Source organism: Xenopus laevis, chromosome 2S, assembly GCF_017654675.1.
Source record: "Xenopus laevis strain J_2021 chromosome 2S, Xenopus_laevis_v10.1, whole genome shotgun sequence".
Taxonomy (NCBI): domain Eukaryota; kingdom Metazoa; phylum Chordata; class Amphibia; order Anura; family Pipidae; genus Xenopus; species Xenopus laevis.
The window spans coordinates 86,404,145-86,519,622 of record NC_054374.1 but is presented as its reverse complement, the minus strand read 5'-3'; the positions used below and the strand labels follow the sequence as shown (position 1 = coordinate 86,519,622).

Genomic DNA, 115,478 nt, shown 5'->3' with positions numbered 1-115,478 from the left:
GACGCGTTTCCTATGCGTCCTGCTGCTGCCTGCGCCGCACTTCCGCCCAGCTCCGCCCCCACATGGCTGATGATCGTTGGAGCTGGAGATCTGCTGCGTGGGACCCTTTCTGATCGATCTGCAGCATCTACCCCAGGTAAGTGTAACATTTACACACACAAAAACACACAAACACACCAACACACACTTATTACAGTAATATACACTTACATTCACACTTACACACACTCACACATAGATTTTTGGGGATTGGGGGGGTCACACACACTCACAGCACCCATGTACACTTGCACACGCGCACATGCGCAAATAACATGCAATTTACCCGTTGTGCACACGCATATGTACATATATGGCTTTGTGGCTTTTTTTTTTTTTTTTCTTATCGCATCGTCTCTTTTTGGGCTAAAAAAATGTTTTATTGCCGTTCCGAATAGCGTATTCGCTAACCGTACTGTGCAATAGCTTTTGTATGTTATTTTGGTGGTTATATTGCAATTTTGGGTATTTTGGTGCATTTTTAGCCATTTTATTGAATTTTTAGCCATTTTATTGCATTTTCAGCTCTGCATTTGTGTTGTTCACTTGTTTCTGCCCGTATAATCGATTTGGCCCAGCTAAAATATTCAAACGGTAATTCTGGTGGCCGATTACACTAGTGTGAAAAAAAAAAGCATTGATTTTTGTGGTTTTATTAGTTTTTGGTGATTTATTTGCATTTCACACTGTTCTGTGTTATTTTGTTTTGCCTATGTAAATTTTATCTACTATATATCCATTTGGGGGTCTCTGTGCGCCACATAGTTTGGTATATCTATGCATATTGGGCATCAAAGTGTTCAGTAGACCCCTGTCATTCATATTTAGGATGTTTTATGCTGATACGTTACGAAATGTGGGGCACATAATGGGGTAAAATTCAAGCTTTGTGACGATTTTCAGAAATTTGATAAAAACCGTTATGTTCAGCATTGCTTTGCAGTTTGGCAGTTTGCTGTAGAAACACTTATTTACCCATTTTGGATTCGTCAGAATGTGTACTTTCTGAAAATATATGGTTTTCTGGGGTCTCTGTACTGTTAGGGGGGTCTAATGTCGCATAATACACACACCAGGTGCTTATATTGCAGCAGCCAGCGCGTCAGCTGTGAAAATGTCTATACATATTGTCATTTGGGGGTCTCTGTGCGCAACATAGTTTGGTATATCTATGCATATTGGGCATCAAAGTGTTCAGTAGACCCCTGGCGCTCATATTTAGGATGTTTTATGCTGATAAGCTACGAAATGTGGGGCATATAATGGGGTAGAATTCAAGCTTTGTGACGATTTTCAGAAATTTGATAAAAACCGTTATGTTCAGCATTGCTTTGCAGTTTGGCAGTTTGCAGTAGAAACACTTATTTACCCATATTGGATTCGTCAAAATGTGTACTTTCTGAAAATATATGGTTTTCTGGGGTCTCTGTGCTGTTAGGTGGTCTAATGTCGCATAATACACACACTGGGTGGTTATATTGCAGCAGCCAGCGCGTCAGCCGTGAAAATGTCTATACATATTGTCATTTGGGGGTCTCTGTGCGCCACATAGTTTGGTATATCTATGCATATTGGGCATCAAAGTGTTCAGTAGACCCCATGCGCTCATATTTAGGATGTTTTATGCTGATAAGTTACGAAATGTGGGGCATATAATGGGGTAAAATTCAAGCTTTGTGACGATGTTCAGAAATTTGATAAAAACCGTTACGTTCAGCATTGCTTTGCAGTTTGACAGTTTGCAGTAGGAACACATATTTACCCATATTGGATTCGTCAAAATGTGTACTTTCTGAAAATATATGGTTTTCTGGGGTCTCTGTACTGTTAGGGGGGTCTAATGTCGCATATTACACACACCAGGTGCTTGTATTGCAGCAGCCAGCGCGCATCAGCCGTGAAAATGTATACACTATTGTCATTTGGGGGTCTCTGTGCGCCACATAGTTTGGTATATCTATGCATATTGGGCATCAAAGTGTTTAGTAGACCCCTGGCGTTCATATTCAGGATGTTTTATGCTGATAAGTTACGAAATGTGGGGCATATAATGGGGTAAAATTCAAGCTTTGTGACGATTTTCAGAAATTTGATAAAAACCGTTACGTTCAGCATTGCTTTGCAGTTTGACAGTATGCAGTAGGAACACATATTTACCCATATTGGATTCGTCAGAATGTGTACTTTCCGAAAATATATGGTTTTCTGGGGTCTCTGTACTGTTAGGGGGGTCTAATGTCGCATATTAGACACACCGGGTGCTTATATTGCAGCAGCCAGCGCGCGTCAGCCGTGAAAATGTATACACTATTGTCATTTGGGGGTCTCTGTGCGCCACATAGTTTGGTATATCTATGCATATTGGGCATCAAAGTGTTCAGTAGACCCCTGGTGTTCATATTCAGGATGTTTTATGCTGATAAGTTACGAAATGTGGGGCATATAATGGGATAAATTTCAAGCTTTGTGACGATTTTCAGAAATTTGATAAAAACTGTTACGTTCAGCATTGCTTTGCAGTTTGACAGTTTGCAGTAGGAACACATATTTACCCATTTTGGATTCGTCAGAATGTGTACTTTCTGAAAATATATGGTTTTCTGGGGTCTCTGTACTGTTAGGGGGGTCTAATGTCGCATATTACACACACCGGGTGCTTATATTGCAGCAGCCAGCGTGCGTCAGCCGTGAAAATGTATATACACTATTGTCATTTGGGGGTCTCTGTGCGCCACATAGTTTGGTATATCTATGCATATTGGGCATCAAAGTGTTCAGTAGACCCCTGGCGTTCATATTCAGGATGTTTTATGCTGATAAGTTACGAAATGTGGGGCATATAATGGGGTAAAATTCAAGCTTTGTGACGATTTTCAGAAATTTGATAAAAACCGTTACGTTCAGCATTGCTTTGCAGTTTGACAGTTTGCAGTAGGAACACATATTTACCCATATTGGATTCGTCAGAATGTGTACTTTCTGAAAATATATGGTTTTCTGGGGTCTCTGTACTGTTAGGTGGTCTAATGTCGCATAATACACACACCGGGTGGTTATATTGCAGCAGCCAGCGCGTCAGCCGTGAAAATGTCTATACATATTGTCATTTGGGGGTCTCTGTGCCCCACATAGTTTGGTATATCTATGCACATTGGGCATCAAACTGTTTAGTAGACCCCTATGTTTATATTTAGGATGCTTTATGCTGGTAATGATACATGGACAATACGATGCTGGAAAGTTGAAGCTTTGAGGCAATTTTCAAAATATTTTACCAAAACCGCCAAATTTGGCAAAGCCTTGCGACTCAGTAGTTTGGGGCAGAAAGGCATGGGTACCCATTTTAGATTCTGTATAATGTGTACTTTCCAAAAATATATGGGTTTGGGGGGTAAACATATATTTCTGTGTTTTTACCCCACAAAAATGCAGTCAATGTGTTGATTTTTCATTAGCTGAAGTTACCCACAGGACTATTTGTATGCGCTAACTTCATTTTGGGGCCTCTAACTGCCATATACTTTGGTAAACCTATGCACAGTGGGCACCAAACTGTTTGGAAGACCCCTGGCAATCATATTTAGGGTGTTTTTTTTTGGTGCGTAACGATACGTGGGTGATATGGTGCTGAGAAGTTGAAGCTTTGAGGCAATTTTCAGATATTTCACCAAAACCGACAATTGTGGGAAAGCCTTGCGACTCAGTAGTTTGGAGCAGAAAGGCATGGGTACCCATTTTAGATTCGGTAGAATGTGTACTTTCCAAAAATATATGGGTTTGGGGGGTAAACATATATTTCTGTGTTTTTACCCCACAAAAATGCAGTCAATGTGTTGATTTTTCATTAGCTGAAGTTACCCACAGGACTATTTGTATGCGCTAACTTCATTTTGGGGCCTCTAACTGCCATATACTTTGGTAAACCTATGCACAGTGGGCACCAAACTGTTTGGAGGACCCCTGGCAATCATATTTAGGGTGTTTTTTTTTGGTGCGTAACGATACATGGGTGATATGGTGCTGAGAAGTTGAAGCTTTGAGGCAATTTTCAGATATTTCACCAAAACCGACAATTGTGGGAAAGCCTTGCGACTCAGTAGTTTGGAGCAGAAAGGCATGGGTACCCATTTTAGATTCGGTAGAATGTGTACTTTCCAAAAATATATGGGTTTGGGGGGTAAACATATATTTCTGTGTTTTTACCCCACAAAAATGCAGTCAATGTGTTGATTTTTCATTAGCTGAAGTTACCCACAGGACTATTTGTATGCGCTAACTTCATTTTGGGGCCTCTAACTGCCATATACTTTGGTAAACCTATGCACAGTGGGCACCAAACTGTTTGGAGGACCCCTGGCAATCATATTTAGGGTGTTTTTTTTTTGGTGCGTAACGATACATGGGTGATATGGTGCTGAGAAGTTGAAGCTTTGAGGCAATTTTCAGATATTTCACCAAAACCGACAATTGTGGGAAAGCCTTGCGACTCAGTAGTTTGGAGCAGAAAGGCATGGGTACCCATTTTAGATTCGGTAGAATGTGTACTTTCCAAAAATATATGGGTTTGGGGGGTAAACATATATTTCTGTGTTTTTACCCCACAAAAATGCAGTCAATGTGTTGATTTTTCATTAGCTGAAGTTACCCACAGGACTATTTGTATGCGCTAACTTCATTTTGGGGCCTCTAACTGCCATATACTTTGGTAAACCTATGCACAGTGGGCACCAAACTGTTTGGAGGACCCCTGGCAATCATATTTAGGGTGTTTTTTTTTGGTGCGTAACGATACATGGGTGATATGGTGCTGAGAAGTTGAAGCTTTGAGGAAATTTTCAGATATTTCACCAAAACCGACAATTGTGGGAAAGCCTTGCGACTCAGTAGTTTGGAGCAGAAAGGCATGGGTACCCATTTTAGATTCGGTAGAATGTGTACTTTCCAAAAATATATGGGTTTGGGGGGTAAACATATATTTCTGTGTTTTTACCCCACAAAAATGCAGTCAATGTGTTGATTTTTCATTAGATGAAGTTACCCACAGGACTATTTGTATGCGCTAACTTCATTTTGAGGCCTCTAACTGCCAGATACTTTGGTAAACCTATGAACAATGGCCACCAAACTGTTTGGAGGAACCCTGGCAATCATATTTAGGGTGTTTTTTCTTGGTGCGTAACGATACATGGGTGATATGGTGCTGAGAAGTTGAAGCTTTGAGGCAATTTTCAGATATTTCACCAAAACCGACAATTGTGGGAAAGCCTTGCGACTCAGTAGTTTGGAACAGAAAGGCATGGGTACCCATTTTAGATTCTGTAGAATGTGAACTTTCCAAAAATATATGGGTTTTGGGGGGTAAACATATATTTCTGTGTTTTTACCCCACAAAAATGCAGTCAATGTGTTGATTTTTCATTAGCTGAAGTTACCCACGGGACTGTTTGTATGCGCTAACTTCATTTTGGGGCCTCTAAATGCCAGATACTTTGGTAAACTTATGAACAATGGCCACCAAAATGTTCAGAGGAAGCCTGGCAATCATATTTAGGGTGCTTTTTCTTAGTACGTAATGATACATGGGTGATATGGTGCTGAGAAGTTGAAGCTTTGAGGCAATTTTCAGATATTTCACCAAAACCGACAATTGTGGGAAGGCCTTGCGACTCAGTAGTTTGGAGCAGAAAGGCATGGGTACCCATTTTAGATTCTGTAGAATGTGTACTTTCCAAAAATATATGGGTTTTGGGGGGTAAACATATATTTCTGTGTTTTTACCCCACAAAAATGCAGTCAATGTGTTGATTTCTCATTAGATGAAGTTACTCACGGGACTGTTTGTATGCGCTAACTTCATTTTGGGGCCTCTAAATGCCAGATACTTTGGTAAACTTATGAACAATGGCCACCAAAATGTTCAGAGGAACCCTGGCAATCATATTTAGGGTGCTTTTTCTTAGTACGTAATGATACATGGGTGATATGGTGCTGGGAAGTTGAAGTTTTGAGGCAATTTTCAGATATTTCACCAAAACCGACAATTTTGGGAAAGCCTTGCGACTCAGTAGTTTGGAGCAGAAAGGCATGGGTACCCATTTTAGATTCTGTAGAATGTGTTCTTTCCAAAAATATATGGGTTTGGGGGGTAAACATATATTTCTGTGTTTTTACCCCACAAAAAATGCAGTCAATGTGTTGATTTCTCAGTAGCTGAAGTAAAGTCCTGAACAATTTGGATGCGCTAACTTCATATTTGTGTCTCTAAATGCCAGATACTTTGGTAAACCTATGCATAATGGATATCAAACTGTTCAGTGGACCCCTGGCAATCATATTTCAGGTGCTTTTTCTTGGTACGTAATATAGTTTGGGATATGCGGAGCAGCAAAATAAAACCTTTGAAATGATTTTTCAAAATTTTGAATTTTATTTTGAAAAACCGCTATGTTCAGACAAGCTTTTCTGTTTGGTAGTTGGGAGTAGAGAGACATAGTTACCCATTTTGTAATCGGCAGAATGTGTACTTTTCAAAAATGTATGGTTTTCTGGGGTAAACCTATGGTTTCAGGATTTTTTGCCTTGGAATCTAAAGCATGCCGTTTTCTGCCTTAGTGCTTTCAAAATTCAGTAATATACTGCCGGGAGTTTTTGCTGTACAGAAATCCTAAATCTCCCTAAAACTATACATATCTGGTATTGGCACGTTCGAGAGACATAAGGCTTTCCAAATCAGTTGGATTTTCATCTGTAAAATGAAATATTTTTCTGGTATAAATTGATATACAATGAAAAATGGTAATTTTTCATTTTTTTTTGTTATTTAGCACTATAAATTTTTTTGCACAGGTGGAAATACATGAAAACTCAGGCAGATTTAGAAAGCTCAGTTTCTACCGAAAAAAACAATGTATAGTTTTCCTAGGTAAACTATAGGTTTCCCCTCAGAAAATGCCCCTAAAGTGAGAGAGCACAAAATGCTTAAAAACGGCTGGCATTTCGCGTAACCAAAATGTGAAATTCTGCTGGCACTTAAAGGGTTAAGCCTGTTGGAGGTAAATGGAACATTGTCTAATTGGACCAGTGTTGTTAGTGGAGTACCTTAGGGGTTCTATTCTTGGACCTTTGATTTTTAATATGTTCAAAACTGTCTTTGAGGTGCCGTTGTAAATACTCTGGATTTTTTTCTGATACAAAATTGTGCATTTCCATAATGTTTTGCAGAAACTAACTAAATTGGAGAACTGGGCAGCAAACTGGCAAATGAGGTTCATTGGTCAAAGTAAATACACTGACAGATATTTATATACTCTGCATACACTGTTTTCATATGATTTAAGTGGCTTTATGAGCCACATAAACTGTGTAGTTTTATAATTCTTTATCATATAACCTGATGCTACAGGGCTGATTATTAAATTCTAGGGATGCACCGAATCCAGGATTCAGCCTTTTTAAGCAGGATTTGGATTAGGCCGAATCCTCCTGCCCGGCCGAACCGAATTGGCATATGTAAATTAGGGTCAGGGAGGGAAAGCACATGGGTTTTTCTCACAAAACAAGGAAGTAAAAAATGTTTTCCCCTTCCCACCCATATGCAAATTAGAATTCGTTTCAGTATTCGGACGAATCTTTCACAAAGGATTCTGGGGTTCGGCTGAATCCAAAAAAGTGGATTCGTTGCATCCCTATTAAATTCTGATGCCAATTGTGCTGGTTTCTGAGCTGCCATGTACCAATAATCTGATTTATTTACTAATCAGCCTTATATAGTGACATTTATATTCTGTATATTCAGTATCTTTTCGCTAAGCTCAGTAACTGACAGCAGCACAGAACATGTGCAGTGAATCAGCAGAAAAGAAGATGGTGAACTACTGGGGCATCTTTGGAGACACAGATCTTTACTGCTAAATTGCTATGGTTGCCTTGGGCTGGTACAGAAGCCCAAAACATAATGTACAACATTTATGTCCTACTTGTTTAATTAAACTTAGTTTTCCTATAACAACACTATGGGGGAATTCACAAAAGCGTCATTTAAATGATGTTTCAACATATACACAGAAGTAATTTCCGCTGGTTTTCTAACCATCCCAACTAGGGTTGCCAACTTCTGTGCGGGGGAACTCCCGGCAGGGGGTGGGCCATGACGTGTTGGGGACGGGACTGTGATGTAATGGTGGCGTGTCCGTGTTGCCACGGGGGCATGCCGCAATGTCAAGGGCATGACCAGGAAATTGGCCAATCGTCATTGTCAATCCTAGGAAATCCTGCCCGCTTTTCCTAATTTTGAAAACTGAGCAGGCAGTTTTGTCAAAACCGGACAGGTGGCAACCCTAATCCCAACATGTAAGAATCTCAAAATGGCCATGGCTGAACATTTGTCAATAAGGACAGTTTTTTGAATTCTCCATATTAACATATGGCTGCCCCCATGGCTACACAGCAGTTTGTTTATATAAAATATATTTGTGTTTATGAAGCAAATATGCCAGTTTTACCAGTGCAGGTTAACAGTACAATATACTGTTATTCTATTAAAATACTTTTATTTTTGATGTTACTGTTTCTTTAACTTGATCTCAGAAGAGATAAAGGGTCCTTAAACATGAAGCCTATGATTAAGGAAGTTGTTCCTGAATTCTTTAGGTTTATCTTATCAGCAGCCCGCAGCAATAAATCTTTTTACCAGAAGTGCCGTCCAGTTGTCTATACTGGGATCCTTAAACATGAACCCCAATAAATCTGCAAGGGACAAAGAAGGGGCTAATGGCCCATGAGCCAAAGTGTTAGTCAGCCCCCAAAAGATTTTGTTGCAGGGGAGTCTGGCTCTGTTATGTAATGCTGCTGAGTATCATTTGTGCCGGCTGGTGACAAATCTAGCTGCAGGCAAAGGGAATTTTGACTGCCAGGGCTTCCCTAGGGGATTTCATGAGTTATATTCCTGCCTGGGCCATGCGTTGTATTGCTATGCAATGAGTGGCACATTGTCAAATGTTGTCTAATATCCAAAAACAGCAATTTCAGCATGCCTAAAATCACCTGAAGCAGGGTTTTCTTTCAGGAGAAAAAGGAGTATCCTTATTTGGTGACCTCATTACTTTTTTTTCTGAATTGTCTGTTAAACACTCCTGTCAGGCAACTACAAGCTTGATTAAGCTTTAATGTTATTTTATAAACATTTTGGATTAGCAAAGGACTCCCTTTTTCTGTACTGTGCACTATTTACAGACAGGGGCGCCATCAAGGGAATACAGGGATTCATGGATTTAGCAAGTGATAGGATCCTTAGTCATTGGTAGTGTAGTAGGTTCAACACTCAGGGGCAGATTCACTAAGGGTCGAATTTCGAAGTTAAAAATACTTCGAAATTCGACCCTCGAATTGAAATCCTTCGACTTCGAATATCGAAGTCGAAGGATTTAGCGCTAATCCTGCGATCGAAGGATTTTTCGTTCGATCGAACGATTAAATCCTTAGAATCGAACGATTCGAAGGATTTTAATCCAACGATCGAAGGAAAATCCTTCGATCAAAAAAAGGTTAGCAAGCCTATGGGGACCTTCCCCATAACATTGACTTCGGTAGGTTTTATCTGCCGAAGTAGGGGGTCGAAGTTTTTTTTAAAGGGAAAGTACTTCGACTATCGAATGGTCGAATAGTCGAACGATTTTTACTTCGAATCGTTCGATTTCGTTCGAATTCGAACAAATTTAACCAATTCGATGGTCGAAGTACCCAAAAAATACTTCGAAATTCGAATTTTTTTCATTCGAATCCTTCACTCGAAGTTAGTGAATCTGCCCCTCAGGGCAGATTCACTAACAGGGCAGTCGAACGATTTTTACTTCGAAACGTTCGATTTCGTTCGAATTCGAACGAATTTAACCAATTCGATGGTCGAAGTACCCAAAAAATACTTCGAAATTCGAATTTTTTTCATTCGAATCCTTCACTCGAAGTTAGTGAATCTGCCCCTCAGAGTCGGGTACCGCCAGACAAAACTTTCACAAATTGTCGATAAGGGTACCCTGGAGAACTAATTGCTTATAAAACGGTTATCCTTATATTGAAATATACATGACATGTTTCGGATTCAAGATCCTTCCTCAGGTGCTTTTATGATATAAGCACCCGAGGAAGGATCTTGATTCCTGAACATGTCATGTATATTTCAATAAAAGAATACAGGGGTTCTGCAGTCAGGGAAGCCCATTGTAGAGGGGTCCTCCAAGATGCAGGAAAGCACAATTCCTTTGTTGTAAAAGGTGGGCTTGTGGGAATGGGTGACAATTCGGTTAATAATAGGAGGCCTGCTAATGGAGTAGTACTGGGTCCTTTCATTATCCATTGCAACCTTTTTAGATAGTTCGTATGTTCTCTCTGCGTATCTGCCTTTGACACAAGCAAACTAAAGTTCGTAGTTAGTTCTCTTCCATTCCTAACACTTCCGTGCACTTATCACATGATACTCTGTTACCAGGAAGTTGGTTCAACGCAAATAAACGCATAGGGCAAATAAAGAGGCGTGGTAATATCCGTTCTATGCTATTGGTTAGGTTAAGCCAATCAGGTCGTAAAATCAGCAGGCCTGTTCCACGTGATTAATAGTGTTGTTTTTTATTGGTTGCCTTACGGCTTGCTGACGTAACTCGTTCTGACAAGGAAGTTTTGACGGCCAGACCAGAAGAGAAAAATAAACATTTTAGAGATTGCTGTGGGAGAACTGTAACCCGGCCATGTTTCGGGGACTCGGAAGCTGGCTGGGGTTGGACCCTCAGTTGGAAACACAAAAGGCAGCAGAGCAGGAAACAGAAAAGGAGGAAGAGGAGACTAGCAACGCCGAACAAGGAGACAGGGAAAAGTTGGAAAGCCCTGGGAAAGATGCGCAGTCTCAGCAAGAAGCAAATGAGCCAGAGGAGGCGCTAATAAAACAGGCCAAAGGCTTCGGTAGTGAGTGTCACGCTCTCACGTTGTTTTTATGGCCCGAGGTTTTCAGTAGCAGTTGTATAATGCAGCTCTCACTCCCGGCAGAGGCCCATGTCCCAGCCCAGCAGATATGTAGGGACCCTCAAACTGTGCTCTGTCCCTGTTACATTGTAGCAAATGGTAACTAGGCACGTGATGTTAGGAGGGAGATCATGATCTTGTAAGTAACATGGAATCAAGTCTCAGCCCCTCATTAAACCCTGTTATATATACTGTTTTGCATAATAAAAGCCCTATGAATTCCAAGGAACATTCCAATATATATTGATTAGGCATCTCTGTGTAAATATAAGAGTTACTGAATGCAGCATCTGTCTTTTCCTTTCTGTTCTCTGCCCCTGTGGTTCTGATGCTTAAAAACAATGAAGCGATTTGAATAACAGAAGTGTGCAAGGCATTATGGGAAGCTGAGTTTGGGCTGGAGAAGAGCTCACTATTGCTAAATCCTTCCCAGAGGCAGAACAGGGTAAACAATACTGTTTTCAATAGGAGTGACATTTACATATAACTGTATAACCGTTAAATTTCATTAGGTAAATTTGTATTTTTTGGTTTATATTCTTTACACAATGCATACTTATGAAAGTAGTAGGGATGCACAAATCCACTATTTTGGATTTGGGCGAACCCCCGAATCCTTTGCGAAAGAATCGTCCGAATCCGAATTTGCATATGCAAATTAGGAGTGGGAAGGGAAAAACATTTTTTACCTACTTGTTTTGGGACAATCAGTCACGCAATTTCCCTCTCCGCCCCGTCCCGCTGGATTCAGTTCGGCTGGGCAGAACGATTTGGGATCTACATTTTGGAAACCCAGAAAGATTGAGAAGCCACAGTATCCTGTTTAAACACGTAATTGTTCACCATTGACCAATGTTTTTGCTTGATTATAAATCTGTTCTTCTTTCTTGTAAAGGTTATCTTCTGAACTTTGCTTCCGTTGCTTCAAAAAAGATATCTGAATCTGTAGTTGAAACGGCTCAAACTATCAAGAAATCCGTGGAGGAAGGAAAAATCGACGGTATAATTGATAAGGTGATTTCCCCACGCCTTGGACAACCTCTAAACTCTTTTTATTTATTTTTTTTCTACAAGAAATAATAAAAAGGGGCAGCAGATTATAAATGAAAAATTTATATCACACATATTTTATATTAAGATGAACAGACTTTATGTGGGGGCTATTTGTCAAATGTAATTTAAAGTCTGTGGGGTATTACGTAAATGTTAAATTAAACTAGCTGTTGTTTATGGCTCTACCTAACAGCTGGCAGTTATTTATGTCTGTTTTTTTAGTTAATAATCTGGAATATTGATTTGGTTAAAGTTAATTTAAATTAGTGATACTTGTATCGAAAGGGGCATCTGAAGTTTGCTGTAGTTTAGCAGTTTGCTTTTTACAATCATTTGTATTATTGTAGCATGCTCCATTAAAATGAATCCATTATGACATTTATGCAGTATTAACATTTTAACATGTCTCTTAATAGACGATCATTGGTGATTTTCAAAAGGAGCAGGAAAAATTTGTACAAGAGAAGAGCTTCAAAAAGTCAGGTCAGTGATACCATTTTATTTTTTACAAGGGGGAAAAATACTGAGTATACCAAAAACATGTTAAACCACTGTATTATGCATTTTATATTAAAGTGCAAGAAAGGTGCAGTTAACTGGGGATGCCGATTTACTAGACGCCCCCAGTGAATTCAGTGGATTACTTTTTACCTTGGGTCAGTGCATTATTTACAGAATAATAGTGCTGGCATTTACTGCTTTCTTAGGAATCCCTAATGGCTGCCCCAGACCTGCAAATGTACAGTGTGATAAAATTGGAAATTGGCACATGCTTCGTATAGTAAAATAGGAAATATTACTACACCATAAAAATTGTGACAGTGTCCCTTTAAATAGTTAAAATAGTCCATCCCTTTACAGTGGTGCATGAAAGTTTGTTAACCCTTTAAAAATTTCTATATTTTTATATGAAGGGGGATCATTTTTTTTTTTTTACAATAAATACATGACTAAATATGATAACTTGTGTTTTCTAGGTTTTCTTCATCTACTTTTAGGACTTGTTTGAAAAGCAGGTGATGTTTTAGGTCACAGTCATAAAAAAATATTGAAAAAGAGTTCACAAACTTTCAAGCACCACTGTAAATAGTAGTTGAGTGGAAGCTTTAGTTATTCATTTACTGCATGTAAACTACATGGAAATTGTAAATGCGGTTGCTTTCCTAAAATATAGAGAGAGCGCTCCAACACATTATCCAGCATAAGCTACATGTTTTGCAGTTATAGCCTTTCTCCTAGTTAAAGGCTGCAGCTAATTATTTGTTCTGATATTCAATTTTATTAGAAGCTGCAGTTGCTCCTTGGGTTGGTTATAATGAAGAGGAAACCATTCAACAACAAATACTGGCCCTGTCTGCAGTAAGTCAATATTTAAAACTAAGAAGTTTCAACCTTATTCTCTCCATATATGCAAGTTACTTGCCCTGGGCACCTGTATAATACTTTCTAAATTCTCTGAATAATATGTTGGCAATGTTTAATTATATTATAGCAATAATAACAAACACATTCATATCTTTTTTTTTTTTTTTTTTTTTTTAAAGGACAGACGCAATTTCTTAAGAGATCCTCCAGCTGGAGTACATTTTAACTTTGACTTTGAGCAGATGTTCCCCATTGCCCTTGTAATGTTACAGGAAGATGAGCTACTTAATCGAATGAGATTTGATCTTGTTCCAAAACTGTAAGTCAGTCTGTATTACTAGTTGTGGTTATGCCCCAATGCAACTTTGCTAATATCGAACAAAATCTTTTTAAAGGATAATTATTGAGACAAAAGTTTATAGAAGTAGGATGTTGAACTTTACCGAAAACGTCCACACTCCCTAATAAATAAATCTATAAGTCCCATATTTTAAATAGAGAATTAAGTTGTTAGAATTCAGATATTGCCAGAGCAAGTTGTATTAAAATTGAATGCAATTTGGTCTCTTTATGCTATATTGTGTTGGAGATTTGTCTTGCAGAACAAGAGAAATTTAAGTTTGACATAAATTGAGTGGGGCACTCTCTTCAAGGAGTTTGTGTGTTCTTCGTATTCTTGTGTAGGTTATTTTTGGGTCCTCCGGTTTCCTCCTAAACTCTAAAAATGTACAGGCGGTTTAATTGGCTCCTGGTAAAATTGTCTATAGTTTGTGTAACTGTGATAGGGACCCTGTGTTGTAGATGTAAGGACCTTCGTTGTAGGCTTCACTGAGACAGGTACTAATGTAAATATTGTTACATAGCTGAAAAAAAACAATTCCCAGCATCCATATATATATATACACAAACACCCATACAGACTTATCTTGCATAAGCTATATATAACAATATCTATACTAACTATAGATTTTAGTATCACAATAGGTTTGGATATTATGGATATTTGGAAATCATTCAAGCCACTATTAAAGCCATCACAACATCACCCGGCAGTGCATTCCACAACCTCACTGTCCTGACTGTGAAGAACCCCCTACACTGCTTCAAATGAAAGTTCTTTTCTTCTAGTCTGAAGGGGTGGTCTCTGGTGCGGTGATCCTCTAAAGATTGCTAGCTATCTACCAATGCTCCAATCCTCTCATGGGGGCCATCCCCACAATTCGAAAACAACTGCCTTAGAAAGTTTATTCATTAAACAGCAAGATTCATCAGCTGTCTTTTGTTATTTCAGTGTAAAGGAAGATGTGTTCTGGAGGAACTACTTTTATCGTGTTTCTTTGATTAAACAGTCAGCACAATTAACAGCCCTGGCAGCACAGCAGCAAGCAGCAGGACAAATTGATAAGCTTAATGGCAGGCAAGATGGCGGTGACTTAGAAGGTACTGTATTAGAAAATATGGGCTAAAAGACTTGCTTATGCTTTCACAGGACTTTTTTTTCCCCTTTATATTCAAACCCCTTTTTGAGGGTCCAACATCAAGTCAGCTTCCATGAGTATCTTAGAACACAAATGCATTCTCCCCATCTCCCACCCTAACTGGCATTCAAGCTGTGCCTCCAGCCACTAGCAAAACAGTTTAGGACCTGCTGGCATATGGAGGTTTGCCTGCTATGGAATTTATCTAGTCGTGTACCCTGTGCTACAACACTAACCCCCATATCTAATAAAAGGCACTAAGTTTGCCTAGGAGCAGTAACCATAGCAATCAATAAAATGTTTGCTTTTAAACAGGTGACTGGTATATTCTACCTGCTGATTGGTTGCTATGGGTTACTGCTCCTGGGAAAGCTAACACTGTCATCAACCCCACAGTGCAGTTACTTGGGCCAGGAACCATTATGGTTCCTGTTGGGGTCTTTAGTTAAAAGACTCGGGTGGTATTTTCACTCTCTTTTAATTTGATGTTATGTTAGTGAGCACTTGCACTTGCTATTCTTATAAATTTTTCCATATGATGCAAAGAATATTTGCAAAAGTAGATAAAGATAAGTAGTAATGATTTTTTCTTTGCATGTCTTGTATGTATTTTCCACAGCTGCATAACTTTGCTGTACATATTCTTTATTCCAATATAGAAACTGTAAGACCAAAGACTCCACCAGTGACTATCAAGTCCCCACATAAAAATTCAGAGGTAATTATTCATATGCGCTTGCAGTGTTCCTGGGCCTCATCAATCTGCGCATCCCTTAGTGCACATATAGTCTTGAGAGATATATATATATATATATATATATATATATATATATATATATATATATGTACAAACTGGAGTGGAGCGGAGTCCCTGTCTCGGACTTAGTCCATATCCTGGACAAAATATATATCAAAACAAAAAAGTCCAGACCAATATAGTGAATAAAGGAAAACTGCTTCATCTGAAACTCTGAGAAAAAAAAAATATGTCAACTAACGTACTGAGGCTGCAGGGAATGCGGGTTCAAGTTGAGAATCTCTGCTGAAGAGAATGTTGTACTTCAATCTGTTCTGTTATGATTTGGGCACTGGTCCAATCTCTTCTAGGAAGAAGAGGAGATTTCTACAAGCCCAGGAGTGTCCGAGTTTGTGAGTGATGCTTTTGATGCAAGTAACCTAAACCAAGAAGATTTCAGGAAAGAAATGGAACAGCTTATTCTTGACAAAAAAGAAGAGGTTGATAAAGCAGAAGGTGATTTGCTCATTCCCTTTTTATAATGAATAAAGCACAGGAATATGCTGTTGTGGAGCTTTCACTTTAGTGATTCCACTGTACTAATTATTGGATGCTGGGAGCTATAGTTACATTTCATCTATACCTACTCACGTTTATTCAGATTTATGAACAAGCTGCACCAGTTGCCAGTAGCAGCCGATTGACCGTTAGGGGCTGAATGATCAAATTATCAATGAATGGATTCACAGCAGTTATGAATTTTCAAAATGGACAGGATCGTTCTTAACATGGACGTATTTATCCAACCTGATGCCTATGGCTATTTTGTCAGAAAGTGTTTAAGGGGCAGATTTATCAACGGTCGAATTTCAAATTCATGGGAGTTTTTAAAACTCCCATTAACTCCCATGAACTCGAAATTCAACCAATCGAAATTGATTTAAAAAAAAAAAATAGAATTTTCTAAACTCAGGTGAATAGGATCGACCTGAAAACTCACATCAAATTCTAGTTTTAAAAACTCAATTCAAATCTTTAATTCGAAAAAAACAAAAACTTGGATGTCAGGAAGGCTGCAAAAAACTTCAGATTGATGCCTTAGATGAAAAAACAGCAATTCGGCGGGTTTTAGGTGGCAAATAGTCGAATTCGAGTGCCAGAGAATGATAAATGTCAAAAATCGAATTCAAAGTTTTCAAAAAATCTAATTTTAACAATTCCCTAGTCAAATTTGACAGTTTTAGCTGTAAAAAAAACCTCGAAAATTCGAATTTTCAATTCGACCTTTGATAAATCTGCCCCTAACTGTTGTAAGCAGTCAAAATGGCTGATTTATTGTATGATAGAGCTCTGCAGCATTACCAGCGCTGTCTGATTTCTAGCTCCACTTATTTTCCATAGCCATAAATAAATAGCTACATCTAAAACTGGTCTTATGGGGTTATGTAATAAAAGGTGCAAAGTTTGCTAGCTATAGTAACAAAGTATCAGCCGGTAACATTTGCTGGTCACCTGTTTAAAAGGAAAGGCCCAATTGGTTTCGATGGGTTACTACATCTGGGCAAATGTTCTGCCTTTTGTTACACTGTCTTATATAATTTATACTGTGGGATAATCTTTTATATATTCACACCTTAATTTTGAAACGTCTGCTTTCAATTTCTTATCTGAGTTAAAGCATTGGAGCTATGTGGCCCTGCACTGATGTAATATAGCACCTTAGTTCAGCCCAGTTACACATTCTTTCATTAGATGGTTGTAACATTATGTTTTGTGTTCTTTTTTTAGAAGAAACAGAGGACTGGATAAAGGAGTTACAGGATGTGGTTCAAGAATATGAGGTGGTCACAGACTCTGACAAAATAAAGGATGACAATTGGGACAAAGAGATTGAGGAACTCCTACAAGAGGACTAACACAATGCTGTTCAGATGGACTGTGTCTATACAGATGGACTGTGTCTATACTATTCTCATTCTACTCTAGTCATTCCTTCAGGCTCTGCAAACCACAGAATAAGATCATGGCTGTTGGGACTACAGTTTTAGAACTAGCGGTGGAATTAAATGCTATTAACCTGAAGCTCTGGGAAGCCTTGTCTGTTCTTGTTGCTGAACTGTAATAATCTTGTTTAGAAAGCACTTCATAACGTAACAACACAGAGGTCTTATTCCTTTATACGGGATGTGGACTACAGTAGAGCTGACATATAATGCATGTTTTCATTTCCAGCCATATCTATGTAAAGTAAGTTCTACAGTTTCAGAAAGGCAACTGACGGTTTAGTTATTCATACGAATAAATAAAAGCTAAAAGTCCAAGTATCTTCAGAGGTGTGTGGTGCCAAATTATGGAACACAACTTATTGTTCACTGTTCAGAAAAGGAGCATTTGTTTTCCGTTTTGATATATACAAAATGATTCAGGCCTGTTTCTACGTGATTGAAAAGTAAATTGTATCCTGTCTGGATTTGTTTTCTGGTGTTTTTTTTGGCCGTATTTTTGGTTTTCCTTGCCCTTAAGAACATTTTTACCTGATTTTAATCAATTAAGATTTAAGAACCAAGCCTGGTATAGTGTGTATACTCCAGTTTGGTTTGAAACTGTTTATACAGCTGAATAAATAATTTATGGTACTTTGTGTGTGTTCTTTTTTTAAGTTAAAAGTGCTCTGAACAATTCCTAAATCATGTTCAGCAAAATTATATATTGGGAACACTGTACATTCTATTCACAACATGAAGAACAATCTATCAAATTTGTGTTATTCCTTTACAGAAAGAAGAAAAGGGAATATTGGGCTGTTCCAAAAAAATAGCAGTGTCTGCATTCTTCTTTACAAACTCAAAGATTCACTGTATCAACTGAAAACTGATTTTGCTTTTCTTTGAATCACTGAACTAATATTTAGTTGTATAAGCAGTGTTTCTGAGAACTGCTGCACATCTGTGTTGTATGGAGTCCACCAACTTCTGGCACCTGGTACATTTCACAATTCTTCAGCATTTCTTGGTTTTGCCGCAGAAACAGCATTTTTGATCTGACCCCACAGGTTTTCTATTGGATTAAGTTCCAGGGATTGGGTTGGTCACTCCATAATGTCAATCTTGCTGGAACCAAGATGCCAGTCAATGTTTTCTTTGGCAAATTCTTCAGCACAAATTTTTTTCAACAATGGGACTTTGCTGGGGCTTCTTGCCCATAGCTTGGCTTTACATAGGCGTCTTCTAATTGTAACATTACTCACAGGTAACTTTACACCTTCTTTGATCTTCTTGGAGCTGATCATTGGCAGAGTCTTTGCCATTTTGGCTATTCTTTCTATTCAAATGGCAGTTTTCTGTTTTCTTCCACGTTTTTTTTAAAGCATTTGAGTGATTGATCAGGTCAGTGATGTCAGACTGCTGTTATTCTTAAATCAACTGTGTATGTGTGTAGTTAAACAAATAAAACAAAAATTATTTCATTTGGTATTGTATTCAATAACATATCTGCATGTGGCAAAAGTAAGTGCATTGTGCTCTCAACGTTTTTTATGACCCCCTTGTACAGCAATAACTGCAACTAAAGGTTTTCGGTATCTGTTGATCAATCCTGCAAGTCGACTTGGAGGAGTTTTAGCCCATTCCTACATACAGATTAGCTTCAACTCTTGCATGTTGGTGAGTTTCTTCACATGAACTTCTTTCCACAACATTTCAATTGGATTAAGGTCAAGACTTTGACTTGGCCATTCCAGAACATTCACTTTATTCTTCTTTAGGATCGTTGTCTTGCTGCATGACCCACTGTCTCTTGAGAGTCAGTTCACAGACAGATGTCTTGACATTTTCCTTTAGATTTCTCTGGTATAGTTCAGAATTTATTGTTCCATTAATGATGGCAAGCTGTCCAGGCTCAGATGCAGCAAAACAGGTCCAGACCAGAACACTCCCACCACCATGTTTCACAGATGGGATAAGGTTCTTATGCTGGAATTAGGGTTGCCACCTTTTCGGGGGAAAAATACCGGCCTTCTTATATATTTATCATTTTTCCCTATTAATAACATTGGGATCAACCATTATTTTTACCTGCCAGGCCGGTAAAATACTGGCCAGGTGGTAACCCTAGCTGGAATGAAGTGTTTATCTTTCTCCAAATGTAACGCTTCTCATTTAAGCCAAAAAGTTCTGTTTTGGTTTTACCCACACTCACAGACATTTTGTGAAATATGTTTGCTTTAATACAGATTCATCTGGGAGGATTGTGAGAAAAGCAGTGCAAACCAGGGCCCAGTGTACCACAATAGGAATAGGTCTTCCTGCTGAAGGGGTGCGGTTTGATGAATTGGAGGCATGGCCGACCTTGAATATAGAGTCCCACAATTCCCGCTGGTAACCCTAGATGCTAATGTAAATGTATATATCATACATTTAACTGATGTGAATGATCTTCTCTACATTATATAGTGAATAAAGTACCCCCTATTGTAAAATATAAGGATATTATAAGTTCCATGACCATTTAAAAGCACGAGGCTAAAGGTCAAGTATTTTTATGCAGGTCATGGAACTCCGAGGCGACTTCTAAAATCCTCATATTTTGCAGCTGGGCATACTTTATTTATTATAATACACACGTTTAAGTGAACCATGTGACAGAAATGACATCCCTAAGCTCCGATTATAACCAATGACATCACTAAGCACCGTTTATAATTTGATATAATTTACAGGATATTCATGGCTCTTGTGTATTATTAGTGAATTATGCACAAGTACAATCATGTTTGCATTTGTTCAGTATATGTAATCTGCTATTGTGGCAGATTTGACCCCAATCACAAAAGGTAATTTCATCAAAATGTGGTCTTTGCACTTCCATATTGTTGCTCTCAGCACCACTCAGTCCTTTCTGTGTTCTGTTCTAAATCAAGTCCTGCTGCTCCTATTGACAGAAAATAACTGACTGACCAGGCAGTAGCCCAAGGGTTCTCTTCATGCCCAGTGTCGTACTTCTGTGCAATTGTGTCTGACTTACAATTTAATTCATGTTCAATTGCGTTGAGCATCGCATAATTGTGTAAAGAGCAAGGGGAAAAAAAACATGGCGGTTGCGCTCAAAATGGCACTTTGCTAACTGTGCTTGCAGATGCAAATTATCTCTTATATCATTTAGTGGTCCTTATTAAGAAGTGTTTTCTGTAATCGGTAGAAACATAGGGGCAGCTTTACTAAAGGGCAAAGTGGCTAACGCTAGTATCAGTTCGCTAGCCTTACTGCCTGCAGGGACATCGCCAATTTACTAACAGGTGCAAGCACCAATTCGCTAGCGAAAGAGACAGGCAATAGCGGTCATTCGCACTCTATTGCCAGGTGATAATTCGCTCTGGCGAATGGACATTACACTGCAAATTCACTAAAATGCGTATTTTAATGAACATTACTGACTTGCCTTCGCCAACTCAGACCAGACAAGTGCATTGGAATGCATAGATCTTCCTCAATCTTCTGTTACTTACATCATATTCTGTGAGTGGAAAATGCATCAAAGTTCAAAAAACACTGGCGACTTTTCCTTTTATCAGAGTGATAGGCTGTAAAAGTCATTAAAACATTTTTATTTTCTAACATATGGAACACTAACTATACAGTGGGCTCATGTGTAGGGCATTATATTAACTCTAATGTCTTTATTAAGATTCCCTGGACATGTGTAATAAACAGTGTAAATGTAATGTATTTGCTGCAACATATAAAGACATCCATAAAACGTTAAATTTCCCGACATATGCAAATGAATCTAAGCGCAAGATCTCTACCGAATTTTCGCTTGGCAGAAATTAACGCAATCGCATCTTCGCTTTGAAATGCTTGCATTAGCGAAGTACCACTAGCGAAAAGTCACCAGCGTTTGGTGCCCAATATGAAACTCCGCATGTTAGTGAATTGGAGTTGTCTGAGTGAATTTTCGTCTGGCGAAGTGTTGCGCTGGGTACAAAGTGGACGCTGGCGAATTTTCGCTGGTTAGTAAATCTGCCCTATATAATTAGGTGTTCCCAGCCTAGGGTGCTGTCAATGTTACACATACTGTATGTATCCAGTATCTGGCCTCTGACTGACTGTATTAATAAAAGAGTTGTTTAGTGTGAAACTGGTGTAAAGCTGTTATAAAATAATAGTAATCATTTCACCAATATTTGAAAAGTTTTAGGCAATTTATTCTTGTGCCATCAAAAACGTATTTGTATTTGTTACATAATTGATGTAAATATTTTGTACTGTATAAACACATTTCTAACACAAGGACAAAATGTCTTGCTAACATCACAAATAATATACTGTCCCCTATTTGCCTTTATTGGTTGCCTTTAGTTTTGACAAAATGAGTGAAAATGTCAGATTCATATTTTGCTCATTATAAATCTATAAGTAAATCGTCCTGTTTATCTTGTAGCCACGTTTGAATCATTTGTGCAATTAAGTTCAGATATTGGCAAAACGATTCCCCTCGGCACAATCCTTTCCCCCCCACTTTAAATGGTGGTTCATATTTAAAAATAACTTATAGTATGTTATAGAATGGCCATTTCTTAGCAACATTTTCATTTGGTCTTCATTATTTTTTAATTATTTGCATTTTCTGACTCTTTCCAGCTTTCAAATGGGGGTCACTGACCCCATCTCACAAACAAATGCTCTGTAGGGCTACATATTTATTGTTATTGCTACTTTTTATTACTCATCTTTCTGTACAGACTCTCTCCTACTCATATTCCTATCTCTTATTCAAATAAATACATGGTTGCTAGGGGAATTTAGGGTAACTGCAAACTGGAGAGCTGCTGAATAAAAAGCTAAAAAACAAATGATAAAAAATGAAAATCAGCTGCAAATTGTCTCAGAATATCACTCTCTATGTTATATTAAAAGTTAACTAAAGGAGAACTAAACCCTAAAAATGAATATGGATAAAAATGCCATATTGTATAAACTGAATGTATTGCACCAGCCTAAAGTTTCAGCTTCTCAATAGCAGCAATGATCCAGGACTTCAAACTTGTCACAGGGGGTCACCATCTTGGAAAGTGTCTGTGACACTCACATGCTCAGTGGGCTTTAAGCAGCCATTGAGAAGCTAAACTTAGGGGTCACTGCAAATAATCGAGCAGAAAATGAGGCTGGCCTGTAATATAAGCTGATGCTACAGGGCTGATTATTAAATTCTGATGCAAGTTGCACTGGTTTCTGTGCTGCCATGTCATAATTATCTGTATTAATTACTAACCAGCCTTATAGTGTGACATTTATATTCTATGTGTACTGTATATTGTGAGTTGGTCTCTAAACTCAGTAAGTGACAGCAGCACAGAGCATGTGCAATGAATCAGCAGAAAAGAATATGGGGAGCTACTGGGGCATCTTTGGACAAACAGATCTTTACTGCTAAAGGATTGTGGTTGCCTTGGGCTGGTACAGAAGCACAAAACATAATGTACAACATTTCTAGCTACTTCTTTAGTTGTGTGCTTCAGGTATCTCAGCAGCTGCTTTGTACAACAGAGCCATTCATTCTGATTATATACATATATATATGTTTAATTGCAGGTTTTACAGAATTTTGGCAGTTCAAGGTGCTATTCCCTAATAAAATATTTACTTAGTATTGCCAGCACAGCATTATTTACTGCTACGAATGCATTACATGTATAGCTACAATTCCAGCAAGTACTTTTTTTCTTTATCGTCTACATTTGAGAAAACGGTCAAAGAATTGTGCGCAGCTTCGAGATCATGCAGAATCTGGAACAACTGGGAGGCGTTGTCTTTTAACTGAGGCTCTGCAAACAACAAACAAATATAGATATGAAAGTGGCTGAGTGCAATGTGACATAAACATACTTTTATGTTGCTAAGATGACATTATATTTATAATTATAAGTTCTCCAGCGCAAACATGGAAACCATTTAGTAAAGTCCCCACACGAAAATGTCACTCTCCTCCTGCCGGAGCTGCAAATTGTGACATTCTCAGGGGATGTGGCAGTAATAACAGAAAACGACATTCCTTCCTGCATCTAGCACTTAATCACTACATACACAAAGGGGGTTATTTATCAAAGTCCGAATTTATCTCCATATTTTCTGCTACAAACTCTGATCAAATCCGCTCATGTTTTTTACACTTATTTATTATTACATTTTCCCGAAAATTTGCTTTGAGATTTTCACCATTTTTTCCATATTTTTATCCGATGTTAATGATTTTTCTGGATTTTTCACCCGAAAACTCTGATTTTTGCTCGAAAACTTCGGGGTATTGCGCGAAACCCAGCACACATCAAAAAATCATTGGGACTTCTCCCACTGACTTATATGCAACCTCAACTGGTCTGAGATGCCGCATTTTCTGATTCAGACTTTTCCATCCTCGGGGTTTAATAAATTCCGAAAAATTCGTTATTTATTTTAAAAGTCATATTTTATTTTAAAAAAATATTTTTTCTGTGATTTTTGCATTTGGAATTTAGTAAATAACCCCCAAAGTGTGGTATACAAAATGCTCATTTGCCTATTTCAGTTCATACTGGCGATATGTGTTAATGTATCAGCTGTGTCTACATTAGTGTACAAGATACAAAGCACAGCTTACACTGGCACAATGGAGCCCTGTACCCAACAACTGCCTCAATTATTTATAATATAATATACAGTGATTCTTTGCATATTACTCCTATAAGTGCTCATTATTGTACCACTTTAGTCACACGTACAAAAAGCCACATTTGCAGACAGTTTATATGGACCAGAACAACACGAATTGTCTCCAATGCAAGATTTTTCACATGATTGTAACTGGAAATGCACCCACATTGAAACTAGAGAGCTGGTTCATACCAATCAATAAGATATATTATCATAGATGCCTTTTACTCAATATTATTTAAATGCATAATTTTTTCTATTTTAATTTTTCCAAGAAAAATGGCATTTATGTCATATACATTAAAAGTAAACACATACCTGAATGTAGAATAGGTGTCTCTTTGTTGGCCTGCTCTGCCCATTGCACGTATTTCTCCCTTTAAACAAAACAGAAAAAGTATATACTTAGATTAGTGGAAATGAAATGAACATGTGTAACGAGTTGTGAGTACCAAGAGACTAAAGTTTGGAGATTTTTACCACAGCAGTTAACTGAGGGGTTATACGAATCACCTTGGTTCAAGGAGAACTAAAGCTTAACAAAGAAGTAAGGTAGACAAGTAAGGTAGAAACGCTTTACATGTTTTGTGCTTCTACAGTATATCAGCCCAAGGCAACCACAGCCCTTTAGCAGGAAAGATCTGTACCTCCAAAGATGCCCCTGTAGCTCCCCATATTCTTTTTACTGATCCTCTGCGCTGCTGCCAGTTACTGAGCTTAGGGACTGACACAATATACTGTATATATAGAATATAAAAGTTAAGGCTATTAGAAATGAATTCAGATAATGTTTGCATCAGCAAATGACAGACAATTCTCACATTTTGCTTGATGATTTGCAATGACCCCTAAGTTTAGCTTCTCTACAGCTTCTCAGAGCCCACTGAGCATGTGAGTGTCACTGACACTCCTAAGTAAATATTGCCATTTTACATCTCTTGCCTTGAATTATCATTTGTGATAGTCTCTGTGCTGCCTCAGAGATCACCTGAGCAGAAATACAACTCTAAGGGGGTTATTTATTAAGGTCCGAATATCCAAACCTCGAATAATTCGTGGTTTTCGGAGGAAAATAAAAACTAAGATTTTTTCGTGATTTATTAAAGTCCGATGGTCTAAAAACTCTGAATCTGAAACCCGGGCATCTAAAAGCTGTCGAGGTCCTGTATAAGTCAATGGGGAAGGTCCCAGTGTCTACGCTGATGTCTGTACCTATTTCAGATTTTGTAGTTTCTGCGCAAAAAACTCCGAAAACATACGATTTTTCCGTCAATTTATGAGTATTTTGTGCAGAAACCACGAAATTCTGAGTATTCGGGCAAAGCTCTGAAGTTTTCCTGACCCTATTTTTTCTGGCTTTTTTCTTCATAAATAAGGTCCATTTGGCCAATCGGAGTTGCTCGGATTTCTAACTTAGAAATACTCAGATAAATTCAGACCTTGATAAATAACCCCCTAACTGTAACAGGAAGAAGCGTGGAAGCAAAAGACAGAACACTGTCTGTTCATTGGCTCATGTGACCTAACATGTATGGTTTGTTTGTGTGCACTGTGAACCCTAGGATCCCAGGGGGGCAGCCCTTATTTTTTAAAATGGCAATTTTCTATTAATGATTACCCAATGGCACATACTACTAAAAAAGTAAAAGGGTAAGTGCAAAATGCTAAACTGAACATAAACTTGTGCATGCATTACAAATAGTGTCAATAAACTGCACACAATTGCAAAGTACAGGGCATAACTTACATTAGGAAACCCTAGAATGAATAGTTGTCTTGAGCTACCATAATGCCAGGATGCTTTATAGTGACAACTTGCGAGTGATTCAGAAAAGCATCCATAAAATAGTCTTGTTGAATTACACAAAAGATTCAGTGCACTTTTGCAATTTACATAATTTTTTTTCTAGATTTCAAGATATTTGCAATTCTTATAGTGCTAATATACTGAAATTATCGATACATAAGGAATAACATGCATTTGTAACTAGTCTAGTAACACATAACAATGATCCAGCATGTAGTAGAGTCCTGTAGTGGGTCGGGTACCCGCGGGTTGCGGGTAGAATTTCCGGGTGTGGGAATAGACGCAGGTCTGCGATTCTGCGGGTTTGTGTGTCGCGGGTCGATATATCGATTTTTACTCCTTTTTTCTGATCACGCCTACTTCCAATGATGTCACTTCCGGTTTACAATGTCAGCACTTCCTGACTCTTGATGGTCAGCGGGTCGTGGGTCCTGGTTATGTATAAGGTACTTGCAGATCGGGTAGCGGGTCCAAGCGGGTAAGAATGCGGGTTGCGGGTCCGAGTTGCAGATTGCGGGTACGGGTTCCAAAAAATGGACCCGCGCATGTAGCATATATATGGCCCAGAAAAAAAATTGGAATTGGCTGCTTGAGTGACTAGACCTGGACAAACTTGGTTCCTTTATCTACATTACCCTGATGATGTTTATTTTTAATTTTTTTTATAAAAGCTACTAACTTCATCAATTCTCTCACTCCAAGTAGATGTCTGAAAATAAGCTGAGCCTCTAAGTCAGGATCCAAAAGATCATTCCATTCTTGCAAAGTGACTTCATGGCGGGTTTTGTCACAGCCAGCTCCTGTTCAATAGAATATAAAGTCTTATAAAATTCAGCATTTTGTATTCGGGTTCTGTTGCAAACCATAACATAACATAATAACAGCAATGAAACAACTGTGTTGCTTGCAAAGATGGAAAGTAAAATGGTACCTTTTGGCCTAACACACTTTGAATTAAAGGGATTAGAATGAACTGCTGCCAAACAGAATATCAACAAAAATGGAGAAAATTAGTTGCAGGTAAAAGGCTGCAAAATAACCCATAACAACCAGTCAGGAATTTGTCAATATTGGTCGACTATAATTACAACAATGAAATTTAGGCGCTATAGGTTTATTATTATTTTGGTATTACTGTACCTTTAACATTATTGCAATTACTGAAAGCTGGTGGGTTTGGGTTACTCCATAGATCTATTTTACATATTCAGGGTGAAGACTTTGTGGCTGTAGGCCACCAGAACAATTCTATAAAAAACACAGCACAAAAGAATGGACTTGGATAATATAAACAGTCCTGCCTGTTGGGTTGGAAAACCTGGTTTCATTAACATGGGTATCATATTGGAATAACAGTACAACTGCAACACAAATATAGCTTTGACCATTCTCTGGGTGCAACTACAAACATATGATATGGATACCATATGGAATCTGCACAAAGCAACAATCATCTAACATTTCTTTCTTTTTGTTTTGTATCCTGGTTTCTTTAATGCCTCCAAGAAGTGAAATCTCAGTTCTTTACATTTACTGCAATACCTGCTTTGTCCTTTTGGTGGCAGCAACTCCATTTATCTCCTTTAAACACACCGGGATGGTAAGAACACAGCATTTCAGTATTGTTGACACACACTTTCCTTAATGCTGACAACCACTGATTTAGTTCATTGACACACTACAATCGATAACAAGAAAAAAACAAACATTTTTTAGGAAGGTCAAATATCAATAAATTTAAAAATACATTACTGTCACCCATCATATAAGCTACTAACCATAATGTGCACAAAGTTGTCTTTCTGCCACAGTTTATTCCAATTTATTTTACCATATTTCCGTTACTAGTTGTATTGTCAAAATAAAAATGTAGTTGTTTGCAGTAGAGAATTTAGACCTATAGAACAAGGTGCAGTAACCCACAGCAACCAATAAGACGTTTGCATTATACACTTCACCATTAAATGCTGCCTGCTGATTGGTTGCTATTGGTAATAATACTCATGTACACACTTTGCAAAATGTTTTACTTTATTATCAACCTAGTGTTTAGTGATAGACTCCCATTTTCACAATGTCAAATACAGAGCAGTTCTGGCCCATATCTGCATCTGCTTCACAGTTAATTTGATGCAAATGATTGATACTGTACAACAACACCTACCTCCACTGAGGTCTACTAAGAAGCATTTATAAAACTGTGTAATAGAGTGACAAAATACAAACTATGTCACTGCTTTAATGCCATGCCAAATCACACTATTCATGGCAGAAATTCTACTGGCCTTCGTCACATATAACTGAACCAAACGAGTGTGCCAATTAACCCTGAACAAACCAATTAATTAAATAGGTGGAAGGAGGGTTGTAGGAGCTTTTTATATTTTGATTGATGAATGTGATTTTGTTTTAAACCTGTGCACCTAACCAATGAATTAATTATTTGTTTTATATCATTATTGTTCTTAATTATTGTTAAAGGAGAAGGAAAGGCTAAAATTAAGTAAGCTTTATCGGAAAGGTCTATATAAATACACCAGTAAACCCTCAAAGTAATGCTGCTCCTCAATCCTCAAAAGAAACACAACATTTCTTTCCTTCTATTGTGTACATATGGGCTTCTGTGTTAGACTTTCTGTTTTCAGCCTTAACTTCCAGGGCTAGGGCTTGAGCATGCTCAGTTTGCTCCTCTCCCCCTCTCTTTCCCCCCTCTCTCCCCCCCTCCCTGCTGTAATCTGAGCCCAGAGCTATAAATTAGCAGGGAAAAACTCAGTCAGGAAGTGATGTAACACCAAGTTAATATGGCAGCGGCTGTCCCAATCAAACAGAGAGAACTTCTAGAGCTGTTTACTCAGGTATGTTAAAGCATTCTTCAGAAAAATAGTCTTATAGCGTGCACTATTGTGGCTAATCTATTTGCAATAAAATGCTTCAGTGACTTTCCTTCTCCTTTAAGCATGGATTTTATATGCATTTACCTATGGGATTTGTGATGATTTGTACCATGCTCTCACATAATTTAGGTAGCACAATTTTGCATGGATTACTTGCAGTGTTTCTGAAACAAAGATCTAACTTATCAGTACCTTACACTGCAAATATAAAGCCCCCAGGTTCTCTGTTTCATCTGTGTAGATGATCTGCATTACATTGGAATTGCCAAAACACTTCTCTTCTACTTTTTCCAATGCTCGGATTCTTGAGAGCGGAATAAAGGAACTTTTCTAAAACAAATCAAAACTTTATGCATTGTAGGTAGAAACAGTGACCATTATTAGACCATATATTACATGAACATGAATGTTGTGCTTTGTCTGGTGGTGATGATCATAGCCCCGCCCACTGACATCACGTGTCTGCCCACTGACGTCACGGACCCGCCCCCGCCCGGTCTCAGCCAGACATAAAGGTGGCAACCCTAATGTAAGAGCTGCATAAAAGGCTGAAAAACTTATTTTAAAAAGTAACATTTTTAAAACAGATTTAAGGTCATATTTATCTTTTTAAATTATTTTTAGTTATCTACATACCCATGTTTAAACTCAGCAAAGCCAAATTAATTGAAGTGGCTGCCCCATATTCATGCACGGAAATAAACCACAAAGCATTCAGATTCATGTATATTGGGTCATGGCTCATAAACATGGCTTTGACAAGGGCTGGTATTTTATTATTATTATTACTATTATTATTATTATGCATTGCTGTTGTAAACTCATTAAAAATCTCAGCTGTCAATCAAATATTGTCTGCCCGTCCTCTATGCCTTAAGCATAGAGGCTGGGCAGACACTTACTTTCACTTTCCATTCATTACTTCCTAGATGTCACTGCTCTCCACACATTCCCCCAACTCTCTTCACCGTTTAAGTGTGTAGCCAGGACATGGGGATGGACATCAGGTCCCCCATCTGGTGCACAAACAAGATTCTGAGATGATACAAGGCTTGCCTTAATAACAGTGTCCACAAAATGGCTCCTGCCTGCTTGCTATAATTATGAGTTCCCAGACTGAAGGAAACAAAATTCAAATAATTTATTTATACAGTGTAATTAAAGTTAATTTTGCTTGACTAATGTGATAAAATAGGATTTGGAATATTTTTTTGGGGTGACGGGTCCCCTTTAAAGGAGATATACAATCTACATCATAAATACCATAATGTACCTTGGAATAGGAAGTTTTGGCAAAATTCAAGGCATCATGGGTTAAGGTGATAAAGAGTTTCTTAAAAGAAGAAGCCAGTAGGTATCCCTTGCCTTTAGTTTTGTAGATCATTAACTGGCCTTCCTTGACTGTAGGGCTTTGTAGATTTAGTGCTCTCTGTAGGTCTAATTCTGCAATAAAGAAGCTGTTAGATCAAAATATGAACAGACTGTAATCTGAGTACAGGTATGGGACCTGTTACCCAGAATGCTCGTGTCCTGGGGGTTTCTGTTATTTGGATCTTCATACTTGAAAATCAAGTAAACGTTAAATAAACCCAATAGGCTGGTTTTGCTTCCAGGATTAATCATATCTTAGTTTGGATCAAGTACTGTTTTATTATTAAATATTATATTAGGAAATCATTTGGATTTGGAACAATTTGGATTATTTGGATAAAATGGAGTCTATGGGAGACGGACTTTCTGTAATTCAGAGCTTTCTCGATAACGGGTTTACAGATAACGGATCCCATACCAGTACCATGAGTGCCTTATAGTCTTGTTTTGCAGGCATCGTAGACTTGTACACTCTATAAAGCTTGCATTACCAAATGTTTAATTTTGCAAAAACAATATCTAAATTGGAAAAGGGTGCAAAAAAGCAAGTAAAAAATAGCCCAAGAGCTGTGCACGCAACTATCAACTCCAGCGCTATATAGAAGCAGTTTTTTAAGTACAGAAAGGCCCATACAGCCCCCACCAGCCAAATAATAATAATAATGCACATTAGCTGAGTTTGCATACTGACTCACAAAAAGACTTGCATGAATCAATGGAACTTGCAGATGTAGTTTTGTTTTTTTACATATTGTTATTGAACATTGGAAACTCATTTTGACACGATTCAACTTTGATTCAGCTTAAGAACATATATTCAAACACAGCTCTTATTTTAGATGCATCATCATGTAACACACTATATTGATCACTACAGTGAAAAGACAGACATAAATGTACCTTCCTTCTCCTCAATATCAATTAGTTTAATTATAAACTCTTTCAGCTGCAAGACACCTTGCTGTATTGTCGGTTGCAGTGGAGCCATCCAGCTTTCCTTTGCTCGGCTCGCTGGAGCATCCATGTTTCCTACATTTTGAATAGCCTGAAACATATACATAGGGAAATGAATACAGCACCATCATTTTTATTATTAGAAAATTAATTCATAAAATGCCAAAATATTCAGCAGTGCTACACATAAGGGTACATAAAAACTGACATCTGGTCAAAATAATACAGTAGGTAATGTGGGCTAATGAGGGTTTACAGTCTAAAGGGTGGGGGTAAGTAGGATAATTAATTATGTAAATATAATTTTTTTAATAATTGACTACAAGTGAGATCACTTCAGCGTAGTGTATAAGGATTAGCCACAACCTATATATGTACAGTATATAAACAGATTGTCATTTTTCCAGGTTAGACTCCTGTTTCTTTCAGACAATGTCTACAAACAATTTCTTGTACCTTGGCTAGAAGAAGCAATGTGCGGCTTGTTCGTGCATCAGCATGCTTTTCTCTAAGGTGAAACAGTTTGGGAGACATTATGGCAGGAGAAAAGAAACGGAGGCACAGGAAACTGGTTACAGCAATGAACTTGACATTCTGAAATAAATAATAGAAAAAAACTGTTTAATGATAATCACTTTGATTAACCTTGTGATGTTTTTCTCCAAAGCCAACAGCTGTTGTACCAGTCTTTGGAAGTGCACCATGCCTATGCTATGTGCCAGAAGAATTGGAGGATTTTCCAAGTATGTTAGGGCTGCATTGTGATGCAATCTGAAGTTGCACATGACTGGTTGCTGTAAGAGGCACAACAGCCCTATGTCCTAAAACTAAACTAAAATAAGCAATGGAGTCATTGTTATACATATCACTTGTTGGCTTCTACTCAAATATAAACAGAACACTTCATAATACAGTATTATATATGTTATAGGTAGAAAAAAATCTATTTCACTGAAAGATGGGGTACTGATTTATTAGAAGAGAATGCAGGAGACAATAATTGAACAACTAAGGGCTATGACAAACACAGATGGGTTTGTTTTTAATCCCCAGTTCTCCATTACATAGTGTGGCATGTTACAGCTGTTGGGTGAATCCACATTCATGTTTTTAAGTGACACTTTGTATTTTTTTTCAATGCTTGTTTTCATGAAAATGTCTCATACAAAGTGCTACAGTAACAATGCTATAAGGCCATAGTTTACATAAAGTTTTCATTCTTAGGTACAAACCATGTGTTTATTTTCTGGAAAGCATTCTTCTACTCTCTTGTATAGTTGCCTAAATGTGGCACGTATTGTGGCAGGACACAACTTTACTGACTTTGTTATTGCGGTCAGGAGGTCTGTTAAATAAGACTGAAGGTACTGGGCGCTCTGCTGGATCAGGTCACTCTCCGTCTGGATCCTGTGCAAGCTGGAGCACCTAAGTAATATCAAGATTGTAGTAAATGCTTCATGGTGATTGATAAAAAAATGCAGCTCTAACTACACAAGCTCCAGTTGGCAAGTTCTGACAGAAAAGGATCTGAAGTAGTGTGAGATGGCGCCTGCCAACCCTGTGCCACAACTTTTTATTGCAACTTCATATATAAAGACAGGACTAGGTGGTGCGAAGAGGGAGGTTACAGGGCATAGGGTTTGGTTATCCTTTAACTCAGCTAAATGAATGATACACATAGCAAAAATACATGTTAAAGGAAAAACAATTGTATTGGCATAATTCAGTGTAGGGGGTGGGCATCAGTGTACTCTAGTAACTGTAAATTCTGAAGGACATTCAGTAAATGTATTTGTAAGGAGTGGGAAAATGTTATTGTAATCACTGTTGTTTTTGGTTTAGCCACCAGGTAGCATTATTCAGTAAGAGGAAGTCCCAGAAAGAGGTTATATAAGCTAGAGAGCAGGGCATGGGATGGCACATGATGCCAGGGATTCTGAGGCAGGCCACCTCAGAAGGGAAACAGTTAGGAGAAGTTAGGTGAGAGAGTGTTAGGAGAAGAGTTGTTGAAGCTCACTGCAGTCGGTGAGATTTAGTAGCAGGGTAGAGAGAGAGTTGAGGATCCACCGAGGAGGAATTGAGGGACCAGTGTCCTGTTAGTATTCGCCCAATTAGGAAACCAGAAAAAAAGAGGGACTAGGGTCCATAGGGCATAGTTTGCCTCGAATGCAAAGCTGATCCCTTTGCTGAAATCTGCAGTAAGGAGCAGTTACCCTGGAGGATAGTAGGTTAGGCAAGAGGCTGGTGTCCAGTGGCTTGGGAAGCCCTAACTGTCAAGAGGGTGTTTGAAGAGAATTTGAGTTCAATAATTGTGGTGCATCACTGGTGGCTGACAGTAAATTTGTTCTTAAGTTCATCGCAAATGAGAGTAGATCCCTGTTTATTTAGAGCTACAATATGGTTTTCATAAGTGAGTGTGGACCTCCTGCTGACTCAGAGCTACAGTGTGACAAGGGTTTTTCTAAGAAAAGGACCATAGTGCAAGATACTCTAAAATGTATTCCAATGGGAGCACAGGACACCATATAAAATATTTCACAAATTAAATTTGTAATTACTGTAGTTCTTAAAGGGGTTGTTCATCTTCAAACAACTATTTGTTTTCAGATAGATCACCAGAAATAACGACTATTTTCTATGTGTCACAGTTTTTCTAATATTGAAGTGTAAAGTGTCATTTTTCAACTTCTAAAGCAGCTCTGGGAGGGGGGTCGCTGACCCTGTAAACTTCTAAATTGATACATTTAATTGATACATTCTTATCTTTGTCCCTGCTGAGCAGAATCCCCGAGTTTCATTACAGGCAGCTGTTAGAATAGCTACAATAGTTGCTAATACTCCAGAGATGATGCTGAGAAATGTAACAACTAAATGTTGCAAAATAGTAACAGTTTAGAGTCTGCACCTGAATTACTGAGTCGCCAGACTGAAACACCAGAGACACGAACATTCAACGTTAAACTTAGAATCTGGAAAAACTGTAAAAAATAAATAATAGAAAGTAAATGAAAAAAGTCTTTATTTCTGAGAAACAATCTGAAAAATAACTGAACGTTTGGAAGGTGAACAACCCCTTTAAGTTGTATATATATATATATATATATATTTGTGAGCTCCTCTGGCTGCATAAAACACACCCATGCTGAGAGTCACTGACTGATTTCATCTGCTCATACAAACTGATTCCAGTGTTAGTCATTCACTTGCAATGCACTGCTGACAGCATGACTGAGCTGTGTGCAGCAGGAAAAAAGTTTTAAAACTCACTAATAAACCATTTATATCTATTTTTACGCAAAACACACAAAGGAAAAAATACTAAAATCTATATGTGAAAAAGAACGATTAAGAATCCACTGTAGATTTAATGCATGTTTTTATGAATGGCAGTTCCTTTTTAAATGTTTTTTTAGTAGATTTCAGATCTTAAGCATTCTATAATCCTTTTCCAGCAGGTAACCTTTATACGTTTGTTGTAGAAGATACTTGTGCCTACTACAAGAACCAGACTACAATAGTTCAGTGGCTCTATAGTAGCTTAATTGATTATGCTGGAAATTTGCAAGGAGAAAATAATTTGATATATTCAGTTTCTAAAAATACATCAATTCATATTTACTTACTAATTTCTGTAACTGCTGTGCACAGATAATACTTACCCTGCTTCTTTGATCTCTACCTTACTGGGATCAAGTTCAACATACTTTTTCTCTTCAAAGATACGATTTATTGTTAGTCCAACAACACTATGCAAGTACTGAGTTCCAGCCACCTAATAAGGGAAGGAAGGACATTTAGCCCTCAGTAATATAAGAAACATTTTGAGAGTAGTGTTAAAGCATCCTAGTTAGTGGTGCTTGCGAAGCAAAGCATCACTACTGTTATCTTGCAAACTTATTTTTAGTGGTGCTTGCGAAGCAAAGCATCACTACTGTTATCTTGCAAACTTATTTTTATTCTTCTTCCGTATGAAAGTTTGGCGCGTAACTAGTCCCGCACCGTTTGTCCTAGACCCATGAATGAGGTGTCAAATCGTGCGGCTTAATCGGGAATGGGGTGGTATGACTTTTCTAAGGGGTGGGTGGTTAATTGCCCCTTGCGGGCGCAATTAACCACCCCGAAAAGTCCCATAGATTAACATTGAGGCCAACTTTTGACGGATTCTAGCGCAGAGAGGGAATCTTGTAGAAACGTTAAATTTACCACATTTGAAGAGGTTTGCGACCTGTGTCAGATGATACCCCACACGAGGGTATAAGTTTTACCCCCGGGGCAGGAGAGGTCCCCAAATTTGCCCCATTGACTTATAATGGGGAATTTATCGAATAATTAGTTTGTCGCAGACCCATGAATGAGGTGTCAAACCGTTCAGCTTATTCGGGAATGGGGTGTTGTGACTTTTCTGTCCTATTTTGGGGACCCAAAAAAGTGAGCGGAGCCGCAAACAACCAATCAGATTTTCCCTATTGACTTCAATGAGAAAATGTAAACAGCTGTAATTCTCACAGTAATAAAGCCAGAGCTCCCAAACTTGGCACTGTGGGTCACTGGGTGACTGCAGCCAAAATTTACAAAAAGTGGGCGGAGTCTACAACAGCCAATCAAATTTCAGCCATTCAATTAAATAGGAAAATTTTAAACTGCTGCCGCTCTTAGACGGTTAATGGCAGCCTCCTCAAAGTTGGCACAGTTGGTCACTGGGGGACTGGGATTAAAATTAAGAAAAGTGGGTGGAGCCAAAACCAACCAATCAGATTTCTTTGATTGGTTTTAATGGGAAAAATTAAGAAGGCTGCCATTCTCTCAGTATTGATGTCAGGGACCTTGAATATCACAAATGTGGTCGCTGGGGGTTTCCACTTCAAGTTTAGAAAAAGTGGGCGGAGCCACCAACAACCAATCAAATTTCATTCATTGATTTTCAATAGAAAAAAATAGAAATGCTGCCATTTTTACACATTAAATGACAGCATTCCCAAACTTTGGTATGTTAGTCACTGAGTGACTGTGGTTCACAATTAGGAAAAAAAGGGGCGGGGCAACAACAGCCAATCAGATTTGGGCCTGAGTTTTGCCACGGCAAGCACCACTCACATTTTCTTCAGGAAATGTACCTCTCTAGTTGATATCTTATTACCTCTTGAGTAAGGATTAACAACATTCACTTACAATAAACCCTTGATAAAACCGTAGTAATAATCTTCCAGAAAAAGTTTTATACTGAAAAGCCAGTGGGGTTTAGTTAAAGCATGGGGAGTTATGATTGATACAAAGACAAGAGATCCTCTACACTCGTTTTCAATATATTAAGGACATACTATTTGTGCTGCTAAAAATCATTTTATATCATTTTATTGGGATATGCCATGCTGTAACTGAATAAAATAAAGTGTACCTAGATAACAGGACAACAAAATGTTTGTTTATTATGTTGTGATATTAATGGGAAAATGAAAAAGGAAGAACAACAAGTATGGGCAAACCAAAAAAAAAAAAAAGTCAGGGTTTACCAAAAGCTACTTGGGAGAAATAGGAGTGTGTTTAGGGTTTACAGGTTGCAACCAAAGCAGATTGGGGATGTAAACTAAATTGCCCCAATTTACAAATTGGAACTGCAGGGAGATGCCACTTTGTGGAGCTGCACTACACTGTATACAAATATGTATTTATGTAAATAAAATAGACTTTTTAACAGTATACCAGGCTACCCTATACCAGGCTAACATCAAATAGTCTACAGTATTCTGTGACTTCATTTAATTTTGGCTGGTATTTTAATCAAAAATGTAAAATGTTAATGGAGGTTCAATAAGCCCATCTGTGTGTAATACATTTACATCTAACTGGTACCATCTTTCATTTCTGCCAGGTTATAATTTCATCTTTTTGATGTCAGGGGATAGTAAGAACTGATGTGCCTTGACAACACTAGAAAGGATGCATGTTGGACACCTCTACTGGGAAATCTTGCTGTGTGACACATATCAATAGCAAGCTCCTTAGTGTGGCATCTTAGCATTTGATTATAAGCAACTAAAACAGTTAATTACACTAATGATTTTCTTACTATTTTATTCTTTACCTGCAGCTGCTGCTTACAGATGTATTCTTGGCAACAGGAGAATTCATTATTATTAATGTATGTATCAATATCTTCAGTGTTGGACTGGGGCACAATACCACCCCCAGCCCTGACCCACAACCCCCCCCCTGGCTCCCCCCAGCCGCAGCCCTCCTCCAGCGTGTAACTTATTCTATTTGTGGCTACACTCTGGCCCAAGGGGAAGGTCAGGGGGGTTTCAGGCAGGTAGCAGAGCTACGTCACCAGCGCTCACTGGGTTTTTTCTCAGTGTCCCGCCAGCCCAGGCTGACTCTGAATACCTACAATTACTACCCCTAATAATAGTAATACAGCAGAATGCAAGATAATTATTTTACCTTAAGAAATGATTCCATTGATTTTGATGCCAAAGAATTACTTCTGAATAATGTGTTGGGTTCATCTGTGGTAAATACATTTAAACATTTGACAAAGTAAAAAAATATTATTGCTCAGACAGATTAATATACTTTCACAGTTTACTTGAATTTAAAGATAGTAGCAATTTTATACTGTTAAACTAGGCATTCAGCTCGGTAGCTCTTTGTGTTATGAAACTGTGCTGACAGATAGAGGGAAGCCACTTCTTTCTTTCAGCCCAGCCCAATCAGCTCCCACACAATTTATTAGGGCCTGCTAGAAAAGGCCATGACAATGGCCAATGTTCGCACTCCCATATAGTCAGATGATTGGCCTGAAGGCTGAACATTAGATCAGTCAGATTTAAAGGGATACTGTCGCTGAACTTTTTTTTCCCAAAACGCATCTGAAATGGCACTAGACATGATGTCCATTTCCCAGGTGCCCCCAAATGATGTGACTTGTGCTCCAATAAGCTTCAGTCACACTTTACTGCTACACTGCAAGTTAGAGTAATATCACCCCTCGCCCTCAGCAGCCCATCATCAGAACAATGGGCAGCTAACCAGATAGCAGCTGCCTGACACCTCTGATTTGTTTGCTTTGATTAAAAAAAGAAAAAACTGGCTTTTTCCTGCTTGGGTGTTATTCTCACATCTACCACTAGATGGGAGCACCACTAGGGTACAATGAGAAGTGGAGAAACAATAGCTTTCTCAAAGCAGTTCCATCCTGAAGTGCTGGTTCGTCTCAGAGCTCTGAATCAGGCACAATGCACTGAGATGGCTGCCTACACACCAATATTACAGATAATAAAAAAATACATTTGTTGGTTCAAGAATACAATTTTAAACGGCAGAGTAAGTAATTTTCAATGGAAACAATGTAATTTAGAAATAAAAAGTAAACCATAAAATCATGACAGATCCCTTTACTCTATAGCAAATATTGTTTTACTTACTTGTTTTATCAAGTTCAAGTCTGAAAAGCAGATCCAAGTATTCCTTAGCTATTCCTTGTCCCAAGAATAGTTTGACCAAGTTGGTTGCCACCTCCTGTCTACACTCAGCAGATGTTGTGTCATCTATTAGTGATATTAATTTAATGCTTTTTTCCTGCAAGGGAAAAAGTTTTTATAAACATTTGGCTTCCAAAAACAAATAGAATAATGCATTGAGCTTTTGTGAAGAGCACATAAAGGGGTTAATAACAAGTATTACAGTGAGAATTGAGCAGTGTCTGGACCTGCTTCTACATTACCAACCCTGCAGAGTCTTCATCTCTATCATTGTGTAAAAGGGCTGAAATATATGGGCATATATAAGTAACATTACTCAGTATCATATGTCACAACTTCTGCCACGCTTGTGTTTTACTAGAACAACGATCTATTGCTTTTGCCACTGCTTCAGAACATGCTATCACCTCATATTTACATTTTCAGCATTGCCCAGGTTATCCAGGTGCACATTTAATAGTTACCAACAGCATTCATATATGTCAAGAAATACCGATAAATTATACCTGCTCTGAGTTACTATAAATGGAGTGAACTTTTTTTACTGTAACACGTATAATTTAATTTAATATTTTCGTTTTTTTTAAAAAAAGACACTGAAGTTCTTTATAAAAGGGGAAATATGAAAGCATAGTTTAAATACAAATTAATATTTGATGAATTTGATGAATCACTTATTTATATAGTATAAACAGACAAGTACACCTGCTAAAATAAACAAAAGAACAGATCTCAGCAGCCAATAAGTCTACAAAGTTAGAGTATCCTACCTAATAATTACCTTATATGAATCTTTAACCTCCTGACACAACAACTGAACCAAAGGCTTGTAGTATTCTGACGGAAGGACAGTCTCATCACGAAGCCTCACTTGGAGCTGCAGGGACCCAAGGTTTCCCCTAAACAGGAAAAAAAATCCCACACAAACTTAATGGGAATTTAGGGCTTTGGATTGTATATTATAAAGTAAAGACAAATCCTCTGACAAATAAAAACAAATCCCTTGAGCCGGGCATCCAGGCAACGGAACAGTACCCAATAACAAGGGAGATGGGGTGCAGGTGAGAAAACATTCATAAGAACAGAGCTCCCAGATTGCTGCAGGACAGCACTGCTCATGTGTTGATCAGTCTTCAGGACCATCACAAAGCATGATCCATAGTGACAGCCATTAAAAGAAACAAGGTCTAGTAAACTATTGGGTTATGGGTTTTTTTGTACTTTTCATCTTTCTTTTATTAAATTTGAGAATTAATTGCCAATGTATAATATCAGGATTGTCATAAGTATAACTGACTCACGGTGATCAAGTGTATTCGCAGGAAAATTGCCTTCCTTTTCTCATTATCATAAGTAATAGGTTTTACTTATGGCAATCCAAATATGCTATGGCAATTCATATACAGGAGATTTGCCCCTCATAGTAGCACAGATTTAACAACGGGCAACAAATTTTACCGTATGCCATTGTCCTAATGCTGATTTTTTTTCTTAGCTGATATTTTTTCCAGCAAAGCCATTATATTATAACTAGGCAGACTTTCTGCCAGATATCGATTGAGGAAGCCCACAGGAGGGCCCCACACATGGGCCAATAAGCTGCCGACTCGGTCTGTCGGTAGCTTTTATCAGCCCATGTATGGCCACCTTTAGCAGAAAGAGCAGTTAAGGTAAGATTTGGTGTTTATTTTTTCTATAGTTATTTTTGATATTGCTGGAAGCCAAGACTAAGGGTTAATTAAGGAAAAAACTTTGGTTGAAGATAACATCGTCAAACAATATTTTGCAGTTGACCCGGCGCCGCAGACTATAACAGAGTATTTGTGAAGTAATAAGTACAGAGTAAACTGGCCCAGTCTGTGGCAGGAAACTGTACACATGTAAAAAATAGCTGCTGTGTTGACAAGCATATAAAATGTTGCCTATTCAATTATGCAAGCAAAAAAATAAATAAATATGTGTTTATAAGCCTGTCATGAGCAGGTGGTAACACTAGGGATTGGTAAGCATGGTGCAGGGGAAGAAAAACACTGTCTTGAGATTATATCAAATTAAAATGTGAAGTACTGTTATTACTGTAGCTCTTGAGCAGACTGGGAGACATAAAATCCCATTGACGGCCATACCTGTTAAAAGCCACAAAAATGGCCAATAAAAATAGTGTTTAATATATGGGCAGTGGGGTTTCACTGCATTTCTGAAAATGCAGTAACTAATTATACTACTATTAACTAATAATAACTAATTTTCATATAGATGTTTGCTTCCTACATTGAAGCATTAAAAATGAAAGCTTACACTTGTGTATCTATGGTGCTGCACCACTGGTACTTCCCTGTAAGTGACGTAGAGTGTGAGCTCAATTATTTGGAAAGGGTTAAATAAATCTCAATAACATGCATTTCTCTTTGTATTAGAAAGCTCTGTGTGTTCTTGGCTTAACATTTTACAGAGTCTTAGATGATTTAGTATGCTATTTTTATGCCTAATTCTTTCCAAGACTGCAGCCAATGCAAACAATGGTATGTGACTAGAACATAAATGTTTAAAATGTGTAGAAGAGACTTTTCTGATTCCTCTGCTTAGTGTAACCTGCTACCCTCACAAGTTACTATCAAATTTTCCCTCCAACAAAAACCAGCAGCTTTGTATAAACTGGAATATTTTTTTATGCTTGAGCAGGTGCTTATAAAGAATATCCAGTACATTGCACTAAAGCAGGTCACAGTTTTTTTTGCTCATGACAAAGTTATACTGGTTATTCGGTCATAGATTCACCAAGAGTACAAAGAACAAAACAAAACTCAACCTAATTATCCTGTGACAGAAATTTAATACAAAATTGGATTGGAAAAAACTGTTGTGATTAGCAGACATTTGGGGGTGTTAAAAAGAGGTGGTGTGCCACACAGTAATTTCACAAGATAGTTTCCAATAAACAGGGTCGAACTGGGGGCTGCTGTCACAGGGCCCCCCTCCCGGCAGTCTCCGGGGCCCCCTCCTGACCTCCAGCCCCCTGCCCACCTCCACGAATGCATTGTGCATGGGCGCACACAAGATGCACCGCACACAAGAAGCAATGCACATGCGAGCTCAGAAGATGCGCCGCAGCTTTAACTTTCTTTTTTGGGGCACCAGGTCTGACCCTACCAATAAATACAAATACATGGTCGCAGAAAATCACAAAATAACACTTATAAATTACATACTCATCTATGTTTGCTGTAGACTTCCCAGGACTCAGTCTGAACCATCCTTCTTCGTGTAAGGTAGTTTGTAGTGCATTTAAGTTGATCAGCACCTACAAAAACATTTTTTTGTTAGGCATGCATCTATTTAAAGGGGAACTAAAGTCTAAAATAGAATAATGCTAGAAATGCTGTATTTTGTATACTAAACATGAACTTACTGCACCTAATTAAACAAATGATTTGTGTTTTCAAAGTAGGCCACGGGGGATCATCATCTTGTAACTTTGTTAAACATCTTTGCGAGACCAAGACTACGCACATGCTCAGTGTAGTCTGGGCTTCTGTTGGGAAGTAAAGCTTAGGGATCGTCACAAATGATCAAAACAGCTCAAGTCAAATAATATCTGTCATAGAAGCCAATACAGCAAGACTGATTAATAATCAGAATATGCAGACTGCACTGGGTCTACGGATACAAATCTCTACATAGTCGCCAGCTGCTTTATAGGGAAACAAAAAAAGCTGCTTGAGTCCTGGGAAGTAAGGTTGGGGTGCCATTTGAAAGTATGATCAGTTTCCCTGCAGAGCAGGTAGGAACTGTCTTAAGTGTCCTATCTGCAGCTGTCAGAGCTAGTAAAACAAAGGGGGAAATTCACTGCATACAGTCAGGTTTATTATAAAAACGGCACACATTTTTTAATTAAAATATATTGGAGATAGATTTCTTTTTTATTAAAGAAAGTAAAAATTGGATTTTAGTTTTTGCCTTTACATCTCCTTTAATGGCAATGCTGTTAGCAGGAACCCAAGCTGCTAAAGTGGCAGTATAGCTTCATTTTTTTAAAAATTCTAATGGCAATATAAACAGGTGAATGTTTATTTTTTTCCCTTTTAAGAGAGTGTATCTGAATGTCCTGGCAGTTTCACACTTGTTTTCTCTATATAGCCATCCAAGGGCTGCCCCTGTAAAGCTGCCCCCCAGGCACTCCTATATAGAAAATATGTCATTGCCCCCACAACCATCGATCAGTTCAGCCTGATTTGACAACCCACACGCAGGGTTGAATTGCCTAGGCAGTTAATGGGCAGCTTAATTTTTTTGAGGTTCCTCTCTAATTGCCTGTACTGGGTTGATGATGCTGACGTTTTTGGAAACATTCAGGGCATATGGCCAACTGAATCATTAAGAGAACCATCACTTGAGATAATGCTTTTCTGTCAGCATTGCACATGTTTGCACAGTAACTACAAAATAATCATAAATAGCTCTCCATGCAGTCTTTAAAATACCCCCACTGAAAAAATTGCCTCCTTAACATGACTCATATGAAGTCATTTTGGCATTTCAGCATAAAATAAGATTATTGAGAAAATCATTACAGGTGACAATTTAATTTCACCATTTTCCAGCTATTTGCAATCGCATTAAGCGTACACAATTGAACATTTAAGAAGCACACTACTGAATACTGTTTTTCCTGACTCATGAGTTTTACAGTATCAGCAGCTGAAGATATATTGGATGACAGATTAAAAAAGGGGAAAAACACTAATTGTCCACAACACAGGGGTATTGTGTGATTTCCTCTGTATCCTGACACTGAATTCTTTCTTCAAAATCATTGATGTGGCTGAATTTTAGTGGCACTGTTTTGCTATAGAAAATACTGCAGATCAACATAACCCACACTATAGGATAAAGATCTATGCACATACTTAAATCCCCCCAGTTTTATGAATGTTTACTTATGCTGCTTTTAGTTTAGCATTGCCTAAGGTGCCTCTCAGGCTGGCTGACCACAAACAAACCACTCCCATAACCACTCTATTGTGTTCCTCCAACAAGTCAGAAATGGAAAATGACAAAGAAACATGGTATATCACTGGGACATGGACATTTTATTTCTCCCCTTATAAAGATGTATAAAAATATGGTAGCTTAGGCATTACTTATAACAAACAGAATTATATGTGATCTTTTATTAAAGGGATTCTGTCATGATTTTCATGATATAGTTTTTATTCTAAATTACACTGTTTATTCACTCTACCTAATAAAATTTCATTCCTGAACCAGCAAGTGTATTTTTTTTTGAAGTTGTAATATTGGTGTGTAGGCAGCCATCTCAGGTAATTTTGTCTGGTCATGTGCTTTCAGAAAGAGCCAGCACTTTAGGATGGAACTGCTTTCTGGCACGCTGTTGTTTCTCCTACTCAATGTAACTGAATGTGTCACAGTGGGACCTGGATTTTACTATCGAGTGTTGTTCTTATATCTACCAGCTTTTATCTTGTGCCAGGGAGCTGCTATTTGGTTACCTTCCCATTGTTCTGCTGATGAGCTGTTGGGAGGGGGGGAGGGAGGTGATAACACTCCAACTTGCAGTACAGCTGTAAAGAAATCTGTTTGCTCTTTTAAAAAATGGATTTCAGTTCAGAAGTCTGCTGGAGCAGCATTATTAACTAATGCATTTTGAAAAAAACTTTTTTCCCATGATATGACTTGTTTCTGATAAACTTGGAGCAGTACTCAAAACTGCTACTCCTTCAGTTACATTGAGTAGGAGGAACCAATAGCCTGTCAGAGAGTAGTTCCATAGTGCAGCACTGGCTCTTTCTGAAAGCACATGACCAGGCAAAATTACTTGCAATGGCTGCCTACACACCAATATTACTAAGAAAAAATAAATTTGTTGGGTTAGGAACTAAATTTCACATGGTAAGAGTTTGTAAACAGTGTAATTAAGAAATAACCGATTCTAAGGATAACTATTGTACTGATCTAGTAATAGTTAAAACAATAAAACCTGTTTCAGGAAAAAAGAGAATATTTAATTTAGGATTGAAATATATGTCTGTGGATCAACAAACTCTTCTAATGTTTGTTCAAATTCGAAAACTATAAAAAAGAAAAACCGAAGGTCAATTGAAAGGGTGCTAGAATTAGCCATAATATAACTTAATAAAAGTTAACTTAAAGGAAACCACCCTTTAGTACATGACAATGCTGGAACAGATCTGTGACTTGAAAGGAGCATGAATGTTGCTAGAATTATGTATTGTTACACTGTATTCTGGGCAGTAACATTCCAAGTTACATTAGTAATGTTTTCATTCTATTTTATTGCATTGGGTGAAAATAATAATGTAGGCTCTATTAATCTGGTCCCTCTTTACCAGTAATAGAAATGTTTAATGTATACACCCATCTATTATATTGTGCTGCAGAATAAGTTGGCATTTATACACATGTGTTATTAACAAGGAGGAAACTGATGATGTTACATTTGTCTCTACCTTTCCAAGGAAGTCGTTTCTGCTGACAAGATCCCAGTCCCAAACCTCTATACTTAATTTCTCAGTAATTGTTTCTTCTAGGTCAAACTCAAATGCCTCATTCCAGCGAGGGTAGCAAGACTTTTTCACGACCTGTGGATGGCAGGACACTCCAGTTATCACAACGAACACTTGCCCTTAATGTGGCCCAGCAGAATTAATGCACAGCTCTTACCAGACTATTTTTGTTCCAATGAGTGAAAAACAATAAATAAATTACTGTATTTACTATCTTCCTGGCCTTTCCTGAATGCTATTTTATCTGCCAAAGCCAAAAAGGAAATACGTTAATAAAATTCTTACAGCAAAATTCTAACAGCTCAAGAGGCTGGCAAATTTAAAGGGCCAGGTGGGGTGCCACTTTACCAGGCATAGTAGCATAACACCCGCCAAGGCTGGGTCCGGTATTGCAAATTTACTGGCAATGTAGTTGCCGATAAAGTTTAGCCCCTGACTTAACACTACAATCTACCCAAGATTTGCTTGAAACTTACCTTTTCTTTTTTCTTTTCCTTTCCCCAATCTGTCCTCCAGCCTCTGTTACATCATAGCTCCGCCCCTTCCATTATCTGCCTGTCGCCTTGCATATATTTCACACCCCAATTTGCTACTGACTGTCCCTTTATCGCCACCCCCTGTCAGCTAGTAATTTTTTAAAAAGGTGGCAGCCCTAAGTGTATGTAAAAGTAAGTATCATAGAAGCTAAAGAAAGTAACTCATGTAATTATGTAATAATGGAGTAATAAGTAATAATGTAGAAATCAGTAATCTTCATTAGCCAACTATAAAGGGAAAATAAGAAGTGAACCTAACAGCAGCTTTTTAATGATTTGCATGGTTCTGAATACTTCCATTTACTATTAAAGGGGTTGCTCACCTTTGCATAAACTTTTAGTATAATGTAGATAGTAATATTCTGAGACAATCTGCAACTGATTTTAATTTCTTTTCATTTGTTGTTTTTTAGTTATTTAGCATTTGATTCAGCAACTCTCCAGTTTGCAAGTTCAGCAATCTGGTTGCTAGGGTCCAAAATTACCCCAGCAACCGTTACCAAACAATGATTTGAAAAAGACACTGGAATATAATTAGGGGAGGGACTGAATAGAAATATGAGTAATAACAAGCAGCAAAATATATATAAATAAATGAGTAGCCTTACAGATCATTTGTGTTTAGATGGGGTCAGCGACCCCATTTAAAAGCTGGAAAAAGTCAGAAGGAAAATAATTTATAAAATATTGAAAACGAATAATAAAGATCAATCGAAAAGTTGTTTAGAACTGACCAATCTATAACATAGTGAAAGTTAACTTAAAGGTGAACCAACCCTTTAAGCTTGTAGGCTCTACCAGCCAGGTACCTCCTCTTGCGGTGTCTCTTACCACATTACAACATGATCAATGTACCCCAGTCAAAGGAGCTCAGGTGCACTGCCCTGAACCTTCAGCTAGGGGAGCAGAAACAACCATTTGTGTGAAAGTAGGCACACTGAGCAGTTCTCCAAACAGGCAATACAAATCAAAGTAGAAATTTATTTATGTACAAAAAAAGGTAGCCTTAGGCGTTTCATGCCATACTAACACGTTAATATACCTATGACTAAGTGTTTATATAACACAAAATGTATAAGGCTGCCTTTTTTTGTACAATACATAAATCAACTTCTACTTTGATTTTTACATGCCTGTTTGGAGGACTGCTCATTAAGTGCCTGCTTTCACACAATGGTTGTTTCTCTTACTATATAGTATTTAATCCATGTATAAATATTTATTATGTTTGTCCTCCCTGTGTGTACTTCTCTACACTGTAAAATTGTAAAGTGTTGTGTATCCTATAGCGCTATATAATTATATATTATATAATAATAAAGTTATACATACATACATTGTTCCACACTACATCGTCTTATGGAAATGCTGATGTATTCCTGGCTACAATGACTTACCGAGCTCTCCTGCACTTTAGAATTATACTGCACTCTGACAAATGGATCTGAAGCCCCATTCCTGTCCTTCCGTGCCAAGTCCCTAAAATTGAACAAAGTGAAAATCTTGACTAATATGAAGGCCATTTTAGGATTTTTTGCCACCAATATGGTTTCATACAGCTAAGTTACCATCAAGTACAAGGTGCTGTTTTATGATTGCAGATACAAAACATAATAATTTTACATATTTTCAGCATAAGACAGTGTAAATAAACAGGCAATGCAGTAAGATATTACAGAGGCAAAATATACATAAAATATATATTTATTGTGCTCTTAAATATAATTTGGAACTGCCATACCTACAGTAACTTGAATAAAACATAACTCAGACATATAAGAGCAAGAAAAGATGCCTTCTTCAAAACTTATAATATGCAAGTACAATAGTGCTTGAAAAAAACCAGTGTCGGGGGGCTGACGTTTCGCCAGAAGTGGTGTGACAAGCACCAAGCATGTGATGTCATTCCGTAAGTTGGGGGCGCTGTACAGTCTTTATTTTTATATTGTGCGTTTTTATTTAGCCGTTTGTTCAGCAGTTACCAGGCAGTGGTTTAAATGAGAGACTAAAACAGAGGTCCCTAACCGTTTTTACCCATGAACCACAATCAGATGTAAAATGAGTTGCAGAGCAATGCAAGCAAGAACAATATTACTGGGTAGTGCAAAAAGAGCTGTGATTGGCCATCTGGTAGCCCTTATGTGAACTGGCAGCCTGCAGGAGGTTCTATATGGTAGTACACCTGGTTTTTCTATTAAATCTGTAGTCATCCAGTGACAAAAGTTTTGGGACCCTGGTCTAAATAATGTGAGAATGGCAGCATTTTAAAACAATAAAATTCAAGGAGTGAAATCTGATTGGCTGTTGGTGGCTCCAACCACTTTACTGCAGTCCCACAGTCACTAAAGCTCCCCATAGACACGACGATTCTTCTTGCCGAATGACCGATTTTAGGGAAGCCCGACCAATCCTTCGAAATTATCGTGCGGTTAGTGGGATTCGAGCGATCGTACATCTTACGATTTTTCGGCCGACATCTGTCGGGAAATTGATCGGCCAGGTCAAAAAATCTTTGTCGGTCCGAGTGCAATCTATCTATGTTTGCAGGGCCAAGCAGGCAGCTCCCCTTTGTTTTCCTGTCAAATTGGTCTTTTTAGTTGATGGTTAATTCGTACGATCGTACGATCATTCTGAGAAGATCGTGGTCTCACGATCAGGATCTGATCTTTTAAAAATCTCAACATCTATGGCCAGCTTAACTCTGCAAAGTGTGGGACCCTGCCATAAATGCTGTGCAAAAGGCAGCAATTTAAATATAAACCAATGAAATGTAATGGATTAAATCTAATTGGCTGTTGGTGGCTCCACCCTCATTTCTAACCTTAAGCGCTCAGTTGACTTCTAGACTTTGCACAGGCATAGATGTAGGCATGTGGGAATAGGATGGCTATCTGCTATATTTTATACAGGTCGTGTCTTGGCTGTTTCTGTTTCTTTCTCCTGCTAAGGCTTTTCTTGCAGGTTCTTACTGGAGCAACTAGCGGGCAGTGAGAAGTTTATTTTCTGTTACAATCCTCTTTTCTTGCAGGGGAGTTAGTTAGGCTGCTTTCAAACTCAGTGACATTACTTTGGTGTGGGCTATGTCTTGGGAGTCCTATTCCTTTTCGTTACTTGGAATGGCAGAATGGAGTTCACATGTTTGCTATTGTGCATTTCTTTCTATGTTCACATGTGGAGGAATCATTCTTCTTGGGAGTTGTCTGGTATGCAGCTACATTCTGACACCCAAGTTTCCTTGTCAGGAACTTTTACTCTCCTATTGGGTTAGTAGAGTTTATATGCCGAGGACTTCCTACACCAGTCTTCAATGATTACTCAGCAAGTCCACTTGTTTTAGAATTACTAGACAGGTCCTACATATAAAGTGCACATAACACAAGGCTCCTAAATCCTGAATATATTTTTTCCTCAATATAATGCCTACAGCATTTGTGGCCCTCAAGCTCATCCTGGACTCCGAGCCTACTGGAAATTAGATTCACTTGAGGAGGTTGGACATCACACTACATTCCCCCACACAAAATACCCAGTACATTACAAGTAGGGCACTTGCGAACCATGTGATTAATAAACAGGGCAGCACCAAATTATTCTAGTAGTAAGCAATCATTCAGGGCAGAAGAATTCTCTTACAGCTCTGTACACTAAAATATTCAGCATGAGGGTTAAAAAGTAGCAAGTGGAGGTGGATGAAGTACCCAATAGACTAAGACATCTAAATCAGGGACTTAGGGATGATGTCATATGCAGATGTTTCCATAAATTTGCATTTAAATGGGAACATATGTTCATGAAGAAACAGTTTTAGCTATTATTAAGTCATGAGCTAATTAGAGCAGAACAGTTAAACCAAATGTAATTTTATTTTCTATCTTTCTTTAGGAAAGACATCAAGTTAGTCACTTTTAAAGCCCTTGTAAAATGAGCTTCCCCTTTTATATAACCCTAACAATAACGATGAGCTAATTTTTTTAGCAGGTATAAATTTGTGGCAAAATTCCACATTAGCAAATATTTTTTGCACTGAAAAAGTCACTGCAAAAATGCCCACTGACTTCATGTTTTGCACATTTTACCCAGGGTTTTGCTCACCACTACCTAAGATACAGGCAGCAGCTGGGCAAAGTGAGGGTTTCTTTCTACAGAGCACATTATATTGTTTAAAAACCAACTTTGTTGGAGGGAGCAAGTATAAAATTAAACATTGCTTATGTTAAACATTGATGTATATTGCCTTTTAAAACAATCACATGAGCCTCTAAAAATGTGCATATTCTAAATGCATACAATAATATTTTCTATTTTGTTTCCCCTTTATACACTGGAATACTGCTTAAGCAACATCTAATCAATCATGGGGCAAAAGTCCCATTCTCCACTAATAATCTAATCAGATGGATACTAGTGGAATTTGGTCATATACTGTACTTTGGTCGGCCAACGTGCCGAGTTAATGGGCAAACTTAAGCACAGAGGGGCCAGATAACTTGGCAAAACTGTGGGCTCTTGAAATTTTAACTTGGCTAGTAAACTGCTATAGGAACTAAAATGGGGCATCGATTAGTTCTTTTCTGCTGTAATCAATGAATTTCCTGCTATAGCACCAGGTGCTAACGGGCCAAAATGTTCTCCATTTAGCATTGTGCAGAATGTCAAAAAAAGATTACTAGAAAAAAAACAATCTCTCTAGTTCAATGCTGAGAATGGAATGATTTAATTGGTTCAGTCTTTTATACACCACATATTACCTTGCTTCAAACACTGTGCAGCGTACTTTACGTGGCACATCTGTATTAATTATTTCAATTCTTAGGTGAATTTCTCCTTGTACTTCTTCATCTGGATCTATTTCTGTTAGATTCATCCATCCATTGTAACCTTAAAAGGAATAAGTACACAAAGTAATGTAATACAAAGAGCAATGTGTACATTCAGCTAACATTGTTGGTTTAAAATTCATATAACCATACTATTTTGTGTTTTTTATTTTAAAGAAGCCAAGTGATATTGTATATGAAATAAATGTTTTTTTCTGTAATTCTTTCTTGAAATAGCATCTTCATCTACTATAAAGTAAGTGGGGTGGGTCAATTACATAAAGGGGGGGCTGATGACTGGCCCTGGCCTTGCCTGCTATTTTTCTGGCTAGGCCACAGAAATACCAGTTGGATTGGCAGCCCTACTCAGTGATCTCCAGTCAAACCAAACAACAGAGATGCATGTGCTCATGTATAACATGTGAACACCTCTGGCTCCTATTATATTGTCTTATATATATATATAGTGAATAAAGTACCCCCTCTTGTAAAATATAAGGATATTATAAGTTACCGAGGAGTTTCATGACCATATAAAACACGAGGCCGAAGGCCGAGTGTTTTTATATAGGTCATGGAACTCCGAGATAACTTCTAATATCCTCATATTTTACAACTGGGGGTACTTTATTTATTATAATACACAAATTTCATTGAGTCATGTGACAGAAATGACATCAGAACTCACCGTTTATAACTGATGACATCAGAACTCACCGTTTATAAGGATATAATTTACAGGATATTCATGGCTTTTGTGTATTATATATATATAAACGCATAGTTATACAGAAGGCAAACAAGCTTGACTTAAAAGGACTTTAATATGACATAATAATAAGGACAATAATTTTGGTTAGTGTGATGTATTGTCTTTCATGGTGCCAGTCTAATCAAAGAAATAAGTTACCTTTAGGATGTTCAGCCAGGACATTACGTGTTAAACAGACCTTTCCGATGACATCGTCACGACTACAAAACAAACAAACAGCTTCTGTTAAATGCATTACCATTTCTGATTATAATTGGCTGCTCCATTTCCATTCATTATGTAAATGTCCTTTGTGAACAAACAAGAAAGATGGTTGCTCATTAAATAAGAAATCACGTGTATTTGTAAAATAAAAAAAAGCTTGTGTATTCATAGCTCTCTGCTGCTATCTATCTCTTTAGGTATTTATCTACCATTCTTGTTCGGTAACATTCAACATCATTCACTGATTATTTGAAGTGCAAGTTAAATTTTCATTTTCTTCTGCAGAAAACTTCATGGGAGAAAAAATTACAGGTATGGGAAACCCTTATACAGAAAACCTCAGAATTATATGACAACAATCTCCCAAGACTTGAGGTATAGAGATTCAAATTACAGAAAAACCCTTAAATCCCAGGGTTTCGAGATAACGGGTCCCATACGTGTACTGGTGACTCAAAAGGAAGCCAGAATGAGGGAATGCATAAACATCTGAAAAGCTGGTACATGAACATGTAGAGTCATCAGGTAATATCAATTAAATACATATATAAATACATATATAAATATTCTCTATTCAACTAATGGGTCATATAGTATATAATGGCACAATGTCAATGAAAAAGGAGTACTAAAAGGAATTCATATCTATAAATTAGAATACATAATAGTAATTACAATCTTATTAAAGAGGGAAACTAACACTAGACATAGTTATATTTTGATACATTTTGTAAGTGGGCTCCAATGTTGGCATTTCAGCAGCTATCTGGTTGTTAGGGCCCAATTTATCGTAGGAACCAGGCAATTAGTTGTATGGCAGACTGGATGATGAGTAGAAACGAGTTTGAATAGATAGATAAGTAATACAACGTGATAATAACAAGAAATCTGCTGCCAGGGTCAGTGACTACAGATAGCATTTTAAATTGCAGACTGCAAAGAGGAAGAAGAGGAGGCAAATGATTAAAAACTATTACAAATCAAGACCAACTGACAAGTTTCCAAGAATAAGTATTGCGTGCCAGTGTTTTTAGCTCCTTGCTGTTGGAAGCAGTTCATCATGAAGTTTGTCTGTCCTCAGCTACTTCTTTGTGCTAATGCAAAACAGATTACACACTTATTTCCTGAACATCTCAAGTGTTTCCATTCTCCATGCATAGGCTAAACATACCAGTAGTACCCTTCCTGTGTACTTCTATGTGTATGGATCACCCTGCATTCTGAGCACACAATTTGTAAGACATGTTGACAGAGATTATTTCAGAGGAATCAAACAAGAAATGAGATATATGATTAACAGTGTTAAACTCCTTTAACCACCCATCATAATCTCTCTTCAAGATCTTCTCTTCAGAGGTGGTACAGTACACTATTTTAAAAAAATTGTCACCATGCCATTGAAAGGTGTGGTTTTTATTAAATAGTCCCTTTTTTGAAAATACTTATTTTGGCAATAGAGACAGTATGTGACAATTTTAACTACCCCGAGGCTCTCTCAGCCACATACTGAAGTTTGAAGTAAGTAAAAAACATAGGTAAGACAATAAGTTATTTATTTTTCTTTTTTTCCTACATTGATGGTTGACTATAGGAATCAACACATATGTTTGCACATGTTGCTGAGTGTCAGATTAATTTGCTTGAGATTTGTAATGAGAAATCCTTTTCTGAATTTAGTTCCTGGCTTGCCTTATAAACAAAAATAACATTTCTCATTAAACTGAATATGTTTCTTTGTATATTTGTCCAACACTGTTAAAATAAAACACATATATTGATTAGGATGTATTAAGATTTTGCATTCACGTGGATTTTCTTTTAACCCATTAATTCATGCATTGCAAATACCCAGAAAGCTGCTGCTGAGCAACTCAAGTGTTTTGCATTTAATTTTCTGAGATATATCTGTTGCTTAGTGGAAATCCACTCAATTGGAATTCCCAGTTTCTGCTGCCACATTATTTTTAATTGAATATGCTCATTGTTGGTTGCATCGCAATTATGCAGCCCTTCTGTAATTTTGCTCCATGCACCCCCTTTCAATTTCTACTCTAGTTTCAAAAGAGAATAACTACAGTTGTATTTGCAAACATTTAACTGAATATGGATGTCATGCATAGCTACAAAGGTCTGTACCTGTAGGAAATGGCACAGTTGTAGTTTAGTCATTGGGGGGATACGGAAAGTGCTTCAGTCAGAGCCCCTGTTGTCGAAAGGGACCCCAAGGAGACTCCACAAACTTTTTGTCATTTAGCGTATTTTGACATTTTCAGTCTTAGGTCAACTGTGATTTTCAGCACTATATTTAAAATTATGCCTTTTCTTTCAAGTGTAATGTTAGGGATTGCATTCAAAATATATGGTAGTCCTAAAATTGGTTTATGTTAGTGTACTAATTGCCAGACTGTCAAAGAAGTACACTTATGATCAAACAAGTAAGCCCCTAAGGGTAAGCATAATGTTATGTACATTTACCCGTTACACTGTAATTTTTCTGTGGGCACATTGCCTAGCTAAGAATAAAGAGGGCTTCAAGGCTTGCAGCCTTAATTCGAAAGTCAATTATAAGGAGCTTCCAGTATGTGTAAACATAATTTGTCCAATCAATCTTGCTATTGTCGGCGATATATAAATAACAGGAAATTAATTTTTCTTGAGGTTTTTCCAATCCACTCTACTTATGGCGCATTTTAGGAAGAAGCACTAGTTTTAATTAAGATAGTACTCTTTCATTGGGAGTTGGTTCACCCTATAGTGGCACCTATGCAATAGATATGCCAGCTGCCTGGGCCAGCAGACGAAAGGGTGGCTATAGAACTGTCATATGCCTCTTTTTCATCTTTAAATTAATAGCTATTGGTAACTGCAGTTTATGTGAGTGTATGGAGGGTCAGTGTGAGTGTGTGTACGTATGGATGCTGGGTTTCATTTAGAGGAGTTGAACTTAATGGACTTTGGTCTTTTTTCAACCAAACTTAACTATGTAACTATGTTAGTTGTAATTACCTGAGTGCATCTTCATCCATCACATAGAAAGACACAGAATGGAAGTTAGGAGGCAGGTGGACCTTGTACTCCTCTCCCCAGAATGGTGAAAGAGTCTTCCACACTGTAGCGGTTCTACAGAAAAAACATAAGAAGAGTGTAGTTATAGCTGAACCATTAACTGCCCCAGATTACTTGCATTGCTCATCAGCTGGTGTCACAAATGGGTTAAGACCAGGGAGTAAAGTGATGTGGCCATGCTCAGAAACCCCCCTGAAAATCCACTCCCTGAGTTTGAAGTCTGTTTTCATTTACTAATTGTATACTGTAAAATATGCTTCCTTGGTCTTCCATGAGTGACCCTGAACTGAAAAAGAGTCAGTAGTCTGAGAAACAGTGCTAACAGAGCTTTAAATCAGCAAAGACCCCTCCAGATATCCTCCAGGATCTTAAACAAGGGGTAGCCAGAAAGGAGAGGTACATGCCTAGAGCTCCCCTAGTGTTGCTCCTAGTCTAACCTGCAGTAGGATAACCAACACTGTTGGGGCCCGGGTGCAGGATGTGCAGCCAAGACCCCCCCTCCAGACACAATCTTTATCTTCTTTACATATTTGCCGGCGCGTGAGGCTCCAATGGGCCTGTTAGCCACACCTAAAGTCCCGTGCAACTGAAAAAGCCATAATTGTGACATACATAAATTATATCACTGAGCGTCAACTAACCGCTGATATATATATATATATATATATATATATATATATATATATATATATATATATATATATATATATATGTATGTGTGTATATATGTCTATGGAGTATCTGCACTCAAAAAATAGAGGGGTACACAGTCAAATTTTATCAAAAAAATGATAATTGTTTTATATCTATCTATAAGTATTTCTATATATACATTTATGGTATCTGTTATCTGGCATGCATAGGACCAAGTGATTTCTGGGTACAAAGTCTTTCCATAATTAAAAATTTAAATTCTTTATAATTTCAGGAAACCAAGACAGCAGTACCTGATAATAGTCTCATCATCAATTTTCACAATGCAGTAGGGATCACTACTGCCGTTGCTAAAAAAGAAACAAAAGCAAAAGAGAAAATCATGAATTGTTGAGAATAAAATTGATAATCCAAAGAAGGCAGATTCACATGCTGAACTGAGAGGTATATCCAAACAACAAGACATGCTTTTAGTGCCTTAATTAAAAGATCACTGAGCTGAGCAACCATGCATTGATATGAACAAAAATAATTGAATAGGAAATGGCGTGAATAGAAACATGAGTAATAAAAACTAGCAATAACTAAAATAAGACAAATAATTAAATTGCATCTAGAACTCTTTATATACACTTTAGCAATATCTGGTCTGTAGATGCGTTGTTATAAAAACATTATTATTATCACATATTCTTTACAGCTTTACTTCAGGCTTGCAATAATTTCCAAAGAATAAGTAACAAAGGATCTGACTATTATTTCCCAGATTTACAGTAATTTCTGTAAAGATATTACTGCTCCCTAATTTCCTTTGTTTTTATGGGAAGCAATGTGTTTCCTGAACTATAAGCTATACCTGAAGAATATTAGTTTCTTTAAGTAATGGCCTATTTCCTTTAAGGTTGTTAAACAACCCAGAAGAGCAGTTGTAACACTTATTAATATGATATAGTATAATTAGATTATAGATTCTGCCACTAAGTGGATCTATGACAACTACAACCAGGTAAAATATTATTGTTGCAATGAATACAAAAGGTGGCTGGTGCAACAAGCTAGGGAAGCTGCACGTAACAGCCCGGTGGTGTGGTAGGCAGGCCACTTAGAAGGGGTAAAAAATAGAAATGATGGGATAAAAAGTGGACACTATGTGGAGAAAGGTGCAGGGGTTGAGATTAGCTCATGCGGGCATCAGTGAGAGAATGGCACCTGAGCAGAGAGGGGGGAAAAGGCACATGGGGTGAAAAGACTGGATAGATTTTCCCATGGGGTTCAGTTGCCGAGGTTCAAACATGATCACAGGTGATTGAATGGGGAATGTAGGGGTCTGCTGCCACAGGCACCAAAATACAATTCAAAGGCAAATAATTCAACAATTAATTACAATTTTTACAGACATTGCTTTTTTAATGTCTCATTTATTAAATAATTCCAATACAAAAACAAATACAAATATGACAATGAAACCTTGAAAATCCTAGTTTTCGTAAAAATTGTGTGCAACTACAAGCAAAAAATATCCCTAAAAATTCTAAAATCTCGAAGTAAATAACTATTTTACAATTTGATAAGCAGTAAGGACAGCTCCTATTGACTTCTACATGACCTCACCTGCGTAGATGGGTTTTTTTAGTTGTTCATGCTTTATACACTTAATTAATATTGACATTTTTGAGGTTTATAGTAATCAGCACTAAAGTTTGATATGGGAAAATGAAATGAAAAAAAATACAAATGTGATAAATCAACCCCTAGGGGCTGAATTTTTGAAATGCATACAGCAAAAGGTAAATGATTGCACAGAGAAAATGCTTTCTTGCTAATAAGTTTTCTGTATGCATTCTCCTAATAGCCCCCAAAGAACTAGGTGTCAGACTTACTGGTTACAGACTTACTTGTTGCTTACTGGCCACATCTATTTTACACTTATCAATTCTACAAATTAATTTAAAAATAGTTCAATCTACAAGTGTGGTTCTTTCATTTTAGAGAATTAATACCAAACTGCCCAGTATGATGGTAAAAACTGTTGTGAAAAAAATGGTCCCTAAAAGAAACTCAAACCTATGTGTAAAATAGATTAATTTGGGGGGGACAATGATTTATGTTACTTTGCAAAACATGCAGCTTTCGATACTTGCATGGGGTGAGAATTCCTACATATATCATAAGAGCAGTTATCCCCAACCAGTGGCTCAGAAGCAACATGTTGCTACACAACCTGTTGGATGTTGCTACCCGTGGCCTCAGAGCAGGTGTTTATTTTCAGTTCCTGGTTTGAAGGAAAGCTTTAGCTGTATAAAAACCATGTGTACTGCCAAACAGAGTCTCTTGTAGGCTGCAAGTCCACATAGGGGCTATCAATAGCCAATTACAACCCGTATTTGGCACCCCAGGAACTTTTTGCTAGCTTAAGTTGCTCTATAACTTTTTTTTAAATTTGAATGTGGATCACGGGTAAAAAAGGTTGAGAACCCCTGCATTAGAGAGTCATGTTAACAGAGTACAACAAAAACGCCACTGTGATTGACTCCAGATCTATTTCACTTTAATCGGAATCACAAATAAGAAATAGCTGCACTACAACAAATCGCAGACAAAAATCTGACGTATAACTATAAGTCATTGCCACTATATAAGAAAATTGAAAAGTTCAGGGCTTATCTGTAGAAAGCAATCACTGGTTAAGGGAACCCTTGTTTTAAATAATCTGGGGATAGCAGCAGAGTTTGTTAATTTCAGTATTTATGCCAGCAACTGATTGAGACTTGATATTTTGGAAACAAAACTGGAAAGGGATTTGTTAAACTTGTGCCAAGATTCATTCAAAATTGCTTTTCTAGCCAATGTTATCAGCAGACAGATGGCCATGTGGATAATCTTATTGCAAATCATTCATGGAGCATAAGCTTTGCCATTCGTGGAGCATAAACTATGCCACTGTAGAATGAGCTGAAAGATGGAAAATCTGTAATAACTACACAAAACCGCATAATCATATAAATGCCTGTTACAAAAAAGGAACACACACTTACATTTAAAAATGCTGTGCACTAATGTGAACTATTACATGATTTAAAATGGCATTTCTAATAAAAGCCAATTTAGTGCCAGAGCAATGAACAGAAAAAGGCAGCTAAATATTTGAGCAACCGTGTGCTGTTCTGCATTTAAAGCCATAAGACTTCTCTTCTAAGACTTTCGTTTCTATGCAATGAAGTCCCTTGCCTTTTAAATAATTTATTTTGCATGAATGAGAGGAGGAAAGGCAGATTGCCCAGAGGAAAAACATGCAGAGAAGAGAAAAAAGTGCTGGATATTCATAAAGCAATTCTGGAAGCTGTGCTGTTTTAAGTATTTAAATTATGTTAATTAAGACTAAATATAACTGAAGGTTATAGAGTCCTAGAATGGACATGTTTTCCAGGTACCATGGTCTTGCTAACTGTAAAACATTAACCATACAACATATCATATTATTTATACGTATTACTTATTATTTATAGCTATTGAAATATAGTAAGGGGAGCAAGTAATTTCTTTGTATCAGCTGAGGCAGTCTGTACAAGCATCAAAAGCTCAGTGCCAGTATTTCCAACCAATGAACCATCACACTTACGTTAAATGCCGACATTTCATGTTCTCTGTCCCAGCTCAAGATCAAGAGCTGCAGCTGTTGCCAATGTTTCACAGGGTTCAATGAATCAGGTCCTATCTATGTTTACACTTGGGTGGTGAGCAAAAAGGTCAGCATTTACTATGACAAAAGTATATAGTTTTCTTGAAGTATTTTTCCTATGTTAAATGATGTTAAATGATGACTATTTATTTCCTCTTTTTAATGATAGGAACCTAATTACAGATCTGATGAGTTGGCAAGCTTTGGATTGTTTGTTTATCTTCTGACTCTTGAGTCAGTAGTCAGTGGGAAAAATCACTGCAAGAGAAGGGCACAATGCATTTACCAACATGCCCAGATTACAGCCTTAACTATTTGACGTTGATTCACATCAAAACTAGGTCATTTGGACTGGTTAGAGGAATAGATGGTTTAAATTATGATGGTAGACTATCATGACTATCAAGGTTGTGGTTGTTTTCTCTTGAAAAAAGACTCTTTACTCTTTATAAGTATACTAAAGGGCCTTTTTTTTTTACATAAAATGGACCACCACATATATATATTAAATATAAATATATTTGGTTCTTGGTGGCCACATCCTAAGTGCAGCATTTTAAAGAAATAACATGTTTTTCAGCCTTTAGCCTCCTTACACTATTTCAGATTATGAACTGTTTAAAAAAAACATATAGTTAACTCAATAACACAAAATAAGGTGGCATTTAGTATCTAACAGTTGTTACCAACACATACCAAATCATGTCAAATAAATATGATCCAACTGAAGAAAATTATTTTGGAATGTAATGTACATAACTTACATTTTATTTTATAAAACTAATTACAAATTATATTCTAAATTAAATTTTATTATATCATTATATCATTAAAAGTCCATATGAGGTATGGGACTTTATTTAGCACACTATCATCAACTAGCATGCCAGTATGCTTGAAATTAGATTATCTTTGCTCGTCATTTGAGTACATTGGCCACCTGATGTCAGATAAGTGCAGTTATTTCTGCAGCAGCGGGAGAGAACACATTCACAAGGATCAAGGTGGATTCCCAAAATTAATTATACAACACAATATTAAGGTATTTAATCTCCTAATGTAATTTTTCTGCTACATCCACAGAAAAAAATTAGAGTCAAGGTTATGATGTCATTAGAAAATGTCTCTGGGCAAAAAGCTTACAAAAGTGATCTTCTTTATTGGGAAAGGCAGGTAGTGCAATATGCTAAAATCTATTTTTTGAGTCACATATTTGTATGAAATGGACAGCTAGGCCATGGACCTCCAATTGATGCTGAACCACAGTTTATAATTCTTAGCAAAACCCCTGGCAGCTAAAGGGAGTTCTACAGGTTAGTCAAACCTAAAGGGGCAAAGTGTGGACATTTGTGTTATATCTAATACAGATAATGTTTCATTTCAGCAAAGTCATTTATTTAATAGTAATACAAGAGTGAAACTGCACCTGTACAGTGTGCATTTCTTGTTTGGTGAAGGCTTCAAACCATTTCTTTTGGAATTCTGAGGGTGTTCAGCAACTTTTAGCTCACAGTCACACATTACCATTATCTCCGAAAAAAACCACTTCCATCATTCTAACATAAATGGCTGCTAAACATTTACTTTTTATTTTTCTCTTTGTATTTGGTTACCTGCATGTCTAATTCTATTCTGTATTTTGTTGTGGCAAGCATCTTTGACAGGAATATTCATTCTGTTGGCAGTTTCACTCTTGAATAATGTTCCGTTTTACATTATCTCTATTACTATAATCGCTCCAACAGTCCTTCTGTGGTGATATAATTTCTTTAAAAGAAGGTAGCATGGAGTGAAGCCCCATGATAATGATAGTATGGTATAGCTAGGAAAATCAGAATATAGCATCATAAAGACAAAACCTCAGTACTATGTTATATTACTGTAGATGTTCCTCAGTATTAACCATTTATTTCCACCAACAAAAAGCATCAAAATTAGAACGTTTTTGGGGTGAAGCCTCATTTCATCTCACAATGAGGCTTGTTCCTCAAAATGTTATTGTTTTGCCACTTGGTTGTCATTAAATGGGTTTAGCACCCTTTGCATTATTTAGTATTATTTATAATTCTATGTTAGAGCTATGCAGATGATATGTTCTGATGTCCGTAATTCCTATCATAATTAATGTAAATGCTTTGTATACGCATCATATAGTAGCTACAGGTTGCCTTGCACCCATGCTGGAGAAGATTATTTGTCTGCCATCAACTTTACACAAGGAATCACCAGGAGATTACACACAAAGCTTGCGTAGGCTTCATTTTCAAGCATAATCTATTAATCGCTTCTCGGTTACTGATCACACATTCTAATAATGTTTCTTATGTAAACCCACACCAAACTGTTTAGTATGAAACTGCAAATATGTTTCCACTTAAAATTTTCATTTGGTGCTGCTGAAGGCAGTCAAACACATTCTGACAGATTGAGACATTTATGCGGAAAAGAAACACTTTTCTGGAGGAATTAGATCGAACTGCTGGGTATCCTTCTGGATTGCCCAGACCTTTAATAAATATGCCCTGACATTTACTAGTAACATGCTGTTTATATTTTGATATTTTACTTAAGGATACCTCAAGATCATCAAGGTTATTTAGCGATGTACATCTAGGCAAGCAACATAGTTTGCACTAATAATTTCTGTATACTTGGTAAGAACAAAATCGATGGCCTCTAGCATGCCTCTAGCACGCTGCCCATTGGATTATAAAAAACATTACAGGTATCGGACCTGTTAACCAGAATTCTTGGGAATGGAGGTTTTTTGTATAATGGATCTTTCTGTAACTTGGATCTTCATACCTTAAGTCTACCATAAAATCATGTAAACATTAAATAAACCCAATAGATTGGGTCAAGTACAATGTAATTTTTTTTTATTACAAAGTAAAAGGAAATCATTTTTAAAAAGTCGGATTATGTGGATAAAATTGAGTCTTTGGGAGATGGCCTTCCTGTAATTTAGAGCTTTCTGGATAACGGATTTCTGAATAACAGATCCCATACCTGTATATACATGTTAAAAATCTTAAACTTCAGAATAATGAACCATAGAATACAAAAGGACACTCATTGATTAATTTATTTAAGCAACAGTGGATATTATTAGGCAATTACAGACAGGGTGCTGTAAACTCCAAATCTCTTCTCCCACAGCCTGAGAAAATGCCTGAAAATACCTGCCCCTTTAGATCCACTCTACTTGTGTTAGTCCCAGATTATTGCTCAAAAATATAGCAGAAGAAAATGTTACTACCCAGGATTAACGCATTTAACTTTACAAAGCTCCTCATCTGTCATTGTTACAGGCAAGTAACTCTGTAACTGACCATATGGAAAAGAACAGGGTTGGATTGGGCCGCTGGACACTGGGAAAAAAAATCGGTGGGCAGTGTGGCCCTTGTGGTCCCCGCTGGCCCAGATCCGCTCCCACCTACCTGGCACTCTGTGCTCGCTGATCTTTCCCCGCCCTGATGATGATAAAAGAAAAGCAGGTATGCACCAGTCAGGGACTTGGGGAGCAGAAAGAGAAAAGTCACAGGCGGCTGGGGGGGGGGCCCTGAGGTTGGGGGAGGGGGGTCGGGGGCTCTGAAGTTGGAGGAGGGTGGACAGGTTTGTACGGGCACCTTATGTGGCTGCCACGGTGTGCCAGACCCCACTAGTGCAACACTGGCAAGAAAACAAAGGCAATGTGGGATAATTAAAATATACTGGAATCGCTGATGATCTACAAAAAATTGTTACTAAACAAATATTTTTCAGATATTTTGAATATGTGTGCTCAGGACTGCCATTAGAAATCGCAGGGCCCCATACGACAAAATTTCCTGGGCCCCCTGGGCTGCACCCACCGCAAGCCCCACCTACAGGTCCGCCCCCCACCACGCAGTAAAAAAACAAAAAAATATTGGTGGCTAGGGTTCCCACATGTTAATAAAAAGATATTGGTGGTCAGGGCCCCCCATAGAAAAACATTTGTGGCCAGGGTCCCCCCATTAAAAAATATTGGTGGCTAGGATCCCACATGAGAAAAAAAAATTGGTGGCCAAAGTTAGTGGCCAGGCCCCCCCCCCATATTATGAGATAATTGGTGACTAGGGCCCCTTAAATGTCCATGCCTTCCTGAAGTCAGTCAGAGGTGTGGCGTGGCCGGGCCCCCCTTACCCTCGGGCCCCCTAAAACTCTCCCCCCTTATGGCTGCCCTGTGTGTGCTTCTTACAAAAAAAAGAATTACGGGCAAAACTTGGGCCCATGGAATGTGCGTTGTTTAAAGCTCAGTTTGATTTACCCACAGCAAACACTGTATTTTCATGCTTAGATCTTTTTTCGTTTACATAGTAAGTTAGGTTGAAAAAAAAACACACATCCATCAAGTTTAAACTTTTAAGTCTATATATAACCTGCCTAACTACTAGTTGATTAACCTGCTTAACTACTAGTTGATCTAACTACTAGCTGACCTGCCTAACTACTATTTGAACTAGTTTTTGAAGGCACAAAAACCATTTGAAGCCTCTCCAATTTGCCTCAAAGGGGGAAAAATTCCTTCCTGACCCTTCTTAAAGGAGAATTCAACCCGTAATACAAAAAACCCTCCCCCCTACCCTGGGTAGACCCCCTCCCTCCTATTCCCCCAGCCTACCTGCCCCCCGGGGAAATGCCCCTAATTTTTTACTTTACTTGAATTTTTTTACAGATTCTGGCCACGCGAGTTCACGGGTGCCATCTTCTGTCTTCGATCTTTTTCAGAACTTTTGGCGCATGCGCAGTTGGAGTAAATTTCAAGTCCCGAACTACTTCGCACTTCACTTTAAAAAAAACCCATACAAATATTTAGACATAACCTCCTTTTTTCTAATCAGAATGGGTAAACTTGAGGCACATTTATCAAGTGTTGAATTTCACTGTAGGCAGCTTCTTTTATAAATAAAACAAATGCAAACTGGCAAGCATGTCAGTTTAACTCATGTTCTCCACCCCTTTAATAAATTGAGTTGTGCTTGTCATTTGCAAGGATTATTTTAAAAGCAATGGAATTACAGTCTGAAAAACAGAAAAACAATTAAGTTTTTATCATTCCAAAGGCACTGATATCTTAAATCTTGTCCAGGGGAAATTGGAACTTCCTCAAGGTTACAAGGACACAGAACATTTTTGGCAGCTCCAACACTTTCTTCTTCCGGTGGGCTCAGAATCCTCATATAAATTCACAACTTCCATCAGTGGCAAGTCTCACATATAACAATGTAAGTCACACAATCCACTAGTTCGAAAGCAAACATTATTCACTTCAAGAACAGGTTTTTAAAGGAATGTATTGTTATATGATGTGAAAAGGGCTGGTTGGATGTGTTTAGTAGATGAAGATTATACTGTACCGGGAAGTTTGAAAAGCAAAAACAAATATTTACATTTGCAAATCTAGGATCCTGACAGATATATGGTATAAGATTTCGCAAAGATTTGTCTTGCCTCTTACTGCCAGGCTGAGATTGTAATCCCTTTTTAAATATTGGAATGGCATCCGCTTTTCTCCAATTCATAGCGAATCTGAGAAAATCAGAAATAGGGGCTGGTCTAAAACTGAACTAAGCTCTCTCAATAAAAAATGCTTGTACATATATATTTTTGTTGTCTCCCCCTAAAAGGGGCCTTTATAAATAATCACACCAATGCTCATTGTAACCATTTAGATAAAAATAGAACATTAAAATTAATATCGTTCACATGGTATTTTCTGATCTCCATTGTTAAGAATTCTGCCCTATATTTATAAACTGTTTTATGTATCAGTCTACAGAAATCTTGGACAGAATAAATTAAATACCTTACTCATACTTTTAAATATTCTTCATAGGGTCTTCAGGTACTATGAACAAAAAGCACAAATAAATAATACAAAGGTTTTTGTCTCAAGCCCCTCATGATCGTCAAAAGTTTTTTTCTCCATTTCCTTTTTTTGAGATACTATGGTACCAACTCAAACCATTTTACTGAAAAGCAGGGGTGTAACTATAGACGAAACAGACCCTGTAATTATTGCGGTATAGCAACTGTTGGAGCCCTAGTAAATGATTGATAAGCAGCTGCAATATATGTTTATTGGATATGTCATGTTCCCAAATTGTAGGAGCCCAATGATATTGCTCTGGGGGCCAATAACTATTTATTTCACTGCGGAAAGGTAAATAGTTTCCAATATAAATGTTGATGGTTACAGAAATTGTTAAATTTAACAACATGCAAATGAATGAGTCAGTTCATTGAGGGTGCATATAATTTACTGTTATCCTGATATACTCCACCCCTCCCAGTCAAAATCTGCTTGTGACAAAAGCCCTCTATACCCCTGTTATGGTGGACTCAAGAAAATTTGAATTCCATGTAGTATTAAAAAAGCAATACCTTGCATAGAACATCTGGACAAAATGGTTGGCAAGTTTTATCAGCTTGTGTATGGCCATCTTAAGATAGGATCTCTAGAGAGGCCTCCCTCCCCCTTCTGAAACCACACCACTAAGCCCCCACCAACCCCATCAGCCAAAAATACAACTACCACCAGACATTTCTTCTTCAGAATAACTGTCACAAATTGACAATCCCTGCATTTTTTACACACTTATATGGTAACTATACCAGAAGGACTACAGTAATCCTGGTGTTATGTAGGGCAGGCTTGAAATGCTTATGTACTTTATATATAAGGTTGATGCATTTTCAACAGAAATATCAGTATGCAAAGTTCCATATTGGGTGGATAGAGTATGTTTACACTCTGGGATCTACAGAATTATAAATCATCATTTAATCAACCTAACAAAGCAGCATGAGACCTTTTCAAAGTGGGAAATCAAGAAAGCTGTCTCTTGATGCCTTTGAATCTTATGACACAGTGGAAAAGGAAAATATCAATTCTCAATCCTTTTGAATTATTCTTTAAGAAAGTTGCAATCCATATTTATGTCATGGGAATACTTTTTATAGATAAATCAAAGAGCCTTCGTTTGGAGGGCATTGAAAAATGGATCAAAGTAAAAAAAATGTAGTTTAAAATAGACTGCAAATTTACACAATTTCAGCATAACCATGTTATACAGCTGAAAGGACAGCTTGATAAATGAAGCAGATGTTTTCTCTACACAGCTACCTATGTGATGTTCCAACTATAACTTATAGCTGAGCTGTAGCTTGGTCTTTTTCAAAACGTATAACTTTATAAGATCACTTCTTCTGCAGGACATATTGTATATATATCCATATTTCTGAAGCTGAGGTAGTCTACTAATATCATATTTATCCTAAATTAAACGGTTCCTCTGAAAGCACACAGACATGACATCCTGAGAGACACATGGATACATTTTATACTCACTTCTGTGTTTAGCAAGAATCAAGACTAGACAGACCCCCATCCAAATCACTGCTCCCACCAACCTCAAGCACCTATGACAGTGGTCACTTCAACTTCCTTAGTATGTATATTTTGTTTATTTTTATTTGTAAAGCGCTCCTCAAGGGAAAAGCACTGTACAGCAAAACAATAAATTAGTAGTAACAAACAATGGGTCATTGGAATAAAAAGTAACAATAAGTGCATTATTACAAATACAATTCACATAAAAATATAAAAAATATAATTACAATACAGATTAAGTGCTCAGTGTCAAGGAAACAAAAGGCTAGAGGACCCTACCCCGTAGGGCTTACAGTCTAAATGGGAGGGTGACATACAGACACAATTCAGAGGGGTATTAAGGTGCTGTGGGTTACAGTTTGTTACATTGTTATATAAGTGGCAGTTCCCAGTTCAGGTGTTATCCAGGTGCTCCCAGAGGTAGTCTTTGAGTTTTGTTTTAAAAACACTAAAGGAGGATTCTCTCCTGAGAGATTCAGGAATGGCATTCCAAATGTAAGGAGTCACAAGAGAAAAGGGTTTTATATGGGAAACAGCAGTATTAGTGGGGGGTACAACCAAGTGGTTGCTCTGAGAGGAGCGGAGGTTTCGGGCAGGAACATATAGAGAAACAAGAGATGAGATGTACAGTAGTTAGGTGCAGAGGAATGAAGGGCTTTGAAGGTTATGAGGAGGAGTTTATAAGTTGTTCCTTGTTTTATAGGAAGCCATGATAAGGACTTCAGCAGCGGAGGGGCCTGTACTCTTTTGGATGAGAGGAGGATAATTCTGGCAGCAGTGTTTAATACAGACTGTAGAGGGGAGAGATGGGAGTTAGGGAGGCCAGTTAGTAGAAGGTTACAGTAATCTAGTCTGGATAGGATGAGAGCATGCATGAGCATCTTGGATGTATCAGGTGAAAGGAAGGGACAGATTTTGGCAATATTGCATAAGAAAAAGTGACAGGTTTTGATAGTGGTGTTAATATGATCAGAGAAGGAGAGAGGAGTCAAACATTACCCCCAGACAGCATGCTGAATAGACAGGATTAATGAGCATGCCATCAATAGAGATAGTAAATAGGGGAGTAGGACCAGGCTTAGGTGGGAAGATGATAAGTTCAGTTTTTGTTAGGTTGAGTTTGAGGTGGCGCTGGTTCATCCAATTAGAGATAGCCAGGAGGCAGTGAGAGATTTGAGCCTCTGTTTCAGCTTTTAATGAAGGGGTGGATAAATATATTTGGGTATCATCAGCATACAGATGATAATTAAAGCCAAATGAACGGATGAGATCTCCCAAAAACAGAGTGTACAGGGAGAACAACAGCGGACCAAGTTTAGAGCCTTGCGGCACCCCCACATTAAGTACACTTTTTGCTGTTATGAAAATTATGCTTGAAAGTAAAACCTCACTCTAACAAAACACTTTTACTCTCTCCCTAAAGTAATCATGGTCTGGCTTGCTTGCTCCCACTTGCATCAAATGCTCTGTTTCTGAATTACCAGACAATCTACATCTTCGACTAGCTGGTTATTTTATGGAATGGAAATAAGAGGCTACTTTAAAAGTCAAGAAAACCACTAAACATAACGAGTCTCTCCCCTTACTGTAAAGCATTTTGATGCCCTCTGTCCTCACAAATACTGCTCGGACGAAACTCATAAAATTAAAAGAAAAAAAAATTGCCTCAAATATTCAAAATAATACCTTGTGTGTGGAGTAACAGTTTATTTATGGAACCACCTTACTGGCACAGGATAATCTCCCAGAAGCACTTTTGGAAGAAGAATGCCCTAACAACCAATCATATATTTGCTTTCATTATTGTTTTTGTATTAGACCATTTTTTCTTTTTCTCTTATGTGGCTGGTGTAGCAGTGCTGCTTAGTGGATCAAGCCAAAATATCCCTTTAATCGAGAACAACAGTTCAATAAAGAGTTACATAGAAATTACATAGAAATTACATAGAAATTCTAATTACTCTGAAGGTTAGCTTCCCAGACAACACTAAGCATGCTCAGTGCCACTGACCCTAAATAAATGTTCTAATAAGAAGCAAGATTAGATCTATAGTGGACAACTTCAAAGCCATAAATCAACACTGTTATAGGGCTGCCGAACCTCTGTTTAATATACAAAATAAACCATTTGCAGCCATATTTTAAGGCTTTAGTTGTCTTTTAAGTGCAAGCCATGTTCTCATTATCCTGTAATCTGACATGTAACCCAAGCAATAGTATTTCCAACTACTCCCACGTGTTTGCGTTTTGCTCTTTTTGTTTAGCTGATCAGGTCAACCTAGCATATGGCTTGATAATTTAATACAACCTGATACCACTGTTCAGGCAGAAAGCAACTCTGGAGGTTGTTATCTGTTAAATGTAGCATAAGATCATTATAATTGCGGATACAAAGGAGTATTATTTATTTATTTCTGCAGGCCAAATAACAACATTACACTTTCAGCTGAAAGAAAAAGAAAAAGGAGAGGGCTTTCCAGTGTCAAATTTTAAAAGAATTAGTAGAGTGGACATGCTCTCTTAACTGCTTTATTTATGACTCTTCTGGGAAGATGTAGCACAAATATGTCATAGATCAATCAAGTGACTGGATGCATTACATTAATGAATTATATGGACAAAATGGCTGAAGACAGGACTAGGAACAGGGATGAATTTAGGTCCAGTGTTAGACACCTGACCTCCATCTGCCCCCCCCCCCCGTCAGAGCAAGCGCAGTACAGTGCTGGTCCAGTGCCAGCCAGGGAAATCATCGGACAACAAAAGCACCAAATTCTAATAGTAGCACTGTAATTACTATATGTAATTCACTATACAATAGGTGTGAATAGGCCTGTTTATATTATACAGCAGTAGACTGGTCTGAATGTTGCACAGTGGAGTAACTACCGGGGGAGCAGGGGGTGCCTGCTGAACAACATGGTTGAAAGGAAACCGCGCGTCTAGAGGGGTGGTGCCGCTGCCGGGTGTGTTACGTTACTGTTTAGAGCGCAAACAGGTAGGTGGTGTAAGGGGAGCCCGGCTGTACCACTGCAGGCTGTAAAAATCAATTCACCAACCCTCTTGTCACTTCACTACCTGTCAGTGTATACTAAGCGCCAGAAAGGTGGGTGTGCCGAATAACTCATGAATCCTGCATGAATCCCGCCTCTCTAGGATGGGTCTCTGGTTGTCTCCGCCCAGTTCCTGTTTGGCACCAAAGAGTTGTCAGCAAACATGAGTGGCTCCCCCAATCTGTCAAGCTGGCTGTGACATGACAAGGTGATGTATTTATTTATATGTCTTGTATTATTGCTTCATTCAAGCCTCTGTTTGTCTGTAATGTATCTCCTGCGCTCGCTGGTTATCTTCTATCCAGCTGTACAGAGATGCACCTGTCATAGCCCTATTTACCGGATACTGTATTATCTGTGTGTATACGAGATATCCCTATAACTTCTCAGCTTTGTACATACAGTTCTAACTTCGTATACTGTGTTCCTGATATAAATATATACCTGCACAGTCCTGCATATACAACTATATGCTGACATACTCCACAGCACTTTACAGAATTTACATCATATTAATATATATATATATATATATATATATATATATATATATATATATATATATATATATATAGTGAATAAAGTACCCCTCTTGTAAAATATAAGGATATTATAAGTTACCGAGGAGTTTCATGACCATATAAAAACACGAGGCCGAAGGCCGAGTGTTTTTATACAGGTCATGGAACTCCGAGGTAACTTCTAATATCCTCATATTTTACAACTGGGGGTACTTTATTTATTATAATACACAAATTTTAGTGTGTCATGTGACAGAAATGACATCACTACTCACCGTTTATAACTGTTGACATCACTACTCACCGTTTATAAGGATATAATTTACAGGATATTCATGGCTTTTGTGTATTATATATATATATATATATATATATATATATAAATATATATATATATTTATATATATATATATATATATATATACACACACATACACACACACACACACATATACATACACACACATACAAAAATATTTTGTTCCTGGTATAGATGACTGCTTTTCAATGGATACGGGGTATACTCTACTCAAGGGCCCCAAGAGTCATAATGGGAATTGCCACAGCACCATCCTTCTAGTTTTGGGGTATTTATACATGGAATTGTGACTGTGCCATCCTTCTATTAGTTTTGGGGTATTTATATATGGAAATGCCACCGCGCCATCCTTCTATGAGTTTTGGTGGGGGCCCAGTTTAAAATTTTCACACCAGGGCCCCTAGGTGTCTAGTTACGCCATTGATGTTGCACATGAAGCATAATATTTAAATATATATCAAGAGAGAGAGAAAGAACACAGAGGGATAAATTTGCATTGCCTGGCTGCATGAAATGACTATTCATATAAGAACAGCAGCAAAAAATAACCAGCTGTGAGACCTCTCTGCAAGCTCAAAGGTTACATAAATTCTGCTGTAGGCTGGATGAGTATTATTTTATAAAGTAAACAGGAGATAATATTTCCTGCTCTGGTTCTATGTAAAAAGAGGACATAAATGCCTGAAATGATCAGCCCATGAGTAAGTGCCCACCTCAGGCACGAAACGAGTCAGGCTTACAGATGTCCTAATAAAGATTTTTTTACTTTCATGAAAACATTTTTTTGCCATTGCTTTACTACTACTCTTGCTACATTTCAATATATTGCATAAATGTCTGAAAAACCATGCAGCACAAGTTCACAGTTCCAATTTCCTGGCAAAGGAAAGAGCAGAAAAACAGCAGCACCCCTGAGACAGTCCAGTCACGAATAATGACGTTATTCTAGTTCTATCAACATCCCATTTAGGTAAGTTGTTGTGTAAAAACCTATACACATAGGAGTCGGTATAAATGTAACAGCACTGAGCTTGAAAATAAAATAAAAATACCACACGCATCCCAATTTGCTGTGTAGAAATGCAGGACACAGCTCGTATACATAGTCTGGTGTCATAGGATCCCCTAGAAGAAACTGCTAGGAAAGTATCTATCTATCTATCTATCTATCTATCTATCTATCTATCATCTATGTACTTACATGTCCTTTGCTGGCAAATTCTTTCCTTCCACGATCCGAATAAATAGGGAACTCCTTTCGGCCATAGCTGGGAGCAGGAGCGACAGACAGTCAGAGATCAGCAGTCACCCCCTGGCTGCTTGTACATGAGCTCGCCGGTCCGGCCAGTGCAGGTGTTTCCTGGCTGCTCCGATCCATCAATCGGGGATCTAGGGGGGCGTGACAAATCAAACCTTCATTCTCCTTTGTTGTGGCAGCACTTGGTCATTAACATACTGCACACGGGGACACAGACAGTAGACACGCCCACAGTTATCACTCAGTCCCCCTGATAATTTGGCTGCACATTGGGCAGTGGAATTATCTTTGGTGAGAGAAGAGCCTGTACTGCTGTTCCTCATGCAGCGGCTTATCCGGGAAGCAAAGAGCCGCAGTACTAGAGGGGATGAGCCTACCCATATAGAGAGAGCAGTCAGTCAGCGAGAACGTCTGGTGTTTGACACACGAAAAAAAAAAAACCCAGACAGAGCAATAAAAGTGAACTAATTCAGACTGAGTGCCACTGTGATTGGGAGACAGGAGCCTGGATTCAAGGCACAGACAGCACGGAGGGACATTTCCTGGGATAGGTGGGAGAGCAAGAGCATCAACCAAAAGAGAACCCGCCCCCAATAATAAATGACCCCGGCACAAATGCTGGACAGGTGCAGAGAGGCAGCCCTTCCTTCCTTATAGTAATACAAGTTTCCTTTGCACCAGGCTGTATCCACCTGAGCTCTCTAACAGGCCCTTCTAAACAGGGCGGGCCAAGGTATTTTGGCACCCTAGGCAAGGACTTCAATCAGTGCCTCCTAACCGGTCCTGCATTACCATTTTTTGCCAGCACCTATGCCCCCATTTGTACCTGTGCCAATGGCAGTCAGTTTCTCAGATTGCCCCCAAGACCCCAATCTGTACCTGTGTCAGCATAAGACGAAACATCCATCATAGTGTTACCCCCAATCTGTACCTATGCAAGTGGCAGCCAAACAAATCCATCATATTGCCTCTAATTTGTACCTGCGCCAGCAGGAGCCAAAAATTCATCATATTGCCCCAAATATATATGTACCTGTGCTCCATGTACCTCATATTACCCCCAATCTGTACCTGTGCCAGCAGCAGTCAAAAAATCCACAATATTGCAGGAGCCAAAAATCCATCATATTGACCCCAAATATGTACCTGTGCCATCAGCAGCCAAGTGGGAGGTGGGGAGTGCTTATGCCTGCAGTAGGAATCACAGGCAAGAGGGAGTTGGAAAAAGAGGTTTATAAAATTGAAAAACTATAAAAGGCCAAGCAAACCAAGGTTTAAAAAAAAAAAGTGCGCATGTAGGCACATGCCTAGGGTGCAGCTGTGGCAGAGCCCCCGGTTGTGAGCAAAGTTGGAAACAGCAGGACGACCAGTGAGGAAGTGAGTGAGAGCCAGAGGTAAGGCCAATGTCAGATGTGACACACAGAGCAGAAATTGCCACAAAAACACCAGTATTTTCTCATTCATATCTGCTCTGTGTCTGCGCAAAGGCCATCACCACGCCTGTGAGTGGTGCAGACAGGGTCACCATTAGAAACCATGCAACAAAAAATTGCCCACACCACAACTAAAAGACCACACATACATCAGAGCTAAAAATGGTAAACCCCCCCCCACACACACACACACAAGTTACAAAAAGCCCACTTGAGGGCCCACTTAGATGTTAAAAAAAACTGTGCTGCCAGGGTTTTTTTTTTTTTTTTTAAACATGGTAGGGGCCCCCTTACAAGCTAAAAAGAAATATTTGGGCCCAGAGAATATTTTTTTTTTAAAAAATCATTGGTGGCAAGGGCCTATAGAGTATTAATATAATACATTGGTGGCCAGGGGTTTAATAAAATAAAAAAAACACACATTGGTTTTCAGTAGAACTGAACTCAGGACTTCAGGACTTCAATTCCGGCTACTTTGAGTCTTTTCGCGGCTTTGGGACTTCAAGGTCGGCTCCTTTTGTGACTTCGGGTCTTTTCGCAGTTTCGGGAATTCAACATCCGCTATTTGAGACTTTGACTGTTTGGGACTTTGGCGGTTCAGTACTATGGAAGATGTAGCATGGCTTCGGAGCTTTCAAGGGGGGACCGACTATTTTGAAAAGTACAGCACAGCCGGGCCCCCTTTAGGCCCAGGCCCAGTACAGTAGTACTCTTGTGCCCCCCTGACGGCGGCCCAGAGTGCAGAAACATGGCAGAGCAGAGGGGATACCATCAGCTTCTCTCTGCCTACAGAGGAAACACAGACGGACAGAAGCCGAGGCTGTGCCTTGCTTGTGACATTAGCCTTTGTGTAGCAAGGGTGATAGTGGCAGCAATGTTGGTGTGTGAATACTAGGGGGCAGGGAACCAGGCCAGGTAGAAATTACCTTGGACAATATTACTTCTTAGTTAGTTTCTACTTTTCTGTAACATTTCCCCCAACTATCTAATATAAGTAATTAAAAAAAAATAATAATAATTAATAATTTAATTGAATTTTTTGAATTACTTATATTAGATATATCATGACCTGGATGAATGAAAATTTTCACAGTCATATTTCCCCCAACTCTTAATTTCTCTTTTGTTAAGCTCCTCTCCCCTTGTTTTCTTATTCCCCACACATCATGGAGACATTTGTGCCAATCTGAGGCTGAATCTTCTCTAAGAAGATAAAGGTGCAGGTGCAGAAGATGCGTATCCATTGTAATTCCAGTTTCTATCCACCTGAGCTCTCTAACCGGCCCTTCTGAATGATGCAGAGCTGGAAGCAGGAATAGTAGGCACATGCCTAGGGTGCAGCTGTGGCAGAGCCCCCAATTGTGAGTGAAGTTGGAAACCATGACCAGTGAGGAAGTGAGTGAGAGCCAGAGGTAAGGCAAACTCAGATGTGGCACACAGACTTCAGCAGACATTTGTGCCAATCTGAGGCTGAATCTTCTCTAAGCAGATAAAGGTGCAGGTAGGGAAATTAGAATTAAGCAAAGTGACAATCTACTTTTTTCTATACATTTGTTAATGACTAAAGTGACAGAAAATGAGGTAATAAATATTCGTATGTGAAATCTGTTTTATCTGATAAAGGTTGATTGCAGTGTCTTCCCATTGCTTAAAGGCGCTAATTATAATATTTTAAACATGGCTCCATTAGCCCTGGGGCTGAACCCTAGAGGAATTTAAAGGAGACATTTTGTGTAAAAAATAAGAATGTACCAGTACATTATACTCATTTAGATATAGAAGAATTGTGCTTAAAAAAAGTAGTGTTTCAGGCTGATTTATTCAATATTTCTGCAAAAACCCTAATAATCCCTCCCTTCTCTTTCACTTCCTGCTCCCTGAATAGCCAGGCTGTGCAGGGGAGCCGGCAGCTCTCAGCTCACTGCACTGTAGCACAGGAACCAATCAGCAGCTAGCAGGACCTGTTAGGGAACTGAAGCCTGTCTGTGCTTGTGTGACTGCAGGGCTGTGGCTGTCCCCCTCCTACTGTGCTTCTGGCAGGGACATGCCCACCCCTCATTTGAAACACAGACAGGGACCAGAGAACATCTATAGGGTGCTCCAATAAAGGGGCTATTTTTAAAGATAATAATCATTTTTAGCACTACAAAATTAGGCTTTTTTTCATTTATCCTATATGTCTCCTTTAAGAGAAGTACATGTAATTAGCTATAGATGTGCAGGGACACACAGACCTGGGAGAAGGTTACCTTTTTCATTGCTTCTTAAAAGTCACATGGGTAAAGTTCTTTTGTGAAAATGCTTATCTACACACTACAAACAGGGTTCCTCACTTTGCTGAATAGAGAAGTAGCTTCTTATTAAATCTATAGAACAGCATATAATTAAGCCACTGCAAACAAATCATTATTGTTAAGGGTTTAATTAAAAAGAAAATACAAATATTAGTACAGTACATTTTAGTACAAACAAAGAAGAGCTGTGATTGCTTAACCCAGAACAAAATGGGGAATGTAATCTCAGGTACTATAGTAATAGATAAAATATTCAATCTAGTAGTAAAGGGTGAGAGTGAGCCAATTTGTGCTATGTACAATTATCTTCTCTGGGTGAAGTTTTAGCATAAAAATCTCCAGTTTATCAAGTTAGTCAACTTTTACAAGGACAATGAAGCCTACAATTGCTAGGGTAGCCATTTTCATAAATATGAAAATGTATATTTTATATGAGCAAGTGGAGCAGATTTTGCCAAAATAATTTCCATGTATTGTATATTCTAGTATGGGGTCCTTTATTTGAAAACCTGTAATCCAGAAAGCTCCAAATTACAGGAAGATCATCTCCCACAATCAATTATTTTAATTAAATAATTCGGAATGTTAAAATATATTTCCATTATCTCTTTAATAACACAATAGTACTTTGTACTTGATCCTAACTAAGATATACTAAGATAAGAAGCAAAACAATCATATTGGGTTTATTTAATGTTTAAATAATTTTAAGCAGACTTAAGGTATGCAGATCTACATTACAAAAAGACCCCATATCCCAAAATCCCCAGGTCCCATGCATTCTGGATAATAAGTCCCATACCGTATTTTTTGTTTAAAGCTTTGGGTTTTGTGCAGGGGTAAACAAGGTCTGGCTCACCTTAATGATATAATTATTTTGGCTCATGAGAAATACCTTCATAAGCAAATATACATGGAGACATTGGACCAAGTTTACTAAACATTGTGTCTCCATAAACATAATTAATATAGATTTTGCACTATCATCTTTGATCTGAGATTCATCTGCACTAGTCTACTAGAAATTAATGTAAACATTAAATATACCCAATAGGCTGGTTTTGCCTCCAATAAGGATTACTTATATCTTAGTTAGGATCAAGTACAAGGTACTGATTTATTATTACAGAGAAAAACTAAAGTTTTTTTTTTTTTTTTTTTTTAAAAATAGCATTATTTGATTATAATGGAGTCTATGGGAGATGGCCTTTCCGACATTCTGGGCTTTCTGGTTAATGGGTTTTTTCAGATAATGGATCCCATACCTGTATTCAAAACATTGTCCATTAACATCTTTTACCTCAAGCCACTATTTTTTATGTTCCGTGTGTGACTCACTGATCACCAGACCAGACAGAAAATAATACAGGTTCTAAAAGAAGGAAGCGTGGGAGTAAAAGACAGAGATTGGCAACACCCCACTGGTTACCAGGGGCGCCAAAAATGCTGCTCCCGATAACTTTAAGAGCTGAATTTCCCCAGCACCCTGGACCCCCTCCAGGGCCGAAAAAGGTGAGTGTGGAAGGGGAGGGGGTGGTAGCAGCAAGACTCCTCAGGCAGCAAAGGGGCTAGGATCGCCCGTTTGTGTGTCCGAGCCCTTGAATTGTGTGAGAGTGTAGTGCTTCATACAAGCCTGAAGTAAAGACCAATGGTTTTTCCCGATCTGATTTTTTCAAGTTTTTTTATTTTAAGGACAAATCGTGGATTCTAGTTGGTCAGACTTTTTTTTTATTAAAAAAATCTTTTAAATAACCCACTCAGAGTTTTTATGAAAAAAAAAATTATAAAAAATTTGACATATTGGTGGTATTGTGTAGTAGTATATTTTATAGAGGTTGGCAATATTCAGGGGTATAGGTTGCTTTTAATAGTTCCCCATTAGCAATTTTCGGAATACTTGCTGTACACGCCTAGTGTTATATTATAACAAACATATTTTGTTAGTTATTTTGTAAACTACACACGGGGTCACAGAATTATTCACATACTGTACACACTTCCCAAAAATCATAGCCACTGAAGGGATTTGGCTTTCATAAAAACAAACAAGGTTTGTAATTTTAAGTATACTTGTGTGATTGATAACACAAGCAAAATTCAATAATGATCAAAAGCTGGTTCTTTATTCATCAGAAGAGCATTAAAATATTTGTCCTTAAATCTTGTGTTTTACTGATGTAAAGTAATGATAATTTTTTTGGCAAATAGCTTTGTCTGCTGACTGCTATGCAATTTCTTTGCAAGCAATTCTTATTTTTTGATTTAGTTTCTTTGGCAAGTAGCATTCTGTTCCTGAATTCAATCTTCTTAATATATCTACCTCAATTTCAAGCAAAATAATTGACTGTGTTCAGAAAAGCTATACCATAAAGTAAAATTGATTAATTGCTTCTTGATATTTTTTGTTATCCTATTTTTGGGGGTAAACTTGTGTTGCCTTACTATTCTGCACAAACTCTACCTAGCAGCACACCACAAAACAGCAGCTGCGCTATACATATCTGAAACTGAGAACAGAAATTGGTGAAGAGATAATGGAGGGGAAAAGAAGATGATAAAAGTGAAAAGAGAGAGAGAATATGAGAAGGAAGATGTTAGCAGAGGAGGAAAGTAAGAGCAAGAAAATGTGATGCAGTTAAATGGATTACGGTTGTCATAAATGGGCAGATTTAATCTGCCTATTAGGGCACTTCAGACAGATTTGGCTGTTTATATGCCCAAGTATAGGACTTCCGACAGGGCCAACCGACCAGTATCTAGCCCAAAATTGGCTAGATGTTGATTGGGCAGGTTTGATTTTCCTGTCAGATCAGGGACCACATTCATTGGCTTGTCGATAAAGTCTTGCTCTGGTGGGCAATATAACTACCTACTGTATATATAGGGCCAATGATCAGATTAAAACACCTTAAAGGAAAACTATACCCCCCAAACAATGTAGGTCTCTATAAAAAGATATTGCATAAAACAGCTCATATGTAAAATCCTGCTTCATGTAAATAAACCATTTTCATAATAATATACTTTTCTAGTAGTATGTGCCATTGGGTAATCATAAATAGAAAATTGCCATTTTAAAAAATAAGGGCCGCCTCCTGGGATCATAGGATTCACTGTACTCACAAACATACCAACAAACCATACATGTTAGGTCACATGAGCCAATTAACAGACAGAGTCCTGTCTTTTGCTTCCACACTATTTCCTGTTACAGTTAGAGTTGAAGTATTTCTGGTCAGGTGATCTCTGAGACAGCACAGAGACCATCACAAAATGGTGGCTCAAGGCAAGAGATGTAAAAGGGCAATATTTACTTAAATATATATTCCAGTATGGTAAGATTCTTTAATATGCCACTTAATATGATATGAACTATCTGTTGCTTAAGTGTTCTTTTTGGGGATATAGTTTTCCTTTAAGTGGGCATATCACGGAAAGATCTGCTTGTTGGGCCACCGCGACAAATCAGCAGATCTTATATTGTATGGCCACTTTTACTCTCCTAACATCTATTGCTACACTGCTAATTAGCACAATTAGAAGTAATTCCCAAGTTTTTGTACAGAAAAGACAGTGGCAACTGTAAGGTCAGTGGCACACTATCCGTTTTGTAACCAATCCACTTCCATTTGCAGTATGAAAAATCCATTCTATATGTGCTCTGTCAGGCAGTGCAGAGCATTTCATGACCACCTGTGGCATCCCATGAATTTCATCAGTGATCACCCAGGCATCTCTTCTCAAGAGGGCTGCGGGTGGATTTTAATCGAATGTGGGGAGTGACAACACAATATCATCTTTCAAGAATGTGATGAGCACTGTGGAGGTGAGCAGCCAGTACTGGGAGGTATACAGCCTAATGCCCACCCTGATAGGTAATGAGCATTTGATTTATATTTTATAGGCTCTCCACATGATGCCCAAATATTGTTGTTCCTTTGGTTGTGTGAAGTGGGGGCAGAGGACTGCTGCACCCATTCAGTCTTAATCTAACCTAGTGATCCCTAACCAGATACTCACGAGCAACATGATGCTCATCAGCCCCTTGAATGTGGCTCCCAGTGGCCTCAAACAGGGTCTTATTTTTGGATTCCAGGCTTAAAGTTAGCTTTAGCATAAAACCATGTGTACTGCCATACAGAGCCTCCTGTAGGCTTCCAAATAGGTCAAAATAGGTGCTACCAGTAGCCAGTCAGAACCCATATTTGGCACCCCCATGAACTTTTTTAATGCTTGTGTTGCTCTACAAATTTTTTACATTTGAATGTGGCTCACTGGAAAATAAGGCTGGTGACCTGTGATCTAAATCCTGAACAGACAGTATAAATAGAACCCCTGGGACTCCAGTGGCGCTTGCTCTAGTGGATATGTTTGGAATGTATAATTGCTGATATTTGCCTAAACACCCTGCTTTCATAATAAACCATTCACAGTCTATAATCATTATAAAAAAAAAAACTTTCTGTAGGGAAATGCTTTATTTTATATCCACAGAAATTGTGCTGAGACACTTACTATGTGGAAAATTAAAAACCACAGTCAAACTGAATTGCAAGGTTTTTCCAGCTAGCTAAGAAACAAACACAGTGTATTTTTCCACTGTGAGCTTTTATGTTTGTTTTTATCTGACTCAGAGACTATTTTTATTTTCTTGGTGTCCACCCTGCTGTCTGTTTATTAGAAGGGGTTGTTCAGGCGAAATAATATAAACTGTATTGTGCAAGCAGATTGGAAGGTGGCAGCTAACATATCAGTCAACTGTTAGTTCTCACCCATAACCTGACACAAACCTCAGATACAGTATACCCTATAAATCACTGTCTTAGGGCACATTGCATGTCTTAAGGTCATCATACACGGGTAGATTTTGAGCAGATTTTGCTCGCTGCGAAGTAAATGTACGCAAATGCCTCACGATCACGATATACCATCCACGGGCAATGACTTTGGGCGAAATGTCATCGTATCGTTGTTGACTGGTACAAATGCTTATACATATACAATGTGATATCTATTCATGGAGCAGGAAGTGATGAAGCTACCGGGAAAAAGGAAGTGATGTTTATTTTCGTTATACAGTCGACATCATTAGGCGTACGGCCGGAAGTTCTTTTGTTTCCCACCATTTCTAAACTGTATGGCCATAGCGCATTAGAGGATGACCACTCTTTCAGTAACAAGCTTTGCAATATTTGCACCTGCACCTTTTCTTTTTAAAAAGAAATATATATAATAGTGTGTGATTTTTCTTCTCATAGTACACATAACAGGATTTTTGTACTCACCGTTAAATCTGTTTCTCTGTAGTCGAAAGGGGGACACAGGGACCGATGGGGTTAAGCTCCATCCTCCAGGAGGCAGGACACTTGAAGTAATTAAAGTGGCAGGTTAGGCTTAACCCCACACACTGTACTCAGACTTCAGTTTGTTCCAAAGCTGCTACTAGAATTACTAAACTTATAACAGGCAGAACTAGTAAACCAAGGAACCTATTCAGAAAACCAAATATGGTCTGTAGCTCGTCACTGGGCGGGAAGCCCTGTGTCCCCCTTTCGACTACAGAGAAACAGATTTAACGGTGAGTACAAAAATCCTGTTTTCTCTGTCGTCTTTAGGGGGACACAGGGACCGATGGGGACTTATCAAAGCAGTCCCAAACAGCAGGGTGGGTGCGAGCATAGACCGAAACTGCAGAATTACTTAATAACTGCTTGCAACACCTTACGCCCGAGAGAAGCCTCGGCCGAGGAAAAGGTGTCAACTTTGTAAAACTTGGTAAATGTGTTAACGGATGACCAGGTAGCCGCCTTGCAGATCTGCTCCAAGGAAGCAGAGTTACGCCAAGCCCAAGAGGCACCTACCGATCTAGTGGAATGAGCCCGGATACCTTCAGGCGGTGCTCTTCCCTTTGTAGTATATGCTTGCTTGATAGTTTCTCTAATCCAACGAGCAAGAGAAGTCTTAGAAGCCGCCTGTCCTCTTCGAGGTCCAGAGGGAATCACAAACAATGACCTTGAAGTTCTGAAGGCTTTTGACCGTTCAACGTACCAGCGAAGAGCTCTGACTACGTCAAGGCTGTGGATCCTGCGTTCCTTATCGTTCTTAGGTTCCGGACAGAGGGAAGGAACGATAATCTCCTGATTCAGATGGAACTCCGAAACAACCTTCGGCAGGAAATGTGGAAGTGTGCGTAGAACAGCCTTGTCTTTGTGAAAGATGAGATATGGAGAGTCGCAAGACAGAGCGCTAAGTTCAGATACTCGTCTAGTAGAGGATATTGCCATCAGAAAGACCACTTTCCACGTCATCCATGCATCGGAAATTGAACCCAGGGGTTCAAAGGGAGGATCAAGTAAGGCTTCCAGCACCAGATTGAGATCCCATCCAGCTGTAGGCGGTCGGAATGGGGGTGCCACGTGAGCGACTCCCTGTAGAAAGGTGCGAATCGTCTCCTCAGTAGCTAGGCGCTTTTGAAATAGGATAGAAAGGGCAGAAACTTGCACCTTGAGGGAGCTGAGTTTAAGCCCTAATTGGAGGCCCCGCTGAAGAAAGGACAAGATTCGAGGGATACAGGGCTCCATGAACGAAAATTCTGACTCATTGCACCACTCGAGGTAGGAGTGCCAAACTCTATGGTACGACTTGGAAGACGATGGTTTTCGAGCTTTGAGCATAGTAGCAATAACCTCTTCCGTCAATCCCTGATTTCGCCAGATGGATGCTTCAACAGCCAGCCCGTCAAAGCAAACAGACCGGGATTGTTATGAGCTATGGGCCCTTGCTGCAGAAGGTCTGGCCTGCCGTCCAGCCGGACCGGTGGAGCCACGGACAGTTCTTGAAGATCGGAGAACCAGGTTCTTCGCGGCCAGAAGGGAGCTACTACGATTACTGTGGCTCTGGACTGCTTGAGCTTCTTGAGCACCCGAGGGAGCATTGGAAGTGGAGGGAAGACATAAGCCAGCTTGAACTGCCAGTGTTGTGTCATGGCATCTACCCCTGCTGCTAGAGGGTCTCGGTATCGTGCAAAGAAGGTTGAGACTTTTCGATTTCGCCTCGACGCCATGAGATCTATGCTTGGTCTTCCCCAGATTGACACTAGTTGATCGAAAGCCTCCGGGTGAAGCTCCCACTCCCCGGGATCGAGTTGATTTCGACTGAGGAAGTCCGCCTTTGTATTGGCCACGCCTGGTATGTGAATGGCTGATAGTCTGACAGAGTTCTGCTCTGCCCACTGCAGAATCTCTCTGGCTTCTGCCAGAGCTTTTTGGCTCCGAGTCCCTCCCTGTCTGTTGATGTAGGCCACCGTGGTGACGTTGTCGCTTTGGATGCGGACTGACTGTAGCCGAAGGAGGTGGCTCCACTGACTGAGTGCCAACTTCACTGCCCTGAGTTCCAGAATGTTGATAGGAAGTCTGGACTCCGCGGGAGACCAGCGGCCCTGCGCAGAGTGGTTCTCCCAAGTTGCTCCCCAGCCCTGAAGGCTGGCATCCGTGGCCATCACCCTCCAATCTGGCGTCGCCCAAGATTGTCCTACTGCTAGGTTCTCGGGGGACAGCCACCACCGAAGAGCTTCTTTCGTCGCCGGAGATAACCGGACAGGTTGGTTCAACGATCCCCCCTTCCAGGTGGCAAGAATGCTGGACTGAAGAGGACGAAGATGTATCTGTGCGAAGGGGACAGCCTCGATGGCTGATACCATCGATCCGAGGACTTGCATTGCTCTGTGTACTGTGGATACCGGGCTGTCTATCAGAGACTGTACCTGACCCCTGATTCTGTTCTGTTTGACCAGAGGTAGACTCACGGTCTGCGTGAGGGTGTTGAATTCCAGCCCGAGAAAGGTCATGTGATGGCTCGGAGTCATATTGGATTTGGACCAATTGATGGTCCAGCCGAAGCTCTGGAGAAGTGAAATCGCCCTTTGGAGATCCACCCTGGCCTTCTCTACTGACCGGGCTTTGATAAGTAGGTCGTCGAGATAAGGTGTCACCGAAATCCCTTGCAGTCTCAGGGTGGCTGCCGACACTGCCATTAGTTTGGTGAAGACCCGCGGGGCCGAGGACAGGCCAAACGGTAGTGCCACAAATTGGTAATGTCTGTTTTGAAATGCAAAGCGGAGGTAGCGATGATGAGGAGGCCAAATGGGAACATGGAGGTAGGCATCCCTTATGTCCAGGGACATCATTAGTTGACCCTGTTCCATGCCCCGAATTACTGATCTCAAAGTCTCCATTTTGAAGCGCACAGAACGGATGTACTTGTTCAGTCGCTTGAGGTCGAGAACAGGTCTGACCGTGCCGTCCTTCTTTGGGACTGTAAAAAGGTTGGAGTAGAACCCGGAGAATCTCTCCGGCTGAGGTACTGGTGTGATAACCCCCGATCTCTCCATCTTGTCTATGCACTCCAGAAAAGGTCTTTGTTTTAAGGGATTGGAGGGTACCCTGGACATAATGAATCTCCTGGGAGGCTGTGCCGCCAGGTCGAGATGGTAGCCCCCAGAGACGATCTCCTTGACCCAGGCATCTGAAGAGTGACGGATCCATTCCTCCCGGAATCGTAGTAATTTTCCGCCGATCTGTTCCAACGATTCCGGAGGGATTGCCCCGTCATGCCGACGTGGGCTTATCAGCTGATGGTTTGTTGTGAGGTCGATTACTCTTCCACGGGGGGCGGTTCTTGTCATTGGTTTTGGAGCGAAAGTGGGATCTTTGTGGCGGACTACCCCGCCGCGCGAACCGGCCACTCTGGCCACGAAAAAATTTTCCCCGTCTGTTGGCTGATGATGCTCTACTTCTGGCTTGTGGAAGGAAGGTGCTCTTACCACCTGTCGCTTGTGAGATAATCTTCTCGAGTTCCTCGCCAAATAATCGTTGGCCCTTGTACGGAAGAGAAGTTAAGGACTTCTTGGAACTAATGTCCGCTGACCAATTCTTCAGCCAAAGCGTTCTGCGTGCTGCTATTGACAGAGCCGAAGTACGTGAAGTAAGCTGTGAGGCATCCAAGGAAGTATCACAAAGATAGCTTGATGCTTCCGCAATTGCTTGTGCAGAGGACAGAAGATCAGTTCGGGGAACACCACCCTGAATGTCCTTGACGAGTGACTCGGACCAAGCCTGAATGGCTCTTGAGACCCATGCTAAAGCCAAACAGGGCCGCAGTGTAGATCCTGCTGAGGAATATATTGCCCTTAAAAAACCTTCTAGTCTTTTGTCAGATGGATCCTTGAATGCCGCTGCGTCAGTGACTGGCAGCGTGGTAGATTTAGAAAGTCTTGACACTGGTGCGTCGACCACCGGGGGGTTAGACCACTTATCAATAAGCTCTTTAGAGAAGGGATAGGACTTTGTGAATTTCTTAGTAGCTTGAAACTTCCTTTCAGGAGCGTCCCACTCCTCTTGAATGATCCCTAGTAACTGATCATGTTCAGGAAAACAGACTGTAGATTTATGCTGTCGTTTGAAAAGAGATTTTGTCTCCCCTGTTTTAGACTTCGGTGAAATGTTAAGTACATCGAGTACCCCTTTAATAATGCCCTCAACATCATGAAGGCTATCCTTTTCCCTTGCCTCATCTTGTTCTTCTTGCTCATCATCAGAAGAAGCAATAGATGCCGGTATTTCTCCCTCTGACTGGGAAGAACCCTGTTCAATAGAGGAATCCTCAGAAAAATTGTGAGTAACAGAATCCGCTTTTTCGTCATCAGGACGTTTGCGTTGGTGAAATTTAGCCAGCGTCTTTCCTAGATTATCAGCAATGGCTGGCAATCCCTGAAGAGAAGCCAGTGACTGTGACAACTGTACTGCCCATAATGGAGGGAGTGGGTCTGTTGCTGGCCCATGAGATAATTCCTGAGAAGTGCCTTGCACTGTATCTTCAGCTTGTGTTTCTGGTAGAGCCCCAGAGACCATAGCTGCCCCCTGCCCCATGGTGCAAGTTCTGCAAAGCGACTCACCCTGTGCCCCCTGAAATTTATTTTGACAGCACACACAAAAAAATTCACCTGTGCTGTGGGGACTCGTCCCCCCGCCCTGCTGAATAGCCCCCCTGGCCTACCTTCTGCCATCCTATGTAGAGGGTGTGGGGTAGCCAACCTGTGCCGTCACCAGACAAGAGCTGTGCTGTGTAGCGCTGCTGAGCCGCGGGAAAAGACCCAAAATGGCCGCTGGAACGCACATGCGTTCCACTCGGCGCACGCGTGTAACAGCCCGCCGAGGAAAACCCAAAATGGCCGCTGGAACGCATCATGCGTTCCACTCGGCGCGTGCTGTAATACAGCCCGCCGAAGAAGCAGACAGCCGCCATTTGAGCAGCGCTGGAACGCTAGACGTTCCCTCGCTGGGTTCCTCCTATCTTCCTCCACCCACTACTAAGGGAGAGTAAGGTATGGCTAGTCAGTGAGGCGACGGACGGGCGGGCGGGTGAGCGGGGGGGGGGGTGGTGTTGGGGGTGAAGGGGGTCACCGGAGACAAAGTCATGCAGAATCAGCAGACATAGTGAACATACATTATATAACATATATGTAGTCACTTACCCCCCCCTCACACCGGCCAGACCCTCTGCGCTAGAATTAGAACAGGCATACGTCTGGGTGGTCTGTATAGCCCACAGGCTAGAGTTATGACCCCGGTGGATGTCCTCGCGTAGGGGGCTAACCATATAAGTACAGGTAATCCTGCCTTAGGTGTCACCCCTGGTGTCAGTCACAGACTGACCGTAGATTTCTCTCAGAGATAGAGATGTCCATCCTCCAGGTAGCAGGACACTTAAAAAACTGAAGTCTGAGTACAGTGTGTGGGGTTAAGCCTAACCTGCCACTTTAATTACTTCAAGTGTCCTGCCTCCTGGAGGATGGAGCTTAACCCCATCGGTCCCTGTGTCCCCCTAAAGACGACAGAGAAAGTACATTTTTCTATATGCTGCTGTAATTTCAGCACTTTTGGTTTTTTTTAATATGGTCAAATAAATGTGGTTTTGAGAAAAGTGTTCTGTGTTCTCTTTATTTATGTATTGACTGCTATAGTTTCTTGACAAGCATGGGTACGATTGTTTGTTTGTTTACTTCCTAATTTGGCCCTGCCCCTCCAAATACATGCATGCACAGTGAACGATCGTTTAACGATGATGATCTGTTCACTCCAAACAATGACGGATTTCATTGGTTCACAATTAAAATTTTTAAACCAGTCCGATTGGGACAATTTTATTGGAACGATAAGATCGTTCGGACCACATTCATGTAGCGACGAGTAGATTATTTTATCTGATCATCCCATAATCGATCAGTTCACACAACAAAATCTGCATGTGTATGGTCAGTTTTAAGCTTGGTGTTCAAAGCTGATCAAGATTGTTCCATTACAGTAAGATACCTTTCTCTGGCAATGCTATTTAAACCAGCCAGATCATTTTCATGAAATGCTGTTTTAATAAAGAAAACTGTGAATATTCTATTTTTATTTCAGGAAATCTTTTTAGCCAATATCAAAACAACCAAAGCCAACTTCACTGTTAATCCCAATCCTACCTCGAATCAGATCTCTATTTTCCCTGTTAGAATCATGCTTTGTACCTTGTACCTTTATTTAATGTTAACATGATTTTCTAATAGACAAGATATGAGGATCCAAATGACATAAAGATCCGTTATCTGGGAAAAAACCTCAGGTCCCATACTGTACATAAAAACATGGTATATTTATATCTGTTGCTTAATTATTTTCATAACACTGTATAAAACTAGGTATTATACATTTTGAGATAATTTATGTATTAGAAATAGCCTTACATTTTCTGAAACTAGATAATGAAATTGGAAATACATGGGACGAAGCGCAATCATCACAGCTTCAAGCAGAATTACTTTTTTATTTCCTTGAGCTAGAAAGGACAAACTCTTAACCTTCTGTTATCTACAAAGTCAGTATTGTATATTACTGATGCCCAAAGGCCTTTCATTATATACAGGCTGGTCAGCCAGGTTTATATGTAAGAGCTATAAATTGCACTTACAGTACATTTCTGGAAGACTAACAGTTGTAATCAATAAGATATTATATGTGCCCAAGCTCATAGAGAGCTCTGCTGGATATCACAGTCTAATCAGAAGCAAAACATGTGAAGGGAAAAACATGTCTGGATTAAAAATAGAATTGCCTCCTTCCTTATTTATATAAAGTGCAGTGGCTAGTTGTAGTCCTCCATGCTTGCTAAATAATAAATGGCAGTATATCATTCCTTTCAAGGCATTACAGTTTGAAATATGACTCATGTTTAAGTTACATAAAAAGAGAATTCTTCCTGATTGAAATAGTCCTCTCTCACAATAAAAATGCAAAAAATATTATAAAATAATGTTAAGATGTGGAAGATGAAATTATACATTAATTAAAGCCTTAAAGGACCAATAAAATGTATTTGCATTTAAACACTAGAGCATTTCTTCACCAAAATCCACTCCATGGGGCAAATTTACTAAAGGGCCGATTTACTAATGGGTGCTGGTGTGGACTTACTCTAGCGCTACTTCGCACCCTTACGCCAGGCGAAGTTGCGCTCTTGCGAAGGGACGTAACTACGCTAATTCACTAAGTTGCGGATTTTCGTGAACGTTACCTCTTGCACCAGACTTTACTTTGCCACCTCAGACCAGGCGAAGTTCAATAGAGTAGATATGGATGATCCAAAAAAAGTTTAAAGTCCCAAAAAAACGCTGGCATCTTTTACTTTTTATAGGGTGATAGGCTGAAAAACATTGAAATTTTTTTTAGGGTGCCCTCCTTCCCCCCTACATTTGATAACATATGGCACCTAAACTATACTGTGAGCACATGTGTAGGGCTTTAGAAAACATTTATTAAAGGAATTGTACAGTGTAAAAATAAAAACTGGGTAAATAGATAGGCTGTGCAAAATAAAAAATGTTTCTAATATAGTTAGTTAGCCAAAAATGTAATGTATAAAGGCTGGAGTGATTTGATGTATAACATGTCAGTCACAACACTACTTCCTGCTTTTCAGCTCTCTTGTTTACACTGACTGGTAACCCTGGCTACCAGGCAGTAACCAATCAGAGACTTGAGGGGGGGCCACCTGAGTCATTTCTGTTGCTTTTGAATCTGAGCTGAATGTTGAGGATCAATTGCAAACTCACTGAACAGAAATGTACCATGTGGCCCCCCTTCAAGTCGCTGACTAGCTCAGAGTTATAGAGCTGAAATACAGGAAGTTGGATTCTGGCTGTTTTATGAGACATCTGTTCACTCCAGCCTTTATATATTACATATTTGTCTAACTAACTATATTAGAAACATTTAGGGAGTTAATTATCAAGGTCCAAATATCTGAACCTCGATTAATTCGTAGTTTTCGGGGGGGGGGCAAAAAACTACGAATTTTGCAAGATTTATTAAAGTCCGATGGTCTAAAAACTCCGAATCCGATACCCCGGCATCTCATAGCTCTCAAGGTCCTGTATAAGTCAATGGGGAAGGTCCAAGTGTTCATACTGATTTCCGATGAGTTTGTAGTTTCAGGGAAAGCTCCGAAGTTTGCCCTCCGACCCTATTTTTTCAGGCTTTTTTCTTCATAAATAAGGTCCATTCGGGCAACCGGAGTTGCTCAGATTTCTAACTTAGAAATACTGAGATAAATTTGGACCTATAGGTCTATAATTGTTAGTTGAAGTTCCTACACCTGACTGTTTTGCCAACCTGACTGTCAGGTTGCTGGATCTACTTTAGGATAGTCAACATAAGTTTGATATTAACCCAGACCCTAGTCCAAAGACTGACACAGAATATCTTTCTCAATTTGTCATTGCTTGTAGAGCTATATTGCTGTAACAACTTCCCTTTAGATCTAAATATTTTCTTCATACTTTCATATTTTTCATATTTTACTATATACTTTAATGGAAAATTATACCCCCAAAATGACCACTTGAGTAAAAGACAGTTTACATCATATTAAACAGCATATTAAAGAATCCTATAAAACAGGAATATACTGTATATTTAAGTAAATGTTGCCCTTTTACATGTTTTTTTTTGAGCCCCATTTTATGATATTCTCTGTGCTGCCTCAGAGATCACCTGACCATAAATACTGCAGCTCTTACTGTAACAGGAGTAAGTGTGGAAATAAAAGATAGAACTGTGTCCATTAATTGGCTCATGTGACCTAACATGTATGTTTGTGTGCAATGTGAATCACAGGATCCCAGGTGGTGGCCCTTATTTCTTAAAATGGCAATTTTCTATTTAGGATTACCCAATGACACATATTACAAAAAAAGAATATTATTATGAATACATATGAGCTGTTTTATGTGATATATATATTTTTATAGTCCTACATTATTGGGGGGGGTATAATGTATATATATATATATATCTTTAAATTAGTATGTATATTAAGATCAGATAATGAGTGGACATTCTTTTATGCCCATTTTCTGACTGTTGTTCGTTGTCCTTAATTGTTGGTGTACGTCAATACAAGAGAACTGAAACTGGATTTCATTTTTGAATCTTTTCATAACTGTTAGAATAGATGTCTGGCATAATAGGCACAGTATGATTCATATAGTTGTTCAGTACACATGGAATGGTCATCTATGACGTGGACACTTTTCTGTAGAGTTCTCAAAAGAATCACTAATATAATGACTTACCTCATTCAAACCAATGCTGGAGGAAACACAAACTTCTTTAATTATAGCTACATTTGAAAGTATCTCACTGTGTGTTAAAAAATTGGACATTAAAATGAGGTTTATATTTGTATAATCAAATTTGTTAGAAAACATGTTAGGTGGCGTCTCTTCTTTATTTTGCCTTTTATAAAACGTTTATTTATGACTGGATCCATAAGGACTTTTGTGGAATAGTAACTTATTTCTGTTCTAAGAACACTGCTTTTGCTTTTTCAAAAAGAACAAATACTTTAGAAACTGCAATTGTCAATGGGGCTTTAGCTTGAAGCAATAAAACAATTGAAAAATTATTTAAATCTGCTACTGCAGTTACATTTCTACAAATTCCCACAGTCAGTTGCACACAAACCTTATTCAATAAAGATACTTGCATCAAAACTCCCTTTTTGCACTTCCGTATAGTGGTGCTTGTTGCCTCTCAGTCCTTCCTGCCTCCCCTCCACTAAAAAATAATATAAACATGAAATAAACAGGATTGTTTTGCCTCCAGTAAGGATATATTATATCTTAGTTGAGATGAAGTAAAAGGAACTGTTTTATTACTACATAGAAAAAGTAAATAATTCATAAAAAATTCAATTATTTGATTAAAATTGGGTCTATGGGAGACGGCTAATTCTGAGCTTTCTGTATAACTGTTTTCCGTATATGGGATTGCATACCTGTATACTGTATCCCAGCCAAGAAGTTATGCCTTTCAAATAAAACAAGTAACCTGAGGAACCAGGACTGCAACAACAGTTAAATGAAAACTTGTATGTTTCTTAGAGCTAAACATTCTAGGTGTTGTGAAGATTAGGGGTTTTTACACCAGGATTTGCACCAAAAATGCAGGCCACTCCAGTGTGAAGGAAAAACAATCAGTTTATTTCAAAACCAAAAGGGCTTTTAATAGGAATATACTGTAGCTTGCATACATCAAAAAAAAGTCCAACTAAAGCAGAAATCTGCTTACTTTAGTAGTTCTAGGGTCCAGTACAGAAGGAGACTAAACAGGCTGGTATTTTAGGGAATCTCACCGGTGAATAGCAAAGCAGAAAAATCTCCTATAATCAGTCAGACCCAAACTGGTCTTGAAAAAAATTCAGCAGGTGAAGTGCATAGCAGCTCCCACATGCAGCTCCTACTCTCACACACATTCAACTACTGCTCATTTCCTTAAAAATCCCTTGAATGTCCAGCCCACACTCTCTACCCTCTGGCTGGTTAACCCTGTGTTGTCCCTTAAAGGGGTGACTCATAATGGATATCTGCCATCGATTATATCTGCCATCCAAATCCAAACCCTATAGTAACCCCATAGCCAGATACTTGAGAGTGCTAAAAATGGTGGATCATCTCTTGCCCACTGGTCTTTTGCCTATAACAAAAATATTTACAATCTCTACAAGATCAGCAACTGCAGGAAGCAGAGCATGTTTCACAGGTTTCACAGTCAGCACCCTTCACCACCAAATCACTTTAATCTGATGCAGGTCCAACGGTTTCCACCTTCAATCCGTTCAATCAGACCACATTAGTTATTGACGGCACCAGTCAATGGTTTCTTTTGTTAAAATGTCTTTATTAGGACATGGGCTCTGACCCCAAACAATTTGCAATTGTTTGGGGGTCAGAGCCCATGTCCTAATAAAGACATTTTAACAAAAGAAACCATTGACTGGAAGCAGAGCATGGTCATGTAGCAGCAGACTACAGATGCGTAGCTGGCAGCCTAAAGGGAAGCTTCCATGGCTCAGCAATAGAGTCTGGAGGCACTGCTATCCCCCATGGCAGCTTAACAGCAGTCCAAAGATGCTCAGATTGCTTTGCGAGAGTCTATCACAATACAAAGAACTGCCTTACAAGAAACTACAGCAGCCTAAGCCAAGTTGTTGGTTAAGGCAGTACAGCAGCTTGCTCCAGGATGGGAGTCAGCTGCAGTGGGTTTTTGTTACCCCTTGTAACTATTGCACACTTTAGCAATGTTTTACATACCCAGGGATCTCTCGGGCAGTTCATTGCTTAGGTAGTTTATATATAGAGAAACATAAATATGTTGGTGATGTTATATGTAAAGGGATACTATCATGGGAAAAAATTTTTTTCAAAATGCATCAGTTAATAGTGCTGCTCTAGCAGATTTCTGCATTGAAATCCATTTTTCATATTGTTTTTACATTTAATTTTGAAATCTGACATGGGGCTAGACATATTGTCAGTTTCCCAGGTGCCCTCAGTCATGTGACTTGTGCTCTGATAAACTTCAGTCACTTTTTACTTGTCATGTCTCCAGCACAAGCTGTCATCATGCTGCTACATTTCATTGCTCACTTGTGATGAACTCCATCTGCTGGCCATTTCAGATTTTTAGCCAGCACCTCCATATGGCTAATAATAGGAATGCATTTGAACTAATTGGGCTACCATACTCCTAACATGTGACCGACACAGTGCCTTGTGGGAGCTAAGACTCCATTTTACTGTCCATCGTGTGGAAGAAGCACATCGTTTTGTATTCTCCCCTTATGGTAGCAAAAGGACTTAAAACTGCACTAAATCACCTCTGTAGCTGCCAGCACACAAAGGGCATTGCTATGTATATAGTTTGTGCCAGCATTTATGTGTTTCAGTTGTTTATCAATGCAGTCTTTTGTGTTACTGATTACTGCACTATCTTTATCCATACTCATTGCATTTCTTTTCACTTGTATTACAGTTTCACCTCTACTCAATTCCACTTGCCTATCAGGTAAAATCTACAGACTCCACACTCAGTCACTTAAATGGATTTTGGGAGGTATAGCTGCATGTCAAACTACACACTGCCCCTGGGTAATACATAGGGAGGACAGAACATTACTGCTGCACTACAAGTTGGAATGATATCACCCCCTCTCCTGACCTGAGATGGCTGCTTACACAATATTACAACAAAAAAAAAATGTTTCCAATGGGACTGTACTCACACAGGCCGAACGCAGGTTGAGACGCAACATGCTGCATTTTTCCTGCGTTCGGCGCCTACACGCGCCTGTGTGAGTTCAGTCCCATTGGAAAAAATGTAATGCGTCTATCCCTGCGCTCCCCTGCGGCTGAACACAGAAAAACGGAACGCAGGGGAGCGCAGGTAAAAACACTCGTCTGTAAGAGCCCTTAGCCTTGTTGTCAACACTCAACAATTACTATTTGTTACTGGTATTTGTAGAAATGTCAGCAATTTATGTAACAAATGAAATTGTAACATTTATTCTGTAACATAGTTTAGGAAAGTCAGGCATTATTCTCAGTAGGGGCTGGAGCTGCTGAAGCAAATGCAAAAACATCATTAGTGGGATTTTAAGCCTTTTATCAGTTTTCACTTTTTTTACTTTCTTTTGACAAACTGAAAATATCTCAGCATTAAATTAATTTTAACTCAACACATACTGTATGATAGATTAAAAAACTGTACAACAGTAATTTAAGTGTTCTGAGCACAGAACTAACCTGAAGGTGCACGCCATGGCACAGATATGTGTGGTTATACAGACTGACAGATACATTTGTCCTACATTATACATTGCTCAGCAGCTGACATTTCACTAGTTAATCTTTGAAAAAATACTGAACAAGAAATATATTCATGTTAAAATGTGAACTTTGTATGGTGCCAATTTGTTATCTACTAAATCTGGATCTAAATCTGTAACAAAACTCTGCAAATGCCAGGGCCATGTTCCCAAACAGAGTACTCCTTGTCCAAGTGGATTGATTTATTTATGTTTTCTCAAGCTTTAATAAGCAAGTTTTTGAAGGAGCACATTTTTGTCTTAAATATCTCCAGCATATATATTTTCATTTTATGTATAAATATAGCACTTTTTAAATTGCAGTTCAAAAAGCAGAGTCTAAAGAGCATTTATGGTAAAGAGGCTGCTCAACTTTAAATTAACTTATAGTATGATGTAGAGAGTGATTTTCTGAGACGATTGATTTTCCTTTTTTATTATTTGTGGTTTTTCAGTTATTTAGCTTTTAATTCAGCAGTAGTGATGAGCCAATTTATTCACCAGCCATGGATTTGTGGCGATATTCTGAATTTAGCCATTTGCAAATTTTTTCGAGAAACTGCCGCGAAAATTCCCCACGGACAAATTTAACGAGAAAAAATGCCCATAAGAAAAAAAGCCCATTGACTTTAATGCATTTGGACAAAAAAATCTCCATAAGAAAAAACATCCATTGACTTTAATGCATTATGACAAAAGTCCGCCATAAGAAAAAATGCCCATTGACTTTATTGCATTTGGAGTGAAAAAATTTGTCACGAGCATAAAAAAGCCCATTGACTTCGTAACAGGACAGGTTACGCTCATCACTATTCAGCGTTAGCCTATGATTAAGTGTTTATGACACAAAATGCGTAAGGCTGTGGACACAAACTTTCTTCACTATGAACTACTGGCCTGGTGGAAGTTTGCCTTTTTTGAGTGCCTGCTCCCAATTGTTTTTCAGTTTGTCCGCTCCCCGTGCTGAGGGCTCAGGGCAGTGCACCTGGGCCACTTCCCCTTTGTGGTGAGTAATTATTTACTTCTGACGACCCTAATACCACAGACGTATCATTACTGTTGGAGCCATAATCTGGACGTGGAAAGAACATAATTTCACCCTAAACCGTCCATGACCAGGTGCTCCTCGCAAGATTTCAAAGAATAATCCGAAGAGTTGGCCAAAAGCCAAGGATCACTCATGGAAAGCTTCAGAAAGACCTTGAATTAGCAGGTACAGTTTTTCAAAGAAAACAAAGTAATGCTCTTAACGACATGGCCTCTATGCATGCTCACCATGCAAGACTCCACCGCTGAAGAAAATGCATGTTGATGAGTCAATGAAGTTCTAGGATAATATAGTCTGGTCAGGGCCTTTCTACTCAGGCCCTTACCTATTCATGTTCCAGTCTCTTATTCAAATCATTGGATGTTGCTAGGGTAATTTGGACGATAGCAATCAGATTGCCGAAATTGCAAACTGCAGAGCTGCTGATCAAAAAGGTAAATAACAAAAAAAAACCACAAATAATAAAAAATGAAAACCAATTGCAAATTGTCTCAGAATATCATTCTCTGCATCATACAAAAAGTTAATTTAAAGGTGAACAACCCTCACCTAGGAGCAAGGTAAATGTAAGTTCAAAATAGAAAGTGAAAGTAATTGACTGCCCAGCCTCTATGTCTGAGACATAGAGGCTGGGTAGGCAATATAGGATATAATATACAGCTGAGATTTTGAAATACCTTTGTAGTAGGTATGGTTGTTTTAATAAAAAAAAGAAAATAGGTTTCATATTTAATTTGAAAAGGACTTGTATTATATAGCTTCTTATGGGTAACATTTCCGCTTTAAACCTGGTTTGGTCTGTTGGTAGGCAGATTTCTAGAACATAGAAGTACTGTGAACTGAAGGAAATATTGAATATGGATATGTCCTATGTATGATTCTGTTGCAGAGAATAAAAATTATACAAATTTTAATAAGCCTTATTAGTGAAGTCATCCTGACCAGACTGAGTTTAGCAAAGACATTTGCTATGGTTCACCTGATAATAGACTGATACATAAATGTAAGGCACAAGGACTTGTGTTTAGATAGAAAAGCAGAAGTATAGTAGAAAGCTGACAGTTTGAAGTGAGTCACCATTTCAGTACTACACTACACGAGACATAAAGCGAAAGAATAATACAATAGAGGGTTATTCATTTTTGCATTATTTCTGGTTAAGTAAATAACCCAGAAAACTTATTGATCAAAGGAGTGCATTTAGTCATAACAGAATGATGAGAGCACTCTGGCATAGATGATAAATGTAAGTTTAATGTAAGTTATCTGCCCAAGATGGATAGACCCCTGGCTGCTTATTGTGGAAGTTCATTTACTTGAAATAGACGTCAAGATATTTTCCAAAATTCTAGGATATGAGTTACTTAGAAATTCAAGCCCATATAAAACGAAAATAAGAATTTAGTGCTTACAATTTGATCATGTTTGTGTTAGGTGTTATATAATTTCTAATTAATACTTAACTTGATCTCATGGCATGCCTGCAGACCAATTGTTGGTTTAAGGAAAATTGTCTCTTGGAAAATATGAAAACTGAACTCCACTCCAAGTGTGAGGCACTTTTTTTAAATGAACAAGCAAGGTTTGACAATAATTTGAAAGCTGTTGGCTTGGACCATGGCAGTTTTATTAACCTGGTGCATCAGGCATGGCTGCTCTTTTTTTGGTCACTGCTTCTTAAAAGAGAGTATGTTGTGGGGATGAAAACTGTATGCTGTGTGAAAGATTAATGCAAGCCTTCAGTTAAACTTTGTATACTGACTGGAAAGTCAAGAATTAATTTGCCATGGCAGCCTATTGTTAGTTTAAATCCCATGTGAGAGGGAGATAAAAAAAAAAAACCTGCTTCCCAGGCAACAGCTGAAAAGGTCAAATGGTTGCTAATGTTCTAACCCTCCGTTTGCTGCCCTTTTACAGTAAATGGGTGTACCTTTAATTTCCTCCATGCGACAAAAACTAAACTAAATACATCACATGAACATTTTGCAAGGGATACTGCAAACTGGGACATGTTTAATTTCTGTGTAAGCAGAACTAAGGGAGGGAACATTTACTACTTGCAGGGTGCAAATCTAAAATAGGTGCAGTCTGGCCACAGGTACTGTATGCTTCTGAGACCCTTGGTGCTTTTGTAAGGAAGTAATTGACCCCTGTAGTGTTTGTGGAAAGAAAATCAAACTAAGAACCCATGTATACACCAGAGCTAGCCCAGTTCCTCATAGCATCAAATCACATGCCAAAGTCAAAATGTTTAGACCAGACTGCATTTTCTGTTACAATAATGAAAACAAAGGGATACTTGAGGCGGGGATACTTGCCCCTTTTTTCTATGGAAGTTTCATAACAGAGATGAATGAATCTACTTCAGCTTTTTTCATATGGCTGCTTCATCTATAATGTGCTGCTTGAATATTCGGGACATAGGTGAATATTAGCAACTGTAATGTCATAGGAACAGCGGTTTGAAACAGCGTTAAAGTGAGAAATGCTTGAACTGATTTATTCAAGTTTTAAAGTATTCAAGTTTTATTTAAATTGTGTGTTTTTAAATAATGCATAATGCACAATGCACAACTGAATACATTTTCACAATATCCAAAGAATAGAAAAGAACCCCCACTAGAACAGACTAAACTCAGGCAGTCACAAAGTATTATTGACACACTTATTTATAGTTAGTTAATTAGTAAACACTTGAATAAACACCACTAATCAGTGCATGAGGCTGAATATGCCACTTATTAAATTGTTATAAAGTGCTGTGCAATAAGTTATAAAGTGCAGTGCAAAGGATTATTAGTGAGGAGCTTGAAAGGCCAAGTTTCTTCTTTCCCACATTAATATTCGGCAATTAATAAAGTGATACCAAAATTGATCACCAATTTCTAAATTACTAGTAATGCTAAAAGAAAATAAGTTGATAGTTATAATAGATTGACTAAAATGAGAATATTGAATACATTAGATTATAAAGTGCTACAGTGCTGAATGAATTTAGTGATCCTTCCTAATTAATAAGGTTCGTTAATTAACTAGGCTGCCATTGGATAGGATAAAAACTAAAAATCAATGCTCAAATTCATGAGGAAAGGAGGAAAATGAAAAAAGAGAAGGTGGAGTTGTCCCAAAACTACTACCTAATTTGTTCTATCCCTGGGACACCACAAAGGTGGAGAAGGCAGAGTAACCGGGACTGTGGTCTCGTGATTAACTAAGCCCTAAGCTGATTTAAGAGACTACGATATCCTATAAAACCACAATTCCACGGTCTCCTGGGAGTTTAGTATTGCAGAGAAAGAGAAGGAGTTGAACCGAGCAAAGATTCTTTCCACCACCCTCCGAAAATTGTTTGACCCCAAGTTAAGTATATCGTTTTAAAAGATAACCAGATCTGGAAATGCAACGCCGACGCGCGTTTCGCTATGTTAGCTTTGTCAAGGCGTAATAATAATGTTCCCTGGGACGCGTGGTTTAAGTTACTTCCGCGTCCTGCGTCACGTCAATCAGTTCTCGCGAGATCTCACCCCGAGATCGCGCGTACTCACACGCTCCCACTACACCTATCGCGAGGAGTGCGTGTACCTCCCTCCTATTGGTGCCGCCGTTGCCATGACACCCATGCCGCAACTCGGAGCCATCTCGCAAGACGTGACACCCCTTATGGCTCGCCCTTACTCATTCCAATTCTTTACTTTCAGCACTGTAGCACTTTATAATCTAATGTATTCAATATTCTCATTTTAGTCAATCTATTATAACTATCAACTTATTTTCTTTTAGCATTACTAGTAATTTAGAAATTGGTGATCAATTTTGGTATCACTTTATTAATTGCCGAATATTAATGTGGGAAAGAAGAAACTTGGCCTTTCAAGCTCCTCACTAATAATCCTTTGCACTGCACTTTATAACTTATTGCACAGCACTTTATAACAATTTAATAAGTGGCATATTCAGCCTCATGCACTGATTAGTGGTGTTTATTCAAGTGTTTACTAATTAACTAACTATAAATAAGTGTGTCAATAATACTTTGTGACTGCCTGAGTTTAGTCTGTTCTAGTGGGGGTTCTTTTCTATTCTTTGGATATTGTGAAATTTTTGAATACTGACTGCAGTCAGACCTCCACCGGAATTAGAAGGATAAAAACCAAGGGGTGATTCGTGTTTGTATTTAACTGAATACATTTTGGCATAGAACTGCCTTAGACAGGATAATTTATGCAGTTTTTTACATTTGTAATCTTTTATATATTTTTATCAATGTAAAACTTTTTTTTTACCTTTTCCATCTTATCTACGTAATTGAAGTCTGGTCTCTGAAGTTTGGTGGGATGCTAGCTAGAACCGCAGCAAAAAGTTCCGGGGCCCCAAAAGGGTGTCAGTGAAAACTGGGGCTAGTTGGGCTCTTCCACTTTACTGAAGAGTCAGATTTGTGCCAGCAGCCTCCCTCCTTGATTCCTATTTAACTAGTATGTTATAGCCCCTTTTTCTCCTGAAAGTCCTAAAAAAAAACTGCAGGGATTCAGAATGTGTTCTATAACATGCTGTGTGTTCATGAATTTTTTTTGAGTGCACAATCATTTTAGCTGAAATAAATGTACATACAGTACATGGGATATGGGTGGGTTTAGTAGCAGGGGGTGCTCGGGAGGGGATACTGCCATTATTTTTTTGTTGTGGAGCACAGGGTGTTTTAATTATGCCGCTGCTTGAATGATTTCTATTAATTGAATTCATTAATATATTCAATCTATCAGAAAATACAAAGAAAAAAACTGGTAATTACATCTGAACACCAGACTACTAGTTGTCCAGCTGTGGTTAAGTCTCTGAGGGAGGCAGAGAGCATAAAATAACTGTACAAAACTAAACCTAAAAATAACATATTGCTGTGCTATGATTATAGAAGTGGGAATATAAAAAAAGGAAATTGTGTTAGCTCTGGTTACATATCATAGTACAACAAAGTTCTCTTTTTCTATTCCCACTTCATTTTTATAGCGGTTTGGACAAATGTGTGTAGCCATTAAGTATAGAAAGAGGATATTTTTGCACGGCTGTGGATCAGTATTGCATTACAATCATCCTCCAGGAGCTCTCTCTTCAAATCAGCAAATCATACTTTACTAGAGAATCACAGCAGATCACATAGACAGTCAGTTTTAATCAATTTTTAAAAAGTGATTGGAAAACAAGTCCTTTGAAAGGACTGCTCTTTATGACTTTAGGCATGAAACAAGAAAGAAACAGATGTAATTTAGCCTACGAAACAGCTATTGCTCTATAGAAACAAAAATAAGACAGTGAATGAGTCACTTAATTCACTGCATGACGCAAAAAAACGACAATAAAACTCAATAAAGGCTGGCTGTAATTGGTTTTTTTTATCACCTACTAATAGGTCTTATGCTTTTTTTTACTTACTTTAAATCTAGAATGAAACCACTTTACATTGGTAGATTAAATTAACAGTCACCAATAACAGCCTTCTATAATCCTATTTTGTTTCTCTTGGCTACAGTGCTACAGCACATTATGCTTAATAGAGTATACTTTTAGGGGCAGATTTACTAAGCTTGAGTGAATTTTTGAAGCCCAAAAAGTTCGAATGTCGAAGTAATTTTTTGGATACTTCGACCATCGAATAGGATACTACAACTTCGAATTTACTTCGACTTCGATTCAAAGTAAAAATCGTTCGAATATTCGACAATTTGTCTCTTAAAAAATCCTTCGATTTCAATATTTTCAAATTAAAGCTACCGAATTGCTATATTAGCCTATGGGGACCTTCCAGTGCATTTTTTAAAGTTTTTGGCATCGAATAATAATTCTTCGATCGATCGCTAAAAATAATTTGAATCTTTAATCATTGATTTAATCGTTCGATTTTTATTTGATCGATCGAATTCTATTTTAGCGCTAAATCCTTCGAATTCGATATTTGAATTCGAAGGTTTTCAGTTCGATGGTCGAATTTCGAGGGTTTTAACCCCTCGAAATTCGACCCTTGATAAATCTGCCCCTTAATCTATCAATATAGTTTTTCTATTTCATTTGCTTTACACAAGTAGAATTAAACACAAAGACAGATGTCCCAAAGATCCTACGTTTCTCAGCATATTAAGATCATTTGGCTGAATATACACAGTTTGTTCATTTGTGCCCACTTACTAAAGTAGATTCCGCAGATGGATCCATCAGCATCTACAAATGTGTTTAGTCAATAATCATAAGTTTATCCTAGCCATCTCTTTTTTGTTTGTACCTGTTTATGTCAAGGGTTCCATTGTGTCATTAGTCAACACAGTGCTTGTTTTGGAACATTAAGGCAGAACGACTGAGCGGCAACTATTTGGAAGTGCAAAGAACACATTTTGCTGCAAGTACCTTTAATTAATGGGGTTTAACGAGCAACTGACTGTGGGGGAAAGTGCTCTTGCAGTTGTAAATAACTAGCATGCAGATCTTTTTCAAACAGGACATTTTGGCGACCGGTCATTTGTGTATGATGCCTATGAGCAGATTCAAATTTTAAATATAAAAAAAATACATTTTTATTTAATGTTAACTGGCATTACTCGCTATAATTCATTATCCACAGTACCCTTAGATCCTTCTTCATCTTAGTCACATTAAAGATAAAAGTAACCAGCCTCTTTACCACCTCGATAGCCAATTTATCAAGATCGACCTAGAAAGGATGACACATCCTGAATAAATTCAGATGTTTTGCATAATGTTGTCTCATTTGCAAACACAGATACATAACAGCTTAGTTATGTCAAAATACAAGGTACTGCAGAGAAAAAGGAATTCAGTAAAAATTAGTAACTGTTTGCTAAAATTGGATACTATGAGGAATGCCATTTCAGTGTATAAGAGCTTTTTGAATAATGGGTTTCTGGATATATATCCCACATCTTTTTTTTTTCATTCTTATGCAAAAGATTTTTTTTAAGATTTTTTTTCTTTGAGCCAAAGTAATGATGGTGAACGACATTACTGCACAGAAGTATTCCATAAAAAAATCCATGTAGATTGAAGAAAAGCAGGCAGAATTATTATCCTTAAAATAAAGATAGTGCAGCAAAGTCCTTGTGAGATGACAGCTTATTATAGCTAAAAAGTAAAATAATAAGAGACAGGCTGTTTTTGTTACAGCTGATGACTCATTCCTGGTTTCTGAAGGGGAAAAAACACCTTTTCACGTGAAGTCACATGATTGGGAAATTTGCTTCATCACTTACATCAAGCTGCTTCTTTTGCGACGCTGCCTTGCAACATCTTTTTGCTGTTTCTCTGAAGGTTAGACAGAACTTTCTGATACTGATGTATGGGAGCTGTGATCTCAAACTGCTGGGATTGGAAAGATTACTTAAAATAGGTCAGGGCGAGCCACAGTGGGTTTCAAAAGTCTGCTGTGAAAATGAGATGTTCAGGGTCATATTGATAAAAAAAAGGCTGCCTGCTCCACTGTTTTCTCTGTGACCCATCCCACTCACCTGATTGCAGCACCCAGCGTGACATTTGTCCTTTAAATCTGATTGCAGCACCCAGCGTGACATTTGTCCTTTAAATGAGCCTTCAAATTCTCAAATGACTGATATTAATATTTTAGGTTTATCTGTAATCTGGAAAGCACTACAATCCCCATGGCAAAATAGCTTTACATAAAATTAAAACCTTGTTTCAGCACATCTATGCAAGTACTTAGCACACAGTACATGAAAGATATTTGGTGTGTTTAACCCCAGAGACTGCAGTATACAATAATAAAAATATATCATGAAAAATAATTCATTTTATTATTTATGATCTGTTTTTTATAGAGCACCAATAATATATAATATAATAATGTAACAATATATTATATACAGCACTTTACAGAGACAATACATAATTTAAATCATTCCCTAGCCTAGTAGAGCTTACAATCTAACCCACATATGTAATAAAAGGCACTGGGGGTCATTTATCAGCAGCGGGCAAATTTGCCTTTGGGCAGTAACCCATGGCAACCAGTCAAATTGCTGCAATCATTGTTCTACCTGCAGCTGCCTGAAAAAGGCCAAGCACTTACTGGTTGCTATTAAGTTCTGGACCCTGTAGTAGTACACAAAACGTTCACAGTAGCTGGGAGTAGAACAAACTTTACTAGGGAGGAAAGCATGGCTGAACTGCCAACAAGTTAGGAGAAAAGAGAGATAGAGAGGCAGATACTTGGGAAACAATAATCAGCAGAGCAGAGTGACACATCTCAGTTTAAGATGTAACAGCGCCATCTACTGGCATTACATTAACAGTCAATACATAACAGTTGCTATGGGTTACTGCACATGGGAAAATTTGCCCACTGTTGATAAATGAGCCCAACTAAGTTTGTCCAGGAGCAATAACCCATAGCAGCCTATAAGATGTTTCCTTGTAAACAGGTGACTAGTAAAATATCACTGCTAATTGGTTGCTATAGGTTACTGCTCCTGGGCAAATGTGGTGCCTTTTATTACGTAACCCCATTTGTCTCTATTACATTCACACAGACTAGAGTACATTTTTCACAAGTCAGTTATCCTGTCTCTATGTTTTTGAGCAAACCAGAAGAAACCCACACAGACATGGGTAGAACATAAACACATCTTGTATATAATGCCCAAGTTGGAATCAAACTCAGGATCCCAGTGCTTGCAAGCCTTTAAATTAGAAATACTTCATACTGATCCTATATGAATAAGATATCAAAAGTCAAGATACACCTTTGTAAAGACCTATTTAAATAATAACAAATACAGTACAGGTATGGAATTCATTATGCAGAAACCCATGATCCAGAAAGCTTCAAATTATGGGAAGGCCATCTCGCACAGTCCATTATAATCCTATAACTCTAACTTTTAAAAATCATTTCCCTTTTCTCTATAGTAATGAAACAGTACCTTGTACTTGATCGCAACCAAAATACAATTAATTTTTACTGGTGGCAATTCTATTGGGTTTAGTTAAAGTTTAAATGCTTTTTAAGTAGACTTAAATTATGGTGATCCAAATAACAGAAATATCCCTTATCCAGAAATCCAGACCCTGGTCCTGAGCATTCTGGATAATAGACCTGTAAAATAAAATAAATATCCTTGTGCCTCATCAAAAATTATTAAAGCCATGCAGAAAAATAGTCTATACAATTGTTTTAAACCAGAATCATTAGAGAATTAAGAACCTGATAAAAAATATTTAAATGACAAGACAATAAACTGTGCCTTTCTTAAAAAAACTAAAACAACAAAAAAAAACTATTGTCTTTACATCAGAGGCAGATCATCAATACCCTTGACAGGCTCTGATCTGTGTGTACTATATATTGCTGTCTATCAACAATCTTTAATTGGCTGGGATGATTAGTAGAGACTTTTCCCCCACCAAAACCACTTCTGCTAAGATTGTATCCACCTTATTCCATAAGGGCAATAACAAATGAGGAGACTAGTCACTCTTTGATTAATGTCCTCTAGCATGGGTCTCTTCCTTTTGCTCCCTGAGCGGGATTGAACTACACGCTTTTTAAAAATGAAGGCTCTCCCCTTCTCTCCCCATGGGATGGTCCAACAAAGTATAATCAATATACAGGCCCAGATTTGTGGAAAGGCCACCAAGGCCAGGGCCTAGGGCGGAAGAATTTTAGGGGCAGCATGCTGCCCAACCACATGCACATTGGTTCAGAAACACTAGGGTTGCACAGGAGATTCAGTAGATATTTAAATTTCCCAAACACAAATCCCCCATTTCTCCAGTCCCAATGATGAAAAATGTAGTAAATAAAGGGAGAGTACAGTGGAGATGAAAGGCAGCGGGTTTATGTAAATTGGCCCTGTCAATATAATAAAAAAAGACTGTTGTATATGTGATAAACCTTCCATTTGGTGAATGTTTCTTTGTTATGTTGCAGTCGCTTTGTATTCTTATTATTATACTGAAAGGGAACATCACAGTGTATTAGATATACTTTTATTTCAGGAGCGATGTCCAGCGCAAAATGTATTTTCCTACACAGCCCACTGATCCAGCCAGCAGGAATGTTAATATGAGCTCAGAGCAGAGTAGCACTCCCAACAAAGCTGTGTAAATGATAAGGATGAAACCTAAAACATTCTTTGCAGTATCATGGCCAGCGCTGTGTTGTTCTGTGATCCATTGCTCATGTTGAAGAAGTTACTTCGATATATATCACATCAGTTCATTCTTTATTTGCAGTCTGGCCAAAAGGATTTGGTAATGTCAGTTTGATGCATTGATTCATCTACTTCTCATGCATGTTTACCTTATAATGTTGTGGGTAACACATCATACATAAGTTATAAAGGTACTTCATTTTTAAGCATTGTTAAATGCCTTTACTCATAACCCTTGCACCACTGCTTATGGTATGCACTGCTGTGTTCTGTGCCTTACAGTAGGAGAGTGTAGCACTGATAGTAGGCACAAGGGTGCTGGGCCTTTCACTCAGGGATGTACAAAGTAGAGGCATCAGAACATCAAATAAAGATAGTCAATCTGTGTAATAGTAATACAGTATGGGACCAAATGCATTTAATTCTCACAGCAATGTTCTGAGCCTGAGGCAGTACAGATGGAGCAATCTTGCTTTAACATAACGCGTTCATCTCAGTGCATGTCAGAGCATTCATTTTATTGCAGAAATGTGAATATACTATATTAGTTAAAAAATTAGTTAAACATACTGTTTATGTGTTTATTGTTTTTGTATATCACTGTGATATTCCAAGGCAATTTGAAATTTGTTCTACACTTTTTTTGTTTGTATCTTTTAATTAGTTGTTTTTTTTTCCCCAGCAGCTCTCCAGTTTGGTATATGAAGCAGCTAACTGGTGGGTCGGGTCAAGTTTACTCTAGCAACCAGGCAATGGTTTGTACGAGAGAAACAGAATTGATATATTTGTAAGCAGGAAAGAGGCAGAGGATGAAAACAAACAATTCAAAAACGATAATAAAAGACTATAGAGTATGAAGACCAATTGAAAAGTTGCTAAAATATGACATTGTCTACACTAAAAGTTAAAGGTGAACTACCCCTTTAATTTAATTACTACAACTTCCACAAACCCTCTCCAGAGACTGACACATATTTATTACTTTTTACACAGAAGCAGAGATTCTTTGCAAAGCTGCAGAAGCCTTATGTTTCCTATTAACATAATATATAAAATAAAACAAGTATTTGCCTCTATCTGAGCTGTCGCCAAGTCCCCATTCTTGTCAAGCATATTTACAGTATTGGCTACACTGAGAACAGTTGTTATACTTTGTAATGGGTATCAATAATCTTACAGTCATTGCTGTTCTGAAAGTTGTTACCATTTGAGCACTGCTAATCCTCCTCTTCCCAAATGAATATGTATATTCAGTACAAACCTCTTAATTATGAACTTAGATCTGTGTGGCCTTGGGTGTAGAAGTCATGGGTGCAAATTATTGGATCTGTCACTGTAAGAAAAAAACAGTACAAAGGATGATATGGGATTTGATTATATGTATCCAGTGGAGATTAGAGGCATAGATATGGAGAGACTGGAGGTTACCAATGTGTTTTTTAAATAATTATTCAATAAAAAAGTTTTCTTTTCTTAGTAGAACAGATATACAATGACAAGGTTCCAGATTTTGTCCGGAGATTCTGCTCTAAAAACAAGGTATGCTAGTAGGTACTGATTTTGAAAGTGATTTCCCTTCTAGACTAGGCCTATGGTAAATATTTTATACAGCTATATTAAAGCAACCAGCATGGCAGCTTCAGGTCCAGAACAAATGCTATGTGGGCAGCTGGGTTTGTTTGTTAGCTTGTACAATATATAGTGAAATTGATTCAAAGGCAACTGGACATTTAGAGTTTTTTTTTAAAATGTTTCACTCGGATGAGTGGTGAAACATTTTCAAGATATTTTAATTAATACTACTAGATACCGTATATCATGACCTGGATTAATGAGAATCTTCATAGACACTTTGTTAGCTTGTGTTACCTTTGCTAGTACAAGCTTGTGTGAGAATACAGGGTAATGCAGTGCATACACATAGGGGATATTTATCAAAATTTCTCACTATTTTCTGAAAACCACTCTGACCAAATCCACGCTTCCCTCACCCATTTATCAATAAGTTTTCATAAAAATTTCTTGTGCATGAAAAGACTAGATAAAGTTGTGAAAAAATCCAAATCGTACTAATTTTTTTCAGGTTTGTCACCGAAAACGGACCGTTTTCGGATTTGACGCCTGAAACTTGTATTTTGGATTTGATGCCCGAAACCACAAAATCTTTAGATTATACTAAACCCAGCGCAAATCTTCAAAATGTCAACGGTACATCTGCCATTGACTTCTACATGAACTCGGCAGGTCTGAGTTGGAGTACTTTTTAATTCTGACTTATAATCGGGTTCAATAAATCTCGAAAAAATGTTTTTCTACAAAAAAACATCGTGGTTTTCCTCTTTAAAAGTCTTTTAGAAATTCTGGTAGGAATCAACAAGAAGACAAGTAAATTGGAAAAGTTAGTAAAGAGGTAATGATAATGTGTTCCAGATTGGTGTAAGGTAACTTCTGAGCTTCCACCAATTAACTAAATGCTGCACAGAAAAGTACTGATAGGAGCATTAGATTTGAGCAAAACTGCCAGTACCCTCATTGACAATGCTTACCCATTCTCCTTCTCCTTGCTGTTCTCTGCCCTTGGTTTCTGTGCTTTCTGCTCCACCTTCCTTGCTCTGCAAACATATTAACTCGTTCTTTCCTTTTGTTGCAACTTCTCCTCTACATGCAGGTACTTTACTTGTCCCTTGTTTCTATTTCATTCTACTTCTCCTTATCTTTCATTCACTCCTTATCTTCCACTCACACCTCATCTTCAACCCAACTTGCTGCGTCACTTATATAGTCAGGTTCAGGGCTAGTTATATGAGCAGCTTTTGGTTCCACCCAGGAGTGTTAGAAGGGGTTAGATCCTTGTTGGCATTGTTTCCTAGAAAGGGAATCAATGTGCAGGTTTTAGGAACTAAATAGTTTCCCACCTGGGTTCCCTTAAAAAGGAGTCCCCCAAGGAAGAAGGGAAACTTTGGGTGGACTGCATGATATACTGTACCTCTTAAGAGTTCTATTGAAGCGAATGCTGTGCTCACAGTCCTGCTTGTGAGTATGTACTGACTATTCATTGCTTTGGCCCTGTATTTTGTCATTCACCTCTTTTGTGGATTGTTGTCAATAAATTAGTTCAGGTTAATGTTGTAAGTTCTGGTAATATTGTAATATTCTTTTTAAATTTTACAGTTGCATTACACCCTGCTTCTAAACCTTTGCGAGGGCCCACACCTGAAAGTAAGAAGTTTCATCCAGAGCAAACATAGTGGTAAATATGATAGTTTAAGGAAAGGTGTTATGTCATTTATTATAGTCTTACACAATAAAAACAATCTATGCCATCAAACCTTTTTCATCAGGGTAAATAAGTGGTAAATTCATTCTTATTTTACTTTTAGGCCAGGGTTCTTTCATTATAGACTGATTCCACAGAAGGTTATGTAATTATGTATGTCCTTGCAAAATATTTCAAAAAAATAAGAGCTAGAGGAAGCAGTACTCTGATTACTAGGCAATTTGTAGTGGATTGGACGATGAACTGGAGAGGCCTGAATACAAAGATAACAACAGCAATAGAATTGTAGCCTTACAGAATGCAGTGTTTTGGCTGAAAAAAGGGAGAAGTAGAAGAAAGCAAATATTCAGAAATTGTTACAAAAATGAAGAACAGAAAAAAGTTTAAACGAATAGGATATTAATTCAAAAAGTAAACTAAAAGGTGAAATACTCCTTTAAATCTTAACCTGCTAAATTCATTTAAATATGCATTAAATATGGCGGGGGCTGTACAGCCTTTTAATGGTCACATATGAAGTGTTCTATACAGGAACTGAATGTTCATTCACTAGGCAATTACTGACGATAACTGAAAAGCAATTCATTGCTCAATGAACATTCTACGGCATTCAATATATGTTCCTATACTGTTTCAATAGAAACTAAGCCTGGATAGAGCAAGAAAAAAAGATTGACAGAATGAACCTTAGATGCTGTGTCTTAATTACACCAGTGCAGAAGGCAGAAAAGCTATTTCTTTCAAGTGGGATGAAAGTGGTAGGAAGAGGTGAGTGTACTTTTGTGCTGTGGTACAGCAATTTCATCCAGCAGCGCAAATGACTTTTAATTCAGTAAGCAAATTAAAATAGCAGTACATTGGACAAGTAATGACTTGTAAAGTCATTACATGGGAAAATATAACCCTGAATCTTAATGTCCCAGAGCTTCTGTGATGGTTAAATGATGACAAAAGATATACAATGCTCCCTTTTTATTCCTTTACTCTTTAAAATGCCACCTCCGCTTTCTGCTAAGTAGATTCTAACGAAAAACTATATTATTTGATGTAACCTTAAAGGGGAAATCCCCAGAGCAAATTTTTGGGAGAACAAAAAAATAAAACCTAATACTCAGCAACTTTTCAGTATATATTCAACATTTTCAATGACTCTTCAAACACTGTGCCAGAAAGCAGCAGCTTAAAGGAGAAGGAAAGGCTAAAATTAATTAAGCTTTATCAGAAAGGTCTATATAAATACACCAGTAAACCCTCAAAGTAAAAGTAAGAGTCCTCTGTCAAAAGAAACACAGCATTTCTTTCCTTTTATTGTGTACACATGGGCTTCTGTATCAGACTTCCTGTTTTCAGCATAAACCTCCAGGGCAGGGCTTGAGCATGCTCAGTTTGCTCTTCTCTCCCTCCCTCCTCCCATCCCTGCTGTAATCTGAGGTCAGAGCTGTAAGTGAGCAGGGAGAGACTCAGGCAGGAAGTGATGTCACACCAAGCTAATATGGCAGCTTCTATCCTAAACAAACAGAGAGCTGGTAACTCAGGTATGGTAAAGCATTCTGCAGAATAGATATAGCGTTCTAGCTTGCACTATTGTAGTGGTTTTTGAATGCACGACTAAACTCATTGTTCACATCGAATAGTGTGAACAAAAAAAAATGTTGAAAGATGGGCTAAAAAAATATGTATACCTCGAAAATTCAGGTTTTTCGGACAATTCCTAGAGAAAAAAAATCTGAAAACCTCTTAAAGTCTGATTTGATTTTAAATGGTCCAATAAGATCAGCACAGATCCCATAGACTTCTATATCACCTCGACAACTTTTACTTGGTGAAGTTTGTTATAAATGGTTTTCGTGGCTTTTCACTTTATACATTTTGAATTTTTAGAGCTTTCTAGAAATATAGGAAAACCACAAATATTTCGAGTCTTGTGGAAAAAATTGCAATTTGATTGTTAGTTAATGGGCTTCTTGGTGTGTTTTTCCCACTTTCTGTATTGTGTTTGCAAATGACTTGACTGGTATCTGCCTCAAGTCTGCACTCTGTTTAATAAACCCAGCATACAGCTTGCTATATTGACCAATACAAATGACACTGTGAGCTCTTCAGGCCTTTCCTTATGCTTTGTGTTTTCATTAAGCTTCACAAATATTGCATTCATATACCGCCACACTTGACTCAGGTTACCATCGAACCAGGTTAAATAAAAATTCATAATGCAGAGTTGCATATATTGCTTAAATTAGAGGTTTAAAACATAATCCCCGTTATTCCCTATGTATGTAAAAATGTGCCGCTTGAGTACAGCACATCTGCCATCTAGTGCAAATTATAGAAATGTTTCAGCATAGGTCAGAACATGTTACAACACCACCGTTATTTTTATTCCTTATTTTTAAAATTCTTTGTGCTTAAACCTATAGAAATAACTAAATAGGAATATTCCACGATGCAAACTAGTGTTGAGCAATTTGGCTCAACATTAGGCTTTCCATTTTAGACCTGGAATCAACCATATATTTTGTCTTTTAGGGGTTATTTTACATGTGAACAACTTTGTTATATCCTCAACTCAAGCCATATATATGGGATGTGCATATTAATGTCACCAAAAACATTAATATCATCGTCTTGGAGAGACTATAATCAATAAAATAAGGTTTGTAAAGGATTTTCTGAAATCAAGGCAACACAATTACACATATGAGAAAAGCCTTGTGATATTATTAAATGCTCGTAGCTATGTTTATTGTAACATTCCAAAATACAGTATTCTATTTGTGGAAAGGCTCCAAATGTGCCTTGTGTCTGGACATGATCTTACTTAATCATTATGAATGACACGTAAGTAGGTGGCATGCATGGAGCCTGCAGGTGAATGTGGTTTGCCATCATGCATGTCCCCTAAATTGCTTGATCTGTGTAGTGGTATGAAATGGCAGCTTTTGGAAGTTTTTTGCAACTTTGTGTCCTTTGTAAAAAAAAAAAAAAGGGCGTTTGAGGCCCGAAACATGTAGTGTTTTGTAGCTGCTAATAAACGACATTGTTGCAGATCTTCTGCCTTGGATTGCTCTCCTCATTCTACTAGTTACATGTATACTGAAGACTTGCGGTGAAGTCTTAGAGGAAAGAAGCACCATTGCATCTAAAAACTGGGCAGTACGCTGAAGTAATCCAGTATAGTAAAAAAATTAATTGCTCAGGATGCTCTTCTAGCACATTTGCACTCTACATTAGTTACTTGTTTGCTTCAAAGCTATTAAGTTGTTTTTATAATGCTGATATAATTACATTTGTAACAACAACTCCACCTGTGGGTTAGTTTTACAACTGTACAAGTGGGAAGAACATGTTCAAAAGAAAAACAAAGAACTGTTCTGATGTTGCTTTGCTCCATAAAGAGATCAGAACCCTCAAAAGTCCTTTCTCATGTTTTTTGTAAACAGAGATACGTCAGAATAGTTCTGTGTTTTCCTCAACCATGTTCTCCTCAGATATTGATTAGCAAATCATAGGGCCAGACGGATCTCAGCTAGCATTTCTTCTTCTTCATTGTCTCTGCTCGGGTGCAAGCAGACACAGCAGTTTTAGGAGCCGAATCCGCAATCATCTTGATAGTCTAGTAAAACTTTTATAGGTGATAAGGCAGCAGATATAAGTGTTGGGCAGTGTTTATTTATCAGAAGATTATTAAGAATTGCTGGAATCAGAAAGCACACTATAGTAGAAAGGAACATGAACTCTGCATTTCTTAATCAGACCAATATACTTTGCACAGGGAAGGTTATTCATAAGAAGCCAATGAAGCCTAAACTATTGGTTATTTTGGATATAATTTTTGCAGGGGTGTTTTGTGGGTCTGCTGCCATATGGGGGCTGCATAGCTATTTTTAAGTACATGGGGGGTTCCCCTGGCAAATTACTACAAAAGAGAAGGTGCTCACATGTGTATTATAATTGTATTATAAATCTGAAATAGTATCCATGTTCTCTAATAAACTCTGGGGTTTTACAAGACAATATTCAGGATGCAATTTTCACTCCACATGATGTACCCTTTTGCACAAAAATTGTTTTGCATTCCTTGGCCATAATCACCCTGCAGGGTAATTGTAGGTAACAATAAATCACAGAACATGACTGTGTATAGCTTGCTCACAGGAAATAAAAGGAGAGAGAATTACGCCTTATTAATATGAATTACGGGGAATGATTTTGTAACCATAACATACAATAATCCTTTCAGAGAGAAAAATAGTTGAGACTTTTATTCTTCCAGACTTCAGTGCTGTATTTTTTTTATATATATATATATATATATATATATATATATATATATATATATATATATATATATAGACCCCTGTGGGCCATGGTAACAGCTTCAGGAAGCAGCATACAGTGTTGATATAGAAATACAAACGTTTCTTTTTGTAGTATGCCTAAGCCAATCCATAGGAAAGATGTGTGAGACTAGGACAGTATTAAACATGAAAACTGCCAGGGGTAAGAAAAAGAATGCAGTTCATTCATTTTGGTGTTCAATCATCTGAACCAGCGTGTCGTCAGTAACATGTTGCTTATCACTCTCTGGCTTCAAAGCTGGCACTCATTTTTGTTTAATTCCAGGCATGGAGGTAAATTTTGAGGCATAAAAACCAAGTGTTATGCTAAACAGAGCCTCCTGCAGGCTGCCACTCCACATGAGGTGACCAGACATCCATTACAGCCACGGCTGTCTCTTCTGCTTGGCCCACCCGCTTCTTCTGCTAGTTCTGCCCGCCTACCAATAAAAAAACGAGTAGGCAGTCTTGTCTACAGACGTCTGCTGGATGTGCTGAATCTGACTTACTATATTTATATAAAACTTTGCAGACCAAAAAGCTTTTCACCTTGCGCCAACTGCGCTTGCTGGTCACTACCACACTGGCTTGATAGCGAGGCGCACGCACATCCAGCTGGCATTTGTAAACAAGACTGCCTACTCATTTTTTAAATAGAAGCTGGCTCACACGTTATCAGTTTTCTTTCGTACACTTTTTCTCTATTATCACATTGATGTAGTAAACAGACTTTGCAACTTTCATTATAATCCAGACTTTTTTGTTTTTCCGTTTGTCTATATTGTGAATAAAATACCCCCTACTGTAATTTATATGTATATATATTTATATCTATGAGAAGTCACAATGAGTCATGTGTCCATATAAAGGCATAAGGTATGTGAGTGCATTTATGGAGGTCCCGTAATTTACTTGCAATACATTTTAGTAAGTGGTTCATTATTAGTGGTATTATTATTAGTACATTATTTATTACAATCAACAGCTCAGCATACAGTTAACTTGAAACGTACTGAGAACCCTCTCTTTCAAATGCATATTCTGCAAAATACATTCCCTCCATTTAGAATTTTTTTTTTAGGGACTGCAGATGCCTTACATGATTAGAGAATGGGGAGCCTGGTGGCAATACACAACGCCGACTGTCACCAAGTGCACAAACTGTTACCCCCAGGGCCAGAACTAGGGGTAGGCACATGAGGCACGTGCCTAGGGCGCAAAGCTTGGGGCGCCAGGCACTTACCTTATATGCAGCCCACCCCTAGTCCGGCAACTGTTACCCCAAGTGGGCTCTGTGAAATCAAAATGCCTTGCGCACGACCACGCGCGCGCCTTTGGCTGCGCGCCGTTGCGCACGCGCGTCCTCGGTTACGCACGGTTGCGCACAATTACGCACGCGCGTCCTCGGTTACGCACGATTACGCACGCGCGTCCTTGGTTACGCACAGTTACGCACGCGCGTCCTCGATTACGCACAATTACGCACGTGCGCCCTTGGTTATGCAAGATTACGCATCCTTGGTTACGCATCTCTATTGCGCGCGGTTACGCACGGGAGTCCTTGGTTGCGCGTCGTTGCGCCAGCTGGGTTGCTGACAGACCTGGCCCAGCACTGGTTACCCCCTTGCTCTTGCCTCCATGCTGGCACAGGACTGTGCTGTTTTGGGGCTTCCAGAATCAGGTGGTAACCTGCAGGGTGCTGCTGTCCCGGGCAAGAGTCTCACTGTGCCTCCCTGCCTCCGGTTCCCTTCATTTACATTCCCTCCACTGCCCCCAGTCACCTCCATACCTCCCAACTGCAGGAGGTCACGATTTTGATGGCTCAGCCTAGATTTTTTTTTTGATCTGCTGCACTGATACTAGAAAAAGATACAACGTTTCTGAAACGTAATTAAAATAGGCTTTTTGGCAATGGGCCCAGAACAGTGAGCAGGTACACTTAGATACAATGCGGCTGGCTGGGTTTTCTGGGGTGGCTGGCCTTGATCTGGTCACTTCTGGACTGATAAATCATATACAAGTTGTGACACCATTTTCTAAGTTTATGTGAGTGCGGAGTTGTCCCTTGACAGTTTTATTTCATGGCCTCCACAAACAACTGTGAGCACTTAAAATGGCTTGTTAAAGACTGTTGTCATTTTCCAGACTGGCAATCCTAATGAAAGTGTGGCACCACAGGGAGGAACAAACAACCTGGAAGTGACTTCACACAATAGGAAGTGGGTGGAGTGTTGCTGCATGTGAGACTGAGAGATATTGTCAGCTTAGTCTTGTGCCACATAAAAACTTGTGAAAGTCTGACCGGGGGAAGAGGCTTAAAGGGATCCTGTCATCAGAAAACATGTTTTCAAAACCCATCAGTTAATAGTGCTACTCCAGCAGACTTCTGCACTGAAATCCATTTCTCAAAAGTCACATGGGACGTTTGAGAAATGGGACATGGGAAATTGACAATATGTCTGGCCCCATGTCAGATTTCAAAATTGAATATAAAAAAATCTGTTTGCTCTTTTGAGAAATGAGAAAGTGCAGAATTTTGCTGGAGCAGCACTATTAACTGATTCATTTTAAAAAAACATTTTTTTCCCATGACAGTATCCCTTTAAGGACAGTAACTGTGCCACATTACTGAGCCCATCTTGCTTATTCAGTGGAGTGGATTTATCACTGTGCATGAACTGGATAAACACCCTGTGTGTAGAGCTGCTTGCTGCTGGCTACTGCTGTCTCCCGTTCTATCAGTAAAACATGAATAAAAATAAACAAAACCCTGAGCCTGTTGGGATTAATCTGATAATCAGTTTCAAAGATGTCACTGCCCTCAGAAATAAATTGTGTAAGCATGACATGGTCTTTTTTTAGGGATGCACTGAATCCACTATTTTGGATTCGGCCGAACCCCCGAATCCTTCATGAAAGATTCAGCAGAATACCGAATCCGAAACCTAATTTGCATATGCTAAT

General features: G+C 38.5%; 2 protein-coding genes across 3 annotated transcripts; one reads left to right on the top strand and one right to left on the bottom strand.

Moving 5' to 3' along the window:
* The first annotated feature begins 10,707 nt into the window (after positions 1-10,707).
* syap1.S (synapse associated protein 1 S homeolog) lies at positions 10,708-18,317 on the top strand. The gene is given in 9 exon segments (NM_001087038.1): positions 10,708-10,992; positions 11,945-12,063; positions 12,519-12,585; positions 13,388-13,461; positions 13,647-13,786; positions 14,759-14,907; positions 15,605-15,663; positions 16,053-16,197; positions 17,470-18,317. Coding segments are annotated over 9 exon segments (1,095 nt in total). The 5' UTR covers positions 10,708-10,778; the 3' UTR covers positions 17,598-18,317.
* A 4,795-nt stretch (positions 18,318-23,112) lies between these two features.
* rasa4.S (RAS p21 protein activator 4 S homeolog) lies at positions 23,113-72,229 on the bottom strand. 2 transcript variants are annotated; one of them, XM_018249639.2, is made up of 21 exons: positions 71,657-72,225; positions 55,760-55,816; positions 54,753-54,866; positions 51,681-51,742; positions 50,702-50,831; positions 47,351-47,432; positions 45,361-45,492; positions 42,082-42,173; positions 39,654-39,771; positions 38,816-38,969; positions 37,833-37,897; positions 35,054-35,166; positions 32,627-32,819; positions 31,851-31,988; positions 31,341-31,485; positions 30,343-30,512; positions 29,262-29,399; positions 27,718-27,853; positions 26,855-26,975; positions 24,687-24,745; positions 23,113-23,503 (listed from the first exon to the last, which is right to left on the bottom strand). In XM_018249639.2, the coding sequence occupies exons 1-21, from the start codon at positions 71,719-71,721 to the stop codon at positions 23,376-23,378; spliced, it is 2,412 nt and encodes an 803-aa protein (XP_018105128.1). In that variant the 5' UTR covers positions 71,722-72,225; the 3' UTR covers positions 23,113-23,375. The 2 variants fall into 2 exon arrangements, with proteins under 2 accessions (XP_018105128.1, XP_041440034.1); XM_041584100.1 differs by lacking the exons at positions 23,113-23,503; positions 24,687-24,745; positions 26,855-26,975 and having other exon boundaries at positions 27,723-27,853; positions 29,267-29,399; positions 71,657-72,229.
* Between the last annotated feature and the right edge of the window lie 43,249 nt (positions 72,230-115,478).

Coding starts and splice junctions, on each gene's coding strand:
- rasa4.S (XM_018249639.2), bottom strand. CDS start 71,721: ATGGCCGAAAGGAGTTCCCTATTTATTCGGATCGTGGAAGGAAAGAAT. Junction 54,867..55,759: donor GATGATGAGACTATTATCAG/GTACTGCTGTCT, acceptor TTTTTTCTGTAG/AACCGCTACAGTGTGGAAGA. Junction 32,820..35,053: donor GTAGAGATCAAAGAAGCAGG/GTAAGTATTATC, acceptor GATATTACTTAG/GTGCTCCAGCTTGCACAGGA.